Source organism: Passer domesticus, chromosome 4 (genome assembly GCF_036417665.1).
Source record: "Passer domesticus isolate bPasDom1 chromosome 4, bPasDom1.hap1, whole genome shotgun sequence".
In the NCBI taxonomy this organism is placed as follows: domain Eukaryota; kingdom Metazoa; phylum Chordata; class Aves; order Passeriformes; family Passeridae; genus Passer; species Passer domesticus.
This window is the reverse complement of record NC_087477.1, coordinates 60082664-60226842: the sequence shown is the minus strand read 5'-3', so window position 1 is coordinate 60226842 and position 144179 is coordinate 60082664. Positions and strand designations below refer to the sequence as shown.

The window sequence follows — 144179 nt, the reverse complement described above, 5'->3', positions numbered from 1 at the left end:
GATAGATAAGTTAAAAAATTCTGATTAAAGTGGTTTTGTAATGGCTTACATGTCAAGAGAGCAGAATAATGTTAGACTTACTCTTCTATTTTTGGCTGCCTAGTTTCTAAAAATACAGAAAACTCTCTTGACAATATGACAAAGAATTGCTGTTACATTTAAATACCACCCTTGAAAATATGTGGGTTGATTTTGTGGTGACTTTAAATTTTTTTTTTTAAGCTTTCTTGCATGAGGAAAGGTCTTGCTACGAAGTACCGCTTTCACAGGTACATGGTAAGCATGTGAGATACAGGAGGTGTTCTGGTGGGGTTGTGTTGCCCAGCAGAACAGGAAGAAAGCAGAAGCAGACATTGTACATTGCACAGGCTCCCCTGAGAATAGAAGAGAAACATTTCACTAAATTTCACAGCAGCACATTCCTGTGGCTTGACTATAGAAGGTTTGAGCCTTCTTCATTATTTTGGGCTTATTTTGTTTTCAGGGAGAGTGGTAGAATTTGGCTTTGGTGTCCAAACTTCCTCCAGGGTCTGTCTATCACATTCAATGCTGGACATCTCTGCTGTGGAGATAATTGTAATCACTCAGTTCTCTTAAAAGAACCAGCAGAGGTGAAACTATCCACAGAGAAATTTTATTTAAGCCTTTGTATCCATATTCCAGATGAAGGGACTACTACAGATGTACAATCTCTAGTGACCAGCCCATCACTCCTCTCACTGCAGTCTGTTTCTCTGATGGGTCTTGCACAGGGAGCAGGGGAAAAACTGGTACAAGCTGTTGTACTTCCACTTCCTTTCAGGCTTTTCTCTTCAGTATCACACCTGCAGCAACATGGTTACAGATTTTTTTTACCTTCAGAATAATTTAAATATATGCTGGTTCATTTAAGTAGTTCTTTACATCTGGAAGATGGCAATCTGCTTCAATTGATTCTTCAGGAGACAATAAATCTCTGTTGCAAAAATATCTAGAAAGACTGGAAAAATTTTTGGGTTTGCGCCCCTCTTTTTTCTTTTTTTTTAGAAGAACCTTTTCTCTGCTGTTTTCCTCCTGGTTTTGCTACAGGCTCTAATAAGAACAGAGGCATGATGTTCTAGGAGTGGGATCTCAGTAGCTAAGAAATTTAGGATTATACAGCTTGGGTGCAGAATGATACCCCTCTGTCTTCTGAGCCAGCAATAAGGTTTATGACATTCAATTCAACAATTGTATTTCAAAACACTATAATCATCTGTGTAATTTTTCCACTCAAGCCAATAAGAACATTTGCTATAAATTCTTTTATATTGCTTTGACTTTCTAGATTAGCTGTTTCATTCTAACCACCCAGTCACTGGCATCACAGTCACACTTCCTCTCTCTCCCTTTCCCTCAGGAGACTTATATCTAAATATTAAATTAGTGTTAAGTGAAGAATAATTTGAAATGTCTAGGAAATTAAATTTTAAACACTGATCTAAGCTATTCCCTCTATGTCAGACATTACCCACATTACTTGAAGCAATTCTGTGCCATCGCACATCATGCACCACCACAGATTACTGGTTTGAATGTGTGATCATTAAAGACAGGATGATGGGAGAGACAATAATGCCCCTTAGTGCTTTTCTCATCTGTCAGCTCCCCAGCCACTATGACACAGGGACTGCACTCCACACTTCAGGAAAGCAGACTAAAATGAGTCTGTGGTCAGTCTTCTGTTACTGTCTGTGGTACTCCAGCTGCCTCTTTTCTCCCCATTTACAGTCAGCATGCAATCTTAGGCCTAATATTGTTTGGTTTTATGCAGTTGTTTTACTCACAGACACTGTGAACTTCATACCTGTAGATCTCATTTGTGGGGAAAAGATTAAATATGAAACAAAGCTTCCCATAACAGGGGAAGGGAGGGATAGAATCTAGCAAGCCTTGTGTTAGTGCAAAGGCTGTGTTATATGTTATTGTATTATAGCAGTGTCATCACCATACTAACCTTAATTTCATTAATCAGATATAACTTTTCCTTCCTGGAGAATTACTCCACTGTTTCATGTAAATATGTGTGTACTTTTTCAGAGTGGCTGCTGTTAAAACCTCACTTTGTTTTACTTTTGTGTATCAAAAAAGTAACAGTAAAGTAAAGATTTAGGGTACTTTTAGTGTTTCTCCTCCTGTATTTGTCTGGAAGGAGAATTTATGATTTATGATTAATAAAGCACTGTTATGGCTTTGAGTGTAGGGAGAGGGTTTGATCCAGGCAAAGAGCAGGGTAAAGAACCACCCATGACCTGACCCACATTTAAAGTGTGGCCCTTCATGCAACTTGGCAGGAACACCTGAGCAGAGGAGGTGGCATGCTTTCCTTCAGTTAGACTGTTGTCTATTTTAGCTGTTTAGGATAGCAATTCTTCATTTGTGTTTGGCAGCACAGAGCTACAGCTTGTTTTTCCCAGAGGAAAACTGAGTACCCTGCATGCCAAGTGCAAAGAAATTGTACCAGTCAGTGAGTGTCACTGTGAAGGAATTTTGATAAGGTAATGTGCAATGATAAGAACTGCTCTAGATTGATAAGATTTTTATTTCCCGGTTAATTGTCTGGTTTTAGACTACAGGTTATTCCAGACCGTAAACAATTGATTTCAGACCTTTAAACATAGCTCCATGTTTAGAGTGTGCTGTTTAACTTATAACTTACATTTTCACTTTTGCCTCAGTTTATTTCCATACCTCTAACCATACAGAGGCAACCTGTGTTTTCAGGGGTCTACAAAAAACCCAGGTCTGGGAATTTTTGCATCTTCAGAATGTAAACTCCTTTAGGTGTCTAAATAGATTAATCAATAACAGAAAGCTGTCTACTTTAAATCATCACGCTTTTTCTTTTTCCTATGTTTACTAGATCAACAGAAGTAATCTGAAAAAACTATGAGATATAAACAATTCCAAAACTTTCTGATGAGCCAGGGCTACAGGTCTGCATTTGCTGTACTCTGGAAACCTGACCTCAGTCAAATATTCTGTTAGTCTGCAGCAGATCGAACAACTGCATTGCTGTAAACTGAGTATGCTTCTTGACAAATCAGCTTCTGCAATTTCTAGCCATGCTGGTTTAACGTGGAGGCTGTGCAAGGCAGGGTCCTTTTGCTCTGCTGGTGTTCATAAACATGCACGGGAGGTAGCTTAGAGAAAGATTTAACTCTTCAGTTTCAGTTATGAATGTCTTTTGAGAAGCTAGTAATAAATTTTGGTGGTCTTTTCCCCCAAAATCCTTTGAAGAGCAGAATTTCTCAGAATGTATCCTAAAGAATTGAGCTTCAGCTTTGAGTACAAACTTCCTGGCACAGCTCAGAGCAAATGGCACACTGGGAATTGTGCAAACCCAGCATCCTTGAGCACTGAGGATTGTGAACTCCTTGATGGACAAAATAAAAGAGTACTGTGAAGAGTTGTGAACTCCTTGATGGACAAAATAAAAGAGTACTTTTACTGTTGGTAAAAGCTGTATACCAAAAAATGGCAATGAGGAGGATATTACATTGTAATGCTACTTAAGTGTTTGCAAAAGTGTCAAACAGACCTCTTATGTAGTGTGCACTACTTTGGAGATAGGGAAAATGTTAAAGGAGATTTTATTTCCCCTCTAAAATTTTCTGTAATATATATGCTAAAAAAGGAGTGGGAAAAGAAAAAAAATGCTTTGTGGTATTTATATTCAGTAGCTGCACAGAAAAAATCTGGTCACTGACTTTCAAAGTGAATTTATGGTGTCTACCCATATTAATATGGATACAATTAATTCAGTACTGACAAAGATTATTCACATAGAAAGAAGTTTTGCAATTTCAAAGAGTGGACTACATTCAAAGAAACTTCAAATCTCTTCTATTTCCAGACTCAAATGAATGACTTCTATTTGCAATTGAGTGCATTCCCTTGATAACCACAAGATCGAATTAGGTGCAATAGCATTAGAAAAAAAAAAATCCATGTGTTTACTTAAAATTTATTTAGGGGGAGGGGGAGATTGAAATTGCTCAGTTTACTTACACTGATACACACATATTAACTTCCATCTTGCTTTTCCTCCGCTGTATCCCCTTATGCTTAGCTAAAAGAAAAAGGAATTAATATCTCACTAGCTAGTTCACTGCAGCTTGAAAATCTCTGTGGTAAGAACTTCAAGAAAAAAAATGTTGTTTTGACTTAGCCGGTTTATCCATGTACTGATTGAGCTTAGGAAAAAATTAATGACTGTTTTTGAAAGATTAACATAGGTAATTTCATTATTGATTTAAGTCATTAATTAAATTCTGCTCAAATTTCTCTGGGTTCATTTGGGCTGCTAACCCTATTTGTCACTTACATGGCTAATTCAAATGAGAGCTTTATGTGCTGCATTACATGATAAACCACTTCTCTGCTTCTGCTAAGCATGCAGTAACACTTCAGAGCAGCACCTTCTGCTGTGTGTTGCTTCAGTGAGGGCTGTCTTTTTCTGTGGGTTTTCAATGTCTGGAAGACACTCATACACATCATGGAAAGAAAGAAAGATTGATTAGACCATTTTCTACAAAAAAATACCTTTCCCAATTCACTTCCCCATTCTCTTCTGAGATGTTTTTAGGTCAGATATTGTTTTTAGGTCAGAAATGTCTCTCTCACCCATGGCTCAAGGAAATGAGCTGTTTGCAGGGAAACTGCTGGAAATTGCATTAGAGGAAGAAATGTTCCTATAAAACTAGAAAACAACTGCAGCCCCAGAATAGCAATAAGCTCCATGAAGCCCTTTCTTAGTTACCAGAATTGCTCACCTTCCTACACTAGTCTACTGCAAAACCTGTGTGTGCCATTTGCTGTCTTGCACCCAAGAGATGCTCCTTGTGTGTTAAAAAGAGCCCTTCCTGGACAGGGATGGCTAATCTTCACCACCACAAGTTTTTAATACAGCTATATTCTATTCCTTAACTATCCATCATAGGGAAAGAGCTGCAGAATTCTAACATCAGCTTATCATGGCTCTGTGGTTTCTGATGGGAAAACAAATATATCACGTAAAGGGAATAAAGTGCTTTTCTCTGGTTATCATTCCACTCCAGGCTTTTGTGTCACAGATTGTCTGGCAGACTCACAATTATTTCCTCCTGCAGCTTCTGGAAATGATCTCTGCTCTAAAGAGAAATATGCCCACAGCAGAGATGGGTTTTATTTGTGGTATTCTTTTATATTTTTCCATTTTACCATTAACTGATTTTTAGCTCTCAATCTTTTTAATGCGTGGGGACATACTTTCTGTCAAGACTTGTACTGTGCTCCAGGTAATTGTTGCTATGCCTGAAATCTGTGTCCTATTAATGTATTCATGTTGTTTTTGATGAGCACACTAGACCTGAGTCACCTCACAGGCTGCACTGAGCAAATGACACTGCACTTCAGTAGAGCAGGTCTGGCTGCCCGTGAGGAGCTGCAGGAATGGGTGGAGTGGGTCCCAAAGATGCAAAGATGCATACACAGCTGAAACTAATACTGCCTAAAAGGACATTCCTGTTTGATTTGTTAAATTTCATCTCTTCAGGCTATCATGAAATCTACAACTTGGGGCGGGTTATGAAATAAAAATATCCAACACAACTGCTTTTGACTTCGAATCTGATTATCTATGTAATGAAAGGGAACAGGAGCAGGCAGGCTGGTCCATGCTCTGAGAGTGCTCTTTTCCCTCCCCCAGTCCTCGTCCCTGGTACTGAAGCAGTGGCTGCTCCTCTCCTGAGGCAGCTCCCCCAGAGCTGGGCTCTGAGGCAGCCATCTGGCTCCTTCCTGCTGCCCAGCACTGTGTCACCTCAGAGTCCCCACCTGCTGTGCTCGGCCTGAGGGCTGGCTGCTGGCCTCTGAACTGCCAGCAGTCTGAGTGATTCAAATGTCTATCACTAAAAATAAGCCTTTTTAAAAATTCCCCCTAACCAGTGTGACTGCAGAGCCCATTTCCTTGAGAGCTGGGGAAGAGCACATTGAGCCTGACACCTGATGAAGTGGTTAGTCTCTGGCTAGCATCCTTCATTTGGTGAAAAACATCACGTGGAAGGTACAATTGCTAGGTGTTTTCCTTGCAATTCCTCAAAGAACTCAGAAAGAACAGGTTCAGAAATGAGCATTTCCTGCCTCTCCATCACTTCCAACACCACCACAGAACATGCTTATTTTTTCAGTTGCTTTTTTGAGTGATTTCAGTAGCTTCCTGTGTATGCATTATGTCTCTGCTTGTGATTCATTGCATTGCTTATGGTTGTTTAGAGTCTGGAAGTCTCCTGTAAAACACAATTTGTAAATACATCCTCCATGTGAAGGAGGGTGAAAGAAAGGAAGGTGGGAGAGAGGACTCCAGCATTCACTGCCTGCTGCACTGATAAGTAGGGAAGTAGAAATAAAAAAGTCTGTCCAAAGAATTTTGTTCTTTATTGAAAGAGCTTAGAATGGAGATTTGGAATTAAGACAAATGGTAAATTATTTATACACATACATTTAACAGTGATTTTACCAACTGTTTGGTTTTAAATCATAGATGCAAAAACAATTCTCCCCACACTTTTGAGAGGGAGCAAGGGCCAGGCAAACTGAGAAATTCCCAGGCTCTTTCCTTCAGCCCATTGTAGACCATAGGTCCTGTTTGTCTCAAATTCTGCTCCAAGCAGAATTTGACAGCTAACTGCTGTGAGAAATTAAATGAATCAGTCCCATGTAGCATGTGATGAGAAATACAGAATCAGTCTTTAATCTAATTTTATATATCTGACTTTGCAATTTATTATTATGTTTTTTTTTCCTGCATATTTTTTAGATCTAACCACTCCAAGAACTGAGGAAACCAATGCTGCTATAGAGGAATCATATTGACATGGCAGGGTCAATCAACAGTATCAATACTGTTTTGTATTTCAGTTCCAACACACAAATCTCCATCAATGGGTGAGATAACTTGAGGAGAATATAAACTTCTGCTAGCAGGGAAAGGATAGGGAACCTGGTGATCTCTGCCTCCATCAGGGTCTGAAATAGAGACTGCTGTCTCATGCAAGCCCAAGGCTGGGTTATTCACCTCCCCTTTGCCTTCTCCCTCTCTTTCTCCCTTTCTCCTTTCCTCCCTCAAGTGCATATTCTTTCTGTCTCATCCCAATACTGTGTCCTCCTTCTCCACTGTGAGATACTAATTTCTCTAAATGGTTAGAACTAGCCTCTTTTTCTGGCTGGGAATAGTCTCACTGAAACAAAAATGGAGATCTGAAACCTGTTTTACTCACACATCTGTTCCACAGCAATTTTTGTCATCCAGGTGTTTTTGTTCCATAGTGACACAGACCCAGCCACTTGATCAGCTGCAACACCTTGCAAGGGCTGAGAACAGTGGTAAAGCAGATTCCAGTTTAGTTAATTAGACTGTTTTGGTAATGTGGAAAAAGCAACTCATTCCCCTCCTCCGACTCTGCTTTCTGACACAGCAGAGTATTTTTTTCCCTGCAATGCTTCCAATAAAACTCAGCCTCAGGCAGAGAACCTGGCGTAGAACATTTTAGTCCAAATAGTTAGGCAGAGACAACCAAAACAGGGTCTTTCAATGAAAATGTCAGGAGACTGACAATAGATGATATTACCAGCTTTGTCTACTGCTGTGTATATCCAGCTCTCCAGTGCACCCTGTGCTCACAGGGCAAACTCCGACGACAGGAAGGCTTGAACAAGGGGGTTGAAGTTTTTCTCTGCAAGTTGCCTACAGCTATTCATCTGTGTTCCATTTTATCAGCATCTGTGGCAGGATGTAGAATTATGAATGCATGAGTATTATTAACCAATTTGCCAGGTGACATTTTTGGATTTTTTATTACCCTCTAGTAAACCTGTAACACTCATGCATTAGGAAGTGATTGAGTGTTCTGCTGGGTCTTAGACAGTAGTGTAATTATGTGCCATTTCAAACAGCCAAAGAACCAATGTAAAATGCTTAAATGAAAGTAGAGAAAGACAGACAATTCCCAAGAAGACAAGAAAAAACTCATACCAATGACTTGCAAAAGCTTAGTCTTTGAAAATACTGATGTAATGTAACCTAAAATTTATCAGTATCTGATATGAAAAAAATTACTATCCTTTTAGTTTAAACCAAAAAGAAAATTCTAACATTTGAGTGGTACACAAATTCTTCCAAATGTATTACACAAGTATTTCAGAGTTTAATCACATAAATTGTCATGGCCAAGTTTTAAGTAAAAGTGCCCGTCTTTACAGACCAAGTGGCAAATAATCTCTTGAACATTTTAATCAAACAAATACAAATTTTAATCTACTCCATTGTACCAGCTCAGCCTTTCTCCCTCTTTAGAGGGGAGTTTTATCCCGGAACAGCTTTCTCCCTCCTACAAAGTATGAGGAAAATTAAACTTACGGACTTGAGACTGAAGCAGAACTGCCATCTTGCCCTCTACCACCCATGTGAGTCTGTGTCATGTCAGACAAAGTAGATTCAATGTACTAAGTTTACATAAGAATGGAAAACTAAGTAGTGTATTGCTGTAAGAATGAGTGCTTTTTACCCTTCACTGTTTGACAGTGGTGAAGGGAGATGGAATCCAGTTCCATCACAAAATCTGCATGCAGTTAAAGGATGTAACGATAGTAGCAACAATGAGAACTACAGCTGGTCTTGTCTTATACTACCACTGTTCTTCACATAGGTTGCATGTTCATAAGAACATCCTGAAAGATGACTGGGACTATCTAGAAATGACCTGGGGCTCCATAAACTTTTCCCAGTGACCTAAGGCTGGCAGACCCCAAAACAGCTCTCAGAGAGGCCAGGTAGCAACAGAAGTCTCAAGAACTTACCAATTTCATACAACAGCTGGACTGATGCCAGAGTCCTAAAGGGAGAATAAGAGTGAGGCTTCCCTGCTTGGTGGAAACAGTGGGAGATACTCTTCTGCAGCTGTGTCCCTTCACCTTTCCTGGGCTGCCTGGCCCCTGATCAATCTTCCTTGCATATCAGTACACAGGGGGTGAAAGGTCCCATGCCAATTTCAGCAAACACAGAACAGGCTTAGCTGAAAGAGTCTCAGATAAATTTCAAGGTGGACTTTTTATCACATTGTCTGGAGGAGACTCTGTGCAATTGATCTGTACAATAAAATGAGTCCTGAGAACATTTCAATTTAAAGATGATATTTAGCTGGCAATCTAATATTATTGTTTCAGTGCTGCTGGTTGGATGAAGATTGGCCTTTGCTTTGCTCTTCTTGCTCTATATGTCCGTTCCCACCTGTGGACTGCTTAAAGTAATTTTTGAAGCAACCCTGTGCTGGACTCCTGGAAACCAATCTTTGATGGATGATGTAATTTGAATGATGGATTCTTGTATCTCCTAGAGTAGAGGCACTTTAGCTGATGTTCCTTCAGATATTTTACAACCAGCAATAACAATAAAAGAAAGAAAGCAAAGGCCTTGAAAACTAGTCACAATTTTCCTATTGCTATGGAAACTAAATGTTTTTGGTTTTTTTCCCACCCATCAGTATATGCTATTATGCTTTATTACAAAACTCTGGTAAGGCTTATCTTCTTATAGTGAAGAGCTTTATGTAGCTTATGTAACCTCAATTAAATTGTTGCAGAAGTGATAAGTCTAGACTATGAAGTAATGTTCTACAGCATAATTTTAACTTGAGATGTTTTGCATACCAGCCTCTGTGGTCACGATTACAAGGGTTTCTCTGGCTGCCTGAGAGAAACTTTGTGTGGGTTTTTTGAAGGCATGAGAAAAAAAGCTGTAAGTGATGTCTCTAGGCAGCCACTGGAGGTACAAGACAAAGATCTGCAAGACATCTCACTATATTCAGGGAAGACAGTGCTATAGGTATCTCCTTAGATGCAGGCATCCCTCTGGAGATCCTGTTACATCCTAATAATTTCACTTCTCTGATCTACTATGCAGACTTCTGTGCAGTGGTGAGAGTTCTCTTAGTTTGTTTCCTAAGACTGTCTGCATCTGCTCTTTTCAATATCCATGAGTAGACTGTCTGTGGAAGCAAAAATCTCTTGCCCTACAGTGTTAGGTAGCTGTTATATCCTGTCACGTACTGCATGAACAGATATTTTGGAAAAATCTTTAAATTAATTAATCCTTGTTTTTTCCATGCTTTAAGTGCTGGCTTGTCTGAAGTCCTACATAGAACATAATTTTGACAAATACTTGCCTTATGAGGCAGCTCTGACTGTCTGGTGCCATTCTTAGAGTTGGTAAAGCCCAAATGTATTGAGTGTTCATGGAAAGGTGCTCATAGTGGGTTGGGATGCAGAGTGGCCTCTGAGGAGGAGCTGAGCCTGCCATCCAAGCTGGTGAAGCCTTGTGAAGACATATCTAAGAAAAGCCTTATTTTCTGCAAGACATAAAAACACAAACTGAACAGAGGTGCCTCCTTTTCCCATGTACGATACTCACCAGAAGAATCACGCATCCACCATTAACCTCAGCACCTCCCAGGAATGTTTAGGACTATACCTTGAGAACCTTAGTGTGCCAAATCCCAGCAACTGCAGGATGCTCAGCTGAATCCTGCTCACTCACCTGCCCTAGAGGAGTTTCCAATGTAATTCAGGCTCTCTCTTGGAACCTGAGAGGTGACAGATTTGCCAGAGAGGTCACTCCAGCCCCATTTCCCCCGAGACACCTAGGTATACCCAGAATTTGTGTCATTTAGCTTTCACTGTAAATGGCACAAAGTAAGGGAAGGCTCAGAATCAGACTGAATACTCCTGACAAATAGCTCTCACAGCTGCTCTCCATCCAGCTCTCCCTGATGGCTCATAAACCAGAAATCACTGTTGCAGGGTGGCTGCTGAGAAAGAACTATTTCCCCCTTCTGGCTCTAGATTAATCTAATCTCTCTGTTACTGGTGCCAGGCCTGCTGAGTCAGCTCCCTTCTCTGCTGGACCAGCGTCTGTATCTCCTGACTTTGCAACTCCTGCATTGTAGGTTTAGCAATTTTCCAGCACCTTTAAGCACATAGAGAGTGGGGTCAAAACTGGAGACAATATCTTTGCCTTGCATATCTGGAAGTCTTTTGCAAAGCTGTATAGATGAGAAAATAAAACAATCAGCACTTCACAGCTTCCTGGACTCCATGCAGAAACTGCCATGCAACCCAGCCATCTCCTGTCACCAGATGCAGGTGTAAGCTGGTGGCTGGGGTTTTTCTTAGATGGTGAATACTTGCTGGACTGGTGTTTACTGATCACATCAGCTGTTGCTAAAGTCTTTTTTTCCACAAGCCTCTTGGAATCCACACAGGAACATGCAGCTGGGAGGTTGCACTCCTTTTTCTGACAGAGTTAGGGTCTCCAAAGCCTAGTCTTCCAGAAGGCTCAGCTTGCTCACAAATAGATAGTTTGTTGACCTGTCTCTATCACCCCCACTTCTTACTGTCATAGTAATAAACTGTTTTGGAAACCAGTAATCTGCAATCCTACTTGGGGGTGGACTGTCTGTGCTTTTTTAGATACTGGGAATAAGCCATAAGTCTGTGCCATAACTATGTGTGTCACCCCAGGAACAGTAATCTAGCATAATATGGGTACTAGGACCATGATTCTGGCTTGGAGACAGCATTACAGGACAGAAATTATAGGGTACCTCTGTTTATATCCATATGATCATAAGAGTAAACACCTCAGATAGTTCATATTTGGGGCGGAATTGCCAAATGTTGGCCAGTTCTGAGACAGTGAGAAAAAGAGGCACATACTGCTATGGGAATGTAGGTGTGGCTGGAAGATCTGCTGTGGAGAGTTCAATCCAGGTCATCAGGCTGAAATTTTCAAGAAGTTGATTGAGAATGAAACATACAGTAAGGGTTTTAGAGAGTTGCCTATTTGATGTAAATTTCTGTTCAAATTTCTCTCTTTTTGTTTAATGAGGAAAAGACTAGTTAATTAAAACCACTGACTAATTTCTAATAATACTTGGTGACTAATTTTGACATATTAAAAGTCTATGGTGCTATTGAAGTAGAAGACTTTGAACACTAACCATTTTGATTTGTCAAAATATTGTAACTTCACAGTCTTTAACTTAAATGTAGATCCTTAAATCTCAGCTACACATAAGAAATGAGTCACAAACTTAAATGGAACAGATTAAAGTCTAACCAAAAATATGCATAATTTACACAGGAGATATTGATCTTGTATGTCCTTTATACTGTAGCGTATGTAATACAACATCTGTAACTCTCAGCAGGATGTGTTCACATGAAAGAGAAGAGATTCCCATAAAAATAGTGTGTTTCATGGTGAAAGCCCATGCACCTCCAGAGCATGTATTCTTTTTGTAATATTTGTGGCTCCAGTTCCCATGTTTTTTGTGTCATTTCTAGTAGGGAGTCACTTTGTTTTCTTTGCCCAGCATACATAGGCCATTTCTGGCCATTTCTGAAAGATGCATTAAAGTAAGACACATTAGGTATGTGCTATGTAGGAACACAGAAGCAAACAAAAAGGTATTGTTTCAAGGGAGAAAACATCCCTAAACTTAGGTAATTGAAATTGCATGCTTACCTGGGCACATGAGCTCCTACAAATCTTTCTCTTCCACCTCTGTTACTTTAAGTACCTCTTTGTACAGACCTCCCACTGATTTCAAATTTGTCACGATCTCCACTGCCTGGGTAACTCTGTGCTCCATGGTTTTGTTTGGTAATGGCAATAGTTTGCAAGATAAGTAAATATATGTATGCTTCTGGTGTGTGTAAATATATATATGTAAGTTCCAAAATCCTGCCTTTTGAAGATTTCAGTAATGCACTAGCAGGATACTGGCTACGGGGAAGAAAAGTGGGGGCATTTCATGGATTCTTCCAATCAATCTCCTGCTCGCATTTACTCTTCCATGGTGCAGCATGTCTCTTCCTAAGAGCTGGTCTCCAGTCTCTGCACAAACCCTGGGGACATGGAGGAGTAATAGGCAGGGCTTCAGTTACACCAGGCTGCTTGCACATTCATTCCTATGCTTACTTTTTAAAAATGCTTATAATTTCACAGAAATGCTTATGTATAATTCATTATCTTCTTTCCTCTGGTCTGCTTTTCCATTTGGCATAGTACTTACAGATAGATGATTTAATGTTGAGCTCTGACCCACTGGTTTTATATTTCATACAGTGAATCATAAGCTTTGTTTCTCTGAATAAGAAGGGATTATCTCACTTGTTTTTCTAGGCTTGTCATCCTCTGAGCAAATTATCCTTGTGGTTTTGCCGCTGACCTGCTGTCATCTTGAGATCTTTGTACAGTAAAATATTTTTCTCACACAATTCCCAAGATGTTCCCAGAGGAATCATGTTAGCATATGTGTATGAGCTTTTGGGGATGTAAGTTGATTCTCATTGTCTGTTTTAACTTTGGTGCTGAGTTTTCTCTTTTTTAGTTATTTGGTCTTTTTACTCTCTTTACATTTTTTTTCCTTATTTCCCTTAATCTGAACAATTTTCTCCTTAATGTGCCTTATTTTGATTAATAATTTTTGTAGTCTTAGTTGATCTCTTTGCTGCACCCATTTCACCCTTGACTAGTCTTTTCTATTGGGCAGTTTCTCTCATGTTGGCCTGAGATGAGATCTGCTGATGTGAAAGTCTAAGAAAAGAAAGAATGTTTATCATAAAATGGCAGAGCTGATGCTGGTTTGAAAAAGCCACAGGGATGAGGAAAGACAAGATATGGATCTGTAAACATGGCAAGATTGAAAAGATCCACTGCTCATGAAACCACCAAAACAATGTTGTAACAGGGGATGAAATCATATGGAGAATGACTTTAATTCCCACTCTAAGGCAATCTCCTACTAGGTAAAGATATAAAGATGAGCAATTGAAAAACATGAGAGAAACCTGCTGTTTCTCTTTTTCACTTCAAGACAAAAAACATATTCTTGCAGAATATCCAACTGTTTTGTTTTGTTTTTAAAGTATTGTTTCTGTTTGTTGATGCTCTTTACAGCTTGTATCTTGTGTGCAATAGTTAGACTTTTACAGTTTTCTTCCAGCATGTTTGTAGACAGTGAAGAAGGGCAAGTGATGATATCAAAATCAGCCTTGAGGTCCAACAGAAGGTGACACTGGATTACCCCAGCTGAGCAAGGAGACAGTCAGGAAGGCACTGAAGTGAGGTAGTTAGTGAAGGGCTCTAAGAAGATGGTAGTAGTGAAAGTAAGGCTAGAGACAAGCATGGTGCTTATTTGGCCTGAAGCAAAACTGGTATTTTATGGTGGTGACCTTTTACTGTTTTTATAAAAAGAGGCGGAGTGTGAAACATCAGACAGCTACAGAAGCTGAGCTGGGTGGCACTGCTGACCTCTTAGCCCTGGTACAGTGGAAGCCGTGGGAGAGATAAACTCAAGGCAAGAACAAAAGTGAAGACATCATGTCTGGTCACTCTGACCACTCTGATGAGAGAAGATGTAACAAGGACATCTCTGGCACAAGAATGTAACAGGGACTTGATAACCTGAAAAGATTGTGTTGCTACGGAAACAGGGGCAAAGGGGTCCAAGTAGAAAGTTTTGTATGGAACTTAGAGACCTATACATACTGGTGACTGGTGTAATAAACTGGCCTTGCTTGCATAGCATGGTCTGTGTCTCTCAATCCCTGCAAATGATGCCCTGCGTGAAGAATGACAAGTGTGTCCTATGTCCAAGCAGGGAGCCCCATGGAACTGAAGGGCTGCTGAGAGGAAGCAAGAGCTGGATGGCAACAATCCCTTCAGGTTTTAAAGCAGCAGCTTTCAGTGAGACAGGTAATTCAGTGAAGGAAATGTCCCTGACTTGTAATGCTGAGACATGCCCTGTGAAATGAATGTCAAGTGAAAACTGGAACTGGAAAGGGATTTAGTGAAGTTGGTTAAAACATCAGATTAATACTTTTAAAATAGAGAACAGAACTGGTGAACTGGTGAATGGTTATTGATGGCAACAGCAGATCTAAGTTTAAGGGTCTAATAGGCATCTGTCCTCTGGTGTATTTCATAAATTATTCTCTTATTCTCCATGTAGCATTAAAATACAAATGACTGTCCATAAAAAATAACAAGCGGGATTTTCATACCACCTACCCTGGTACATGAATTTATTTACCATGGCTTTCAAATCCGAAGGAGGATAGAGATTACTTAATTAGAGCTGATTAGAATGGCAAGAAATCCTTGCCATTTTCAGCTTTCATAAGAGACATATTTATGAAATAAAGGTGCAAGTGCCAGATGATGTGGTCTTAAAAAGCCTGCCTTATCCTAAAGCATGTCTCCGCCCATTTCTATGTTGTTCCTGCTCCTTGCTGTACTTTCTTTTTCCCTTGTGTATGTGGATTTTTAGAACAAATAGGGGGCCTTCATGGACAATATTTCCTGGCACACCTATGAGAAGAACAACCATGTTTTAAAAGAAAAGTTATAAACAGTACTGCTGGCATTATTCACTGCTGTAGGACACTTACCTTAGTGAGTAAAAGTTAACTGAAATGCTTTCTAGAGTAGCCAATGTGTTCATGTAGTGCCATGTCTTGCATGAGACCTCTGCTTGTACAGGTCTTTTACTTTGGTAGCCTAAAAGGCAGGGTCTTGAAGCCATGAGGCAACTGAAAATCCAAGGATAGGCTTTCATTTTGTTCTGGTAGGACCTCAGCCCTAGCTTAGCAGGTGTCTGTCATGCCAAAAATGTGTGCAGGACAGTGTGAACAAGAGAAGGCAAACCTTGTGTGTCTCCTTGCAAAAGTATGGTATGGAAACACCTGAGGCATCTTCAATGAAGATGCAACCGGGGTGGGTGGAGGAGCATCACTGAGCCTGGGAACTGGCAGAAAGTTGTGCGATCCTACCAAAATTCAATATATACACAGCCCATGGCCAGTTCTGGTGTCTAGATAGATCATCGTGTCTGAACAAGTTGATCTTTAATATGGCATTTCCCTTCCCTTGAGCTTCTAACAGGAGGTTGAATACAGTGCTTAAGTGAAAAATGAGCAATAAAGCTGTTGGTAAAGAAAACAAAGCCAGTCTCAAAGCACTATTAATCTTTCATGGAGTACCTGATATAAAAAAGAGATTAAATATATATATAAGCTGCAAGAGGCTGTTGTTGCAGTGTTGCAATGTGCCCCACTCTAAACTTAAGGATTAGATTAACTTTTTGAAAACGAGTTTTTGTAGTTCAATGACCAGAGGAAGAGCAGCAGTAGGGACAATAAGTTGAATGACTAGAAAGTCCTGACTAGGATGACTTCCTCCTATACTTGGAGAAAACTCTGTAGATCCCTTTCTATAGTGCTCGCTGGGGGAAGCAGTGGTTAAGGACCTGGTGAGTTATTACCATGAGAAGTAATCTTTTGTCTAAATGTGGGTCTTTGAGTTGTCCTTGCTTACTTTGATTATTACCATAAAATATTGTCATTAATTTGGTGGCAAGCAGAAGCTTTACATCAAGGGCTTGAAAAAATTATAATTGTCCCAATTAATTTTGAACTCAATATTCATCTCCAGAACACCCTCCAAACAGTGACAAGAGAACAAGATCAAATAAGCATTCCAGATGGAGGATTAACCTTTCACTTTGAGCTTCCATGTGGGAGATCCTCTTTTTCTGCGAACAGTTTCTTGTAAATATCTTGTAGTTCAACAGGAAAGCATCACTTCACATTGCTTATTTTCACTTCAGTAGAGGGAATATAAGCAGTGATTTCAGGCAGTAAGGTCTCACTACAAGAATGAAAGCATATCAGACACTACAGATATCATACATTTAAAATCAAATCAAAATTGCATTCTGTTTGAGGTCACAGTGCAAGTATTTTTTAAAAAATACAATTTCTGTTTAACTAGTTTTCAAACTTAAATTATGTACCAAGAAATGGTATAGCAATCACTGCATCCATGTGGACATGACCAAGTGACCCTTGTACAAATCATTCTTTTCTTCAAATCATTGTTGTTATGCTTTCATTTTTATTGTGGTTAAATCAACAACTTTAAGAAAACCACTCAGGTGGGAGATGTACAGCATGTCTTAATGCTCTCATCTCCAAGCAGCTGCTGTTTCTTACATCCTCATCTTATTCTCAGTAGAAGCCAAATGAGTCCATTTTGAAGAATTCAAAGGACTTTACTTAGAACTCTACTTTGAATTAAAAAAAAACCCAAACAAAGAACAACCACCCCCCACCAACCCCCAAAACTAAAAAAAACCCCACCACCCTGAAAAATTTGCTTCTGTCACTTGTCTAGAAATAACCTAAGATTGTTTGCTGTCCTGTTGGGCAACCTTAGGGTATTACCTTATTTTCAAGTGTCAATTTTGTACTGAAGTTTTAGCTGGAGATATGGCAGAAGTAGATTTAAGTTGGACATACACAGAAATCTTATGATGTATATGAGAAACAGGCATCTGCATTGTGTTAAAAGTCCCATAAATAGAAATATGAAATTTCTGTGGGTTCTTTTAAGGATGAGTAAATGACACAGAGCACTTTGGATAGACAGGCAGAATTATTCCATATACACCCCATATAATCTGGTTTTTGATAAGTTTTTTCATAAATATGAAAAAGGTAATGTAGTAAGAGACTAACACAGCTAGCTTTACATTCATTATATTAAAACATTTTGTGGTTTTGGATAACATAATTAATGGGGGATATTTACTATAAATGGATGATTTGCAGAAAAAAATTCATAACTGTAGTTTAAAACTAGATGCATTTAGTCATAGCAGTTAGGAATGCAGTGAAATAAATTCTTAACCTCTAATTTTTTTTTCAGATTTTGTGGGAATTTGAAAAGTAAAGAGGGACATCCTAGGCTTCCATTATTGGTCACTGCTTGAGCCTGAATATCAGATGAGAAGGGCTTCTGGTCCCTTGACTTGATACATACCTTATAAGGTTTTAAAAAAAGCAGCTTCAAAAAATTGATTTTTTGTTCTCTTTTATGAAATACTAAATCAATTTCACTTTGCAAGGAAGTAGCCACTCTTTCAGTATAGAAACACTTGGGAGGTATAATAATGCTCTAGTATAAAGAAGAGTGAGTTATAAATTTATGTTGTAAATACCTGGACTCGTTTTATAGAATGGCTTTTGCTCTTATACAATAAAGATAATCTAGCTGCTATTATACAATAAAGATAATGCAGCCCCTATTCTCAGTGCATCTGAAATGCATTCATTTTTGAACTTGAACATTCAAAATCTACTCTATTATTATGCTGTAAATTTGACTGCAGAAGGAATGAAACATGTTCTCATGTGTGTTACCACTGTATTTCTTTTTCCTGACTGCAAGTATCCTAAAATATTCTTTTAATCTCTGGAGGACTTAAAAGATTAAGGTAAAAAAATCATGCATGATGTGCTTGAAAACTTGGTTAAGTAAAAGTAGCATTGAGTTATTTATTTTTTACAGTGGTGTTGATGTATTTGCCATACTGGGATTTACAACAAATAGCCTGCTTCTGCAGTTTTCATTACATTTGACTGGCTGAAAATGTGAAAGTGGTAAACAGGAATTACAAATCATTGTTTGCCTGAGGATGGGATTTAGAACTTGCCACTTAGAGACAGATTTTTAACTTTAGATTGGCTGTTTCAATACCTAGAATACGAATTAAACCCAGAAAAGATACTCAGTCACTTGTGGACTTATGGAGCTGAATAAATACTGAAGGACACATAGTAAAAAATTTTGAAAATAATTACAACCTTTGCAGCCTATAAAGGTCTTGCTTATAAAACCAGAGGCAGCCTCTGTACACCAGTTTCCATTATGCCAGCTCTGTCAATGGAACACTGACGATCACATTAACATTGCCAGAGAGGTTTGCATCAGAAATGACTCCCAGACCTTGTGGTAATGGGGTTTGCTTGCCAGAAGTGGGGGTCCTTCTTACTGTTAAAAAAGGAGGAGACTGTGCCATGGGTGACTGGTGCTCAGCATTGTGTCTCCATTAGTTCAACTGTTAAACACCTTATTTTTGTAACTGTGGATACAGAGAAGTTTTTATTCATTTGTCTGCTAGACCTTCCTCTGTGTCTCTTTCAGCAGTGAGAGCTGTAGTCTCATGTGGGTCTCAGCCTCATATCCTATGAGAACTATCTCAGTCTCATATCCTGTGTTCCACCTTGAGCTATGCCCAGGCATTGCAGATGACTGATAGCTTCAGAGATGTGTGAATGTATGAAACTAAAAACCTGTCTCCAAGTTGGTGTTTGTGTATGACTACAGATGGCAAAGATACTCAAGGAAAAGGAAGGAAAGAAATGTGCAATATTTCTCGCAATCATGCCTGAAAGCTGTGTGGTACAATTTATCATTTCTTCCACCTGCCATATAAGTGTTTTTTTCTTCTACATCAATGGCAACTTGCAGCCTTTATTCTACAAAGACAGATACAATTATGATTTGTTTTCTTAGAGTTGGAGGGACTCCCACAATGACCAACATTATGCTTGTGCTGCACGTTCTGAGCAAGCAGGCACTTGCATGCTGTTGAGGTATTTAGTTTCTGCTTCAGATAAACAGCTATGGTTCTGTCAGTTCATAGGAGGGAAAAAAATAATGTGGGGTGTTCAGGGTCTCCTATGGCAGTGGGTACTGGAATGCTGTCAAAGTACAAAATAGGCTGATATATTGTTGGAGGAATATTGTCATAAAGTCTGAGACTTCTGTTTACTCTATCTTTTTGTTTTTGTTTTTTTTTTTTTTTTTTTTTAATTTTAATTTTTGTTATTTGTTTTATGTCTCTTCCCTTTTTTAATTTCTGGTTTCTTGGTAGGCGTCTACTCAAAATCCTATATTTATAATTGTTGTTATCATAAAATTTCAAAACCTCATTAAAAATATGAACTTTTCCAGGAAATACTACTATGGTTGCATTTACCAGTTTTTTGTTTGCTTGTTTTTGTTTCTGGGCAAACAATTGATTTTTATATTTTTCTTCACAAAGGTGTGAACTTTGATCCTTTTGAATGATCCTTAATATTGTTGATGCATTTTAAAAACTACTTCTTACCTTTGCTGGTATTGCCTTTTCTAATTATGATTTTTCTCTAAGAAATATAGAAATATGTAGAGTATACTTACATTTTTTCCATTTTGCTCACTGTGGATGTAGCAGTGAAGACCTGCTTTTATTATCTCATATCCCAAGCATATTAAGGCCCAGATTCTTAATTGAATTCTAAATATCTAAGCTACCACAGAAGTTTCTGTCTCTTATGGCTTTATATGGCATCTCAACATATATTTGGAGAATCTCAATAAAGATTTCTTTCCTGGGGTTATTCCATATACGACTTTCTGCTATTATTAACAAGATAAAAATTCTCTTTCCGGGGAAAAAAAGAAAAGTAAAATTTGAAAACACAAAAATTCACAAGTCCACTGCAAAACCTTTAACAGCATTTTATCTCCTAAATTTTTAAGCCAGATTGTCAGCATTTGACAAATAAATAATGACCCAGTCACTGCTTGTCCATGCATTTTCTTGCCTGTAATGTTGCCAGAATCCTTTGTGTGCTCTGGTTCTCTTTCTTGTGCAGTGTGTGAGCACTTGGATCCAAGAAGAACTTCGTCTATTTATATATGAGTATTCAGTCTTTGAGTTACTATGAATTCTATGCTAATGTTTATAATTTCTTGTATTATTGTTCTACATGTAATCACAACCATATTTGTTACAATGATTTTGCCATCAGATACGCCCTAAACAGTTTAGGGGTATCTAGTCCCAGAATAAGGCATAAGATACCAACTTTATAAATCTGAAAGGTTCAATTATATGTGGTAGGTGTAACAATAGTCCACAGATTGTGAAACTGTCTAAAATAAGCTTTTTGTGTCTATTATCTTTGGCTCAGAACTTTCTGAAAAGATTTCCTGTTTTCTTAATAGAGAAAGTCAATGACTTTCTGTATGTAGCCCATCTTTCTTCTTCTTCTTATTCTTCCTATTGTACTTATTGCTTCACTCCTGTTTTTCAAATAGTGCTGCAGTCAGAATGAGTCATTGGCCAAGGACAACTACAATACTGCAAGAGCAAATAAGGAAAACAAAACCAAGAAAAAAAATTCAATTTGTTTCCTAGCAGAGACACAAATCTTTAATAATGTTTTCATTGATTACACTTTCTTGCTCAGCATTTACACTAACAGAAAAAATATTGCAGTCTGTAATGCAGGACTGAAACACTGATGAATGGTTTACAGCATCTGTGAGTTACTTAATTAGAAGTAATTATTCATAGACTTGCCCGATGAAAGACCTCATTATTGCAATAATCATATCATGTAGGTTGTCAGTGTTTTGTGAAATACCTTGCCTAATGAGGCTGTGGAAATTGCTTCTGATTTTAGTCTAGGAAAAACAAAGATTTGAAAGAAGCCCAGAAATGTGGTATGGAAGAATTTTCCTATTGCTCCAAGGAAAAAGCTGTGGAGGGGACAACATTTTGGCAGTTTTGTGTTCCCCTTGGCATGCCTTTTGCAGCTGCAGTGTGCCTGGATCTCTGGGCTTTGTGGTTTTCAAAACCCTAACCCTAGCCCTAACCCTAACCCTAACCCTAACCCTAGGCAGTAAAGTCAGCCTTGGGTTAAGGCTGTCTGAAAGCAAAAAGCTGTGGATTGGACAACATTTTGGCAGTTTTGTGTTCCCTTTGGCATGCCTTTTGCAGCTGCAGTGTGCTTGGATCTCTGGGCTTTGTGGTTTTCAAAACCCTATCCCTAGGCGTAACCCTAACACTAACCCTAATCTAATACTAACACTAATCAAGGCAGTGCAGCAGATTGCACAGCCCAGAGCAGCCCCTCAGGGGGAGCCTGGGGTGAGGACATGCTGCTGCCCAAGGAGGCTGTGACAGTTGCTCTGTTCCTAGGGAGGCTGTGGCAGGGCTCCAGGAAGCAGAATGCAGGACTGAGACCTGGGAGAATGGGAGCAGGTAAGTGACAGCTCTGTCCTCAGGCAGACCTCTGCAGACTGCCTGGGGTGTCAGGCTGAAACTTTCCAGGAAGATAGAGAATGTCAGGTATTGCTAAATGGCATTAACTCATGCTAGCAGATGTTATCTTGTGGGAGGCAGGAGGATGACAGCAAGGGTAGCAGGCTCTTTGAGGGAGCTGGAGAGCCAAGGCTATTTCATGGAGTGTGAGAATCCTCATAGTGAAAGCCATGAAAATTCCTGGTGTTGCACACTTTTCTTGCACATCCAGATGAGATGTTGAATTTGTTAGAGCATCACTACCTTAGTCAGCCCAGAACATTTTTCCTTTTTGATGTTACAACATCTGAGGCAGGAAAACCAGCATCTCTCCATCTATTCTTAGAAATGAAGCTAAGTTTACCTGAGTGATTCTGTGGATTAACTAGAATCATGGAGAAAGATCTTAACCTGTCTAAGCAGTAAATGATCTGAACTGCTTTCTGCATTGAGATTGATGATGGCTGTCAAGTCAAGCTGCTGAAGTATCTCACTTAGACTTATATTAGGGGTGAGATCCATTGACTGTTCAGGCTGGGTTTCATCTGGAACTAATGTTATGTCTCTGGCACATATCCATACATGTGTTGTAAGGACAAAGCTCCGGCTGGCTGTGGTGCTGATTGCTAGATCACTGCCTATAAGCTTAGTGCTACTGGGGATGTGAAGGTAAGAGTTACCGTCACATGAAAATGCATGTCACAGTAATGTGGGGATGGAGGAAGAAAAGGAGAGACTTGGGAAAGAAGAGGAAAGGAGGGGAAATGGATCAACCCCCTTCCCTTGTTCTGAAAAGAACATGATACTTTGTGCAGTTAGCTTTGTTCATCTAACGGAAAACATTTAAACAATTTCCAAGTTTTCGGTGAAGTTAGTATAAAATAGCAGTGCTTAGAATAGCACCCCATTATTAATTCTGAAATTGTTTCAAAGTCCCTCTTTTCCTCCCACTCCACACATTAGATAGACAACAGTTACTGTTATTTTTATGCTTAACTCCCCGTATATCTGAAAATGAACAATGAAGCTCATGTAAGAGACTTAGGGAAAAAAATGCATACAATATTGAATTCTGCTTCAGTTGCACAGGTCTACAGCATGTCCCTTTTAGCAGGTGGCTGGAGCGCCCCCGGGAATTGCGCTCGCTGGGATGCGAACCCTCGTGCGGGTGGCTGGAGCTGTCCCGGGAATTGCGCTCGCTGGGATGCGAACCCTCGTGCGGGCGGCTGGAGCTGTCCCGGGAATTGCGCTCCCTGGGATGCGAACCCTCGTGCGGCGGGCTGCGGACACTGCACCGCGCCGGGAGGGCAGCCCGGGAAGCCTCAGCACTGCTCCCCTCTACTGAGACCAGATTCAGCCTGAGAAGATGGTGTGATCTGTCTCTAAGGGAGGAGTTGGCTGCCAGAGAAAGGGAAGAAACTGCATAATCATTTCCGTGTTTCTTTCTGTGCGCTGGAATGGGGCTGAGTTCAGCAGAATTTGATCATGTGGGATTTTGTTCTCCCTAGGTATTTGGGAATGGTCGCCTGAGGCAGAGCTAATAACCAGTCAAAACAACTCTTCACACAGAAAAAGTGTTGTGTGCTTATGCTTGTGACTGAAATTGATTTCACTTACCATGAATCAAATATGAGTCATGATGAATATTAGAATCATAATTCACAATTGTCTTGTGATTATTTGCTCTTTTTGAAAGTCCTGTGTATATTCTTGACAACTTTTTTCCCTAGTGTATCAATATATTTTAACCTATAATTATCCACTTTTTTGTTTTGTTCTGGTTTTACTGTATGCAATATTATCTTCAGTACCTTTGTTCTACAACTACTCATAACTCACAATTTATACTGCCATAAAACAAGCTAGGTGTGTTGTGAGGGATCAAGGTACAGTTTTGGCCTAAGCTAGGATGGGGCTGAGTATTGCAATAATAAGATTATGAAATATTTCAGTTACCACTTTGAACACAAGTGTATTTACCTGCGCTGGATTTCACTGTGTACGTTCCTTCTTAAGGAGCTGGAAAATCAACACAGTCATATCTGTGTTAGGAAAGGAAGGTGGGTCAAAGCCAGCATGACCAACAGGCCTGGGGGATAAATACTCTTTTATACCAGTGTTTTACCTAATCATAGAATTCACAGAATGTTAAGGGGTTGGGCAGGACCTTAAAGAACATCCAGCCCCAGCCCCATCTGCCACCATGGACAGGGACACCTCCCACTAGACCAGGAAGCTCAAGGGCTTATCCAATATGTCCTTGAACATGGCCAGGGTTGGAATGTCAGCAGCCTCCCTGGACAACCTGTTCTAGTGCTTCATCTTCACAGTAAAGAATTTCCTCCTCATATCTAACCTAAATTTACCTTTCAAATTTCACCTATTACTCCTTGTCCAAACCCTGTGAAATTAAATGAATACCATTGTCACCAAGGAGACCTCAGTGTTGACATTCTGAATGCATGACAATGGCACTCAGTTAACTCTCAGTAAGTAACATTCAGTTGGATAAGTTCCACTTTTTTTCCTCTAGAAATTTCCTTTATTAAGGAATTTCATTTATACTGACAAATATCTGATTTTATCTGACTAGTTAAATTGAGTCTTAATGAAAACACAATATTTCCAAATTTTGTGCTGTTCCAGGACTGGAGGATCACCCTGCTGTTTTTTCACAATGTGACAGTGTAATGGTGGTAAACCCAGTCTGGGAATGAGGTGACTGTGTATTTTTTTTAAATCATAGGTCAGTGCTCATTGGTTGGGGCCATGTGTTCATTTCTTGTCACATCCTCTTTATATCATAGGCTATTATATTACTACTATTTTCTGGATTAAGCCCAGTAATTTGGGTGATCCTGAAAAGTATTCAACTTGGTTTTAGAACATTAATATGCGTTTGGCTTCAGTTTCCCATATTTCATGGTGCCTTAATGGAGCTGGACACAAAACTGTCATGTCTAAATAACATGACACTGGGCCTGGTTAGAGATCCCTGGGCTAGTTTTGAGCAAGCTAGCCCATGCTCAGTCTGTAGGGCAGCCTTATGCTGCAGGACGAGCACGGGTTTTGGAAGCAATCGAGGAGGAGTTGACATATGGAGCAAATAACCCTTGTCTTTCATCTGGGCACGTTTGCACTGTGCTGCTGCAGTTGTATGACTTCCCACTGCTAGCTTGAAAACAAACACTGGCTAGTGCCATGGCCAGAGCTGCAGCATGGCCACATTCTTCTGCTTGAGTATTTTCTCCAATCATGAATAATTTCTTTCACTCTTGCCTGCATTGGAAACAAGCATGCAATGCATACAAGCATGCACCTGAACTTTGTTAACCATATTCTAACACCAGGTTTATTGCTACTGGATCCACTAGCCTGAATTCATTTCCCAAAAATCTAGATGAATTTCTGAATCTAGTGTTACTCAGAGATATTTTTCAGATTCACTACTTTTCTGATTCATATGTTTTGGCTGAATAGGTTGTATTCATTGTTTCTACATGTAAAAGACTACATTTTGCAAAGCTGATCTGTAATTTTGAGGTTTGGCTTCCACACAAACCCAGTCATGCCCCCTTGCTCATTTGTTAGCCCTTTCTTGATCTTTTTAATATGCACCTTATTGATACTGTGTAATACTGATGTCTAGTCATATTTTGTCATGTTGCAGTACATCAAGTACCTTATAGAGCTGTGTGGATTACATCTGCTTAGTTATTTTTAATCATCAAAGCTTAGGCTCTTAAGAAATGCAATTAGATTTGTTTTACAAAGCTGATGTATTTCCCATATACCATGTTTACTGACTGACTGATTCCTGCAATACTTAATCAATTAAATCATGTACCATTTCCTCCTTGAATTTATCTTGGAGTGAGGTCATGCAAAATTATGCTCTTTTTGAATCCTTTTCTTTTTCTGTTTTGTGAACACTTTTACCATAGTAAAGAAACCCATAATGGTCAGGACATTTGTATACAGCAGCTGGGCAGTTGAAAATGCATTAATTAGTATATTATAACAGTGACACTTATTATTTATTTTGCCATCATCAGAGAACACAATTAAGTTATTGTAGAGTTGCTATGGTTTCCGAAGGAGATACAGTGGAGACTAATTACCTCAAGATGCCAGATGGTGCTGAATAATTCCTGAGCAAATGCCTCATCACCTCTGCCTCTCCATGTTTGTATAGTAAACAAAACATGAATAAAATGGAGGCTGAGAATGTAGTGATTTGCCTTTATAGGTCTCCACAGGTTTGTGTTTGCCCTGAGCATATTTACATTCTTCAGACTATATTGTTTAAATTTCTCCCATCTGTGCAAATATTCTAATGAATGAACTGGAAAAAATATCATGCAAGAAAATTCTGCTGCTGGACATCTTGACTTGAAATGTTCCATCTGCACTATACCTGCAGTTTCAGTATTGTCTGTCACATCTATGCCAAGAATAGGTCAGGTAGAAAGGTACTTTATCCTGTCTACAGGGCAAGTAAGCTCTAAGAGACACTTTAAGCACAGTCCATACCCAGGCTTTCCATTTAGCCTAAAAGCTTTTCAGACCGTGAGGACATGCTGCACTACAGCAATGCAGATGAGCATCACTTGGACTGCAAGCCTGTGGAGTGCTCCACACAGCACTGCACATGCAGTCATTGGGAATCAAAAGCATTACAAAGCTTAAGGGCATTGACATTTGAGGCTGCTCAGTCTTACAGACAAGAGTTTTTGTAGGTGTATGTCTGATCTCATGACAGCTTTAATCTTTCAGTGATCACAGTTTAATTTGGTGTCTGCAAAACCTTCCATTATACGACCTGAGAGGCAGATTGTTGAGCTCCAGGCCTGCACATGTAGTAAGTATCAAACTATAACTTTGCCATCAAGGGATGCAACAAAATATAAGGTCACAAGGAAGTCTTTGGGATAGTGTCAGAGTGACACATGCCATAGTCCAAAATTTCTGGCTGTCCATAACGTCAGTGTGTATAACCTGAAGCATCAGGTCAATGCAATAAATAGTCAGGCTCTGGGGAAAGCCTTTTGTGCCCTACTTCTGTTGCCACTATCATAGGATTGCAAACACATGGCCAAAAGAAACAGCTTTTTAATTTAGTATATTTAGTATATCTTCAGAGTTTAAATTCAGATTTGCAGTTTGGTTGGTCTAGGAAAACAGCCATAGAAAAACATAACAGCATTGAGAGCTATACAGAGATTGCTTAGGTTTTTCCAGATACTTCCAGTTATCTAACTGATATTTCACTTCTACAAAGCTTCATGGGGCTTGGTTTTCTCTGAGCTGGTCCAAGCTGTTGGGACTCTGTGTTCTTTTAGCTACTCTGCAGGGTTTCAATGATTCCTGCTATGGGGACTCTCACGAGCACAGCCAACAGAGGCAGCTGCAGATGTAGAAGTTCTGCTTAGGGAGCTTCTGGGCCTTCTTAGGAGAAGATCCAGGATCGATGATAATGGCTGTGAAACCTCTGAGAGACTTAAGGGTGCCTGCTGCTGTCAGGTGAGGATGAGGTAAGAGGAGATAAAAGGGTGCACAGTGTCCACACCTAGTCCTAAGGTAAGCGCAACCTCTGGAGAAGTGAAAGGATGGAAGCTGGTAACTTCTAGCACCAAGAGGAAGGATCCTACACTCTCTGGGGGATTACAAGATAGGTCAATCAAAGGTGAAGAGGAGGCAGATATGCCTTCAAGCAAAAATCTGGTCCACCTCTGGCTCACAAGGAAGAGTTTGGTCAAAGGAAAGGAGATGCAATAGTGACAAAAAGGTGGTTCTGGAAATAGAGTAAATTGGAATAGGGAGTGATATCAGGTAAGGAACACAGGAGGGGGTCAACCTTCTGATGCCAGGACAAAGCTGTCTACAAAGAGTGAAGCTGACTTGTAAACTGAGATCTTGGCCCATCTTCTGGGGTGCTGGAGAGAGCTCTCCTAGAAAACCCACAGAGATTTCCATAATGTTTTTGTCTGAAAGTCTTGTTGTGGAGTGTGGTAAAGTGCAGCCATACGTAAGTGATGATAGCTTTAAAATTGTATGCAATAATTATTCAAAATTATGCAGCTAAATCAGTAATAGTGATATGCCTATTATTTAATTATATTATTAGGCAGTTACTTAGCAGTGTATTGCTAAATAGTAAATGCTTAATCATTATTTCAATATTATATATTTCAATCCTGCATTTTAGAGAGTGTGAGTTAGATCCATAAAGCAGCCGTGTCCAAAGGAGAACATATGTAAACCAGCAAAGATGTAAATATCAACTCTTACTTTGCAGTGTTGGACTTCAAGTACAAAATTACTCTCTGCCTTGTCAGATTGTTTGAATATTTAAACAAGAAATTAGTTTAATCAATGGCCATTGCAATCATTGCCTCACTTCAAGCTACATTTGTAAATGTAATTTAATTTCTTATTCCTGCATAACTTTTGTTTTGTTCTTGATTTCAACAAAGGAAACAATAATTGAAATACCCAGATCAAATGAAATACTACACTTTTCCCCTTAAAATACTAGGTTCTTAGGAATGCTGAAGACAGATAACTTTCTTAGGTCAAACTGTAAAAAAAACCACTGTTAAAGTATTGGCCAATTCAATAGGAATATGTATGTTTCCCAGGACAGCACATGAAGCTCTACAGTTAGTTTGAGGATAATACATATAATTCTGGTGTAATAAAACTATTTTATTACAGGACCCAGAGAGGTATGAAATCACTTCTTGCATTACACCAACTATTGATTAGTTGCATAGTTTGAAAATTTGGTGGGAAATGACTTGGCTGTGATCTATCTTGTTCCAGTCAGAGGAACTATGCATTTCTTTTATATAGCTGATAAATCAGGACTTTCTGAAAATTAGTATGTATATTGCTGAAAGTTTACAAGCTAGACATTCTAAACAATGATTTTATTTTGTACTGTAAAAAGTAGTGTAGAGATTCTAAGGAAGGATCAACAAAAGAGATCAGAAAGAAAGAGGCAAAGTGGCAAGGCTTGAGTGGTAGGGAGGCAGATCACAGCAGTAGAGAAAAAAAGGACTGTGAAAACTTTGCTTAATATGCATTTTTTTCTGTTTTCTTGACTACTTCATTTGCCAGGACTTTTGAATTTGATTAAAAGGCTTTCAGAGAATTTGCCATAATAAAATGCTTCTAATGAAATCATTGTATATGAAACTAATGGAAATTATTATACCAATTACTGTCTTTCTCACTCTGCTTTATTTTCTTGTTAATAATGCCTGAAAGTTAGAGAAAAATGTTTCAAGCTGAGAGAAGTTTGGACAGAGGAAGGGAGGTAGAAGGACTTAAAATTTGACACTGAAACACACATGCAAATAGTTTGTTGTATTGAACAACACTTGGGAAAGAGGTTGTGATATACATGTGAAATGCATCAATATGTGTTTGTTAAAATGAAAGAACATCAGCATTATGAATTTACTGTAAAGTGAAGTGAGACTCTTGACTCCAGCTGATGGCACCAAATTCAATTACTGTGCACCAAGGAAACCTATTAGCTCTTGAAATCTGTCATCTCCTGCTGGCTAGTGTAATCTTATGAAGTAAGGGCTGCAACAATGCATCAGCAGAGAGGAAACAATCTTAGTTTCCTTGCAAAAAGGAAAATAACAAGACACATTCATGCATTTCATTCCAGTGGATGTGCATGTATGTACATCTACTCCAGCCATAGTCACATAAAACCAGAACTGGGATTTAAACTTCATGTTTATTCAAATAAATTATTTATCAGTGTAAAACCGCATTTTGCAGCACATATGTATTTTCAGTAATACAATCATAGTATTCATGTAAGTTATATCATCACAATATATGTTGACTTTTATCCCAGAATGAACATTTTTTAGGCCTGAATGATATCAAATGATAGGTAAAAAGTCTTAAGAAACAGAAATATATGTAGCCAAAAGTGTCAAAAAATTTATAAGGTGTTCAGATACAGTGTTTGATTAAAGCATTCCTTGTATAACTGGGGGCATAAAGTGTATAAAAATTGACATCCTTGTCTATCAGGAAAGAAATCAATATTACATGAACAAATAATGGTGATACAGAGCTCATAAAAAGCTTGGAAAGGCATTCTGTGAGATTTTTTTTTTCCTCCAGATTTGACAAATAGTATTTTTTAAAAAGCAATATTTAAAACAAAATCTTTAGGCAAATACATTGTTAAAATTGTAGCTGAGATTCCAAAACTGAAGAACCGTGCCCTTAGTTCCTGTCAGTGTTTCTGACAGGAACTTTATCCCATTTGCTCATGCAAATTATAACTTGATTCCCCGCTGTACTCTGTGTTGCCTTCCACTGTCAAGCTGCTGAAGGGAGAGGGCACAAAAAAGCCCCCACTTCAAGCACTTGACCCTCTCTTGACAAAATGAGGCTTTAACTCTGTGCCTTACTGGGTGCCTGTGACATTTCTGAAGTGAAGAGGGACTGAAACAACAAAAATAAAATTTGACAGATGGTCTAGAGTTCAACTTTTTCATCAAGAAAGACTGGTCCAGCCATCTGAGCACTAATAGGGGGCCAGTTCAGGTAAATGCCATACAGTACCACAGTTACTGTGTAATCTTTGAGCTGCTCAGAAACTCCATCTCCTGTTATGAGATTTAGGTCTGTCCAGGAAAACTGAAGTGCCTGAGTATCACTGAGGGCCTGGGAAATGGCACAGAATCTATGTCTACTTCAAAGATCAGAGTGCTTCTTCCATTAGCTGCTGGCATGACTACTGTGTTCACACAACCTTCACAAGTCTCCCTTACCCCTGTAGTAGGCAATCAAAGCATCCCTCTGAGAAAGGTCTATGTTGACCTGAGCTGTAATGAAATATTAAAATGCTATCACTAAAATGCCAGGTAGGACAATTAAGGACATGTGAACTATAGTTTTGTATCCATCTTCGGTAAAGAACTTCACCCCTGAGGTCCCTCCACGTCTGGAGTCCTCCCACAGCAAGGGGTGGCAACTTGCTATCCAGCTGTTCCCTGATTAGACAATGTGGATAGCTGATGAATGCTTTTGCACGTTGTGAAGATATTCTAAAATCTTAGTAAAAGGTTAGGTACTCATCCACTGTGATAATGTGGACCTGGCAAGAACTGACTGTAGAAATCCATGTAAGCAGGTGGATTAGATGCCAAGTGTTGAGATCTCACTGAAGGGAATAACTTTTGCTGTATGAGCTAATGGCTATATCTTTTGCTGGCCTATCCTTACAAAATAGACTGTATGAAAGAGGTCCAAGAGAGATGCAATGTGCTGTATGCACCCTTTTGCAACTCACCCTAAGATACTAGCTTTGGCAATTATTGCAATTTTGTTGTATCGCAATGACTGGTGGTCTTCAGCACAAGATTGAAAAATGCCATTACTCAAAACCTGACTGGACATGGTCATGGGCAACTGTATAACTGCTGAAATAAAATGATTGCATGGAGATCTTAGCTTCTCTGAAAAAATGTCATGGTTCTCCATGTGTTTGCAAGGAAATGTTTGAAAATAACAAATGAGTTCAAGATCAAAGAGAAAAGAAATATGCACATTTTAAAATTGCACAATATTTACCCAGTCTTCAGATTTTAGGGGACGTGACTCAGTAGTTTTGAACATTTAGGAAGTGCCACTGATAACTAAGATTAATTTGTGTCAGTCAGTGGGTCACCCTTAAATCTGATCTCTGCACTATAGATAAACCACCAAAATGTTTCACTTTTTGAAAAGGAGTCTTTGCCTGCCCAGTTGATTTTGCTTTCATCTGGCTTATTTTTGTTGAAAATAAACAAAGCCTGCTGCAGAAAAATGAGAAACTCTCCCTCAAAGTGTAAGATACAGAAAGATTTGTGAGGGTAAATCTTACAAATTACTTGTCCTGGAATTGAACTCCCAGTGAAAGGAGATTTTTGGATCCAATAAATGCCTTTGGAGACCACAGTAAAGGCATTCTAGTGACAGAGCATGTCCATGAAAATTCACTGCAGTATCAGACATCTCAGGTGCCTATTTCATCACGAGTCATTATGCTGCTCAGTGTTCCAGGGACAGTTCTGGACAATGAAATAGCTTTTGCATTTAAAGAGGTGACATTTAGTCACCAGGCATTTAACTGCCAGGCATAAAGGCCACTGCCTGTGAACAGGGTTTGTTTGAGGTGTGTGTGGTTAACTGGAGACTAAGGGTAAACTTTAAAATTAAATGTGCTGCAGCTCAGTCAATATCTTGAGCTCAACATTATTGATGGGGGTGGGGGGGGGGAGGGGTGGGTAAGGAGGCAGTTTGAGTTCCTGCTAAGCTTACTTAGAATTAGGACTGCCACAAAACCTCATAAAAATTTGGTTTGAAATTGTGTGCCTTTGAGAATACTTACTTAAAATATAAAAACCCAGTAAAATGAGAGTGTGCATTTGAATTTGTCTCTGATGAATACACATGAAAAAAGAAATAGTCATTTTTATATGTATGTTCTGCTGAAGGCTGAATGATTTGGGAACTGATATAATTCAGCTCCATGGAGCAAAGAAATAAGAAATAGCAAGTTAACAGAGTAAAACTAATAAACCAAAACAATTCAATACAAAACAAAAAGCCTCTCCAAAAGGTATTCTAACCAGAAAGCCATTTATAAATGAAGGAATATGACAGTCACAGAAAGAATCTCATAACTAAATGGTGGAATAGCAATGTGATCAGAATAATGCTGTGGGGCTGGCTGCATTGAAAAACTTGTACAGGCAGGCTCAGGATACAGTTCTCAGACAAACCTTCAGGAAACAGCATTGAATGCTGTCACTGGCTCTCAGCAGTGACAAATTAAGGTAGAGCTAGAAATACAATGATTCAGAGAGAGAAAAATGATTTGTTTTGCTTTGAAACAGCTTTAAGATATGTCTGAAAAAAAAGAGAGATTTAGCATACATACCTTTTTGGCAAGTCAGTAATTTTTTTATGAAGATTTGACCAGGATGCCTATAGAGAAAACAAGAACCTTGTATTTAGTGGAGGAAAAATAATTACATTTTTTTTTCAGTTTCTTTGCCACTTTTTTCACCTATTGGGTCCTCTTTCGGGTTGCAAGTGTAAGAAATCAGACTGATGCTGCACCAGAAACTTCTGAGATTTTAAGACCCAGAGACCATTCTGACACTGAGAATTCCTATGGAGATACACTGTCTTCCTCTTCAATTTGCAGTCTGGTTAATGAGCCTGTAAATTGAATTAACTCAGCCAGAGTGCTCAAAATCCAAGCTGCAATGAAAAGAAAACGAGAGTGGAGTATGGTGGCTATACTTGGTGAGACTGAAATAATAATAGTAGTAGTAACAATAATAATAATAACAACTACAAAAGACTATATGACTGAAGAGATATGATTCATTATATTGTACAAATCAATCCATTAAACAGTGTTTAAATATCAGAGTGCTGGGTACTCAGTCAGTGCATCAGTGTTTCCTGCTTCTAAAGAGCAGTCTCTAAAGAGATTAAGAGTAGCTAAGGGGGAAAGCTTCATATTTTAAGTTTTTCCCCAGTGCTATGGTATGTGCATATCATTTTGGACAATGTTTGTCATCTCTTTTTTTAAATAGCAAATGAATGGCCCAGGGAAGTGTCTGAAAATTGGAATCATAAATAACTAGATTTATGACAGCAACAGTGCACTCAAGTGTAGGGGAAAAGCTGCCTCTCATTGCATCATTTGTTCCCAACGGTTTTGAAACAATCAGTGCCAGAAGAAAAAAAACTTAATCTGTCCTTCCAAGCTTTTCCTTCCTCTAGATCAAAAAATACCTGTTTCTCTGCTGGCAGACAGAAAAGGGCCTCTCTCCCCCACTGCAGTGCCTCTGCAGCCCCCTGCCCCTGCCTGGGGCTGCTGTGTGCCAGCGTCACCCAGAGCCTGGCTCTGACAGAACCTGACATCCCTGTGCCAGTGGGTGAATCACTGCCCAGGCTGCTCATTTGCACTGACTAGGCTCTGAATTTCTGTTGGTGTAAGGCAGTGATTTCACCCAGCTTCAGAGTGGTTTCATCAGTCAGTTCAAACAAGCATTTGCTGACATTGTTTCCCTGCTCACAGTAAGGGTTTCTCTGATTCAGACTGAGTGAGGTGATTCCCCATTTTTTTGCTGAGAAAACAGAGCCTAAGTGACTTAATGATTCATCCCTCTTGCAATTACCTCAGCCACTGAACAGACCAATATCCTCTATCTGGTCTTCCTCTGTTTGCCTCTAGACTCAGTTACACTTCACTTTCAGGTGGAAAAGTCAAACCAGTCTCACCTTTTCTGTGTCCATAGATGGTTCTCCTGCCTCCAGATGTCATAATGATTTACCTTTGGGACTTCATGGCTATTAAAATCTCCCCAGAGGCACATAAGAGAAGGCTGCTATGTTTCTGATATCCTGAAGGCTGTATAAAATACCAACTAGGATTGAATATATTTGTATATACAGAAATATTTCTGTCACAAAAATTGATATCCACCTTAAATTAAGAACAGCATAGCAATTCAGGGATTGGATGACATTTCTTATCAGCTGATGGTTCTATGGGGAATCATGCTGTATGCAAATCATCTTTATATAGGAGTCAGTGTGATGTCATGTTCAACAACAGCATTTGGAAAAACCCAACTTCACAAAATTTTTTCTTGTCTTAGCTGAAAAAACTGAAGACATGTAGAACAAATATATAGAGATTTACCAAGTTTTGAATGAAAAAAACCTGCAGCAAGAACACTAGAGGTGACATCAGCTAGTAACAATAGAAATAAATGAAAGTCCTTTTATCTTATTTTCATCACTTTTATTTTTGGGTATGAAATAAGACTTAAACTACATTATTATATATTATTATGGCTAGAATATCTGCTGTCTACTATCACAATAATGATGTGGTCTTCTGGGGAGAAGAAAATGATAAGAAGAAAGCACTGAATATATTTTTTTCTCCCATGAAACCCATAAATGACTAGTAGTCTGGTTTTTGGCTCAAAAACAAATGTCAGAAGTAGTACATAGTGGAATGCTTGAGGGAGGCTTGCAAGATACGTGCTTCAAGTCAGATTGAGGGCCATGGTAGATATTTGCATGCTCAGCAGCAGAATTTTCCATCTTGTTAAGAACCAGTTATTTAAATTATTAGAGGGATGTCTCTGCCCAAATTAAGGTGCAAATGAGACCATATACCAAAGTCAATATTATGGATTTTAATTTAACAGTAAATGTGAGGTAGAGAGGGAGAAGGAGAAAGAAACAGGATCCTGTCCTGTTTGTCCCCTTCTTCTGGTCTTAGTGGCGAGTTATCTCAGTATTGTCAAAATGCTGGTCTCTGTCTTGATGGGGTGGGGGAAGCTGAAGAAACACAGAGTCCTCTGTGTTTATATTCACTCGGGTTCAGGTGGGAATGACCAGGTACATCCCCTGAGGTGGGGAGTTTCACACTGGATGTTACTTTGGATCACGGGAGGCTTCAGGAGCCTTTGGTGATTTAGGACACCTTCTAAAACATTACAGCCACCTCTCCCATCAGTGAAACTAAGTCAGTTGTTGCCCATTTTGGCACATCAGCAGGGATGAATACTTTGGGCTATGCATGAATGTCCTTGCACTTTCCTGAAGGGGAGTTTTCACACAGTATGGGTGTATGTATGCATATATGTTTGTATGTATGTATGTATATATGTATGTATGTATGTATGTATGTATGTATCTATCTATCTATCTATCTATCTATCTATCTATCTATCTATCTATCTATGATCTATCTATCTATGTGAGTTTTCAGCCATTATGTAAAGGAGGACATTGGCATGATGAAAAGCACTATCCCACCTCATAGGCTTTGCCTCTTGCCAGATTTTCCCTTACCCTGTTCAAAATCAGCTGCAGCCTCCAGCCAAGGTGTGCACTCCCTCTGCATCTGAGTTGTTAAATGGTTGATTGTTTGAGTCATTAAACATTAACAGTCCAGCCTCCAAGTCTGAAAGCAGTAACTACCACAAAAGAATAAATCTGACCCAAAAAAGGGCTGTTTACATGTTGTTTGCATTGATTCCCTCAACATGAGAGCCCCAAAATAACTTTGCCCATCCAAAAAATCTGGATATAAACCAATCCAAAACATTTCTATAACCTAAGAATAAAATTTAATAAAACATAAGCCTAATCACAGTATTTATAAGTCCTTTTAATTTCTCTATAAGTAATATAACTCGGTTTCTCTAATTAAATTAAAACTGTATAATTAAACTTTTCCTGCATCCAAGGAATATTTGAGACATATAGTTAAATAAGCCTACTGAATAATGAAGTTTAGAGCTCAGCAATACGACTCAGAAGCTGTTTAACAGAACAAAACAATGTGTGTGGGGAAGATTACCACCTTCAAAATTTAACAGTGCAGCATTCAATGATCTACTTGGACTTTGTCCAAAATGCTGAAAGAAACATGTAGGCCTAACATACCTATCTTATAAAAAGAGCTATAAGGATTTTGTGCCTGATATGTGCTATATTTATGAGATGTATTGATATGTGATATATTTATGAGTCACAAGATGACAGAAGTTTGACAGAATTTGAAATTTTATTTAGATGACACTACTCAGACAAGCTATCCGTAAACATGGCAAACCTGGAAAGTGTACTTGTGGTACTTAATAAATGGTTATGAATCACATGAGAAAGAGCAGCACTAAACTGAATTTCACTAGACTGTTAGTTCTTTTCAATGTAACAGAATGCCAGGTCCTTTTATTCCTTATACTTGTCTTACTTATATTTTTCAACCAGCCAAACGCAGAAAGATGGCCTCTATCTCTGGCGGGAGCTAGCAGAAGTAGATGTATGAGGAAATTCAGGACAGGGTTAAGGAATCTCTGCTACTGCTGCTGCAACTGATTCATGTGGAGCTCTGAGAATGGAAATGTCTCTCTGAAACTTTTATGCTGACTTTTTCCATGTTTGTTTGCTTTATTTGAAGAAGGATTAATTGCAATACTTGAAAACAAACCTTGAAAACTGTCATTAGTCATTTTTCTTTACAAGCAAAGAGAGTATCTCTGTTTAAAGTTCCTGACTGTTCCTTAGTCATTGAAACAATGATAAATGCATTATGGATACAGGAGGGGATATTCTTTCCAGTGAATCAGGGCTTCCTGTAGTATGTTCTTCTTCCAAAGCTTTGGTATTTGGATTGGGACATGTGATGGAGAAGTGGTATCAGATTTTAGGTCAGATTTCAAGCAAAAAATATGGGAAGATATTTTCACATTTAGGAAATTTAAGCAGAACTTACAAGGACTGTGTACAAATATTTTGCTCTGCTATTGTCTTCTAACCTCATTTTTTTTATTTCTCAACACAGCCTTACCTATAGTTTCCAGTGTAGATGACAGTGAATCCAAGCTCAGCAGGGATCAAGCAGAGCCATTGGAACCATCAGACAGAAAACAACATTTTTTTTTCAGTGGTTGCTCCACAGTCCAGCAAACCTTTAGCTGACCCTCAGATATGTTCTGTGCTGGATTCTGGCATCCAGATCTCCTTCCCTGGGACTTGCTTGTCACTAAGGAGGTGGATTGGTGGAGAGATTCACTCTCTGTACTTAATCCTACCCCCAAGTAGGATGTCTTGTTTGCATATGTGGCCCCAGAAACTGGTGGTGTTACTTGGGTGGGTGGAACTAAATGTCTGTTTTAATATCTTGCCCATGCATCACGTGAAGGAGCAGTCTAGCTGAGTCTAGCTTATGACATGCATTTTTTGTTCTCTGCTGAATTGAAGTTTTTTCTCCCAGATGCTTCTTATCTACACAACAATTTTTTTCACAGCAAAGTTTTTCTTTCCTCTACAAATTGCTGCTCTAATGGAAATATTTTTCTGTTATTATTTTTTTCCTGTTCAAATAGAACACAGGAGAAATGTCACCATGATATTTTATGAAAAATCCTTTGCTAGGATTTTTCCCTCCTGAGGACCAGAGGAGCCTCAGGAAAGAGATATAAACAGTAACTATCTGCTGCTGTGGAGTGCAACAGGTGCATCTGTGATTGGTGCATGTTGGTTGCTTCTGATTAAGAGCCAATCACAGATGCAGCTGCATCGGACTCTGAGAGTCACAACCTCTTTGTTATCACATTCCATTCTTGTTCTTTCTAGCCTTCTGATGGATCCTTTTCTCTCTATTCTTTTAGTATAGTTTTAATGTATCATTTTAATATAATATATATCATAATATAGTAAACCAGCCTTTTGAAACATGGAGTCCAGATTCTCGTCTCTCCACATGTCTTGGGAGCCCCCCACAAAGCTTCCACCACAGAGAAATAACAGAGCTCTTAATGGAGATCAGCATAGGAATTCAGTTCTAATCTAGACTGTAAAATTTGTGTCCACCAAAAACTTTGGCATCTAGCTGTAGGCTAGAGCTTCTGGAGAAACAGCTAACATTTACACATCTCTTATGGTGACCACTTACATGACTAGAAAAAGAAAGAGCTACAAACAATGAATTTTTATACCAGTTAGGTAAGGGAAGTAATAAAAAATGGTGCTTGTTATCAGCTATCTGACATCGATCAAAATTTCCAGCCACTATTCTTACTACTATTGTCAGTAGGCTATAAGTGTTTTCCAGACCCTCCAGACCCACCTCTTCTTTACCTTGCATGACTTAGATAAAATATAACATATTTAAGAGTTGACCTTTTACTTTGTCCAGAGTAAATAAGCAAATTAAATCTGGAAGTATCACGTAATGACAGAATCTTTTAACGCACTGCTGCTTCTGTGTTTAGCTCAGCAGCTTGACTTCTATGAAAACTTACTGTGGGAAAAATAGAAATGAATGTACTGTTCAAATGGCTGTGAATTTCAACTTCAGGATACCAATTGATTGCATTTCCAAATGCAATGTAGAGCATTCATCTCTAAAGATTTTGGAAATTGGCGCTTTCTGCTCACCCTAGCTAAAAGGATAGCAGAAAGTTTCCCTGTGTCTCTTAAGTCCTTGTGCACTTGTGTGCATGGCCTAGACACAGGTCTTGATTTCCTCATTCATTTAATTCCTTCATTATACAAATTGAACAAAAATTGCACCCTATTCACTAACGCAAGCAGAAATAAAGGCACAAAACCCTTGACATTCTGTCTAACAATTGTTAAACAGAATTTAAATGAAATCTACAAATAAAATTAAATGAGAGTGTAAAGCACTTACCACATGAATAATTAGGCATTACAATATCAACAATATGTTTGGTTTGTTCTTGTCTGTATTATTTCCGTTTAGCAGCTGCTCCACCTGACAAACAATTGCCAGATGCAAGAGTTCCCTGATGGGGACCTGAATGTGCTCTGACTGTCCTCATGAACTTTACTACAATCAAAAAGTGATTCTGGACCTGCAGAAAAGTAGATAGATGTTTTGCTGGCTTAGCAAATAGGAATATTCCTTCTCTGAACAAGTGGGAAATGCACTAAATCTGTCTCAGATAGAAACAGTTTAGTTAGCATTTACAGTTCAAATTATCTGCTTTTGTAATCTCTAAGGCATAAGGCATGTTGTTCACAAACTTTAATTACTTGTAGCAAAATTAACAAACTCAGCTTACCATACATGCTTTTACAAACTAAAACACCTGCTCCCCACCAACAGGAGGGAAATCCAGGTCTTTTGAATATCTGTGTCCTGATGTTTACTATGCTAATTTTCTATTAAGAATTAGAGACTACAGAATATGATTCTGATTACTGCCAGTGAAATAAAATTGGAGACAGTTGCAAACAGTCCTTTGTAGAGTGAAAAAAAATTAGCGCCACAAGACATGTCACTGTGAATTCATACCATCTGTCTAATGATGAATGACACCAGTGTGGTTGGTATCAAGTCAGCCTACAGATTGGTTACATATACTTAGTAACCTGCAAATACATCACACAGAATGGCCCTGCACACACTGTGCATCAAAACACAGTATATAATGCTTTGTCACAGGGTAAACTGGTCTATTAGAATGGTCACATGGTCAGAAATGAAGCAGGCAGTTGCTGATTTCAGCCCATTTTATTCTTTTTTTTTTTGACATATTCTCTCCTGAAGTCTCATTTCCTGATTCAGGTTCCATTTTGCTGCTATTTGAATGCCAGAAATTCTATTATTTTTTTATACCTTTTAGTCTCTGATCTATGGGAATGTCACAAGGTAGATTTTTTATAGTCATTTCAAACAGCACACTCTACGCTTCTTCAGCAAAGTGCAAACAATCTTTGCTTCTTAATACATGTCTAGATACTCGTTGGAACATTTTGCTACAGTTTAATGTTATTGATTTGTGGTTGTTCCAGAGTTGAAGCTGGTAGTGCTCCAAACTTAGTGAAATGGAACACCTAGGGGAGATTCTTTACTTGTGCAAGCTGTAGAAATTGAACTATGTATATGTATGATGAACTCTGACAGCAAGATTTACTGATATATTAAATAAAATAAGAAAATACATCAGAATTATAAATGAGATTGCAGTTTCATTCTATACTTTTCTGTTTTTTTTTTTTTTTTTTTTTTTCTTTTTCCTTCCTGGTACATCTATAACGATCTCACTTGGCATAATGTGATTGCTACTTTAGCTTAATTTTTCATTATAGAAGTATTAAAGGCTTTGCCTCCCTTGACCTAATATGAGTGATTTAAAAGGTAAATATTGAGACTAAGTTTATTATCTAGACTTCCCTACTTTGTCATGGATGAAAGATGCAATGAGTTGCTTCTGCAGGTACTTTCTTTCATGGAGCATGAATTCTCAGATGTCAGTCTCAGACTAGATGTTGTCTTTCAGTTTGCCAAGTACAGCATCTGTCCCCTGGCCTTCATCTAGTACTGGTATCTTAGTTCCATGTCAAGCAGAAGCAGTAGAAGTCAACAACTAGCAGAAGCATCATCTTCTTTGTTTCTTTCAACTTAGTGGTATATTAAACATGATAAATCTGTGGATTTTATTGACAGTCATCACAGTATCAGGGTAATGTGTTGGTCCAGTTTCTTCTGAAACGAAACAGTCACATAAAAAGGAATGGATGAAATAACTTATTTACAAGTGTTTGCTCTTTTTTTTACAGAGTGTTTCTCTATTCAGGCGAGATCTCTCTGGACACTTTATTTCCTGTGTGCTTTGACTTTATGGTTGTTGGAACCCCTGTCCTCAAATTAATCAGTGGCAGAACATTAGAACCAAACTAAGCAGAAACAAAATCTAGCAATAGCCAAATGATTCAGGAAGAGTAATAATTATGGACAAGAAATATCTCCCTACTGCAAAACCCCAGAGTTTTAAACAGATACTGCTCATTAAATGAGATAAGCCTTTGAATGAACAGAAATATGTGTAGGAAAGCTAAAAATGATAAACAGACATAAAAGAGTTGGCAGAGTGCAGCATCAAATTGTGCAAATGGAGTGAGTTTAGGCATTTAATACAGTTTTAGTCTACAGGAGGAACAGGGATGCTTAGTCAAGTTTTATCTTTTCTGTTGTTGCTGAGAACATACACCCAGGCAGATGGTACAAATATGTGCATCTCAGGGTTTTGAACTCTCAAATATCTTATGTCACATACACAACCTGTTTAGAGCCTTAATCTGTTTACTGCTAGATATGTGCACTTAGCCCCAAAGTCACAAATTTGCTCACAGAAGGTCCACAGCTGGAACACCAGGATGAAATCTTACACATGTAAATGCTTCTGTCAAGAGGTACACTCCATTTTGCTTAATTTTCTTTTTTTTCAGAGAAAATTGTGCATACAGTTTCTTATCTGTCATAGCCAGACATAAAAATATTTCCCAGTGGATAATGGAATTGCCATGAAACTAAACAATGAGCTAATTTCCTACCAACAGAGTACAAGATGCAAACAGTATTTGCAGTGTTTTTAAAATGTGGTACTGATTAATTCTGCATTTATTCAATGCTACATTAACTTTCTAAGTCACTCAGGTAGCATCAAGTTATTTGTGTTCCAGACAATACAAGTTTACTCATTGCCTGCAACAGCAGTAAAATGGTTTCTGTTAAAGGATATATAGTGCCAACTGGAGAAGATAAAAATATTACAAAATTTTTGTGCGAAATATGTGTGTTATAGAGGCTCAGATTTTTAAAATGTGTGGCAATTAATTGAAAGACAGTTGGTTTGTATTGTTTAAATAAAAATGAATATGAACAAAGTTAATTACTGCAAGAGTAGTTTCCAAGCCACTCAGATAATCATGGAAATACTATGATACAGTTAACTTCAGCATAGGTACCAGGCTAAGTAATTTCTCCAAGCATCTTGCAGCCCTATTTGGATAATTCCACAAAAGATACTTTGAACTATTTATTCTTCTACAGAATGTTCCTTGTTCTGAGTCATATTTTAGTAATAATGAAATGTATTTCTTGTCAAAACTCCTGTGGGCAAGTGGCTATGACACAATCAGTGTGATTCAGCATCCTCCTCCTCAAATGAATTTCACAAATATTCTTATAACTGTATTCAATATTAGTACAGACTTTGATACTAGGTGTTTCTCTTTGAAAGATAAGTAACAATGTATTTTAACTCTTGTAACATATTATTTTTACCTATTTTTTCTGCATTAGTTATAGTAGTTAATAATACAGTGAATCATCTTATGTAGAAAGAAGTGTTGCAAACACGAGTGCTATGAAATGCCACTAATCATTGTGTTTCCATTTTGTGGATGGGAAATAAGTAATTTTAGATTTCAGACTTGAAAAATCGTGATTTTATTTGGGCTGAAGAGCAGTATTTTCATGCCTCTTATTCTAAATAAAGTCAAAATAACCTCCACATAATTGTTGAAAGATCTGAACCTGCATTTTTAAAATCTTGACCAGATGCTTGGAGCTCTGCAGCTGCTTGTGAGTGCAGGCATTACCATTCTGGGTTGGCTGAGCATCCAGGGACTCATTTCATGCCTACACCTCTTGCGGGGTCACAGCCTTCAGGAAGCAATTCAGTATTCATGAGTCTAGAGAGAAAATGAAGCTGTAGAGAGTGTCCAGGGAACGTTTGTCAGGAAAGTGAGAAGGGGACTGAGGTCTCAGTGCTGCATTTTTCTTTAAATGAAGAAAACACAGAAATAGCACTATAAGTAGGAATCATCATGCAAATTCAGAAGCAGCTTGGGGGTTTAAGGTGCTACTACATGATATTGAGTAGAAATAGCTAGAAATCTCAAGTGTGGGTTGGTTATTTTTACATCTAGAGCTGGGTGCTGAACACTGTGGCAACCACTACTTGTGATTTGCTAGGATAGGGCAATGTGATTCCCTGTGGATGAATCCATGTTACCCTACTTCTTATCGTTGATCCCTGTTGCCTCAATTAATTAGCTTTCTCCTACTCCTTGTTCAGATTCCCTTGCCCAGTCCCTGACAAAGCAGAACATACGCTGTGGTTGCTGTGTGGTGCTAGCTACGACTCAGTTTTATTTAATAACATTGTGCTATTAAATAAATGTGCAACAAATTCTGACTAATTGCTTCTCCACTGCTCTGCCAGTCTGTGAAAAGGTCAGCACTGAAAACCATCAAGTGGCAGCTCCCTGCCAAATCTCTGTAAGGTTGTGTAAAAAAGCAGACTTTGACAAATGAAGTTTGACTGGTAGGGAAGTCAAGTGTTTTGATGAAAGAAATGTTGATTTAGGTGCTGAATTTTTTTCATTTTTCTTCCAGGTGCAATGAACATAAACAGTTTTGACTTCGTATATCCTGTGAAAAAGTCTTCCTCTTTGTGCTTTTTAGCAAATAAACCTGCTTTCATATAAACTTGTGTAATTGCTGTTATTTGGTGTATTACAGAATCACAGAATCAGAGAATGTTATGAATTGAAAGGGACTTATAAGGATCATCAGAGTCCAACTCCTGCCCCTGTGCAGGACAGCCCAAAGGTCACATCTTGGGCCTGAGAGCATTGTCCAAATGCTTTCTGTACCCTTCCCTTCCCTTCCCTTCCCTTCCCTTCCCTTCCCTTCCCTTCCCTTCCCTTCCCTTCCCTTCCCTTCCCTTCCCTTCCCTTCCCTTCCCTTCCCTTCCCTTCCCTTCCCTTCCCTTCCCTTCCCTTCCCTTCCCTTCCCTTCCCTTCCCTTCCCTTCCCTTCCCTTCCCTTCCCTTCCCTTCCCTTCCCTTCCCTTCCCTTCCCTTCCCTTCCCTTCCCTTCCCTTCCCTTCCCTTTTAATCAATGCATATAATTCCTCTCTTTCTTGCTTTCTTCCTTAGTGCTAAAAAGTACACAATGTCTTTTTAATATTTAATTAATGAGATCACTTTACAGGTTTTAGTTTAAAGGTAACCATAGCACAAATGCATCCATTATTAACTGCAGAACGGCAGTGGCTTCTTGGGAACCCTCTTTAGTTTAATATGAGAACCCCTGTCAGCAGAAAACAGCGCCGATATTGTTGTTAAGTGTGACAAACTGGCAAATGCGATGGGGACCACGCTGGAACAATGCAAACTGCTGCTGTCAATGGAAGAGGCGATGTTTAAGGGCGAGGTGAAGGCGGACAGCGAGAGGCTGCTGAGGAAGGTTCGGTTCCGCGTCGCGTCCTCGCACAGCGGGCGGGTGCTGAAGGAGGTGTACGCCGATGGCGAGGCCGCCGACTCGCTGGACTCCGAGTATGCCAGCAGCTCCGAGACTGACCAGACCAGCCGGCTGAGCGAGCTGGACGGGCAGCAGAATGGACACGGAGGGTCCGAGTGCGATGAGAATGATAACGAGCAGGACGACTTGCTCATCTTAGTCAGAGCCACCAAAGAGAAGGGGTTTGGTACAAAGCGAGTCAACATCCTCAGCAAAAATGGCACAGTCAGGGGAGTCAAGCACAAAGTCAGCGCTGGTCAAGCTCTGTTTGACAATTTGGCAAAAGTGTTTCAGGTAGGTGGTGCAGATCTGCTGGCTGTAAGCTCTCTCTCTGTCCCTTTTAACTACACACATTATTCTTCCCTTTGTTCAAACTCTCTCATCTAGGATTTCTCAATATTCTGTCTCATTCCCATTGCTATCCACTTGCACAAGAGGGGCTCATTAGTCCTTCTAGTATCAAACAGCTCCACACTCCATATTGGCTGTGAACTTTGCTTTTCAAAATTGACCTAATATTTGCAGAGTAGAAATATGTATGTTGTGCTTCCCATGTCTGGATGAGGAAAGAAATGTATCAGAGGATTTAACTGGGGCTTTGCTGGAGATCTATGCAGGTCTCCTGTACAGGGACGTGTCATGTTTCCACTCCTCTCATATTAATTCTAATGAGTTTACGATGTTATCTTCTGTCCCCTACATGTAAATATGTATACTTGCAAATTCCATTCTGTTTAATCTGCAAAGTAGGTCAAACTAGGTACAAGGTGGCAGCAATGATGATTTTCCCACATGAAAATTTCAGGGGAATGAAATCTTAGTCAGAGTTCTCTTTTATTAATGTCTGTTTTCTATCTATTTTGTAGAAGGAGCAGAATATCTGTATTTGAAACAGTCCATGCCACACTAATGCCTTAGTCAGAGAAACAGAGGCCTTCAGAAAAATCAAGATAAAACTTTTAAAATATTTATCTCATATATATAATTTATCTCTATATGCTATTCAAGCCTTTCAATCATTAATATTCACAACAGACAGAAACAAGTGTGCAACCAGACTGTTTCTGAAGTTCTTAAAATCCAGAATTATACTTTTCAATTAAATTATCTTGTTATGGTTTCAGGGCATTATTTTAAAACTTTTTGTGCAGTTTTAAATAATGGGGAATTTGATATTAGTAATGACTCTTTTTGCATTTTGAAATTACTTTGAAATGAGGTAATTTCATATTACATTAATAAATGTCAATAGATTAGCATTCTCTTGCTTCTGGATACTAATTTATTCTCTGTGTTGTACCTCAATTAACAGTCTTTTTGTCAATATGAATGTTCCTGTAGAAGTTGAAGTTTCAGAGAAGAATTTCATGTTCATTTCTGTTCTTTACATCACATCACATAGCACTCAGGTGATTTGCCTTCTTTCAAGCTGCTCATGGAAGAGTTTGTCTTTAATTCCTTATTATGATAAAATTTGCAACAAACTCGCTTTTTAAAGGTAGATTTGAATTAGTAAGTATTAACTGAGCCATGTTTGGGTTCTTCTCCAACTTCAATTCCATTGTTCCATGTTATTTCACTACACAGTACCCAATTTCACCCCACTAGCCTCATTCCTTCTAAAAGCTGTCTTGTACTAAATCAGTAACATAACACTAAGCTAAGAAATTGAATCAGCTAAATAAACAGACCCATTTGAAGACATATGCACCCTAATTAGTGTCCCTGCCTTATTGCTTTTTCTATACCCAGTTTTAGATTGGAAGTTCTTCAGGAAAGGCCCATGGACTGAGATCAATGTACTTTGATTGCAAAACTCGTATTCCTAGCAGAGTTAATGGTAGGACCAGTGCTATTTTCAAGAGGTGTTTTGCCAGAAGAAAGTATTATCTTGAAAGGAGGAATATCCCTCTTATAGCTTCAGAAAAGTACGTGTATCCAAGTCTGCCACAGAATTCCTTAATTAAAACCTTTAGTTTAAAAGGTGGTAAGGATTTTTTTATTGACAATATTTTACTGTGGAAGAAAGGGGAAAAATTAAATTATCAGATGAAAATAGTTTTTCATACAGCAGGTAATTGCAATGAAGAACTCTGCTACAGGCATTGTGAAGTCCAAAAGAAAAGGCAGGTTTTCAAACTGAATGAGGAAAATACATGTGGAACAGAGAAGCTTCTTCCTAGGCAGGTCTAGATGAGTGATGCCCAGAAAAAACAGTATATACTTACATTAAGACATATATACAACAATATAGAGAGGACAATTATTTGAGGTTTCTACACAAATTCAGATTTGCCCAGAGATAAAGCCCTAAGTCTAGTGAAAAAGAATGATGGTTTGTCATTTATGGTCTCATTTATGGTCATTTATTTATCTTTTATGTCATACTCTGAGCCCATTTTGTATGCCACATGCTGAGCACAGGGAGAACAAAGCACAAAGTTTAGCTTTGAGATGGATTTGAAACTGCTTGATCCTAATGAGAAGTATGATTGAAATCCATCCAATTACAAATGAAATAATGGCCTTTAGAATGAGATTAGAGGATGATTTCTAGTTTTCTGTAAGCATGTTCCAGACAATTAATTGAGGTGTAATAGCAGTTAGAGAACAAGAGTTCTTGTTTCAAAGACTTAGTAAGAGAGAAAGATGTCTTTGTTAGCAGGTACAACACAAAATCTCTCTATCTGGGCATTTTCTAAGTTACCCCCTTGATTATGTGAGGTCATCTCCAGCTACATGTTTCTCTTAGCTATGCTGCAGCAAATGTATAACAGCAGTTAATAGGAGAGTGCCCCTCCCTGAGGAGAGTCCATCTCTGCCCCTTGGATGATTCAACAGCAGGAACTCTATGAGGTGAATACATTGTACACTCTCAGCGTTAGTGTCAAGTCAGTATTTTTAATCTCAGAGTATGCACATGAACTCTTGGCAATCTTGTATTCTAAGCACTGATAAATTCTTGTATGCAAATGCTTCTTATTTAGTATTTACTACACCACTGCCTAACTAAAATGTGCATGTGAGAAGCCAAATACTGAGTGTGTGTGGGTGTCCTGTGACCCTGAAACTAGGGTGTGGATTTTTTTCTGCAATATCAGCATTCTGATTCTTCAGATTATCTGAAAACTCCTTTAATATACAATTTCCCCAAATCCCTAGAGGCTCCCTGTGATAGAGGAGAGATCCTTTAAAGCAAATAACTTTGTTCAGTTATTCTAGGGATAAGCAGGGACTCATTAACATGCCTTCATTATGTTGTGCAGTCAAGATCTTTGATTTTGATTTCTGTTCAATACCTGTGCTGAAAGCACTTGTGTATTTTAATGTTCTATGGAAATGTTTGGATTTGTGAATATTTTTTTCACACTTTCTTACTACAGCTTTCTGCAGAATTGGTTCAGACACTTTCTTCCCACAACAAACTTATCTGAAAAAAAATCACACCTTCTGGAGCTTTTTTCAATTTTGAGACAGTGATGTAAGGCAGGAAGTATTTTCAGATGAAAAGGTCTTTTTGGTTGTTGTTGCTATATGATACAAGCCTGGTCTGAGAATGTATATCTAGATGTGTGTCCCCTGCTACATCTTCCCACAGTCACGCACTCAGCACTTCCCCCACCCGTTCAATCCATGACCTCTCATTTCCACTGTTCTCAGGAAAGCTGAGTGCTTCACATTACTCTGTGTCCCCAGAATGTCTGTGTCCCCAGATGGGAGCTGCTCCAGTGCTGTGACAGTGAAAGGTCTCCCTCTAGGTCACCCTTGCACACCAGGTCATCCCCATGTGAAGCTGCTGCCAGGTGAGTGGGAGCAGCTGTGGGAGCTGGGGGCAACACATCCATGGGGAAGGGATGTGGGACAGAGCAGGACGCGTCCAGGGCTTGCCTCAGCTTCAAGGCAGGATATTCTAGGGGAAGAAAGGTGGGGAAGAGACCAGCTCTATTGATGCTTCAGGACAGCATGGTTTCCATGGCAACACCTCCAGCCTTTTCCTCCTTGGGGTGGATGCCACAAACAGACTGTTGACATGGCAACCACATCCTGGCAGGGTGAGGCAGTGGTGGGTGGGGTGGTGATGGGTGCTGACATAACAACCACTCTGGGTCGGGAAGGTGGGAGGGAGGTCACTGCTGGTCATCTGTGGCAGGCAGGGACAGTCACATGTGTCACCCAGCCTCCACTAGCACCGAATCCGGGCCTGGGGAGAGCTTCCCACAATGCTGGAAATACAGGCAGCAGACAGCTGGGAACGGTTTATTTGTGAGAAATACACACTACTGAAAATCCTGAAAAGCAGGAGGGAGCTGGAGCTCCCACTCTCCCTGTTCATGCACCTCAGTATAAATTTTCCCCTGCTGAGACTCTAAAGCTGACAGCATTGGCAGCTCTGAAGCTGGGGACATGACTTGCCAATTGTGTCAGAAGCATAAGCCCCTTCTGTGCATATCTGAAGTAATTGTGGTTTTATTTCAGTATACTACCAAAAAATTCTGTATTCAAATATTACAATATTGTTTAAATACAAATGGATATGAATATTTCCTGTAACCCTCTGTAAAAAGCAGTAGAGAAATAGTTCTTTTTTCCTTGAAATAAATATAATTCTCTTCACAACCAATTTTTATGACTAAGCCATTCCAATGGCTATGGCTGAGCCACGTAGAGTAAAAATCCTTAGGTTGTCTAATATATTACTAGGTAGTGCAGCGATCATTTTATGCCAAACTGGGTTTCCATCCCAATGTGCAATTTAATGTAGCTCAGCCAAAGGTTTTACACAGGTCTCTCCTCATTTTCCATGTTTCAGCATGGGTATTTTTCCTCCATTCCCATAATTGCACACTCCACTGGCCTTCCAGCCTCTTCTGAAAGGTCAGGTTCTGCTAAATTAGCCACAGAACTCATTCTCAGGCAGGGCTTCCTGACATCTATTGCAAAAGGGCAGGTCTGGTTAACAAACCCATTGAATGTCTTTGTGAGCGTTGCGTCAGAGAGGATACGGGTGAGGAGTCAGACATAATGCACACAGTCCTCACAAAATTTCCCAGCATGGTTCCTCAGGTAGAGCTCACATGTAAAGTTGTGAAGTGCAAGTGACTATTCAGCCTGATGAATAATGAGCTTATTAATGTTTAGAGAGAAAGGTGGGAAAGAATAAAGAATCACATGGACGTTTGTTAAGAGGAGAACTTTTGGGGTGGTTAAGAGCACTTTCATCTTTCTTTACTTGTAGGTGACCTGGAAAAGTGAATATCCAGCAGGACATGCAGAGTTTACAAACTAATAGGGCTAGCTAGTACCACAGACTAAATAAAGTGAAATACAGCAGAAAAACCAAGCATCTTCCAAAGAAGTCAGAGGCTGCAAAGTGATATTAAGGAAAGGTTCTAGTGTAGTAGTAAAAGCAGAGGTTTTTAGGGTGGTGGCATGTTGTATACCGCTGCAGCCTCTGGAGCATATATCACACAATCCCCAAAAGTCTGGGGACATGAGAAATAGAGATCTGCACTTTCATTGGAGAAGTCTTGATAAGACTTGAAGAGACTTCTCTTGATAAAGAGAAGTCTCTTGCTTGTTGATCAGCTGATGGTCAGTGCTGACACTCCAGAAACCACTGGACTATTTGAATTCAAAATCCTCTTCCAGGACTGGACAAAGATTGTAAAAACTCTCCTGACCTTTGCCTTCATATTCTCCTCCATATACACTGCTCTGACTCCCAAATGGACATAGCTTACAAAAGAAAATGCATTGCTTGTAAAGAGCGTTTGATGTAGTAACGTCTCTTATATGGATAGAGATAAATACCAGTGAGCTGCAGGTATCTGAACTACAAACTTCCTGTGTATTTTCCTAGTAAGTCTGAAAAACTAATTATTGAACAGTGTTGCACTGAAATCCACTGGAGAACAGGAAAAATTGTAATAATGTGGAGGACCAAGTGATTATGAAAAGCAGGTTTTTGCTTTTTACAGAAAATTCAGAGTTAGAAGGACAACTAGATCACTACTTGAATGGGCACAGAGTTGGTTCATCACTTGCTTTGTACTTTCAGAAGGGCTTTGATCTGTGACCAAACTGCATTGGATACTGATTCTGCTGATGCTGTTGATCATGTCACAGTTATTAGAAGTGGTTCCTAGAGTGGATGTCTGAACAGACACACTGAATTAAAAAGGAAGATAGTCAGGTCTGAGATCTTTTAACTGGAACCTGCATTTGGTCAGTACTTAAGATATTGGATTTTATTGTTCACATGTTGGAAAAATCGGTTGCAAAGCACTGAGGTCAGACAAGTCTATTACTAGACTATTCAGTACATTTTAGGATTTGCTTCTGTTAGACTTGAAAGATATATTTGACCTGTACTTGATAGAATCAGTAAATAGATTTTTAACTATATAAACCTCTGAAAGTGATACACAAGTTTTGAGTTAAAAAAGACTCAAAGACTCGTCTGTCTCATTTTCAGAAAGTGTAGATAGGAGAGGTCTTAACTTCTGAACACACTCAACATTGGATGGCTTACCAACAAAACTATGGTGAAGTATATCACTTTTTAAAGACTGAATCAATAATTGAGTAAAAAAAAGTATAGGTTTTACTGCTGACAGTCTGTCCAACACGTACTGGACATCTGTCTAACGCTCCAGTGCACTGCATGGCCTCAAAATTATTCTTGCCCTGATGAGTCTTGATCCTTGTAAAAGACCCATAAATGAGGTCAGTGCTCTTGAGATGCTGGCCTTGTCCATTGCATGGGAAAGAGCATAGCAAGGAAGGGGTGGTGTTACTGCAGTAAATATGCATACACAGAATATGTAGCACTAGAGTGAATCAAGACTTTATTATAGATTCAAAAAACCCACATGCCTCTGAGGAAGGACTTAGACATCAAGCGCCAAAACTAATTCTCCAAATCTTCCTTGGTCCCATCTAGCTTCAAAGGCACTAAAAGCTGTTCGTTATTGAAAATTTCACTAATGCTTGTGCCTCAGTATGTCAGGATTGACAGCACCTGACAGTTACTTCCTACTTGTGTCCTATGGGATCCATAAAATGCGGGTTCCATTGCCTGTCCCAGCTACATGGCTTCATGCAGTAGGTGCTCCATGAGCATTCCTGGTGGATCAGCTCCTATACAAACTGCACATAAGAAGATGCTGCTTTGTTACAAATTGCATCTGCAGAAGGCAGTAGTGAGACATGTACTTTGAAACAGACAGTCATGAGATAGTGAGAATAAGTTGTTGGAGTTGTGGGTAGAACACAGGAGTGCTGGTTCTCAACCTGCCATACCAAATAGTACTGCGTTCTTCAGCATCTTGCTTGACCTTCCTTCCTTCCTTCCTTCCTTCCTTCCTTCCTTCCTTCCTTCCTTCCTTCCTTCCTTCCTTCCTTCCTTCCTTCCTTCCTTCCTTCCTTCCTTCCTTCCTTCCTTCCTTCCTTCCTTCCTTCCTTCCTTCCTTCCTTCCTTCCTTCCTTCCTTCCTTCCTTCCTTCCTTCCTTCCTTCCTTCCTTCCTTCCTTCCTTCCTTCCTTCCTTCCTTCCTTCCTTCCTTCCTTCCTTCCTTCCTTCCTTCCTTCCTTCCTTCCTTCCTTCCTTCCTTCCTTCCTTCCTTCCTTCCTTCCTTCCTTCCTTCCTTCCTTCCTTCCTTCCTTCCTTCCTTCCTTCCTTCCTTCCTTCCTTCCTTCCTTCCTTCCTTCCTTCCTTCCTTCCTTCCTCCCTCCCTCCCTCCCTCCCTCCCTCCCTCCCTCCCTCCCTCCCTCTCTTAAGCACAATAGTGATCACAGTATTGCAGAATGGAGGTATCCTAGAAAAAACTTGTAGCCAGTTACTTGCTTGTTACAGAAAAGAGATAGAGAGGAGACTGAATCAGGTATTCAAGACATGAGAGACTGCAAATAATTAGGTTCTGCTACCTTGTTTCATCCTCTCTCTTTAAATCTAAAATTAGATTTGCTTTCTTTTTGAAAGAAAGAATGCAACTGCCGAATGGAAGAAAAGGCTTCCTGGTTGTACTAAGTGGGATTCCTAAGTCATATTTGCCTCAGGAAATTTTCTGAGCTGAAAATAGTTATAAAATGAAACAGTATTAGTAGGAATTGCCATATATGCTTTCCAGACTCTTACTTTTAATTATCTGTCTGGTAGATGACCTGGAATACCAGACGAGCACTGGGTCTGATCCTATGTACTGCTCTGGGACTCTTGCATAATGGCCCTTTGTGGGACTGCTCAATAAGGTGCTCAGCTTTTGAATTAACATGGAAAATGCTTCATCTTACTTCAAACTAACTTGAAAAAGGGTCGTGTTACACAAGCAGCCTATCAAAAATATCTTAGGATGCTAGTGCAGAATTACTTTCTACATATTCTAAGAGTAGATTTTTTCCCCCTGAATTGGCCTATTAAAACAGAGATAAAAAAGATTAACTGATTAGCCGTAATCATTAATTAGTAGCAATAACTCTTGTCTTTTGCTATCTGTGAAGCTCAACTTTGTAACTCAGCAGGAAAATAAGGAGAAAATGTGTTTTGAAGTATTCTTATAACTAAGACTGTTAAGAAAATTTGGGGCTATTCACTTTTCTTTGACATGGTACTAGCTGCCTGCTAGTTCATTGACCCTGAACCTTTGCATGCCTTCAACACAGCAAATACATTTTGTAGAACACATAAAGATGAAATAAATTGCCTATATGCTTAATTCTTAGCCTCATACTTGGTAATTGACCCTTAATTTTGTGTACAAATAAATTAATCTGCAACCAAATATTTTGGAGTTCTCACTACACTTGAATGTCTTAGGTTAATATCTTATAACTTTACAAACATGAAAGCAAATATTTGGCTACATTGGGCCAATTTGTCACCAAAGTGCACAGCTGTGCAATTGTAAAAATATGGTAATAATAAAAATAAGAACCAATAATGAAGATAAAATCCCTTTACTAAAATTAAAAAAAATCTAACAAGTTAAGTGCATTAAAATCCCATTATTTAGTGTACAGATCTCAAAATTGTTTCAGTTCTGAACTAGGATTTGCAAATACACTAATCTAGAAAATATAAATGTAAATGTGCCACAGGTGTTGCTAGACTGCTCCAGTCTGTCTACAGCTTGCTGTGATATTTATCTACTCAGTTTGGATATTTATCTACAGTTTATTACATACTGCACCAAAACAAGGTACATGATTAACAGCTTGACAGAAATAAATGGTCAAAAATACAATTTTTTTTCTTGGCTGGGACTTTAGCCTGTAACTGTAATGTTTGGTGGCATCATAATTTTGTAGCTGAAATATAATAAAACATTCTTTAGAATGGAATTTGCAACCAGAGGGAAAAAGGTATGGCTTTCATGCAAGAAAACCTTTCTAATTGCTGCAACATCCATTGCAAGGTAGTACAAAACATGAAAACTAAACCTCAATGAATTTTTCCAAAGCTTGTAAGAGGAATAATAGGACAGCATCCCCAGCCTGTTGATTTTGAAAAGAAGCTGTAAAGTTGCAGCTCCCAATCCAAACAGGCAATCTTGTGGTTTTGCTTGATGCAGTAGTTATATTGTGGAGAGGCTGCCACAGCACGACTCTTTATAGCCTCCATCAGAGAAAGCAACAGAAATGGTCACAGATGAGCAGATGAAGTCACTGAGGTAGAGACTCATTTCACGCATGGCAAGAAAGAAGACAGAAAAAACATCATTCATTGCTAGTAGGAATTGTGGAAAGCATTTTAACAACCTTAGTACCATTTTGCTTTGGAACTTTATCTAGGGACATCATCCATCAATGTCAGACGAGCATGTCTTCTGTATTGCAGTAAAACCACACAGACTCATTCTTCCTCCATTTCTCAAAAAGAAATATAGAAAGTCTTTCTGGCCAATATTTGCACACATTTATAACACCACGCAGTGTTATGAACTGCTCTGACAAATCAGCCAATGCTGGTACAAAGGCAAAGAACAGTTTCTTTGGCATTCACCCTTGTTTTGAATACTACTGATTGCTAATCATCTAACAATCTTTAAAACTGTTAGGAATTTTAAGGAGACATACATTGTTATTTAAGAAAATTTCTCTTTGAAAATTCTGTAACAAAGAAGGAACTTATTTTCTAAAGAACTTACAGCTTTTTAAAGAAAATGCAATATTTTCCTGCCCAGCCGCTCATGTCTTGCTATTTGTTTACTACATCCAAATGCAAAGCACTCTCCCTCCTAGCCCTGCAGGCAACCATGAAACATTTCCTTGTTGTTCAAGTGGAGAATGGCCTAAGAGGCAGACTGATAGACACAGTGAAAAATGAGAGCTTTAAGCATTATTGCTTCTTTCCACCTGCCACACTATACTTTGAGAGCTTTTCTTTCCAGGTGTTGGCTGATGAGGTCTCTGGTGAGACCCCACCTGCAATGCTGCATCCAGCTTGGGGATTCTCAACTCAGGAGGGAAATTGTCCTGTTGGAGCAAGTCCAGAGGAGGGCAACCAAGTTGATCAGATTCTCTTATGAGGAAAGGTTGAGAGAATTGGGTTTGTTCAGCCCAGAAAAGAGACAGCTTTGGAGTAATCTAATTGTGGACTTCCTGTACCTGAAAGGAGCTTAGAGAAAAGATGAGGAAGACTCTTTACAAGAGCAAGTAATGACAGAGAAGGGGGAATGGAGGTCTTCCAATTCAAAGACAGTAGATTTAGATTAGATATTAGGAAAAGATTCTTTACTGCATGGGTACTGAGGCATTAGAACATCTTGTCCAGGAAAGTTGTGGATGCTTGTCCCCTGGAAGTGTTCAAGGCCAGGCTGGATGAGACTCTGAGTAACCTGGTCTAGTTGAAATTATCCTGCCCATGGACTCTATGATTCTATGATGCTTTCAATCAGATTCACTCACATGCAGTGGGTAAATCTGGTTGTTCTTTCAAATGCCACAATGATTCAAAAATATAAGCACCTACTCAGAGCCTTCAAGTTCAAAATGTCATAAGGATTTAAAAAGCTCCGTTTGTAAAGGACTTGTTCAGGAAACAGATTACTTTAATCTAAATCTAGAAGATATTGCCATGGCAGCTGTTGTTGTATCTGCTGGGTGGTCAAGCCTTTTGCAAACCTGTCTGCTTGGTGGATGATATTATTTTGCATCCTCATGTGGAAGATTGTGGGGTGGAAGGACAATTTCCCTGGCCAATATTTACAACTGAATGCTGATAATTAATACATTAATACTATAGGTTGTTTGGTGGCTTTTTTTTTTTTTTTGGCTGCTGCTGACTGGGAGCAGACTTGAATCATGTAGTTCCTTCAGTTAGGTGGTTTCATCATCAGCTACTCCAGCAGCTTGTGGAAAGACACAATAAATAAAGTCAAAAGGTTTCAAAACAGAACAGCCTAGTGAATTTTCTGACCTGTTTTTTGTGCTGTCTCAATTGTAATTTTCAAAGAAGGTTATTCAGCTGGCAGAAATGCAATCAAGTATGAAGTTTCATGTTTGAAGACATGATATGAAATTAGAATAAATGTTATTGATTTTTCTTGCTGCACAGTATTTAATTATTATCTATGCAAAGAAGCCATTGAAATGTTATTAGAAAAGAAAAGCAGACAGATGATTTAATAATCTCAGCTTCTTCATTTGTAGTCTTGTTCCTGGAACAGAACACATTTTACTCTATAACATGATATAGATTCTAGCCCCATTGTAAGAACATTATTATATGAAAAGTATGATTATATGAATATTTCATTTAAAAAAATACACATCTCTGAGCAAAATCCTGAATCAGACTAGAACGTAAAGCTGCTTGCACTGGCCTTGGTAAAACATTAGTCCAGTTGCAGATGTAGTACATACAGAATAACTAACTTGGTAGTTCTTTTGACCAACAGGTTTAGGAGCTGGTCTAAAGCATACAACCTGCTACATTCTGATTTTCAGACATTATACCTATATGGTTAAAAAACAAAACAAAACAAAAGCTTACACCTTAGAGTCTTTCCAGCAATGAAGTCTGTAATTCTCCTTCATGAAGTTGTCTTGTATTTTACTTATAAAGAACTGGTGGATGAGTCATCTGTCCCCTTTCATACATCAAGACCAGCCACAGTACAGGCTATTCTAGGGCAGAGCTGGTTTATGTATGCTGTCGAGGAGTTGTATCTGCATAACAATCTTGAGCACTCTGCCTTTTTTGAAAATCTATTGCTTAAAAAAGGAACTGAAGCACTTAAAGTGTGCAATGTAGACAGATCTTTAATTTTAAAAATGGATATTGAGTATATAAGTAATAATTAACTACTCAGGGTTTGAAGATGAAGGTACCAAATTTCTAGGTATTATTAAGTAATGAGATAGCTGAGAGCGTAGTTCCAATTAAGTTAAGTAATATAGTGGGGAAACAAGGTCGTTCATCACTCAGTGCTAGTGCAGGACAAAGGAGTGCTATAACTACAAGATATCCCTTTGCATCACTTCCATGTATTGAGTGATAGGGCTCTCTGAGAGCTAAGGATTGAATCAGCACTTTGGTGCACTAATCACACCATAACTTTGATCTCTGCCTGGTTCACAGACCTGTGCAGAATTCATTACCAGTTCCAGAGGGCTTTGTGACCCCAGGTGAGACAATGCTCTGTGTCCACCTGAGAAATGGTTGTCCTTTTCCTTAACTTTAGTGTAGTGCAAATGACAACTCCAACCTTTACACAATAGCCTTTTTTTATCTCCACCCACATGGGTAACATTTTCAGCTAGACTTCAAGCTGTATAAAGTGTCAAGAAAGTAAAAGTACATAATATGTCAGGTGTTTGGAACTGAAAACTGAGGGAGAGTGGTGGTTTCCCTGGTTTGCTCACCATTCCCTGGGAGTTTCAGGATTTCAGTGCGTGTCATTTCAGCTTCTGTTTGTAGGAATACAGTAAGAGGTATAATAACATTTGACAGAAATCTTGTAGTTTGCTGAAAGCTTGTTGTCTGTCTGATTTGGGATACACCCTGATGAAAATTCCAGGGTGTATCCCAAATCAAAATCAGAATTTGTTTAACCCTTTTCTCTTGTTTTATTCCTTATGAAGGTAAACTGTGAAGAATGATAGCAATTTTTGAGTTTTCTCTGCTGATGATTGCAGTTGAGAATAACACTTTATTTCATTTATGCTATTACCTTCTTCAGTTGTTTTTGAGTGAACAGTTCTATCTGACAGACTGACTCTAGGCTATAATTAATCCATGAAAATCTGAAATATTTTTCAATTAAAATGCAATTTTAATTTTCAATTAAAATTATTTTATTTTTCAATTAAAATGCAATTTTTCAATTAAAATGAGCTAAGTGTGACTGATTAGGGCTTTCCTGAATACCAGTTTTTACTTGCTGATTCTCTCTAGCACTATGAAAATCAGTTGCAACACTGCTGCAAATAAAGAAGTAATAGACTATTGTGTTGTTTCCTAAGATAGTCTGGTATACTGAAAGTAAGTATGGGGAAAACAGGCCCACTTACCACACAAAGCATAGCTGACAAAAGAAGGCAGAGCCATGTCATATCATGAGCAGGATTTCACCAGCTAACTGTTTTATTCTCCACTCAGAAATATGATGAATGGCATTGGTAAGAAGCTCAGCAGACTAGACTACAGTTTTCATAGACCTCTAATGCCTGTTAATTAACTGAAATTTGGGAATTATAAAGGAGATCACTTCATGCATGAACTGCACCTAGAAATGTTTAAATGTAATATGAGTCAGAGATCCCTGTATGTGCTACTATTATGTTATTATTAGCATTTATCAGTCTCTACAGCAGTCTAAGTCTATTTTAGAAATAATGAATTAGGAATTAGTGAAAGAGAGGAGCAAAGAGAAAGAGGGAAGGGATAGAAATCTTCTTGTTCTTGAACTTCATCGGCCTGCCAGAAAACACTTTACAGGGTATTCCAAAGATACTGCCAAGTTAAAAATAAATGGTCCAGAGCAGACATTGCCTTTTTCACGACAGCCATTTGCTGCATCACACAAGTCTGTTTCTCTGCAGTATGAAATGTTCTACGGAGTGGAGCAGCAGTGCTTACAGACAGATGGGGTCAGGGTTCACAAACCAGGACTCACTCCGAACCATGCTGTTTGCTAACTTTTCCACATGATCTGAGATATCAAACACTTTCATCTTCATCTGTCTATCCTCAGCAAGTTCTAGTTCACTTCTGAATAAAGCCATCCTTACTCACAGGATATTCTCAGAGAGAGTATGAGGTGGCCAGTGATTGTCCCCAAACACACAATATAGGTTCAAACACCTAGAAAAGTGTGATAAATAACAAGCAAAATGAAAAGCTGCTCATGACAGGGGAAAATAGGATTTGAGCTCCAAAACTGCTCTTTCAGGCAAATGTATTGTGTTCCTTTTTTTAACAATTCAGAGTGTCATTGTGGGAAATGGTACATGAGTAAACAGCAGAATTACCACCAAAGTCTAAGTAGGTAGTAGGATTAAACATTCCCTCCCAAGAGAAGTAAACATATTTGAAAAATCTTACTCATATTGTTAGAGACAAATCCCCAAAGTAATATAAAATATCAACTTACAGTATGGAAAATAACTATGCCACAAAAATAACTAGTCATTTATTCAAATATTTCATACATACATCCAAACATAAGCAAGTCTAGAGGTGTTTAAAAGTCCTTTTCAGTCAGGTGACCAAACATGAAGTACTAAACAGAGCATTTGTGGACCTACATGCTCCCTCCTTTTATTTCCAACCCCTCTTGTTTTGAGTAGAACCACAAAACAGACAGGCCCAGAAGAAAAAAAAAACAACAACCCAACCAAAACTGAACAATGTTTTTTAAACTAGAGTAAAAATTCCATTTTATCCAAGTTCAATTTTCATTTCACTCTGTATTTATTCCTGTTACTAGTGATAAAATATAGAAGTGAAATAAACACTGATTAGTCATTGAATAATAATTATTTTTATATTCCTACATATAACTGTTATCACCAAGTGGTAACACATAACTGTTAGATAGTAGGAAATTAAATTATGTAATCTAGGACAAATATTCTAAGAACGGAGACATTCTCAGATTTCTGGGGACTGTATTTTTTTTTTTAGAATTGTGTAATTAATACTAACATTCTTCTCATGACCCATCTGGGATCCCTTGTTTCAGTTCTCTGGTCTTCCACATTATTTACAGGCACAGCTTCAGGTAGGCAGATGCTATGCAGCTCAAGCCATACATTTTTAATTTACTGATAGAAGCATTTCCTTAGGTGACATGCTGTAGACTTTTTTCCCCTCTTTTACATTAATTAGTTTCTGCTTGTACTGAAATAACAGTGACCTTCCAGTCTGCCTGTTCTCTAACTATGTGCTGTCTGTTAGTAGCCACAAAAACCATATAGGAATGATAAACTGTGAATGATTTTTACTTTCACATTTAGTTTGACTTCCCAATTTCCAACCATTTTAGAATGCCTGTATCTTATTTATGTTTGAGGCACATTGCATAAACTGTTATGCTGCTGTTCAGTGAGCTAAGTCTTCAGTAAACTGTCTGCAGATAAAAAGCTGAAAATAATCAAAGCAGAAATTCAGCTCTTTCCTTGTCCTTTCTCACTGATGTAACAAAGTCATAAACCCTCCCTGGGATAATTTAAAAGCTGTGTCTCCTTAGTTTCACACAGATCATACATGTTACTTTAGCCAAAATGTGTCTAATGTGCAATGAAAGTTCAAGCCAAAATTTAGTTCTAAATTAACATATCTCCAAATGCTCACAGGATTCATGCAACAGCATAATATTTGTGTAGACATCACAACTGTGTGCAATCTTGTCACAACATCAGCCATATCTGGCAGAAATAATATTCTTCTTGCAGAAGAGGAAACTTCCAGTTTGACCACTGATATGCAATGCTTCATAGCAGGTTTCTTTGGACTGGGTGTGAATCTTATTGAAAATTATTTACCTGTAATCAAGTACTTCACAACTTTTTTAATTTTTGTGTCTGATGATTTTTAAAGGAATTCACTTACATCAAGCAGTACAGGAGATGAGATAGAAAACGATGAGTAGATATTGGATTTAATGGGTAAAAGACAATAGGTGTGTTTTAATAAGCAAAGATCCTCCCCTCCCCTTGTTATTCTGTAGACATAATTGAAAAGAGAAAGTTAACCAAGAGCCAGAACTAGTGGAAACCAAGGTCATGGCAAATGATGCTGGCTGGGTTGTAGATACTGAGTTAAAGTAATTAGTTTTCAGAAAATCTTGAGTGGTAATTACACAAGGTCTGTGACTGTGAATAGAGGGAATTGGCTGGAGGGAAATAAAATAGGAACATGGATATTGTATAGGGAATTTAGGAGATAAATGCTTGTGGAGAAAACTGAGATTGCCTGTGAGATGCTGGAGAAAGCTCTCTGGTATCTGCATTCATAGCAATATCTTGGAGGGAAATGGAATAGCTGCGATTCTGGTTTTAGTAATATTGTTTATGAGCCTGAGAAGCTGACGTGTTGGCTGTGGAGAGATTGAAATAATTTTAAGTTCTCTGCATTTTCATTGTTAATATGATTAGGTAAATGTGCTAGCTTGGATTCAGAGAATTCCTCACCAAACTATCAGCGAGGGAAGAAATACTTTGAATTCAACACATTTCATACATAAACTGTGACCAACAGAACATGCCAGAAGGGCAGAGTTCATCTGAAATGATGGCATGGTACATGCTCCATGGCAATGCATGGTGATGATCTTCATACAAAAGGGCAAGGTATTTGTGATGCTTGCAGTGAGTATAGCTGTGCAGAAACCAGGAAGCTGTGCTCACCACAAATGCCCAGGTTCCATCTGGACACATCTTTCTGCTTAGTGGTGTGAGGCCCCTGGTGGGCTTCTGTCCCATTTTAGTTAATCCCTTACTTGCTCAGTCCTACTGAAACATAACAAGGAGGTGCCATCCACTTCTGAGCTGGCGCCATGGAAATCAGCTCCCAGTCACCCCCACAGCCCACCCGAGCACAGGCTTGTAATTTTGACCTTATGTAAATCTCGTGAAAATGTAAGGCCCTCACCTAAATCAGTTCCTTAATAGCTGTCAGAAACCTCAACTGTGGCACTGAAGTACTTTGTCTTAAGAGAATGGAGCCAAAAGTGAGAGGCAGCAGAAAAAAGGGTTCCACATGCTGGCAGTGTAAGAGGAAATAAAATCACTCCTGGAGGCCTGGCAAAATTGAGTGTTCATTTTAAAAGTTATTTAAAAATTAATGACTTTGACATAGAAGAGAGATGAAGAGCAATCAGGCTTTCTGGGGGGGAAAGGGAAGCTTTCTCAGCAATCTGGTCAGATCTTTGAAGTAAAGAAAGAAAAAGGGATGAGGGAAACATGAGTTTTCAATTACAACTTGAATTCAGTTTTGGCAATGACAGATGAATGGTGGTATGTAGGAGGTTTTTTTAGCACAGTACTTCAACCACGCTTGCTGGTGACCAACACTGAGTTTAATCCTTTTGTTCATTCTTTTGATTACAGCTTAAAAATAAGTTTATTTTAACTGCATCTTATGGTGAATTTTCTTTGTAACTTTTTTAGCTAAAAGAACAAACTGTAGTGTAATTTTCACCAGAAATTCCATTCTGACCACAAGGTAATTTGAACTTTTGCAAAATTTCTGCTGTTTTTACAATTTAATTTTCCTGAATTTCACTCTTCATCTGTACCTGATCGGCACAGTCTAGTTCTTAAGATGTGGTAATAAAATTTAATAAGCACTTCCAATCAGTATTTATTTTATGCAAAGACCCAAGAAGAAAATCATAGGGCTAATATATCCTATAACACTGTTACACAATTGTGCAGAAGTATGGGTTTCAATTTCCTGATCCAATGATTACATCAAACAAAGAAAAAATGTTTATATTGCCACTCAGATTGTTCAGCTGAAAGCCATTTATCAAACACAGCAGATAATCAAACATCAGGAACACTAGCTTATAAATCTTCTACTAGCCCTGCACCTGTGGAAAACAAATGTTTCCCTGGTTGGATGCCAGGTTACAGCACACTACAATCAGCCTTGCAATACAGAGTAGGCACAGAGGGGAAATATGGCATAAGCCAGTGCCAAAGAGAGTTCATTTTTAGGACAGGTGCTGACTGGAGTTTGCACAATGTGGAATCACAGAATCATAGAATGGTTGGCATTGGAAGTTACCTTATTATCTCGTTCCAACCCCCTTGCTATGGGCAGGGATGCCGCTTGCTGAACAAGGTTGCCCAGAGTCCCATATTCACAACTTCTCTGGGCAGTGTCATGTTTTGTATAGGTTAAGGTAAATATTAAGCACGTTCATATTAAATATACTGTAAAACAACCATGAAAAGCAAAAAGCACTTATCAGAAACAGCAGCATTTTCCCACTGAAAAACTGAGCTTGTTTTGATGGAAATACAAAGTTTTATGGTCTGGTGTTGTTTCCTATCTCAAATGGGCCATTTTGAAAGTACTATATTTATAAGTAATCCCAGCACCTTATCTCTTATATAGAAAATCTTGTTACTCCTAAATGAACTGATGAAAGAAGAAGAGGATAATATAAGAACAGGCTCTTTGATCAACAGCATCAAGCAGCAACTAACTTCACTCTCTCCTTTCCTAGTAAGTTTGTTTCAGAGATGACAAAATACAGTTACTAAACTAACAGATGAAAAAACAAGGAAAGAATGTGCTATGGACCTGTCACTGAAGGCTGAGAAATACTCAAGCTCTCAGTGAAAATGAAGATTAATGTCAGACAAAGCAAGTGTACTTCTCATGTGGTCTGAGCCCATTTTGCTCACCTGACAAGAAACCACTGTATTTGGTAAAATGCATCCACCACTAACTCCCATGGAACTTTATCCAGGTGAATAGTCACTAATGTGTACTCAGAGCTGTGCTTCAAGAGGTAGAAACTAATTTTATGAAATATGCCTCCAGTCAACCTCCTTAATGACAAATACATTCCCTTTACCTCGTGTATTCTAGGAAATATTGCTATTTCACTCTATTTAGAGAATGCCTTGTGAAAGACAGAGCATTCTCTCTGTCACATTTACTTTTACAAGGCTGAACCTTGTTTACCAATTAGAACTGGTTAGAGGCCTTGAAATGTATGTGTGTTGTTAGCCAAACAAATAGATATAAAATAATCATCCTAGGGTAATTCTTTCCATAGTTTACAATGATTGATAAACTCAAAGGAACCAAAGCAATGGGACAACACCCAATTCCTGATTTGAAGTGCTACTTAATCCAGGAAATATTTGGCTACAGGAACATATTTTGTGGGAGAGATCATAATGAGGCTGAAAGGATGTAAACAAGGTTTCAGTTGTCTATTTTGGCATGAGATCCCACAGCACACGTTGAAAATGAAAGAGAACGTTATCATATTTTAGCCTTGCTGAAACTTGGCTTAGATATTTTCTGACTGCTGCCTTAATGTTGCATGGTTCATGCTGTAAATAGCAAGGAACTGAACCTGTCTGTCCTCAGAAAATTATTGCATGCTATTTTTGCCTGGTGTTTGTGATGGTTGATGAAAATTTTCTGAAATAATTTTCTCATGTTAATGCTGTTAAGAAAATTGTGCTATGCTGAATTTTGTGTTGAATTTTTTCTGATGCAACAGTCATAAAGATGTAATAATAGGATTATGGGGAATAACTTCCAATAGAAGGAGAGTAGGTCTAGGTTAGATATTAGGAAGAAATTCCTACTTTTGGCGGTGGTGAACAGGTTGCCTAGAAAAGTTGTAGATGCCCCATCCCTGGAAATGTTCAAGGCCAGGCTGGGTGGGGCTTTGACCTGGTTTAGTGGAAGGTGTCCCTGCCCATAATATGAGGGTATACCTCAAGGTCTACTTCCGACTCAAACCGTTTTACGATTCTATGATTTTCTTTAGTAGTGGAAATTTCAAGGTTATTGGCAGTCCATCTTTTTACAGGCAAAAAGATTAGCCATTGGACCATGTGGCTGGCTCTAATATTGTACTGATATTTGTTTTGTGCTCCATAGTATTGTGTTTTGCTTGGTGCCTTTATAAGGCTAATGTGAGGGGAAGAGGACACTAGTAAATTGAATTACACTAGTAATGACTAGTACACTAGTAAACTGAATTACAGATTTACACCAGTAAACCGAATTACACAGATCTCTGCAACAGTTAAAGGGTAGGCTTACACAGAAGGCTCTACCTATAGGGGCTTCATACAAATGTCACAGGACAGTCTAGGTTCATCTTGTCTGGCTTCTGCTGAATACAGGAATGGTTCAAAGAACTGCACAGTGTGAAAGGTGGCTGTTGGCCCCTCCTTGTTTTGGCTTCTAGTGTCTCACGTAAACTGCTGAGAACAAAATTATTTTCAGTAGCTCTTGCCTCTTCCCCTTCAGTCTGTGTAAGGAGTGTCCTTGCAGAGCAAAGAAATGCTTCTTCTCTCTAACCAACCACAGGAACATTTCCAAGGGTCTTCCCAGAGGCTTTCTCTTTATTTTATTTGTGAAGAATTTCTGGGAGATGTCAAATTGGAAAATATGAGGTGAGAGAGAAATAAAGACTGAGCAAGCAAAAGAGAAATAAGCATTATATTACAGTATTTCTTCCCAGGAGAAGTGTAGACTAGGTTAGAGTTAATCACATTTGCTTCTGATTTTCAAATGTTTAATTTTGTCCTATCATACGCTGAATTGCATTAATACATTAATAAGAAATTACTGATAGAACTTTCAGCTCTTGATAAATAAAATCCAATTAGATGTGGACAGATAGTGATCATCTTTCAACTAATTTGAAGATATTTTTCATTTATTTGAAATAAATTTTGCCCTGGCTGACTGCTCAGCATTGCTGTGCCCTGCTGAACGGGAGCTGCTTTTAGCCCAGTCAGAGCTCGACGCGTATCGCACGGCGTGACTCTAGAGGCTCTGAGGCAGAGCCAACAGGGTCTAGCAGAGACCATGAGCCCTGGGGAGATAACATGCTCTTATCAGAGCTCAGGTCACCTGGGAGCAGGCTGTAACCTGGTGGTGTGAGTGTGTGCTGGATGAGCAGCAGCAAGGACACTGAGGGTGAGCTCAGCTGTAGTCTTTGTACCTTCTGAGCCTGCTGATAGCTGGAGCACTACAAAGAGCAGGGAGAGGCCAGGTCATGCCCTGTACACCTTTGCTCTGGTATTATAAGTATTTTTTCTGCTTTGAAATGAAAACACTTTGATATCCCCTGAAAAGCAGTCTGTGATGAAGATATGTGGAAAAGCCTGCAGTGGCAGGAAAAGAGATATGATGTTATATTGTACTATTTGAGGAACAGAAAGGGTAACAACACAAATACACATGATGTCAGAAGATGGAAACACTTCCTTTTGGTTTTTCATATTTTAGTATACTGCCAAGTGATTTTAGGATAAAAGGAACAGTATAAATATCTTCCTCTGACATCCCCAACATTGAGGTACAGTCTGAAAAGTACAAATTAGTTACAAACATATATAAATATGTTATACCAATATCTGAGGTATAATTGCAGTCTGTATCTATTTTACATTACAGCTGAACAATTTTGAGGATGTCAGCCTTCAGGAGGTAAAACTGTGCTATTTTACGATCAGAAGAATATGTTGTGTTTGTAGATAAGAGAGACAAGAATAGCCCAGGAGTTAGAAAACCAAAGAATTCAAGCTGTTGCTGGATCACAGCCCTTCCCTGTAACTATGCCCAGCCCTCAGAATTATCTAGCCCTATGAAATGCAAACAGGAACAAAAGAGAAGTTTCATGTCCTCTATTACAACAGGAGGAGGAGCATGGGCTCCTACACAGCTTTTGGAAACTGATGTGTTCCTGAGGCTGCTCTTTGTGGGTGAGGTGAGTTACAGCACACAGCCCGACAAAACCCACACAAGTATTTGTGCTATTTTAAAAGCTGAGAAAAGTGATGTGACCCCTTTTTTTTTGAGAAAGCAAACCTAGTATCTTCTTGGGAATGTCCCAGACTCTCTAGCTACCTTGTTTAGGAGTGCAGCTCTTGATGGCCTCACTTGTAGATTGGTATCTGTGGACCTTCCCAGCTTGCTGGTAGTCATGAGGATGGCTACTGGTGATATCATTCCACTGCCCTAAGGGGTCAAAGCTGGCAAGTCCTACGTTTATAGTCCCTATAACTGCCAAAACTGCATAAGGAAAAGTATAGCATTATTTTAAGAGAAGGCCGGTACATGCTTTCACTTGAGTGTTCAAGTGCTGTGTTGCAGAAATCAGACTTAATTCTCTTGAGCTTTTGTAATATGCATGGTTTCCTGAATTTAATAAAGTTCTGAATTTTACTAAATATTGATATAGAGCTGGGTCCTTGAAGGCAATGCAAACTGGACTGCAGCCTTAATGCATTAAAGTACTTAAGAGACAGTGTAGATTCAAATTTACATGTGCACTCTGCTTTGCTGTGTGAGACCCCATAAAGGGCTGGACTGCAAACAGTGAAGTGGAAGGGAATGTGGTTTCATATGAAGAATTCACACCTTGGTCGGGGACTGCTTGCAACAGCTTCAGTATGTGTAAACAAATCTTACTTGCCAAAGCAAAACACTTTACTTTGGTAGATGAAGTCTGTGTGTTGGAAGAGGTCTTCTGACCAGCAAATCAATTTTTCCTGAAAAATGGCATTAAAACTTTAATTTGAACTAGGCAACCAACAAACAGAATGGACTGGTTCAAAGCACCATTAGCATTGTTCTGTGTGGTTATGATGGCAAATATTGTGATTTTTGCTTTAACATAGCCCTTCAATCTTCAGCCATCTCATTCAAATATTGCATGTTTTCATATAAACAGCGATTGATGAAAAGTATGTTTTTCATAAAATGCTATACATGTTTGAAAAGATGTATGTTCTCATGGAGTATCACATAGAAAAAAATTGAATCATTTTGGTCATAGCTTTTGACTTTCAAATTATCTTTCAGAAAGTATTCACTACTTTTAGTATGTATTTTAGAAGTCTTTTAAACTGCAAAAGTTATCTTTTCAATATTGCAGAAATTAAATGCTTAAATTTTGTTGCTTCTTTTCCTGCAGAACTTCTTCAACAAGAAACTCATAGCTATTTGCTTCCCTTCATTTTCTGAGTGTAAAATAAAACTAGAAAGTTCAAACCAGATTGTGATCAGTTTATTGTTAAATCACAATTCTTCTTGCCACTCTGTTACTGATACAAATTCAAGCTATAAGTGATGTAATGCCAATTATGAAGTAAGCAGCTTAATTCAAAGATTTTAAATATGCAAGCATGCATACAAAATATGCATGTATGTATATATATGTATAACTTGTTTTCTTCTGCTCAACATTTTTGTTGGATCATGAGTGTTGCATTTACTCACTGAAGCATCTCTGGCACAAGCTTTGTAATGTGCTCTAGATTCCTTCCTCAGCCTACTTAGTGAAGCAGATACTTCTGCCAGTCTGATAGTATCTAATTACAGAGCCAAGGGGTGCATAATTCAGCAGAACGCTCTGAGATGTTGAAAGATGATATTGTGAGACAGAGAAGGGTATATCAGCCCTTGATTTAGGTCACACAAGCAACTCAGTACGGCATAAATAACATGTTGAGTGTTATACCTGAACATAGTAAAAACCTTTAAAAATGTCATAAGTGATAAAGTATTTCAGCTTTTATCAAAGTACCAGCTATTTTTTTTCATTTGTTATTTTGTTCTTTAAAAGAATGAAATGTAAATTTGTGGGTGATGCTTCTATTGAAATTAATGATCTATGTATGTAGCTGTCCTTTTCAACCAATGAGGTTAAACCACATGTTTATATTTTCTTTCTAGAGAGAGGATTAAAAAAATTGAACAAATACTTTGGTAGTGTTGCTCTCATGTTTTTCATCTGCAACCAAATAAAAATGAGGCTAACATCATGAGTACAGTGCTCCTTTCACTGATGGACTTGTCTGTTTAAATGTTGGCAGACATGGTCATATACAAAGGTTTTCAAAAAGCAAATTTCACCGCTGTTTTAGGAGCAATCACTTTATGCCCCAAGGGATAGCAGTAGTACTTACACTACAAGGAGAAAAGCATTGGCTTGGACCACTAATAGCTATTAGTCATGCTGCAAAAATATCCATGTTAAGGGTTTTGGTCCAAAGATAAAAAACCACTCAAACAGACAAAAGTGCTGTAAAATATATTAAATAAAATCTATAGTGTTTAGAGAGTTATTCATGGCAAATATGCTGAAGAATTAATTTGGTATTGCTATTCAATTATTAATTTTATAAATTCCCCTCCCAAAGAGAAGAGAAATATCTGCTCAGACTGGCAGGACTGGTCAGGGCCAAGGTAACTATGAGACCAATAGAAAAACATGGACACTGCTGCTGCTTCAGTTGCAGCCAGACCCAAAAATCAGGGCTAAGATATAGTGGGGAAAGTCTGAACCCAAAAATATTCATGAGAAATGAATGGCATTTATTTGCCTTCCAGAAGCACCATGGAAACATCCGACTATTGTACTGTTTTTTCAGAGCTACTGAGAAGTCTTATTATTATTGAGGCAACTGTTATAGGGAAAAGGTAAATTCTCAAACACAAGTTTTAGGAGTATGATTCTCAAATATTTCATATTTTTGAAGCTCTAGAAATATAAACCAGTTTTTTTAAAAAGACACTCCAAAATTTTTAAACAACTTGGGAGATTCACATATTCTGTCATGTATTTGTTGTACAGTTACATTGACTACTGGGATTTATTTTAAAAAAGGTTGAGGATTTCAGTGACCTTCTCTTTGTTTTATCACTTACTTTGTGCTGTTTTATCATTTACTTTGTGTTGTTTTATTGTCTGTTTATTTTTTTTGGTCAAATTTTTAATATTTTTATTTCTACATTTAGCGTCTACTGCTCTTGCCATCTCAGTGTCCTGACATTTTAGATTTTGGGTTGTCATCTGGTTTTAGTTCTGTGTTTTCAGCCTTTTTTAGTCCCCAGAATACCTTCATTTTTTTCCTCACCTGCTTGCTCTATGAAGCCTTCTCTTTTTCATCAGCAATTTCTTCCTTACTTTTGTGGTGCCACTTGATAATGAGCTCACAAATTTAGCCTCATGGATGATGTCTCTCAAGATTTGCCCAGTTAAGGATTATATTTAGTCAACCATGTCAGATGGATGCCAGTGGGATGGCAGAGGGATGGATTTCCCCCAGCTGTACATCAGGACAGGGCTTTGCACAAACTGGTCTGGTGGGAGGTGTCCCTGCTCCTGGCAGAGGTGTTGGAAGTAGGTGATCCTTAAGGTTCCTTATAACCCAAGCCATTCAATGATGCTATGATTCAATGATTTGCAAAAGCCCTGACTGCCCTGGTAAAGAAGTCTGGGAAAAGACTGAGTCAGGCACAAAGTAATTACTATTGCGGTTTTTTCATGTTCAATCGTGAACAGGATTGAACTGTTGAAGCAATTACTTTTTCTCTCTAGACAGAAGAAAAGGGCAGCTGTTTCTTAGGCTAGAAGTGGCAGCTCTGCTGTGAAGTGATGCAGGTCATGCTGCTGCTGTTGCTGGCTACTTGGTGCTCCCAAGGAAAATGAAAGCTCTTCAAGCTGAGGCAGTAAAGCAGAATGTGCTTTTAGACTCTTGGGGAGATGGTAACATTGGCCTGCTAAACTAAAAGCTGTAAATGATGTAGAGGACTACTACTAAAGCAACTTTATTTCCTCCTGAAAGCTTAAATCTCTTCCTTGGCAATCTTTCCGTACAGGCATACACTTTCCCTGAAGCACAACCCTGGCCCATGTGCACAGGATTTTCCAGGATATGACACAGTAGTTGCCACCTCAGGCCAAATGGTATCCATAAGTGTTGCTTGTAATCAAAAGAGAAAAAAAGCCTTGCAACACTATTAGAATAGTAAAATAAAAAGCAAATATTTATTCAGAAACTTCCTGGTGTCCCAATGGTGATGGGCACACCTGGCTGGATTTCTACATTTTTTGCAAGGTGGATTAATTGGGATATCTAATGGATATGCCCAATAGGAGATTCAGTTGCCCCAGTAACCCAGCCCTGGGCCAACCCCTTGGAGCTGGTCCAAGGGCTTTTTTGCCCCACTTCTTGTTATGATGTCTCAGATTCTGGTTGGAAAACAAAATGTTCTTCTTTTAGGCCATCTTCCTGACAATAAGAGTAAACAGCATTTCAGGAATGTATTACAAGGTTAGCTTATTGTTCTAATATCTAGGGGAAAAGGGTAGGAAAAGTACTGGAGCTACAGCCATGCATTAGCTATTTAAAAATCTACAAATATATGAAAAATAGAGAGAAGGCTTAGGGATCATAAGCTTCTTGCTTCAATGAGAATTCCACCTACAAGAAGTGCAAATAAGTGGCTAGTAGTGCAAATAAGTTCCTCCAAATCATTTGGTATATTCATCTGTCCAACTTCCACAGCTTTATTAAAGTTTTGTCATGCCCATTAACCATAGAATAGCTTTCTGTTTAATTTCCCTAGAATTTTATGGGCACTTGTGAGTTACATGAGGTGATTTGAATTTCAAATTTGCAAAGTAATATTGTAAAAGTTCATTTTTGAAAGTGTCTTTCTTTTAATTTGTTTACATTTCTTGTTATTTATTATGGTTTTGACACAGTTCCAGCCTAGGAAGGAAAAGCACAGTGTTTACTGGTTTACTTCAAGTGTGTATTCTGGTAATTAAATATGACAGTTTTCAGCTTCTATATTGCTTAGAAAAATAAGAATTAGTATAGATTATAACCCTTCTGTTTTTCATTACCATTGTGGTTTTCAGAAAGGTGGCAAGAAGGATATTTTCCATTTTTGCCATTTTCCAAGGCAAAAGTCCCTGCAAGGACAAGTTGTATACATTTGTAGCACAGAAAAGAAGGGTTTCCCTGGAGAATTGTTTAATCAATGTTCTTGATACTTCTTTGCAGGGCAAACAATGGTATTTCTTCACTGCCACATTAGGAAAAAAGAAAGGAATAAACATAAAAGTGACTCTTTGTACCCCCCTTCCACTTGATATCTTTCCAGATCACTTTACCACTTTCCATTTTTCCATCTCTTCAGCTGCTTATTTGTATGCTGTAGGGACACCACAGTCCTGATGCTTCACTAGATAATGACTGTCTGTACCTACGCTGCCAGCCTCTGATGTCTGGGAACAGGCAGCATTAGAGATTAGAGCTATGGAGGCTCAAGAGCTTCCCTCCTGTTGAATAGTTTCACACTTCAAAATATATTGTCACTCCAAAGAGGAAGAAATGAGGAATACGTGAAATTTTCTATTTAAGTAAGATTTTAAGAACTTTTGGTTACTTATGAAAACAACAAACTCCTCTTCCTTCAAGCAACCCATATGTGGTTACTAAAATATTTTTCAGTATTTATGTAGAGTACTTGTCTTTTATGGAGAGAATGAGTTAATTCTCTCACTTGGAATGTGTGAACAATATGCTGGAAGAGAGTCATACTGCAGTAGCAGTGTAACAGATTTTCAACCTAGAAAATGGGCTGCAGAAAGTAGCCCATTTTTATAAAACTTGTTATTAAAACTGAATTTCTGACATCCATTCTAAGAGAAAAAATATTGACCTATCACAACATGGTTCATTTCCTGAATGGGAGATGAAAGCTGTGCCTACATTTGTTGGCAATTACACATCCAGTGTTGTGTAAGTGGTCTGTGAAATGCAAATATTTTTCCTGAGAACACTTTACTATATGAAAAAGCTTGTAAACACCTCTCTAAGCAGAATGTAGTTTTTCAAGGATTTGTTTTGGTATTCAAGTAGTAAGTTAAATCATCATTGGTTATATCACAAAATCTGCAATGGCATCTGACCAATTTAACAACTATGTTTTTATAGTTAATTCCTGAGATAGGTAAAAAATTATCTATTCTCCCATCAAGATTCATTTTCCATACAGTGCTACAGTATAGTAGAGGTATCCTTCTTTTTATTGTCTAACTTGTGTTTTGACTCATGGAATACTAATGAAATAATTAAATATAATTTGCTGAATACAATGGATAATTTGGAAAGATTGGAAATGCATTACCACCCTTTTAGAAAGCTGGGATTTTAGTTATATATTTGAACATAACATCTTTATTTAGAAGAATGATTCTCAGGCTTCTTGAAAATCTGTCATACTCTCTTGGGGAAATTAATCCCTGTAGTATTTACACTATCTAGTTGATGTCATCCTAGAAAGGAAAGAAACAGCATAAACTTTTACATATTGAAAAGTGGGGTAAAAAGTAAAAGCTGAATTGTAGTGTGAAACTTTTTTCCAGCTAGATGCAGTAGGTTTTTGACTGGACATTGAATACACACAAAATATATTTTTTGCTCTTGTTTGGATGTCAAAGTAATTTGTTAGGAGCTAAATCAAAAATTAGGGATATATCTGTACCTTCTGCAGTCACAATCTAGCTCAGCATGGAGACCTAAAGTATTCTAAGTTAATCTTTGGTCATGGACATGCTAAGGCTTAGCTTAGGCTCCTGTCTTGAAGCAGATTATCAATAACATCTAAGCTAGCAAGTTTAGTCTTAGTCTGGGTACTGCCAAACTCTGTTTGGGAAAACACAAGTGACTGTTTTAACAGAATCAGACATCAGCAGAACAGGGTCAATTTATTTGGAAGTCCATCAGGATCCAAAATATATCTGTTTCTTGAAAATATATTTTGACTTACCATCTCTAAGACATTCCAAAAAAGTCAAGTTGCACCTTAGTTAAAAAACTTAAATTGCCTTAAATTGCCGTTTTCAAGAACTTCCTTCTTCCTACACCATCTTGACATTTGAATAAAAGTTGAATGTTGGATTGTGTTTGTATGATGTTGATTTTATTTTTTAAAATAATATTTTAAATAAATTTACTCAATACTTGGAAGATATTCACCCTTTGGTTAATGTAATAGGAACTATTTTTTTTTCCAGGTCTCAACAGTCCCAGAGTTTGGCCGCATAGTAATTTATACCACCAGTCTTCGTGTGGTGAGAAACACTTTTGAAAGATGCGAACTGGTTAGAAAGATATTTCAAAATCACAGAGTTAAGTTTGAAGAAAAAAACATTGCTCTGAACAGTGATTATGGAAAAGAACTAGATGAAAGATGCAGAAGTGTCTGCGAAGTTCCCTCACTCCCTGTTGTGTTTATTGATGGCCATTATCTTGGGGTAAGTAAAGCATGAACCTTTATTTTATTTTACAGATGGGAGGAGCAGATGAAAATCTAGATGAGTGAGAAGCAGGCTTTTTAGAAAATTGCCTACAGTGCTGCAGTGATGGTAACAAGCTAACACAGAAATCCTTTTGTAGAATGCACTGCACAGATCCTCACTGATATGTTTGATGTGAAGATGCAAAAGATAACCAGGCAGTAAGAGGCAATAATACATCTAAATATCATCTGCTTCTTAAAAAAATATCTTATTTTGTAGTTGAAACCATGAAAATCTAGAGAAATTGATTTTTTTTTCCTTATGAGAACCTGTATGTATGATTGACCCAGGAAGATGGATACATGTAGCATAAACCTGTCATCTATTAATATCTGTGTTGAATAAGAGACTAACAATGTGGCATGTCAGACGTTAAATATACATTGAATTTTAGATGATGTGGTCTGTATCAGGATCTGTAATCAACTGAACATATTTTAGATACAAAATTGATTAATACTTACTTTTAAAAAAGCCTAATTATAGAAGAGAGAAGAAGGGCCCAACACTCTCCTACTGTAAGACATAAACTCCAAATGGAAAATCCCCATTTGTACACTAGTATTCTAGGTCTAGAAGCCTACTGACGTTCGAAATTACCTTTTCATTGAACCTGTATATTTGAAATGTATTTCTCATAAACAGAAAAAAAAATAATAAAAAAAAAGATTCTGGAAAGTGGCACAAAGAAAATGGTTTGAAAACTCAGAGAAGGTATTTGTCTTGAGTGGTGAAAAGCTAGCAATTAGCACCAACTGTGAGACTGTGATTTGTGAAGGCAAACTATATTTAAACACAGTGAGGTTACTGTGCATCACTTAAAGCTTTCATTTTCACAAAACATTTAAGTAACAAAATGCAGTGTAACCAACAATCAGGGATAATAAATACTGGGGCTGTATGAGCACTTTCTCCTCTTTTTCCCCATCCCTTCCAAGACTTCCATGTGTTCTGCATGAGTTAGGCTTCCCTGAGCATTATAACAAATGCATTTGCAGTCAAAGGCCTTGGCAGACCACTAGAGCAGCTGTAAAACCACCTGTGTGCAGGATATTAGCAGACAGTGATTTTTACTTCACTGTAGAATATACTTTTATCAAAACTCTGGTTTGGAGAGTTCTCCTGGCAGCCATGAGAAAAAGTGTTACATTCAAGAGCAGTTTAAAATTCAACAGGATTCAGATGAAGAATTGTTAATCTACTTATGTTAAAAGTGTAAGCAGTGAGTTATGGTTGACTCCAAGAAAATCTCAGTCCACATATGACCAATTTGTCAAAAGAATTCAGATAAGATACTGAAACTGATTAAATAAATTATTTGCTTAACTGGAGGAAATGCCTGGATATGGTCATTTTGGTATGATGGATGGCCCGTTATGTCACTGCCAGTTGGGGGATTTTTTGTTTGTTTGTTTGTTTTCAACGATTATGAGAAACTTGTTTTCTAGAAGAGGAGTGACAGTGTGAAACCCAATAAAATCTCATTAAAACTCTCTAAGTACTCTATGAGATTCTTCAGAGAGGTGCAGAAAAGAAGGCAAGTGAATTAGGAAGATAGGTTACTATGGAAAAGACAGATCTACCTCCTATAGCTAAAGAAAAATGAAATAGTTTAGTGCTCTGATCTAGACACATTTATTGCAGCAGGGAAACTACACTTACATTGTTTAACACAAGAAAACTTAAAAAGCATTGGGCTGCTAAAAACAAGGAAAACCCCCAGATATGGGGTTTATTTCCTGCTTCTTTTCATTTCTCTTTTTTACTTTTTTTCCTTAACTAGATGAGGTACACTGTAGTTAGCTGGAAAAATACTTTCGTTTAATGAATTGATTAAAGTTATGCCATTTAAGAGTGACATTATTTGTGGAAAAGCAGCTTTGCAGGCAGGGGACAATGCATGAGACAGCTCCTCTGTGCACAGAGAGCTCATGGGAGCGTGTGCTTCACCGCTCCTCCTGCATGAGGTTTGTGCCCTCCACGCTCTCTGCTAATTATCATCATGGGAGGTACTGCTGCTTGCTGCAGCACCACTCTGGTGTACTTTAACTGAGAGGAGATGTGCTTCAGCATGATGAGAAAAACAAGTTCAGCGTGAGCAGGGCTCACATGGCAGTGCTCTGTGGGAAGGAGAGCCCCAGGACGAACCTGACACTTGGACAGGCTCAAGGGACCTGTGTTCCCTCATTCTGTTTGGTAAATGTGGCAAGCCCCACTATTTTAAGGCAGCTATTTCTCTGTCTTAATATGTCTTTACAAGAGAATCTGAAATTCATTCATTTAGAGAAATAAGGAGGGGTGTGTGTTGAAAAGGTTTGGCAATGAAGCATTTCCCCCCCGGTCTGTCAATTCACCTTGAGAAGACAGTGCATCGTGAGCCCAAAGGCTGGATGTTGGCTGGAACCTGTGCCAGGTTTGTCTTTCATTAAAATGCAATCGAGAACTAATTACAGAATTTGGTCTCATTGGAAACATAGATATTTCTATAATGCTTTTTATAATAATTAACTTCTGATGTGCAAATGAAACACAGAAATCCCAAAGCCTCGTGTGTCAGTAAATAAATCATGCAATATTTTCCTCTTTTTTTCTTTTGTTTTCATTTTGAGTATTTGTTTCCTGAGAAATCCCTCCCTGAAGGAGATTGCATGGAGCAGTACAAAGGAGAATCTATATTGAGCTATGCAGCTTTCAATGAGTCATAACGAGAAAAAACCCCAAGCCTGAAATAAAATGTGAACAGTTTTGAAAGGGGAAAGACCAATCTTAATGAGATAAAGGTAGCAAAAGCACCAAAACCCAACATATGTACATCTGATAGAGTATATTGTACCCAAGCTATTCAGAAGCACAGACAAAGTTGTTTGAGCATTGCAGGCTGTGGGGATAAATATTCACAGTGCTGTGGAATTTATCATTGCCTGCACAGGGACAATGAAACAAATCCATGACTTGGGCAGAAGCAATAAAAAAAATCATATTTAGCCCCTGTCAAAGAAAGTACTGGGTGCTGCAGTACAGCAGGCTTTTAATCTCCTCTTTTTTTTTCAGGATTGAACCATTGTATTTCTTGACACACACTGTCTAAATATCAGTCTGTCAGGAAATTGCTGTTTCTTTCTGCTGCATGCTCTTTACTGGCTGATCTAATCCCTTTTCACCTGAGGTTGCCTCCATCTGAAATGGAATTATGCCATCTGCTGGGATATCAATGCAGAATAAAAAACTACCAGAAAACAGAAAGCCACACAGAAAAGAATAATTTATTCTTAGAGCATTCATTTACTCTTATAAACACATTCCGAATAGTTCAATGTTTATGTTATGCAAAGAGCCATATACCTGGAAAAGGGATGCAAATAAAACAGGCAAATAAGTAGTTCTTTGTAAATATCTTAACTCACAGCATAATATTTTAAAAATACATGCATTTTTTTTCCACTGGAAATATGTGATTGAATTCCAGCGTTCACTTGCCATACATACTTCCTTGGTTTTATCAGATATGTGAATTTAAGACTGTTTTTGCTGAAGAAAATACCTCCTGTTTAGCTTTCCCAGCTAGAATGAATCCAAAGCAGCATGAGATTTATAGTAATACTATTTTATTTGAAACTTTGGTTATGATCCTTTCCAAAGAATAATGAGGATTTTTGTAACTGACTTTAAGAAAATACATGTGTATAATTTTTTTTTTTTGTGAAACAGGAATTAACAGTTTCCTTTAGCTGATTTCCAGTCCGTACGTATTTAATTGTTCTCTGTGTTTTGTTAAATATATTCTTCTGGTGTTCACCTGATGGGAAGATATGAATGGCTATGTGTCAGTAACCTTTTATTTAATTATTGCATTCAGTCACCTAGCCTTTTCCCCCTTGTTTCCTCCATTTTGCAGTTTAACATGTCGGGAAACATAGGGTTCAATTGCTTTTTACACATCAATGTTTCCCACTCTTTGCATACCAAATCCAGACTTTCTGGTGCTGGTACTATATTGCAGTGCCAGTTTTCTCAGTTTATGGGCAGATTTCCAGGCAGTTATTTGTACCCTCTGTGTCCCTGCTGCCAAGGGCCCCTGACAGTGAGAGGTGTGGTGTTGTGGGCAGAAGGGAGCGTGAGCTGTGGGTAAAGACAGGACATAGCCCAGCTCCTTGGAACATCCCAGTGAAGAACGTGGTCAGTGATGGTGAAGGGTGTGAGTGCATTCCTGCTGCCTTAACAGGAGACCTTGCTCATGTGCTTAGCAAAATAGGAAATAGGCAATTTATCTGCACTGCAAATGTGTCCACAAGAGGGATGGTGAGGGGCCTTGCTAATTGTTCTCAGTATATAAGGAATGATGTGGAAGAGAGGCTACTTCCCAAAACCTGCAGGTGTTGTAGTAAAGCCAAATGCAGAGCCATATATCTGTGTTTATTCCTTGATGAAGAATTACATCGTGGAGATGGTAATGGTTTATATCCAAGATAGGTGGCAACATGCAGGTTTGTTGACCAGACAGAGATGGGGAGTAGAAAACTTAGTGGACTTTGTCCTAGTTCTAAAGTTAATGGGAATTTAATATTTAATTTCTGGATGTCCTCAAGGGAAAATTAAGAAAATAATTTTATTAATTAAATATGCTGAACGATTTAGCCAAGTCTGTGCCATTTCCTTGCCAATGGAATATCTGACTACGACCCCTGGACACCTCCAGCAATATTCAGCAAAGAGAGATTCAGCAAAATTAGTAGATAAACGATTCACAGGCTTCTGCTTTGAAATTAAAAAAAAAATGGGTAAAAAACCTGAAAACTTGCTTCTCACTGAAGATTATGCCTATTGTCCCTCATACTTCTTATGTTACTCTCTGGAGGGACAGACTATTTAAGGATTCACATACCTTTCTGACTAATTGTGGACTGAGCACAGCCTAGGAAGAAAAAGAAAGGCATCACTTTCTGGTCAGAAAGCACCTATTAGACTAAACAGCTGTGTTAATTACTTTATTAATTGTGGATTCCGTGTGTAAAGACTCAAAGATCCAGAGGGAAGGTTAACCTCTACAGACTTTTACTTATATTTCACTTGGGGCAGCCATTAATCAGAGAAGACAGAGTGGCACTTAAAAACATTGATAGCCATTCTGATGTTTGGGTTTAATTTAAAAACCAGAAATAATAATTTAAAAACCAGAAATATAAATCCTTTAAAATACAAATCTATAATGGGAAACCTGTCAAACTTTTAATTACTGTGTTGTAAAAGCCAATTAGCATTATACAATATCACAGAAACATAGGGCAGAAGTCACAGTAATGCTTTTCCCTGTGGCAACAGAGAAGAGAGCTTTTCCTGAAGGGGGCAAATTGATGCTTGTCCAGCTTAAGGAATTTGGGGTGCTGAAATACCATCATCAATAAAATTGCAAATCCTTAATGTCTCTACTTCAGACGAGCAGCACAAGCTTTGTCTTAAGCTGCTGCAGTGCATTCAAACCCCAAGCTAAAAATCCATGGGCTGCCTTGGCCACGTTGTGCCAATTGCTCCCATTGCCTGCTCCTCTGTGTGAAAGCAAAGATGAGAGGACAGGCATGAAAGGGGCCAAGAGACTGCTAAAACCTGCTCTAGTGGGGACACAAACAGCCTCATGCACGTGTTGGGGCTGGTGCACTCAATGCCCATGATCTGTAATGGATTTCGGTAGAAGAGTCAGCACAATAAGGCTAGCTCATCAATCCCCTGTCATCTTCTGTGACTAATTAACTGCAACTAATTACCTTGTGTGAAACATATTTTTTTTAAATATCTCTCTTTGAAAGTATTACACTGTAAAAGTAGTGTCCACTGAAAACGTGGCTTTCTACATCCACTAAAATATAAACATTTTCCTTTTTAACTAAAATCATCAAACAGAGTCAAAAGTGCTGCTGTTTTATACAAACTTAAACAAAAAGACTTTCTATAGGGAAAATAACCTTTAGGAGGGTGTCATAAAAAGGGCTTTGAAAGATTTGGTTGCCTTTAGTTACCTTTTGGGCTGCACACTTGTAGCCTCAGCAGTCCCCAGCAAGGTTCTGTGAATGGCTGGACACCTGGAGGTGCATTAGAGTCACACATGTATTCCCTGTGCTCACCAGCAGCTTTTCCTGTACCTCCCAGAAACCAGGAGAGGTGCTGGTGAGGAGCTGGGGCTGACCATGGCATCTCAAACTAATGGCATTTCTGAGCCATGTGTGCCAGCATCCCACTGCACCTCAGCCCTGTGCCAGTGTCCCCCATACCTTCTAGTTAAGGCTGGAAGAAAACTCAAAGACAAAATTTAACAATTTGGAAATGCAAGGAGCAACAAGCTGGGGCAGCACAACAAAATGAACTCACCATGGGGTGAAGATGTGGCCAATTGCCCCGGCAGCAAGTAAGACCTGTGTATCTGTGCCTCAGTTTCCCCACCTTTTGTTGGTTTCTGGTTAAAAGTGTCTGCAAGTATTTAACAATATTTAATATTCAATGAAATTCATTCCCTAAGTGAAGCATAGGTGTTCAAATGTAGTTCTCTAATTAAAAGAGAAGGGAAGAAAGAGTTCCATATCCTCCCTAACACTTCAATTTTGTCTGCAGGTCTCTTAGCATTTTCAGGAGGAAAAAAATCCCCAACGCTTCAGTAGAGCTTTGGCTCAGGACACAGAAACCCTAAGAGGCTTAATGCAGTCAGACTAAATTATTATTACTATTACTAAATTATTAGTACTGTTGTGCCTAACTTTAATGTTGTTAGAGTATTTTCATTAGGCTTTTTCTCCTTTTGTCATACATTAGGCACATTATGTCTTAATTCAATGCTCAGCTGCCAGAATATTTGAAATACAATCTCCTCTTCTCATTTTGCTGCATTCTCTGATGTGTTGTATATTTATAAAATTGTAATTTTTTGACATAATAGCTAGGAATATTTTTTATTCTGTCAGGAAATATACCCTGTAAAATAAGGGGAAAACAATCAGAATTTCCAAGCTGTGTCACTTTTTACAGAAAAGGCAATGTGATACGTCACATTGCTAACGAACTTTAGGCATTACTATCAGACCTGTGATTAGATTCTCCTCTCCTTCTAGCTTTACTAAGGTTGACCTAATTGCAATATAATTAATGTGAGACAAATTTGTCCTCAGCCTGTTTAAAATTTCAAGTCCAAATCTTCTAATCATCTCTGGTTGTTGCATGGTAAAATGCCTGACATTTTTCATCTTCTTTTCCTAATAGGGTGCTGAGAAAATTTTACTAATGAATGAATCTGGGGAACTGCAGGATCTCTTAACTAAAATTGAGGTAATTGTATTTCTGCAAATAAATATAGGGAATATACATTTACTAATTGTAATTGAGTAGATTTTCTTTTTTACCACTTCCTTTTCTTCTACTATAAACTGATGAACCCAAATGCTTTTTTGTTGTTGTTGTTGTTTTTTTTTTTGTTTGTTTGTTTGTTTTTTGTTTTACTCTTTTTCTACACCCTGTTTTGGGGTGGAGGCCATAAAATATTATTACCATGCCAAATGTGTGTCCTAATCTTGGGTCAAAAAAGTACATATATAGGACCAACAATATCAGACTATAGGAAACTGATAACTTCTCACTGAATACAACCACTACTTCACTGCCTTTTGGTGGGTTTTTTGGGTGTGTTTTGTTGGTTTGGGTGTTTTTTCCACTCATTTATTTTCCACTCATTTATTTTGTTCCTCAAAAATGGGTTTACTACAGTTTCAAGGGGCAGTCTGTTTTCTTCATTGCTGGAGATGCTAAAAGTGGTTCCACAAACTGCCATCTGTTCAAGGAGGAAATGGCCATTGCTCAAAAAGCTGAGATGGCCATTGCTCAAAAAGCTGAGCTAAAGCAATTTTGCTTTGTTTTTGTAGCTTTTTTTAGTTCTCTTAACTACATCTAAAGGTATCTGTATATTTAAAAGACCAACAAGCACTAATGAATGTAAAGATTAAAAATATTATTCTCCTAAAATTTTGAGATTATTTGCAATAATGTTCTATAAAGTAAACAATCACCAAAAAAATAAAAAAGAGGGAGCACAACTAAGATAAAAAGAAAGTTAATTTTAGATTAAATATTTCCTGGAAGAGCTAATAGTAATAGGACCTGTTTGCCTTGTGAAGAAGAAGAGCAAGTTTATGAGCTACAGAACAAAAAGAAAAAAATGCTTCTTCCATGTTCATCTGAGTTTTCAATAGGTGAATGCTATTATTAATGGATTTGCAAAGATATTATCATTTTTCTTGATGGTGCTCCAGGTACTACATTTTCTGTGGGTATTTTACTGTGCTCTGGTAATAATTTGTCACTAATTTTTAGTGGTACATAATTCCTCAGACTAATAGTAGCAGGAATTGTATGGATTTTTGCTCTTTGTGAATAAATCTGCAAAGTCCTCACTCAGCAGTGCAGTGCTAAAAGATGTGGTGGTAAGTACCCAAAGTGGCATACCTTTCCTTTCTCTGATTTGAACTTTAAGGAAATTGTTAAATAAATTAGCCAAATTTTCAGCAAGTGAAACTTTAAAGTGTCTTTTAAATCTCTTTTTCTATGCACCGCTGTCTTTAATCTAATAAAAAAAATAGAGTAAATTTATTGTTTTACTTGGGAATCGGGACAATTGAGACGCCTCAAGCCTTCTTTGAAGAAATTTTCTCTGGGTATAACTCTTGGACATTGATGATCTTTCTTCTTTACTCTTAAAGCTTCAGCATTCTACATCCATAAATTTGAATACACCACTTATTTCCTTGAGTACCGCTTGTCAGAAGCTATGAATGGCTTTTTGATATCATCAGCTTTAACTGTAATAGGTATCATGTGTTCAGCATGAGCATGCAAATGCTGAAAGTCATAATGTCTTAATGTACAGCACAGAGAACATAACATCAGCATAAACTGCCTGGAGTTTGGATTCAAGCATTGCAATACGTCCTAGATTTAATCTAGACCTAAACAACATCCCAGTAATGCATTCAAGCTATCCTTCAGCCTGCTATTTTGGCAAGTATAAATGCAGGTATTAGATGGAGGTATTAAGTGACCAATGAACCAGCAGTGAGCCTCTCTCACATTGCATGTGGATCTGGCTAAAGGAAAAGGAAGACTTACTGCTCTTCCATGGTGGTTTGCCATGGGATGGGGTGGTGGGTCTTGCCCAAAATGGGATCCAGGACATGTATTTTTACTTGTCCTGGAGTCCTCATTGTCCTAGACCTTATGGTGGTTGATGAGATAACATTTTTGTCTTTCTTTCGTTCTTTGAGCAGAGAGTCCAGCATCCTGAAGAGTGCCGCTCTTGCGGGGGCTTTGGTTTCCTGCCGTGCTCAGCGTGCCATGGGAGCAAGATGTCCGTGTTCCGGAACTGCTTTACGGACTCCTTCAAAGCCCTCAAGTGCACTGCTTGCAATGAGAATGGGCTCCAGCGCTGCAGGAGCTGTGCAGGCTAAAAATGGCATCTCCACATGTTCAAACAAATTTTATGGTACTGCACCAGTTTGTAATATGCTTTTTTTTTTTTTTTTAATTAATCAATTTATCCAAAACAGTCAATAAAAATCCATTTGTTGTATACTTCTGGTTTGAGCATTTGAGCTTTTTAATCTTTAACTGTTGACCATATAATGAACTCTAAAATACATCTTTCTAGTTTCCTTGTAGAGAGATTTGTAGTCTGGAAAACTTATCACATATATTAATTCTTTCTTTTTCTATATGGAATCATCAGCAGTCATATGTGGTTTTGAGTAATGCACTCAAAATTACAGCAAAATGAAGCTTAAACTTCAAATTATTGAGCAGTGCTGTTTTCAAATTCAGTGAGAATAAAGATTTTGTAATGTGGACTTGTCCAAGACTGTTCCACACAGCACTTCCCTGAAAAGCCACTAGGGCTGAATTCTGTCTAGAATTCTATGAGGCAACAGAAGAATAGAAACATGAATCAACTTTCTCTTTTAGTATTGCTTTCTCTTTGTTACAAAATTATTGTTGTTAGACAAAGTTAAGTAAACATTTAATGTAGTAGATGTTCATAACTGTGGTAGTATCACAGAGCTTTATGATTCTATATGTCACAGTAGATCTTATAATGATTCAGTGAGAACACCTGACAACTTTATAAATTGCATATAAAGTAATTGAGGATGAGATTTCAGTTTTTTTTCAGCTTAGTAGTTGTTGAGGTTTGATGACTAGCCTGGCATGATTGTTTCAGGGCATCTGTTCCCCGGGAGGGCCCAGGTCTATGGCCAGACAACTCCAGTACTGTAAATACCTTTGCCAATTTTAGTGGGTTTCCCCAACACAAGCCCAAGAGAATTAGTTATCAATTAGTCTCAATGGACTGTGGGCTCTCCACACTGAATACATTCCAGTTTGGAAGTGCATAACCATTCATGCATTTCCACAGAATACTTTTTAACAGGATAACTTTAGCATCAACCAATTGCTCATTCTGACACTGCACATCTGTCTCATGTTCCTGCTGCCAGTCTGTACTGGCACAAGTAGTAGAAAGCACCTTGCTGAGATTGGTGTTGGCTAGAAAAGGCTTCTCTGGTAGTCATTCACCCTGCCCAAGCTGCATTACCAAGTATTGAGCCATGCAATTTATGCTTCTTCACTCATTATTTGTAAAGTTGTGCTGACTGGGGTTAAGGTAGGTGCAATTTGCTTTATTAGATGTTGTTTACTCTTGTTGGGTACCCCATTTCCCTTCCCTCTTTCCCATATAATCTTCCTTAATTTCTCTGTGATGAAAAACTCAGGTATTCTTTTTTGAGCACAGCACAGCTGCGGTATAAACCAGGATAGCCACAGCAGCACAAAACATGGCTTGCAAAAAAACCCAAGCCCTCTGAAGACCTTTGTTTTTCTGAAGCCTTACTTTCCTCACTGAATCATCAGACAGCCATCTTTCCTCCACCTCCCTTCCACTTGCTGTTTCTAGAGGTGGTAGCTGGTGCTGAAGAGTTGGAAAAGTTGAACTTACTTATCTCTTTGAACATTTGAATCTAAGGGATTTATACATATTCTATTGCATGTTGAATGTGCAGGCTTGAAAGTGCTTGTACAATCCTACTGCTCCTACAGATTCTACCTTAATGCTCAGAGGGAGCATCTGGATCTTCAGCATGACATGAGAGAGACTAAATTTTATACAAAGGCCATCCATGATTCTTAGCAGCAGCCCAGCTATAAAATTCTGAATTGCAGATGTGCTTACTTTTTTACAGCATGGGTAGGAAGAGAAGAAAGAAAATACATTATTCTTTTTTTTTATGTAATAGTCATGAGCCATCTATTTCTGGCTAATATTGCAGTCCAGACAGGTATGATACAGAATGAAAGGCAGCATAAAGCAGAGTACTGATGATTAGAAAGTCATCATTTCTGATGCATGAAAACAAACTTTCTTAGTTTTTAACTTGTTATGGATCTGGAGAGTGAGAACATTCACAGTAGTGAATACTGAACTCCAGATGGCATACTCAAATACATTCTTGAGGGAAATTACTAGTGAAGAAAATGTCAGTGCATTTGTGATACTGTAACTCCACAGCCCTCACCCCTGAGAGGACATATTGCTTGATGGGATGGTTCATATCACCATTCATCCACCATATGATCAAATTACTATGACTTGAGAAAATATGCTAAACATTTTCAGTTTTACTGAAAACAAAATTTCTTCATTGACCTGGAAAAAGGGTTTGAAGCTGATTTTCTTGCCATTCGGGCAATCAGAAATTACTTCCCTTTCAGAGAGAAACAAATGCACTAAAGCCCATTTCTTTCCTGATTTATCTCCAGGGTCTGTCAAAGAAATCTAGAGAGTGTCCTAGCCAAGGCTCTCACCCTTCAGAGGCACCTAATGCCAGTGAGCAAAGATAAGGCAAAACCTCCTTAGTGTTCTCTTTAAAAGGAAAAAATTATGAGAGCAAAATTTCAAGTATTGCAGAATCTTTTTTTCCCCCCAAGGACCTTTATGAGAGACAAAGGACACCTAATGTTGACAAACATAGAATTCTGCAGGCACTGAGTATTTGTCAATGGACTAGAAAAGGATTTTTTCTCTCCTCTCTCATCAACTGAATTGCTAGCTTATTCTCTCCAGCTATATTTTTCTTGTAACAGCCTGTGTGAAAAACAAAAGGTTTTTTTTATTTTTTATTTTTTTTTTTTTACTGTATTGTTTACAATCTCTGCTAGGGTTTGGGTCTGGCTTCTCAGCTCTCCCCAGCCATCCTAGAAACACTAAGTGGGGCAGAATGACAGCATTACAAAGGCACGCCCAGGAGCCAGTTGAGAGATATGATGGTTTCTAGTATAAGAGATTCATCAGGCAGCTAGCAATATAGCTTTTAATAAAATGAGGTATGCAAGTCTGTTCTGATTTACACCAGTAGTGCATCTTTACTTCCAAGGAGCTAGCAGCCATCTCCTCTGCTCTAACAAATAAGACTCATCCAACTGCATCTTTGTACAGGAAATTTTATATTTCTAAATGCATCAAGCTCTGCCTCTCTTGTTTCTGGCCCTCATGGCAAGGCTGAAGTAAGGATCCAAGTAAATGTTCCCTGCCTGACAGCTCAACATATTGGCCTATATGAGAGCTAGTATGAGAGAGCAAGGTAATCCTTGGGCTGTTTCTTTGCAAAAGTCGTTATGAACTTAAGAGAATAGTTTGGAGTCTTCAGTCCAGTAACTTGAAGCACTCTTTCCAGTGGACTACATATCTGAGCATAAGACTGTTTTTTATTCCCTAGAGAGATTTGCTGTCATAGGAGCAGTGTAGGAACACAGTTTGTGGTAATTGGCAGTGGGGCTGTGGCTGAGCCTCACCCCCGATGGCACAGCTGTGAGCAGCAGGTGAGCAGCACTGACAGCAATGAGCCAGGGAGTGCCCAGGGGCACTGGCCAACCACCAAAGGGAGCAGAGGGCACACAGGTGCAATGTGTGAACAATGAGAGGGATACAAGGTTGGGCTAAGGAAAGGCAGCTGCTTGAACTCTGTACAGTTAAAGCTTTCTGTCATTGTATGATGAGGCTCTATGTGTTGTGGCTGTCTTAACTGTGACATATGCTGTGACAGAGCAGAGAGTAAGAGATTTTTCTTTTACTCTAAATAGTGAGTACCACATAAAGTGTGGTGTTCATCCTCCTCCTGTTTTCTTTCTCTTTCTTTATAATGGGTTATTTCAGAGTAATTATCTTCTCACTTGCACTAAAAGAGTAGGGATTGTAAATTTTATTTAATTTTGCACTTGATTTTTTTTCTGTTGGGGAGTAATCTGCTCTTTTAGCATACCAATAGATGTTACTTTTGTGGGGAAAAAATGTGGGCATTTTCAATAAGAGATAATGCATCTGGGAGTGGATTTCCATTCAAGCTCTGTTTCCATGGTATATTCTTTCTAAAGATACCTTAAACAGACAGACTGTCTTATGTGTGCAAAAATAAGCTTAGCCTTTTATTTGGAGCTAAAAACTACATCAGGCATAGCTATTACTGACCTCCACACTTAATTCTGAAATTTTCTGACATCAGTCATGGTCCTGTCAAATCAATGGGAACCATCCTACTGATTTAAATTCATGGTCAGCTGGTTGTAGCCTTTACAAGTGAAGCGCAGTGAAATATAGAATTATGTAATTAATGCTTCACTGTATAAATGTATACTGTATAGTACAAATTCCCCTTTAAAAGTAAGAATGTGGTGTCTTGAAGCTCTCCAAGATGTTCCCTCACTCTGTGGTCTATTTCACCTATGCTTGTGAACTCATAATAATGAATGAAAAGGATCTGATACGTCTTGAAATAAGACAAGTAAATTCACCTGTAAGAAAGCATGCATTGTAAGAAAGCTTTCTGCTTTTGACTTTAGAGTCCTGTGAAAAAAAGTAAAAAGAATTCCTTAAGAATTTTTGAGTTTTATTAATGAAAATAAGGAATGACTCTTACTGACATGAGTTCCACAATTTTCAAGAGTGACTATCTAATGGAAGACACTTCAGGTATTGTTCCTAGCTATTGCCATTGTATAAATGCATTAAAATGAATTTTATTCTCTTAGCTTGAGATATATTATTTGACCACAAAAGCATTCAACAGGAAATATTTATGCCTTAAATAATTTAGTAAGGAGAATTAAGACTGCTTAGCTTACTTTAAATAATTTAAAGATGATAGTAAAGGACATTGTAATCCAACAATAACTTGAAAAGTAAAAATTATTTGAACTAAATCTTTGTTTAATCCAATTTCTTCTAGCATTAATTTGCTTAGGGACAGTGAATCAGGAAATAATTGCTTTAGAAGGAAATGACTGTGAAAAAGCACTTGCAGTTTAAGCTTCTTCTAGCTTATCAGCTCTACTTTGAAAAATTGGTTTCAAATGAGTTAAAAGGTTTCTGAAAACCAATAAGTTTTCCATTCAAGAAAAACCACACTGCAATAAGACATATACTGCTCTTTTCTCTTTGAGGTCTCATATTTTTGCTACTGATGGAAAAAAATCTTATTGCAAACAAAGCTTTATTTAAAAGACTCTTCTCTGTCCCAATAATCAGAAGTTTATTTCAACAAAAATAATTTTCTTTTAGTGGCCTGAAATTTTGAAGTTTATATGAAAGAAGTATGCTGCAGGGTAATGCCTTTTGGCTGCTGGCAGTTATATTTTGATCTGGAGAAAAGCCTGTTGTGGCAACACAAAACAAGCAACAGTTATATGACCAGTCAGAAGAGTTGACTACAAGTCGTTATTTTCATTATTGATTGTGATCTGTTCAAAGTAGGCAAATAATGATCAATAAAAATTCATCAAGGATAACCATACAAATGTGAGCACTCATCAACTTACCACTTAAAAGTGGCTATTTTACTTTGTAAATATTTAATCTAGTGGATGCATTCTTGTCTGTCACATATGGGCAAATTTCTCTCTGATTTCAAGTCAGGTAAATTATAAATGAGTGAGGATGACAAGTACACAAAACATCATCTAAATGTGAATATTCTCTGACCTAACTCCCAGTACCAATATTATACTATTATTTTAGAACTCTGCCCCTATTTGAGCCAATATCTGAGGCTTTGAAGAATATCCATACACTGTTTTTCCCTCCAACTTCATTTGCACAATAACTTTCCTCATCATATTGCATATGGGACTAGGATACAGTAGGACAGGATTGTTGTACTCCAGCAGAAATCCTCCAAACCTGTGGGATGATATATTTAATTCTTGTGCATCAGTAGAGCTGCACAGGCAATGAATGCTTTATACCGCCTCAGGGATCCAACCAGACAGAGTGAACATCAGATCAATATTTCAGCCAACAAAATAAAGGACTCAGTAAAAATTTATTTTTTAAAGTATAAGCACAAAGATAATTAACAGTCATCATCATTACTCTTATATTTGTGATATTGCAATCGTTGCTTTTAACGTTATAAGAAAATCATGCTGCCTCTCGTTAGAGCTTGATGGTAATAGCTGATGCTAGTAAGTTTTCCTTTCCAACATAACCACTGAGTAAAATTTCCTAGAACATCATTAAGCATCAGGACTAAATTTTAAACATAAGTAGAATAGTATTATTATTATTGTCTCCATTACTTAGACTCTTACTCAGAAAATGCCAGAATAACCAAAGCAAGATTAGCAGACAAACCTATCAGAAACTTTAGTCTGTAATCCTCTTCCTCAGTGTTTTAGAGAGATGCATTAATGTGTTTTCTGTGGGATGCAGAGTTTCCCAGTGGGGGCTCCTTGCTATTTGATGCTGTACTCTTGTGATATCCCCAACAGTGCACACAGTGCTCTGAGACAGGTGGTGCTGTGCTGCCTTTTTCCTCATCCCATGTTCTTTTGCTAGTTTGGAACATAATGATCCTAAATTTCCCTGTCTTGTGTTCTTAACTAAATGTGCACATCCTCTATCAAAGAAAAGTTAACAATTAAAACATCTCCTTTCTTTACAGCCACCAAATCTCATCTTGTAAGACATACTTCATGAGCAATATGGTTTGAAAACCCTGGAATGTTTTTCCACATTTATTCCCCACTCCTTTATCAGGTCTATGATGGCAATAAGTCTTTCCTATTGCAGCTTATACTTTTTGCAGTGCATCTAATGTTCAATAATGCCAAATTTGTCATGCCACACTTTATGCTTGCCTTCAGACAACTTGGTATATCTGCTTACAGTATGATTTATAGCCTCAGGGCCTATTCACAAATCCTATTGTCCTCTCTTGAACATTTTCTGTCTTCTGTCTTTGCGGTAATATGAATTATGGTCCACAACACCTTGCTATGCCATAACTTGGTTTTAGAATTTGATCCCAGGTCATTCGCTGCATCCCCTCTCCTTCAAACTGTTTATCTGTCCTGCTTAATAGAGGTTGTTTTTCCTACCCTTCTCTCCTAAATCCTCAGCTGGTGTCACCTGTGTCCTTCAGATCTCCTGAGGGCCACCTCGGGGGGCTGTTAACTTACTGTAACCAACTGTCTTCATCCAATACACCTAAAAGGAAACAGCATAAAGCCAAAGCAGACAGTATCGTTTCAGCTTAACTTGAGATTTGCTTTTTTCAAGTTATACTAAATCCCTGAAGCACTTTTTTCCTAAGGTGGCATTTCATATTGACAATGAAAGTAATAATTACAAACTGATAGAGGGCTACTTGGCTGTGAATCTATTTCATAAACAGAGAAGACCAGCACAACAATTCTGAATAGTAAATCAGATTTAACTTACCTTTTTTAACATCCCAGCTTGCCTCTGAGGCACAGTCTCTAAATCTCCAGATAAAAACAATTTTTATTGATGCCCGAATTCATGTAGATTCTATCAGGCAGAAACTGGAATACACTAAGTCTTCTACACCTAAAAAAAAATTCTTTGAAGTATTTATCTTCCTTAAATATAAAGTTTTTCCCAAAAACTTTATACCTGAGAACCTAAGCCTCTAACTTTCCTTCTTTCCTTCCTCTATTGATGTTATTAGATACCTAGAAATAATTAAAACTTAAACATAGATATAAAATGTGCTTTAACTTTAAAAATCTAATTGTGTATAAAAATCAAATGTGTTGCAAAGTACATGAAAAATTATCATTTTGTCACAAATTTGTTCCTAACAGCAGCAGGTTTTCCATGTCATCATTGCTTATTAGGGATAAATGTCCACAGTGACATGCTAGTAGGAAATTTGGTAATATTTGTCTTTATCAGCATTTGATTCTGTGACATGAAATAACTATTAATATCTTCAGCCATTACTTTCTGAGTGGGTTTTTTTGTGATAGTGCAAAAGGATTGGACTATGTCTACAGAAGCAGAGATTTACATTTCATAATAATAAAGGCTGCCACAGTTTTTTGGAAAATTTAAAAATTTTGAGCATTGCCCTTGTTATAGACTTTTTTCTCCTGTAAGTTGCAATTGAGACTGACTGCCAATGTTTTGTCATTTCACACAGAAACCTGAGATTTTTTTCAGTACTTTTTCTATTGACCAAATACTAGGAAATGCATCTTATCTGTGAAGGACAACTATTACATGAATTAATTTTTTACAGAAAAAATTGCAGGAGAAGGAACTTAATGATGACACATACATTAGCTGGATACTTTATCTAGTTGAAAGAAAAATATCTACCACCTTTCAGGGTTGAAATAGTTTATGCATTTTGCTATTAAATGAAAACAACCAAATACAGATTTATTAACTAACTACATTTTAGCTTCCTACTCTCCTGCACTTTTGTCCTAGAACTTGTTATATGTGCAATCTGCTCATATGTTTGCTTGCATTTGAAGGAAGATTATGAATAAGTGAAACTATTATATTTACCACAAGTGACATCAGCTATGGCCTAAGTATTAAACTTAAAACCAAAACTTAGAAAAGTAAAGCCTCATTTTTATTCCTTTTTTTATGCAGAAAAGGAGTTGAATGTTTCTGTCATTTGACTCAGCAATTTGTTTTGCTGCTCTCCCAATGCCACATGTCCTTCTCATTTTTATTGCAAAATAAAAGTGGTCCCAGAGTGGAAGAACCTGTTCCTGGCACAACACTTACGAGTTGCTCTAGACTCTACTGGAGCAGACTACTTCACATTCCCCATTAGCACTTTTAGTCCTGTGTGGGACCTGGGGAAAGACTGCAGTATTTCATCAGAGGTGAGGTGTTTTTTTTGGGTATTGTGTCATGCCCTAAATGCAACCATGCCTTGTGCAGCCCACTGTGAGTGAGTTTTGGATGCTGTAGCAGATATTGGCACCTCTCCTAATGTGTCTCTGTGAATTGGCCAAAATCTGTGCCATAACTAGGAACACATGGTAGGTCTTGGGTAAGGTTTCTGTGTTTCACAAAATAAACACAACTACCTATCACGTTACCCAATCCAAACATGATTACCCTGATTTTGTTACAATTTTGAAGTATCTTCTTTTAGCATTTTACTTTATACCATCTATTTTAAGCTTAGCCATTCCTACTAGTAGGTGTGTATAGACCTACGGCTCATGAAAGAGCTTCAAATAAGAAACAACTTCACACCTGAAAATAAAGAGAAAATTAAATGCAATCTGCAGTATTCTGTTTAGAATGAGAGCTTGTATGTTTCCTGTTCCCTTTTCTCAGTAACCACTTCAATTCAGAAAGAAATGTGCGGAGGAGCATTTTACCTATACAAAATCTATATTTAATCAGTAGCAGTGTTTATATATACTAAGTAAAAGATGTCTTGTAGTTACTTGATAAGCTGTAAGAACAGTCAGAATGATTTATCCTGGAGTACATGCATCTGTAGGACGATCCTTCTCACAAGGTCCCATGTTCTGCCAGGTACCTCTAGTGCTCTCCAATAGCAGCCAATCTAGAAATGTTTAAATGCCAATTCTTTCAGATGAAAGAGACTATACCAATTGAGCTCCTAAATTAGTGAAATTTAACCTGTTAAGTAAAATTTAAAAAAAAAAAAAAGCTTGCCCAGAAGAAACATGAGCTGTATATTCAGTTTTTTAAACATAGCTCTAAAATAACCACAAATAAAAGTCTCCCCACAAATGCATAAGTTTACATCAGTCATTTCATAGTAATAAAAATCATGCAATTTCAAATATTTTCCATACATTTATCTGGTAGTTTTCCAGGCTTTTAGTCACTGCACAAGGTTCTTCACAGTTTTCTTTTCTCTTGCTTATATGTATCTCATTTCAATAACAAACTGAATGCTTTCTCTCCCGCTATGTTCTCAGTGGCACAACCTAACAGTGTTTTACACTGACCTCACACCTTCCTCTCTAAAGTTCTGGAAGGATCCTTGCTACATTTTACTGTGTCTGCCAGGTTCTTAGGTTTTCTTTATGTTATGGATATTCTTCACTAATTTTCTTTCTTTTATGACAAAGAACCTTGAGTTTTTCACGGAGACCTGGGTTTGCCTTTTTTGAGAGAACACACAAAGAAGTGCTGTTCTGGTCTATGCTGGGGCAGAATGGCTCAGATTCATTACTCCTTGGATTGGGAATTATACGAAATTATGAAATTTTCTCTAATTTGTTGGTTTTTGTTCTGGAAGGCAACTATGAGACAATCTAAATCAATCTTGCTGCTCTGAATAGTGTCCCTCTGAAGTACACAGTGAAAGTTGGCTTTGGCTTTTTGACCAGTTTTCTTTAGGTAACCTTGATTTGTTTCTAATTTCTATGGTGTCAGTAATCCACCTAAGATAATTATATAAGCAAAATTTTTGTGTCCTGTATTAAAGTTACATAAATAACAGTTAAATTCCTAATGGTTTGAACAGTGAAAGGTTCTTTTGGTGCAAAGCATTACTGGCATCACAGTCTCCTTGTGTAAATGAGAATGAATTTTTTTTTCTTTCCATTATTTTTTCATTTTTTCAATAACAGGGAAAATTAACCTGATTAAATTTATCACAACCTTATAACAAATGGAAATTGCTGCCTCAGTTGAGAGTCAGTGATCATGTGAAATGCTCATTGAAACTAAGAGCATTCTCCAAAAAGGCATTTAAGTAGCTTTGATGTGCAACTGCACTAAAAAGTCACATCTTTGGTGACACAGTGGTCTTGTTGCCTGTAATAAAAAACAACGGAGTTGCATTCTAATATTAACTGTGAATATTCTTGCTGAGAAATATGGTGTTGCTGTTTGGTTAGTTTTGTCTTTCTGTCCTAAAATATTGGAACAAATCACCATCCAGTGCAAAGAAATTCATAATAGCTACACCAGAAGCCATCTCCTTTCTCCTTAATATAACTTAATTTATGCGCAGTTTCTTTTTCTGGGGAGGAAAGGACTGAGTAGAGTAGCCCTAAACTAGAAGTAGTCTGTTAGGCAAACCAGAATAGACAGAGACTGCCAGACTTGTAATGGGAAAAAAATATGATACATGATACTGTAGTTTCTTTAAGTTATGCCATGCAGCCTTTTATTGAGTTTCTAGCAAGTTTCTATTTTTTAGCACTGTACCTTCTGCTGCAAACTTTGTATTACTATAGGAGATCTACAGCAACTGGACTTGGAAATAGTTTTAGAATAGATTTTCAGCAGCACTGAGCTCTTTAACGAGAGAAAGGATTTGAGACCTTAGTAATAGCTGTAGATAAAACAGACTGGGCAGAAATGTTGCCTAGATGCCTTCAAAGTTATTTGATCTGGAGATAGTAATTTGTTGGTCTATTTTTACTTCATGAGGAAAGGTCATGGAATCCTGAAAAATATTGCTGGAAAAAACCTGCACACAGTAATCATGCAAAGATCACTTCTTCTGGATTAAATGCAACAGATATTCTGGCACAGCACAAGTGATGTTGAAAGACTTTTAAAACAATCCTAAAGTAATTGGCATTACAACCAAAGGGCCAGAAGTGTTATTTGATTCTAGGGAAGGTAGAGATATCTTTGAGGAAGAATGATTAGCCAAAGGTTGTCACTGCATGTCTCTAATCACACTAAATGATGTAACTATACACATAAGTAAGATGGAGATTGCTGCAAATGAGAAGTATGATGAGCAGGACTGAACAGGCAGTGAAACCATCCCTGGTTTGTAGTGATGATGATTTCCTTTGGATTTTAAGTTCCTGATGAAAAGTAGATGCTGGTTCCACCTCTCTTTATCTAAGGGGTTGCTCTCTCTAATTTCAGCTGCTCTAAGCTCATGATTTAAGTGCATATCATATATCACAAGAGATCACAAGTTGGATGAGCTGTCTGAATTTTAATGATGCAGCAGAAGAAGTCCCCTTTGAGAGGGCTCCTGGTGACCCAGCACCATAGCTCATATGTCAAAGCTATGCAAATAATCCTTGCATCCTTGTCCCGAAATATTTATATGTATTTTCTTGGAAGAAAATACTTTCTGCTTAAATCTTTCACACCTCTTGTCTCACATGGCCATAGCACCTGAATTTACAGCAGGCTCTGGCCTGTTACTTTACCCAGTATATCAATCTGAAATATGACACAGGGGAACTATGTAGCCTCGGCAATACGACACACATTGGAGCCATTATGTCAGCAAGTCATGATGTCTGTGTAGGGCAAATAAAATATTGACTGTCAAAAAAACCCAACAAACTAACACTGGTCTCAATTTTTAAGGCACCTTGTCAGCTTTGGCACACATTTATTACAGACCTAGAAATCAAAAATAATGTTTCACAATATACTGGGGATTTGGCTAGTTTGCCATCCTCAGGGATAACATAGTAAGAATCATGGAATGAAAATGAATAATTTGTCATTTGCTAAATCCTTGAAACATAGTGAAATAAGTAGGTATTACAAGCAAAGTCTACTTTTTATCCTCTTGAACTAAAAAAAATTACAAAAAAATAGGATTTACTAGTAGGACAATACACTTGATTGGTTGCTCACAGTAAAAAGGAGATCGTATCCTAATTGCAAAAGATGAGATTTCATTTCAGAACTAAAATGATTATTTGGGATATATCATGTAAGTTTAGAGGCTTGAAGAAAGTGAAAAATAATAAACCCCTCTCTAATAAATTCTAAAAGTTCAAAGTTGCCCTTCCCTTCTCACTTTAGTCTTTTGGCAAATCCAGGCTTATTGGCAGAGCTGTTGAGTATCTTTAGCTTGAGCACATCTTGAAGGATTTCTCCAAACCCCTTTCAGAAAAGTCCAAAGTGAGGACGTAAGAGAACTGAAGTGCTCCCCTTTGCTTTCTTATTACTGTCCTCAATTATTAAGGTGGAGAAAAGGTAGGAAAGAACCTGTCTTTGGCAGGATGGAGATTAATGCCTCTTTTAAATCTGCACCATTTCTTATGAGTGCCTCATGTTTGATTTTCCTCACTTGAAAAGCACAAAGTTGCGTGTAGGTGGAGACGGAGTCAAAAACTCCTTTGTATGGTTTGTGCTAGGAACTTTCACTTCAGGACTGCCATTTCTGGAAGTAAGAAATACATGGCTTGTAGTGCTGGCAGTGAACCACAGGGATTAGAAGAAATATTGCCAACAATATACAAGAAAGCAGTGATACCACAAGTTTGATGAAAACAGCACCTGGAGGACAGCAGAGGAAAATGTTCTTCCTAATATTGCTGTAAATGAGAACCCAGCAGAGTAGGTAGATGTCCATGTGGGAAATGTTGTATATTATCACTGAACTTCTTTCCTGAAAGCATTTTATTGTCAGGAGTTTTACAGATACCAGAAGCAATTTAAAATGGTTAGAAAGCTTCTTAATGACTATATTGCTCACACGTTGGGCAAAATTGTGGTCACACTGAGACACCTCGTGATACCATGGATGTGTTCTTACACAGTGTTACAGTACACTTTTGTCATATTTTTGTATTTTCTGACAATAAAAAAAATGCACAAGAGCAAAACATCTGCAGGAAACTGGCTGAACTTGCTGGTTGTTTAAGAGTGTTTTCTGCACTCCCAGTAGTTTCTGTCCCAGGCAATTCAGCTCTGTAAGCTTACCTTCAAACTCTCTTTTATTGTGATGGAAAAATTGTCATTTCTTTTCCCAAAGCCGCCCTTGCTTCTTGAGGGCTAAATCTGTGTACCATGATGTAAGAGGGAAAGATCTGTTTACTTGCCTGCTGCTTTCTCTGCTGGCAGCACAATTCCCTGCTTCCCTATTCTGTTACTTAGAAAGCTTGTGTCACTTTGATCAAAAATGAATCATAAGAAAAAAAGGCACAGTAACAGTAAAAAAAAAACAATTTCTGTTTGAATAAGAAAGAGAATATGTTGTCCCCAAAAATCTTCAGGACACCATAAGGTTAAAAGTGGAGGACAAAGCCTCCAGCTCTGGAGCAGTGGTTTTATGTTGTCCCAAGAATAATTAGCTGCCTGTGGAAAAGGACTGATCTTTTTCACAAGAAATATATTACACTGAGACAATCCAGACAACATTACCACTGGTCAAGGAGAAATCTGGTGAGCATCAGCAGTAGCTGAGGACCTTCATTCACAAGCAGTTACACAGAAAGAGAGGCACCTTTGACTGAGATTAAAGGGATAAATAATGAACAAACTCAAAAGGGAACTACTTCTTTTTCTCTGGTGTTTTTAAACCATAGCTTAAAAGAGACTGCTTCAAAGAAATAGTCTTCTTCAGTGAGCCAAGCCTTTCCAAACCAGAGAAACAAACAACTAAATTGTTGTTGTGGTGTTTTCTCTTCCGAACCATGAAAATATTACTGCATTTAGGCTAGCAAAAATGAACTAAAATAAATTTTTAATGCTCATGATTATTTGGATGATGTAAACAGGTTTGAAAATGTAAGACTGAATCTATGGTATTTGGACAACTGCAAATATACGCATATAATTTTTTCCAAAATGAAATCATGTCTCATGGTATCTTAAGTAGGACATGGGTATATTAATTATAGATAAGTACATAAATATATATATGAACAGATATACTATTGGTATAGCATTTATAAGTATGAATACAGATATAAACAATAAAAATTACAGCATGAGCAACCATATGGACCTCTTGAAGCCTTCCCTTTAATGCTTTGATATACATCATCATTCTCATATTTAGAGTGCATGCTCTTTAGGGCACTGAATCATCCCTTAAAATTGATGTTAAATATATTTACTGGAGATAATGCAATAAATAACCAGAATATCTACAAATAATGTTATATTTATATGAGCTTATAATTTTTCTGTGGTCTCTAAGAGTCCAGTAAAAATGACTGATCATGACATGGTAAGACAGAGATTATTTTGCCTCCAGACTTGACTCTGAAAACAGAACCGAACTAAAATTTTATCCTCATGGGGCATCTCTGTATTCTGGGAAGATGTGGTAGATTATAAAGAAGTTGATGAGTTTATGTAGGAAGTTATCAAGGTAGAACTGTCTCTCTTTAAAAAATAATTATTGTAAACAGAGAAAGCGTGAAAATATATTCATCACCGGTGATATTATGGACCACAGATGAAAAGGTAAAATAAAATGTGCTTGTATGGAATAACATATTTATGATAATTTTTATTTTCCCCCTGTAAAAACAAACCCTGCTACTGCAGTTTTCATTTGGCAACAAAGAAAAATTCATATCAGATAAATGTTTTAATAGTAATTGATCAGATTGGTGCATTCAATGACTTTAGTCTCTCCTATATGGAGGAAAAAGTTGTTTCTGTCCCTAATTTCAAATCAGCGCTGTTACTTATGTTCCTTTTTTTTCCTCCCTTCACCACCAAACTCTGCTCTGACCAGGCACAGCCCTTCAAAGACAAAAAGTACTGGGCATACTGGGCTCCTGTAATTGCCACTGAAACACCAATGAGTAAAGCAAACCTGTTGGGTTTCAAACCTGCTGATCCTAAGGGATGAATTGAGGACATTTTGCCTTAAACAGCTTCATTTCTTGCCAGACTAAATTCACTTGCATTTTTGTTAACAACTTCATCAACTATGACCTTATTGAATATTGCCATGCTATGAGACTTTCTGTACTGTGTGATCTTAATTGATTGATGCATGGGAGCAGAAAGACAACAGAGCCATTATACTGACTATTTTGCTATCTTCTAGGAAATAAAATGACCAGCAGCACCTTTGCAAATGATTTTTACCTGCCTTTGAAAAGACAACAAGTCAAAGGGCAAGTGACCTTAACCAGCAGAAATCCACCAAAAAGTCACAGAAAGTTAGCTGAAGTGAAAAATGGTGTTAATTGGGGTTTGGTCAGTCAGTCCAGCCCTTGTTTTTGTGAGTAGGAGGGTGCATGTGCCCAGAACTGATTTTAAAACCAAGGCCTAGCTGGCGCTGAGCACCAGGAAAGTGCTTCCTATCAAACATTTTCCTGGGGATGCTGACAGCAATATAACAACTGTAACTCAACACAGGAAGAACCAGGTGGTTTTGGCTGTGCACAGTAATTTATCTGGATCACACAGTAAAGCACAAAGGAAGACTGAAGACAATCTGAGCACGGCTTTGGTGTTACACTGGAGGCAATGGCGTTTCAGTGAAGGAAGTCCACATGAGCAGGACTGATATTGCTGTGCAAGTTGTGTGAGAGGGGTGGAAATGAAAACTGCCTTGCCCCAGCACAAAAAGGTCAGCATACATTGACGGAGTCAGTGTGTGGTCACATTGGGACCAGCTGGTTATGAGGGAATTTAATTGGCTTTGGCGAAATTTGGGAAAAGACAGATGTTTCAGAGCTGGCTGTGTTCCTGCAGCATGATTGTCATAGTGTAATTTCCCACTGGTGTGTTTCACATCCTCGGAAGCCCAATTAGCCATTGAATCTTTGCTTGCAGCAGGCAGAACTAGGAATGTGCTGGTTTTCCCCCAAGCAGCTACTTTCTTGTTTTATGCATGCAAGGAAAAATAAAAAGTCGTCTTTTTCAGTTAACTGAGCCACAGCACCAGCATTTCATACTAGCAAACCTTTAAACAGAGGCTGTTCTGTATATTCACAATATCTCACATCTCCTGAGCACTCTAATGTTTTCCTTTCACAATTACACACTCTGGACTTTTTGTCCCTTTTTCTGGGAAGCACATATCTTTATACCTGACTCAATCTCCCATTCTCAAAGCCATTTCCAAAACACACTTTTTCTTTAGCTGTACAGCTTTATGACCAGTATTTTCAGAGCCTTAATCCTCTCATCCAGATGAATCTGTTTACTTTTCTTCCCCAGACTCTCCTGTTCCACTTACCTCAACCAAAATCAGATATACTGCAGGACAGTCCATATGTAGAAGATTTTTTAATTCTTCACAGAGTCCAGGGAAGATATCAGAGGCACTCTGCCATTTGCAAGCTGGCCTGGATATTCTGCCTCTTTCACGTGAATGGAAATGGGTTGAACATTGCATCAATTAAAGAACAAATGTGACAGTAGAAGGTTTATACTCTTCCTCATGTTGTCAGAGAAACAGTCTTCTAGTTTTCTCCTTCCTTTCTCCAAGTCATGTACTTGAATTTTTGCTAGTGGTGCTCTGAAGTAAGTTGACTGCTTTAATTGGTATCAATTACCTTATATTGAGCTCAACCACCAGCATTTCTTGTCTGTGTAAGCTTGTGCATTGCCAAAGATACTGTGAAGATACTTCTCATGAAACTCACTGTAGGGTTTTAAAGAACATTGTGCACTAACACAGGATCCATGCAGGAAATGAATTTTATTACCCTTAGTCCATGGTAACAAGATGTGAAGGTCAGCATTTGAAGATTGATTATAAACTCACAATCAGTCAAGATACTGCCAGTTTGGATGACTTGAGTACACAAATGAATAGTGATAACTTCTTCATCCTCAGTATACAGAGGTCTTGAGGGAGAATAGTTCTTGGTATTTGCAGCAAACCTAGAGCAGGCCTCCACCGTGAAATAAAGAAACACACACACACACACAAAAAGCACAAATGTATAAATGCCTGTTACAAGGGAGCATTCCTAACTCTTCATAAAATTTATGTAACTAGCTATGAAGATATTTAATTTTTTATGATCTATCTCCATCTGTTGAGGTTCAAGGCTTACTAAAACTCTAAACTGAAAGTTTGTACATAATAACTAATAAAACTTGTTCTGTTATGATAAGCAAGGAGAGTTAGAGAATCATAAATGAAAAAGGTGGCACAAAGTCTTACGTTGATACCGTTATGAGCTGTTATCATCACTGGGTGTTCTTGGACTTCCCCAAAGAAGGATAAGTATAGCCAAACACTTCCATGTAGGTTTCAGGGTAGAAAACAGTTACATTTGCAATACAGAAAGAACTCTGTGCCTTAGAGACATTGCACAGGTCTTGTCCTAGTGTATAGATCTCAAGGATTTATAGATACTACAGAACCTTGAATAATTTTCTTTCACCTACCTGACACCAAACAGGTTGCATTTAACAAATTTATATCTCTAGGAGAGACATTTAATCTTCATACAAAGACATGAAACAATTAAAAATTCACCATTTCCCTTAAGATCCCCTATAATGATTAATCATCTTCATTGCTGGAAAAGTATCTTGCCAGAAGTGTCTGGCACTACTTTCTGTCCATATGTTCTTATTATGACCCCCCATATTAAATATCTTCTTAATACATAATTTATTACTGTGAAGGCACTTGCAAGCTGTAATCAAACCACTTCTCAAGCCCCTCTTCTTGGGCTGAACAGATTGGCCTCTCCAACCCTCACTGCAAGGCAATTTCTCCAGCCTTTAAATCATTTATGTTTCTTTCATCTAGAGATTTCCTAGCTACCTTTTTACTATGCAGACATTTAAACTATACACAGTTTCGTAATATTAATGTCAGTCTTGGCATAGATAAAAATAAATTCATTTCTCATACACCTATTGCTAATTTAAGTACCAAGTGACTGCCAGCTCTTCTTAGTGCTGCATCACATGAGTTCTTATGTGGAGTTGTTTTTTTATTAGGGGAATGTACCAGGTCCTTAATTTCTTTGAAGCCTGCTCTTGGTTTCTAATTATAAAACCTTGCTCAGATATTTATTTTCATATTTATTAAAATACTATTTAGTTCACTCATCCTGCTAAGCTATTCAGCTATTTTTCTTTTTTAAATTATTTTTTCCATGGTTTTACTTATCTGTTCATTATGATAAACATTTTAGTTGTTAATGGACAAAAACATTCTATGATGCTTCAAGTAGAAGCAGAAAATACTACCACAAGGAAAAATAGAAACATTAAAGAAAAAAAATAGATTCCTTGCAAATATATTTGCCCTTCAATGTCCTGACTGACTACGCTGTCATGCTGTCTTTTTTTAGTTTCTAGCTTTTTTTCCTTATCATTATTTTAAACTCCTTTTCAGAAACCTTAGTTCTCCTTAGTATAGATGTGAAATTTCTTTTTTTTCATCAAGATCTTAGCTTTGATTATTCATTTGCAGCAAATTGATTGCTTGTAAGCTTTATTGATTCCATGTCTTTTTTCCCCTTCTACATGTATTTGTCAGGTACTGATTTCCCTCACTATCCAAACTGCTCCTTGACTTCAATGTTGATCCAAGCAGTCTTCTGAATAAGATTTTCCTCCATTTTGAAAATATGAGTCTTAAAACAGATCCGTTTTTATGTGTTTTTTTTTTTTAAACAATATTATAAGAAAAGCAAAATAATTTTATTTCCAGCAGAATTTTTACATATTAGTCATAATGAGGATGGAGAGACAGAGGCAGACTGGTTAGAGCTTGCCTGCCCTTCCCTAAAAAGCTATGTCTGTAAATATCATTACTGAAAAAATTCTACCAATAATACAGAAAACTTTAAGTACATAAAGGCCACACAAATGCATGGTAGGGCCTAAGATATAAATGTGCACAATAGAGAAACATAAAAGAATGCTCAAGGTAAAACACAAAATGAACAACTGGACCACAATGCTTGTATAGGTTTATTTTTATCTGACAAAAAGCTTGTTCTTAAAAAAAGCTTGTTCTTGTTCTTAAATAAGCAGACCAAACAAACCCATTACACCTGGTAACCTACATATAGCTTGAACACTGTCAAAAACAAGCAGAGGCAGAAACAAAATAAATCGCTTCTCTTAACAGAGATTACATAATGTTCTAATTTCTTTCCTTTCCCTTTCTCTCTTTCTTTTTTTAATTTTTTTTAAAATTTTCTCTTTTCTTTGTGTATCACAAACTTTTATTTAACAAAGGTTTTGTTCTTAAATATATTTAACTTCAGCCACTTATTTCCCAGCAAAGGTGCTGCCAAGCCCAAAATGCTGATTTAACTCATTAGGTACCTATTCACAATCTGACACAGAAAGGCCATTTCCCCCAAAAGGGGGGGGAGCCCCAAAAAAGGGCTGTGCTGCTGAGAACTGCTAAACCCATGTGCATCTTCCCATAAGTGACAAAGGAACAAAACTACTTTGTCACCCTCACTTGTTGTCCTGCTGGTGTGTGGGACAGATGTAACCTCTGCAGGCTGTGGAATATGGCAGAGTAATTACATTTAGGATATTTCTTACAGCTCAGAAACCATTTCTGGGTGAAATCAGTCCCTTTAGTAATGATGTGAGACTGTTGTCGCCTTTGAAATCATGAAAAATGGGAGATACTTTGGTTGTCACATGTGAACCTTAGAAAGGTCCAGTTGTAGAAGGAATAGTTAAAGCACTTACTGTGTTTTTACATGTCTGATAGATAGTATTTTTAATTTCCTTTTGTGTTCTGTCCCTTTTCCTCAACTGCAGCTTAAGGGACCCACATTGGATTTTCAGGAGTGGCTGCCTCTCCCACTGTGTGAAATCTTGCTCTATCTTAAATAGATATTCATGAAAGGAAACACCCAGAGGTTACTGAGAAGCTTCACCACCACCCTACATACAGCTTGCTTGGTATTAGAATTAGCACAATGGCTAAGTAAAATATGCTAAGTAACTGTGTAACTGAATGCCCTAGATTTTCCACCAGATTAACACCTGCGCTGTGACAAGTATGCATGTAGTCCCAGAGATAGTAAACTCAATATCTGTAAAAAGTTTCTTCTGGACTTTTCTTCACAGAATAGCAAACACTCCACTAGAACACACTTTAAAAAAATTAAAAAATTACAAACAGCTACTTAAAACTTGGTGGAGAAGATCAAGCACAGAAAGAAGTTTCTCATCTCCTCTTGTGGGACACAATCCTCCCAGCTAACAGAAAAAACACTAAGCACAGATCCTGATAATTAGAAGCCTGTGTAAGTACAGTAGGAGCCAATAAGCCAATCCTACGTGTGGGGTGTGTTTAATATTAATAACCTCTGTGAGTGCACAGACACACTAGTGAAATGATGCCCGAACAAAGCCCTTCATGTACCTTAGCAAGGCTAAAGCTTTGGAAATCTGCATCAAAAGTGTGGTTAAGGGTGTGTTGCTCAGAAATAATACAAAACTTTGCTATTCAGTTTTTGTGTATGTGCTGTTTCCTTTGCCTTTGTGGTTGTCACTTTTTTTCCTCCCCACTGTAGGTCTATAGTCCTTTTCATCCTCCTTGCTGCCCTTGTGGGCAGAAGCCAGCCAGGACTGAGTACAGAACACCCACACCACAGGACTGATTTGCACTGCCCAGTAATCTCCTGTTCTTGACAGCTCTAAGTTTTCCCACACTTCAGCTGGATCTTGGGGTCTTCTTCACAGAAAGGCTACCACAGATCTTGTTTCATTAACAATGGCATGTGAAAACAATATGTCAGTAGGGTTGTTTTACCTCACTGAGGTATCTTCCAGTTGACTCATGAAAGCCTTTCTTTAGGATTTAAATGATCCAGGGTTTTTGTCTGGTCTTTCAAAGTTTACTTTAAAAGAGGGAATGCTTATTGTTTAGGATTTCTGCAAACTGTAAGGACTTATCAGTAAGAAAAATGTTTGCCTCCTCTCTGGTGCTCTAATTCTTGAACTGGATGCAGTGTCACATGAATTAGTGGCTACACACCAACCTGAGATCTCCTAAGAAGAAATTCTTTATTTTGTTGTGTTTACTTTTTTATATTTTTATGTGTTTTCTTGTGGTTCCTCCCCCTCATTTTTTCTTGATATAACTGCAAAAATAGAGGTTTTAGTGATTTTTATGCAGAATCCTCATCCTAAGGGTACTTCAGATAATTTTCTCTGGTGGGCATAAGAGGTGAAAAATTATCACTTTTTTCTTTACAGTTGGTTTACAAATTTTTCATAAATAACAAGAAAAGTAATAATTTTAACATGAAACCTATTTTACATAGAAAAGAAACAATCTTCTGAATCAAAGTTTAATTCAGCCTGTCCCTACATGATCACAATATAAAGGTTACTTTCATTATTAAAATCTTTTAAATCTGGTTAAAAAAAATGCATAGTAATGATAGGAGTGTTGACATAAAGGGAGGAGAGCAAAATCAAGAAATTAAAAGACTAGTGATTACTATTTGTAATGAAGCTGTTTATTCTCACTTGAAAGACTGCATTCCTACAAAGTAGATCTTGAGACAATTAATATATTATGTTTTGAGTCAACTTTGACAAAGGAACCATCATTGCAATCTTATCTCCTTTAGTACTCATCTCTCTATATCAGCTGGATGATGAGAATAAATCTCTTATTTAACCTGGCTATCTGTGCAAAGCTCTGCAGAAGAAGTTTCAGCAGATGGAGCTAGTGTGCTTCCAATCTTTGACACCTGTGCTCAATGTGGAAAAGGATGAGCAGAATCATTTATAGAACTGTGGCTGGGGATATGTCAGGGTCAGGGGTGAAGATTTTCTTTTGGCTTAGCAGAAAAGTAGCAAGCATAAGAGGGAATTACCTATCATTTATCAAGTGCTGGGAGATAAGAGGAGGGCAGCTTAGTGATTCAGAAACTAGTAATGTGCCATAATGTGGAAAATAAATTGAGAAGAATAATAATTATTGCATTTGTGTCCAAATTCTTTTATGATATCTTGCTGTTTTTTTCAGTTACTCTCACACAGTAATACACTGCGTTCATAAAGTGCTATAAGATAAAAGATTCAGAAAACCTGGCAAATTGTTTATGTCTTATGGGATGTAAACATAACTATATGTTAGTCATACTGAACCACAGTAAGAAAGAAGATGTGTCTGTGGAACTGCTATCACTTAATTCAAGCTTGTACTGACCTGAAGAATGTACTTCAGCTCTTTTCTCTAACAAGAGCCTTGTGCAGTCACTGACACTGAGATTTTAAAGCAGGGAGATGCTGGAAACACCCATCTTCCCAGCAAAGTGGTCATGAGATGCCTGACATTTAGTAAAAATGAAGCCTATTCTTCTCCATTTTTTAAACCATTAATTTCCAGTCTATGCCTCTTAGCTCCAGAGATACTTCCAGCCTTCCCAGCAGTCAGGGTACTGATTGCAGTGGGACCACATCAACAGTTCCCTTTCAGACCAAGGTTTTCTCTTTTTGGCCTCCAAGCTTATTTAACAGGGCCTCTCCTGCAGAGCTCTTCTTGCAACAGGAGTTTTTACTGCATAAAGGCCCATAGCTGAAGGTCACAAGGAAGGAAAGGACAGGCTCTTGGATATAGTGTGCACGTCTGGAGTGCCTGTAGTCCTTGCAGAGCTGTGGAGCTGTGTCTGGCACATGCAGAAGGCATAACCTACACTGAGGGGTGCATGTGTGGGACATAAAGAGATCAGCAGAACTTCCTGTACTTTGACAATTGTGCTGGGCTCAGTTTTCAAGGTCAGTGGTTTTCATTTGATGTACTAGCAAGCACAGAGGGTGGGAGCTTCTCACAAACCCTGCTTCAATGCAGTGCTAGAGGCTAACAGCAGGGAAAAGAAAATGCTCGGAGTTCTTAGCCAATTTTTGGAGTGGCCCTGCCATGAGAAGAGCACCTGAGAGACTTGGGATTCAACATGCATATCCATACTTTCAGTCTGGGAAAGGGAAGGAAGGCAAGAAAGCAAAACAGTTCAGGAAACCCCAGGATTTTCTCTTTGTGACATTAACTTTCCAACAGGAGAATATGCAAATGCTGGTGGCATCCTGATAAGGGGAGAGTCATATGCTATTTCAGAAGTTAATATATGGTGTCAGTGCTATCACATTGTACCTTCTCTGCAGTTCTACAGTTCCTACATTGTGATTTATTGTAGCACATTGTAAGAGCAGTGTGTGAAAGTTTCAAAGCCATCATTGGTCATTGTTACAGCAGCATAGCACTGACAAGCAACTGATGGAAAGAAAGGTTTTATTGCTCCACTCTTCGCTCCTTCCTGCCTATTTAGGTCTTCAGCTTCAGCACTTTAGTGACTCCATAGGCTACTGAAATCTTGAACAAAGTTTCAGTGGGTATAAAGTAAGGCATTATTTTGTTATATGCATGTCTGATATGGAAAGGACACTTTTATTTTACTCTAAGTTGCCTACTGTAGCAACAAAATGAGCTATGGTGTTTGCATGCAAATTTTTAAATTTTTGGTTTGGGTTTTGAAATCTCATTGGTTAGATTCTGAAATTTTAATTGGAATTAAGTTATCTTTAAGAGATTGTCCTGTGGAAGTTCAAATTTTTAGTATTTCAAAACTTTTTTCCATAAATTGGCCAGTCCTGACCCCTTACTAGTGATTACTCCTCTGAGATACCAGCAATGTAGTATAAAAACATAGGCAGAGAAATTAATCATATATCATATATTAAACTCCTCTGGGTTTTCATGTGTACTTGTTATGTAGAGCATACATGCATCCCTAATTACATTTGTAATATAATTTCCTCTAAAGGAGTCAATGCTGTAAAGTGTTGCTAAGTTTTACTTGTTACAATAAGTCAGCTGAATAATGACAATAAATCTTGGCTGGAAACCCAGAGATTTGAGGGTTGTAACAGGTTTCCAACAGAATTTCTGAGTAACTAGTGTTTGTATCACGTGTTGTCTTGGTTTCTAAAACAGTACTTGTGTTCATCTGTTTTTGTGAATTCCTTAAAATTAGTGGATGAAAAGTGTAGCATAAAAGTTTGGTTTAACATCGCAGCATTGTCATGTTTACAGGTGCACAGTTTCCTTTTCGGCTGTGGATGACTTGTGCTTTGGAAAGCTGCTTCCCAATAAATTAGAGACTGAATTTACAGCATGTGATTTACTCTGCACTGGCTCCAGGTGAGGGCATTCTCCCTATAACCATCCATCTCACACTGCAGCTGCTCCCAGGCCTGTGCACTGCCAATGGAGAGCCTCCTGAACAGACAGTCTCAGAGCATGTAAGTTAGACATGTTGTGATTTCCACTCTACAGAAACTTCTCTCTCCCCTCCTAACTACAGAATCTGGGGAGATCAGCTTACCCTTCAAGTGATGTGATACCTTTCCCACTCACCTGCTCTGCCTCTTATCATTATCTGCGAGACAAATTCTTCCATAATTTATTTTGGAATTAATTGTACATGTTCTAGGGAGAATACTCATGGGGCCCAGACTCCTTCTACCACTTACAGGATAAAAAAAGATAAGTTTATTTAGGAGAAAAAAAAGTAGGAGACTGCCATATGTATGACAGAGATGTCTCTGCTTCTCTCTCTCTTACTGTCCTTCTGAGCATAAAGTTAACCTTTGTGATGAGCAGATAAGGAGGTGGAATTAAGAAACTCAGAATTCACACCCCCCCTAATTCACAGCACTCTAACTTCTCTGTGTTGTTAAGCCAAAGTGATGTACAGCTTAACAACAAAAACACTGTCTTTATAGAAACTCCCAGAAAGTGAATCAGGGTCCTGGAGACAAAAAGACTCCACATTTACTCTTGGGAGTTGCTAGTATCCCAGGTAATACCAGTGGAACACTTAAATAAGCAGCTTACAATATTATTTTTGCAGTGGTAATAGTTACTAAAATGAAAAGTACTTTTGGTTCTTTATTAGTGTGAAACTAAGTACTGATAGGACTACTGCAATTAAGTATAATTTTCTTACTGATGCCTCAGTTTTAAACCCATGTGACCCACTAAAACTGATGTATGCAGAAAAACAACTTTAAAAGAAAAGTGGTCATATATATATATTGCTAACAACAGCACTTGGAAGGCAGAGCTGTACTAATGTAGGAATTGCAGAATTTGTTAATAAATGATTTCTGTCAGGATCTTGGCAGCAATCCGATTAAAGAAAAAAGCTGTAAATCTACTGCAAAGGGAAGTAGAAATGTTTTTTGGAACAACTGGTAAAGACTGACTACCTGGAGAAGAGATCTGAATTCTGTGCTGGCAAAGAAATCTTATCTTCTTGACAGTATTGGTAATGCACTCATCAAGGATTGGAGGCTGAAGTGGATACATGAAAGGAAAGAGCTTTGATATTGCATTGGCCATGCCTAGAGAACATCAATTGATTATTGAGCAAAACTTAGAACATCATGCCTTTGAATTATTCCTGCACACAAGTTCATGAACAGTCACAGTGATGAATGAGCTCTTAAATAGCTCTGTAAAATACCAGGAACAGATTCACAGTAACTGGAGAGGCCTTTCTAAAAGCTGTATGCTGGAGGTGTGGAATGGGACAGAGGAAGCAAGAGATTTAGCTGCTGAAATAGTTTAGGTTCTTTAATGAGGAATCTACTCTTATTTAGGTCTTCTAATAATAGACACTCCAACAATTTTAAATGAAAGAAATTGATTGTTACAATGGAAATGTTTCTCTGTCCTGGGTATTCTGGGATCTAGCTGTTACTACCCACCCTAATCCCACAGGAGCAAAGTGGGGTCTCACAGGATTACAAATGCTGAGGTTCAAAATACTCCCCAAAACATGGTAAAAACCAAATGAGGTTAAGTGTTGGTATCAAAAAACTGATACATTTTATTTAACTGTAAAAGAGATGAAGAGAAAGAAAGAGAAAGAAAGAAGGAAATAGAAAAAGACGTGGGTGGGGGGGGGGGAGGAGTGTGACAGAGATAGATTAAGTAGAAACATATCACCTCTGCATGGGTCCAGATGATGTCTTGTTGCTTCTGTCCATCTGGTCTTCTTGGCAGTGGGGTTTCCTGCTGAAAAGTATAGAATCCCATGGATTAATATACATTTGGGCCAGGTGGGAAAGCCCAGGTGCCTCCCCTGCAGGGGGGCAGTTTGACACTGTCTCTTGCAAGACTATGGATCTGTTGCATCACATCTTGCATCATATGCAGTGTTCTGGTGCAGGATCTGGGGAACCATCTGGGGAGCCTTTGATGGACTCTGACCCCCCTCACCTGTCCCTTGGTGGGGTTCTGTGTGAGCCTGGCAGCAGAAAAATCTGGGGTTGTGGCCTCCACTCCAAAGCTGCTGGGTTTGGCTCTCCCGTGAATGCTTATCCATTACTTCCCAGGCCTTAGGTGCTTAAAACAATCACGTCACTTTCTCTTATCTCCATCCCTTGGATGGTTTAACTCACAGTTCAGGGTTTCAGTCAGGAGGCCCATTCAGGGTGAGCTTTGGTGGTGCAGGTTCATGATACAGTTTTGCTGCAATAGGCAAAAGTCCTTCATAAAAATGCTGAAGGCATAAACCATAACATTTCAGCCTCTGACACTGGCATAGTAGGATTTGGTGTTATTAGTTATGTTAATATAAACAATTATTAATAAGGGAACTAATAAATTTCCTCAGTCAAATGTACTCTGATTTTATGGGTTGTTTCTTTTTAAGTTAGCTGAAAACTAGTCTGCAATAATTTTTAAGCATTTTTCTCCCCCAGTATGGATATTTTTCTCTTTTTTTTGCCCTATACATACTTGATTTCTTATCACTATCTTTATTTTCACTGATGTGAAAACACGCAGGATAAATACTTTTCAACTTTTTAGTTTTGTACATAACTCATCAACTACACGTGGAACAGATGGAAAGTGTCCTTTGCAGCATATTTCATCTGAATGACTATTCATGGGGTGTGTATCTTGTTTAGAAATTTTAAAAATAAATTAATATTCAGTTACATAGGATTTTCTCTGGAGATTAACACACATGCACAGACACATTTTTTTCTTAGGTCAAGGTTCACCAAAATGCAGCTACAAGACATTTATGACACATTCAGCTCTTGTACATGGTTCACAAGTTAGATATGTCCTTTTGTCCACCCTCAACAGAACAAAGGCATATAATCACAGAAAACTTGGGGTTGGAAGCTTGGGCACATGTGGGTGTTGTCTTATCCAACCTCCTTACTCAAGCAGGGTCACCAGTAGCAGGATGTCCAGGACTGTATCTTGATGATTTCTGATTATCTCAAAGAATGGAAATGCTGCAGCCACCCTGGGCAACCTCTGCCAGTGCTCAGTTACCCCCTGTCAGTGAACAAATATTTCCCAGTGTTCAGAGGACACCTCCTGTACTTTGATTTGTGCCTCTTGCCTTGTGTCCTGCGAGTGGACACTGCTGAAATGATGCTGGCTGCATTTGAACGTGCTGCTTTGTACCCTACCTTGAGTTATTTATATACATTGGTAACATCACTTTTACACCTCCTCTTTGCTAAGCTGAAGAGACAATTCTCTTGGTCTGTGTTGGAAAGTGAGGCAGTGTGCATGTCATTAAATAAGCCAAAGTCAAGAAAATGGTTTTGACCATTACACAATAAGCATACCCACTGTTTAGCTGGTAACATGGTTCATGACTTTCTTATGGCTTACTAGATCGTCTAGACAATGTCTGATCAAGGTTTCAGACACCTTGTACCAAGGACAGTTCCCACAATGTGAGATAGATGGGACTACACCAGGTTAGTCTCCCTCCCCTCTCTGTAGTCCCCCAGGTCAGTGTCAGAAGATTTTGTACCCTCAGATATCCTTCCTGCTCTGCTTTAGGGCTATTGCACATTCCTTCCGACTCATATTGTGAAAATGCTTCTTCAGCTGTAAAGGTCTACATAACGCACAGGAACTCAACATCCTTTCTCCTCTGGGCAATTTCACAGGACAGAAATGAAGATGTATAGGACTGCACAGGTAGAAAATAAAACACTTTTTATATAGAAATTTAAGCCCATCCTTGCTGCCTTACATTTTGGGCAGTCAAACTTACAAAAACGTCATGCTGATTAGAAGGCATCAGCAATAATGTTGAAAGCATATTCAGCAGCAGAAAAGAAAGCACGTTAAATTTGACATAACACAGAAGAGGGAGTACCATAACAGGAATGCTGTTTTCAGCTGTGGAGTGACAGAAAAAGTCTCAGAGGGCCTTGCTGCTCTTAAGGGCCTCAAAGATCACATTGATTCAAAAAATAGCTATTCTGAATGCCACACTATTGATGAAAACAACACATGGGAGGTTCATCTCTCACTGGTTTCATAACAGATGGTGCCTCCTTTATGATGGTGAGATATAAGGGTGTTGCAGCACTTATGAACAGAAATTGTTGTAGAGTATGGAGATGAAGACACTGTTTTATTCATTAGCAAACTCTTATTGCAAACCTCCTTAAAATAGAGCATGTCATACACATTGATGTTGAATGTATGAAGTTCTCCTTACCCAAAAGTCTAATCCTCTGAGGAAGACCATGAGGCTGAACCTAGAGGTGATGTATATTCACAGCCATTCAGCACATTTGTGTGGCTTTGTTCTGTTGGAGGACATAGATGTATCCCTGCAGAAGAGAAGTAAGGATAACAACCCCTGCAAGGCTGGGACTGCACAAGCCATTTCAGCTTTTTTCATGTCTCTGTGAAGTGAATCAGAATATTTGCAGTGGCAGAAGTTCCCATCTGCCCTAATTGACTGTAAGAGAACTTTGAAGGGAAACCTCAAAGCACTGCAGAAACATCAGAAACACAGTGACACTTCCAGGTTGCAGCAAAGAAATATTAGTGGAGAAAAAGCTTTTTCCCTCAGAATGAGAGTATCAGTAGTGACCCAAGAAATGTTCCAGGTGTGCAGGTACATCTTTTTGACTTGAAGTGGACTGTGAAGATAAAGATAATATAACATGAATTATGTCTGTTTTCTACAAAAATTTAAATTATGAGCCTCCTTAGTGATTGCTGGCACTCCTATGAGATTATCCTTACTTTTCAAAGTATATCCAGATGTGAGCAAATATCCTTAATGCAAGTACTAAAAAACATGCTTTGGAGTCACGACATTAATGGTCACTTTGTATCAGTGTTCTTCATTACATCAAGTTTTAAACTCATGCTATTGCTAATAATCAACAATAAAAATCTAATGTGGAAGTCCAAGTCAACGATAAATGGAACAACAACACTGAATTCTCTTTACACAATCTTTGAGTATCTACCACCCTTCATCTATGAATTCCTCTAAAGGCTTGTATTGCAGATAAGACATTTTTCTATGACTCAGATCCTGATACCCTATCAGCATGTCTGTCCTGAATAAATTTTTGGGGGTAACACCTGAAATAGATGCTTTCAGGATCAGACTTTATGATTCTGGATTCTTCCTCTTTTTTTGAGTACTTCAGATAAGAAAAAAAATAAATTGATCTGATTAACAGAGCGTGAGTGATCATCAGGAATTCACCTCATCTTCCCCAGGAACCTATTTCTGACAGCAGTGATTCTACAACCAATTAGCTGGTATAAGGACAAAGTAATGTGTATTAAAATAGGAAAAAGCTTTCAGAATGTCCCTAACAACATGCTGGATGCCAGCACCATGATTTCTAGCACACAGAGTTACTGCCTAACTGGAAAGAATCTAGCTTTTATTAAGGGCAAAAAATTAATATCTGCTACAAAAAATGCCACTTTTAGACACAAATGAATGCAGCTGGTCCTACAAAAGCTGTAGTACATGTTATTCAGTACTGCCAACACTGTGCAGGACTTGCTGAAAACTCTTATTTCAAATCCAAAGAATTGTCTGCAGATCAATTTTGCCCCAGATCCTGCTGGTGTGTGCTCTCTATTTGAGCATGGAGTTAGGTCTTGAAAATAATTATCTCCTTATTTTCCTGAGAGAACACATTAAGGAAGGTACTTATAATTTCTCTTCCATTATTCAATGCTGCTTCTTTGTTTACATGTCTTTTCCCTCTTCCTCTCTCAATGGGGACTTGACAGTTTTCTGGCTAACTTCTTATTGGGAGTTCAAAGAGTTTTTAATTTGCCTGACAGTTTCAGTTGGCTAAGTTAGGATATATCCATCTTTCTTTCACCTTTTTGGAATTGCTGGCTTCATGGGTTATTTCCCTTAGCCAGCAGAGCTGTTATGGTGACCCTGGTGTCCAGGTCTTCTGCTGTTTACTTTGTCCTTGTTTTCAGTTGCACGGAGCAGTCTAGGCATGGGTGTTTCAAGGTGTCTGTGTTTCTGAAAATGTCTTTCCATTTTATTTTGCTTTACAGTTAAGTAAGACATAAGATAAACAGATAATTCTGAATTTTGCAGATTCTACAAACTTTGGGTTTCTTAATTGTGAAGAAAGTCTACAGTCTGCGAACTCAGTCTGTGGAAAGAATTGTACAGCAAGCTAAACTGTGAAGGTCAGAAAAAGAAGGTACTATTTTATGTCTAAGATATTGTTTTGACAGTCATCTCAATAGTTATGACCAAACATAGGTTTTTCTTGATTACATAGAGAAAAATATGTGTAGATTTTGTATTTTTGTATTATGTATATACATATATCTGTAATTCTAGTTTACTCAGGTATTTTACCCATTGAATAAAGACTAGATCCCTTCTCCAGTTTGAAAGATAGACAAGTAGAAGTTTTTGCATTAGGGATTTAAGAACCTCACCACTCATATTTGTTCTGTAAAGTGCATAGTGTGCCTTGGTTTTGGTTCCATTCTGGAAAATATAAAATCAGCAAAAACCTCTAAATCATATGTATTCAGTATTTCTTCATTGACTATAAAGCAACAATGGAGCAAGTAAAAGTTGTGATGTTATTTCTGGCTCTGGGAAATAGCCTTACACTTGTTTATGACAAATATATAAATATATGAAGAGTGAGTTGCTATAATGTTTTTATTTAAGAGACAGTTTAACTTTTTATTTTAATTTTGTGATTTTGCTAGGTTGGTTTTTCTTCTTCCTTATTTTTTGGGGTTTTTTTTCAGCTACGACACCTCTTCTTTCTTGTCTTGTCTTCCTGAAACATTGATGGTTTTCTAGCTGGATTTTTCTTAAAATTGGGAAGAGCAAGCAGATAGTACTTAAAACAGCAGTATGCAATACCTGTTGTTATGTGCACATGTGGATGCAGAGCCAAAAGCATCTTTGGACAGAAGAGACAACTAATTAAAGTACACAGCAAGTTTCAGCTCCCCTGCCCTAGAGTTATGTACCTTTTAGAGTAAACAGTGTACTTGCTAAATACAACCTGTTATGCTTTAATGGAGTTTGTGACATACTGAAGAACAAGCTAGAGGGTAAATGGAATAAATTAGCACCTGTTTGGTCCTTGGATATCATGAGTTTATCTACTGGTGGAGAATTACGGGGAATAATGTCCCTGCAGGATTTTGTCTGAGCACCTGTTGTGTTAGCAGATTAAGGGAGCTGAGCTCCAGATTTCTCGGGGCTCTCTTGCTTCACACAGTCCTTGTTGGGAAATTTGCAGCTACCTTATCTGTCTCAGCTTTGCTCCAAAGAAACCACTTTCAATTGGAGGCTCTAGAATACTCCAAAACTACTCTTTTTTTGTCTTTTTTCTTATTGAGCCAGATGAAAAGTCCTGTCTTGATAACTGCTACTTTTTAGCTCTCAGATTTCTCTTTAAACCTCAATAAGCATTGTCAGATCCTTGAAAGATTCAGTATCTCACTCTTTTCTGTGTTTAAGGAGATTACCATCTCTATCAACCAACTCACAAATACTTATTTTCTCAGTAATTAATAATAGCCTAAATATTTTCTGTCACCTGCTTTCTTTGCTAATCTCAAATTAGGTGTTTTGGCATATACATAAACTCTATATAGAGACTCAGACAGAGACTTTCAAGAGGTAGTGTAAACAGACAGCTTTCTCTCTTGCTGAGACCAGGGCAGGGCTACAGCCATACACACTATGGGGGTTGAGGTGCCCTCCCCTGTAACACCCCATCATCTATGAAGTGCTGAGGTTAAAGGTTCCTTAAATCCTATCATTTTGTTGTACAAAATCTAGACTTTCACTGCCTGTTATCTTAGTTCAGAACTCTATATTGGCTTCATTAATCTCTCTCCAAGGATTGGTGTCACTTAGTAGCTCCCACCCCATTTTCTTCCACAATTTTGAATTCCAAGCATTCAGAAGTCATAAATCAGACAAATAACATTGCAGAGTAATTAAAAATGGTCTAAAAAACTAATTTTGGGACTACTCTTTATTTTCTTTTAGTGCTGAAATATTAGGGACAGCTTGTTCTGATCCTCGGAACAAAGATGTTGGGTTTTTTTAACATATTTAAGGTACCATGATACTGATGTCTGTGAGGAGTAGCTATAGTAAGAATCACTGAAGAAATGTATATAATTGAGTTAATGAGATAGGAGAAAAGAAGAAGAAATGGTTATGCATCTTCCTGGATAACATTTTTCTTGAAAGAGTTTGCTGCTTTTGTTGTTTGCCCTAAATAAGATGTAAAGGTTGGAACAAGGTAACAGGGTAAAAGCATGTATTAGAAAAAAAATAAGCTATTTAATGTTTTATACATCTGCATTAGAGTTTCCTGTAGTGGTTATTACTATAATGCCTAAGTGTTCTCTAAGTAATTTAGATGTGCTCTGTGGAGGTCTTAATGCAGTTAGGTAGAATCATCTCTTCTTTTCTCAGTAGAGAAAGTGCTCAGGTGTACCACTCTCCACTTTTCTTCCTTGCTGTTTCTTACTCATGCTGTTAATAGTGGAAAAGCTTTCTCAGAGAATATAATTTTGCATGCATCTTGATGGTGGTCAGATGTGTCTGAAAGCTGATTGCACTGCTAACCCTTTATAACTCTGAATATTCCCTGGTCCTTGTGTCTTTCACCTTTTATGCACCTGCCTGGTGCAGCATGGTCAGAGATGCATTCAGTTCCAGATGACTTTTTAGAGTAGAAACTACCTTAGAAATACCTGTGTACTGAGGGAAATGAGACAAGGATCGTGTGTTTTCAGTCATAACACTGATCAGGAGGTAGCACTCACTGGTCAGCAGAAACCTCTCATATCTCTGTAGACACCTAGCTCCTGTAAAACTGTGTGGAATAACGCAATACAAGGTTAATGCTTTCAGATCTATCTCAATATTAATTCATTTGCTTTAATGTAAACTCTGGGTGTGGAGTGCAAGGACTTTGTATCAGAACGGCACTATTTTAGTACCTAGAAAGGTTACAATAGAAGGCTCAGTGCCTAATTGCCATTGAAGTGCAATACTGAAAATCTCTTTAGGCATTCACCCACCTCTCCTAAACCCTAATTATTTCTGTGTATTCCCTTATTAAAAAGCTATGCTTTCTCAGTAGTGCATTTTTGTGCTTGTTCCAATATGGCACTCTGGCAACATAACTATCCAGAAATGGCATCTCCTGTGGTTAGTACTCCTCCTAAATAGCAATTGTATTTGTAGGGAAGTGATGTATATGTTCACTTCTTTCTTCAGGAGTTTTACATACTTGTTACCATGATAAATGTTACTTGCTTCTACCTGTCTCTCTCTAGTACACTCATTGATACTCACTTTTCCAGTAGTGTATGAAAACCCACCAATTTCTATGTATATTAATAAATTTTTCCATTTACAAGATAATGAGCAGATGTATAAAATGTAGATGTCTTTGATTTCGCTCCTTCCTTTCTGCGTTTGATGTCAATGTTCTTAGGTGAACAGTTCTCAACCTCTGACAAACTGAGACCATTAGTTTAAAGCATTCAAACTGTAATTTATATTCCTCTCAGCCATAATGAAATTGAAGTGGGTTTTAGCTTTTTGAAGATTGCTCTTGGTTTGCTGAGATATGACCCTATGTCTGAGGCCACTTGTTTCAAATTAGGAGGAACTCTGAGAAAGTGATGCATGTGTATATATATATATGTATATTTTCATAAGGCCTCTAATGCCATCAATGCTCATCTCGTGACAGCAGAGATGCTTAATTTTGGAGAAAGCATTTATGCAAAGAATACCCAATAAGAGTTCTTATCTGCCAAAGTTTCTCTTACACAGACTTCCTTTCAATTTTCTATGTTTTACAACAATGTTTGGGAGGTTTGGGGGTTTTTGTATTTTTATTGACTCTTAAAAAAATGCTGAAGTCAAAGGCTGAGAGGCTATTGTGAACTGTTCAACAATTATTTTAACTATTTCCCTTTGCATTTATTGATAATTCTGCCTCCTCTTCAAGGTATCTGATGTGAGACTCATTTAATTAATAGCATTAATTGGAAGATTTTTAAAAGCAATTGTTGAGGGCAAGGTATAAGTATTTGTCTTGCCTGGAAAGACTTTAATACAGTTCAGGACCATTTCAGAGAAAAGACAGGTGTAATTTCTAGACCAGTGACATCATAAGCTTCATCTCTCTAGGTTTTGTTTTAAGGAGCCAAAATACTTATATGCCCGCAATACCCTGAGCATATTCTGCTGCTGGTCTGGGATTAACAATTCCAGATGTCATTTGGTGCTCAGAACGGTGCATGTTCCAGTCTAATTCCATTAGACCTGAAATGTGAGATCTTCAGCTTGGTCCAGAACTGAGAACTTTAGAGATTTTTTTTAACTCAGAAGTTGGAACTGGAAGTTGAAACAGTGGAAAGGGCCCTGTTTCAATAGAATCTATGCAGGTCCAGTAGTTACCTTTGTGAACTCTTCTGAAATCTGATTTTCTGCTCTGCAAATACATGAAAATGCTATCTTTCAAAAGTTGCCTTACACTAACATTCTGTAATTCTGGGATATGCACTGGCTGGTATTTATACCAGATATCTTTATGCATGAAAAGTAGAAAACACCACTGGAGCTGGTAAAAAATAAAACTTGTCAGAAATATTCAGTTTTTGTGAGAAGGCACTAGAGATAAACAACGGGAATTTGTTGCTGTGTTAAGCAACACATGTCTGAGTAGCTCAATTTCAGTCCACTAGGGGTCTGTGAAATAATTTCCCAAATATGTTTTTAATCTTGTTTTGCAGCAACCTTGTTGAGTCTGATAGAGTTAAAATAAAAAAAACTTTTGATCCAGTTTCTGTTGTTCTTAAACAAAGGACTACATCCACATAGAGTTCTATTTAGGAGACATATCTGACTTAGAAAACAATCCTAGCTGATTCCTTATTCTTGGATCAGCACAGGGAATTGCTCTAACTACTGATTGACTAATATTTTATGTAAAATATTGGCTTTCCTTGCCAAGGGTCATTTTTTCAAATAGGAAGAGAGTACCATGTGGTGCAGAGAGTTCATTAGCATGAAATACCCACTCCATCGTGGTTCTTCACAGTGCTAAATTTACTTAAGTGGAAAAGGAGCCAAGATCCATGGCCTTGCATTGCTAATGAGGTCTTCCAGAGCACTGAGAGGACACAGGTGGTTATCTATTAGCATCTAGCTCAGACTGTTTGACTTGCTTTCAAATCGCTTGTTAAACCTCAAAACTTAGGTTCAAAATATATCTGGGGTATTATTTTTTCTAGTTTTTTTAGTGCTATACTAGCTAATTTGCTTTAATTTCTATTCCAATTATAGTTATATTAGAGCATATTTTATACCTAATTTTATGCTGCATGTATAGTCAGTTTAAGTCAGCACATAAAAACAGCTGAAATAATGCTCTAAAAGGCATTAGTAAATTTCTGATTTTGTAATGAAACCAGTGCCTGGTGTTAGCATTCAAGAGCCTAAGCAGAGCATTACAAATCATAAGATAATTGTGGCTATTCAGAAAGATACAGGTAGGCTCCATATATTCTAATCTTTAATCCCAGTTGCTGCAGTTCAAAGAGAGTGATTGTTCAGAGCATAAGATGCAGCAAAAAATGATGGTATTCAAAATTGCCTGAATTAATTTGAATGCATTATTTTCATCAGCATTCAATATTTCACTTGGTTTTGGTTAAATTCTTTGTATTTGGTTGATATTCAGTATGTAGTTCATGTGTGCATTGCTAAACAGTGCTCCTGCACAATGAATTTTGTGCCTTGAAATATAATTAATGTAAAACTGGATATCATTGATAAATGTTAGCTACTTATCAGTATTTAGCATATAGGGAAATATGAAAGGCAATAAAGTAATTTGTCTAAAGCAATTAGTTGTCTAAATTAAAGATAAAGGATTAAGGATGAGACATTTAAAGAATCAAACAGAATAAATATATAAAATGTTCAGAAGTACAAGCACGACACTTTTAAATTGGTAGCTCATTGTAAGATAACAGGTGCCTCTGTGTTTGCTGTGGAAAAGCACAGACTACACAGTATTAAATGATGCCTAGGTGTGATATACACAATCACCTTAAAATTAATAGATAGGAAAGGCTGCAATGCATTGAAGTCTTGAAACATACTCATTGTAGCATGTTTCCACTAAAGTGAGTGGTGACTACTGGCAAAATATATGGAGAGCCAAACCCTCCATTTTGAGAAGCAGAAAACAGTATATGAACCTGCATACAGCAGCGTTACTTTTGGTGTCTGAAACATATTGTGCTGGCTCTTAGACTGGAATGTACTTCAGCTGCCAGGAATCAGATCTACTGATTTTTTTGACCATAGGATAAAGTCTGACCAAGGACTAATGCTGAGCACTGTTCTGTCACCTGGATGTGAGTAACAGCAAATGCCAAATGGGTCAGGAAATTATGCCAAGTATCTCTGGGCACTCGTGGCATTTAATCTATATACATATATATCAAAAATGCAAATTTCCCTTTCCTTCACTCCTGTATCTCCAAAGTTGATTCAGCACATATGTAGCATCATCTGCATGTTGATCCACCAGTCCCTTGGAAGCCTAGTTATCATCACTTGTATCACAAAATAGAAAGGTACATTTTTCTCAAGGAGAAAGAGAGGAGAAACTCACACAAGAGCCTGAGATGTTTAGAGGGCTGTAAGAAAACCATCATTCTACTTTGTGGGTCTTCCACAAGAGACAAAGACAAGATCTGCATGAATGCTAAAAAAACCCCTATGGGCTACCTTCTTAAAAGAAAATGTAAAGCTACCAAAAAAGAGTTCCTCCAGGGTTGAAACTCTTTTCCTAGTTTTTTAAAGTAGATCAAGAGTTTCAGTATTTGGGTGACACAGCAAACATGACCTTTATTTGAATAAAAGGTGCTGTTATGGTCTATGTCAGAGCTTGAGAAGCAAGTAAAAAAGAATGACCCTGATCCAAAGGACAGAACCAATTACAAAACAAGGCCCTTTACTGAAACAAGAATCCAACTTATTTTCCTCATTTCTGTGAAACAGAGGATGGTGTAGTCATTATCACTACTGCCATGAGCAGGCTCTGCTATGATTATGAAGTGAAAGTACCTTTGAAACAATTATTTATGTATCATTTTTCAAACAGAACATAGAAGATATTGGGATGACTTTGTAAATTTATTTTATGGGCAATTTCACAGCTTTTCTCTCCTGCTGAGAATTTGATAATGGATATTGATTGTCTCTAAAGTGAGTGCAGGAGTGTGTGTAATGGTATTGCTATGGTCTATTTGCTTTACATGCATTGTAGCTGAGAAAATAAATAAGAGTCCCCATGTTAACAATTATGTCACAGAGAAGATCACTTTTGCATTTATGGATCATGGGAATATATTACTAAGCAAAGGTGAATCCTAAATGCCCCATATAAAGTGTCTGCTCCCACTTGAATGTCTGCTTTTAGACTCAGAGTGCAAGACCTCAGAGCTCTTCTAATCTGTGATTCTAAAAGGCAAAAAACCCAAACTCTAATGCTCCTGGAACTCTCTCTAGAGGAAATGCTGACCCTCTTTTTTAGCAGGAAACCACATTTAGTGTAGCCCTACCATTCTACATACTATCAGTATGATTTGGCTGACTGCTGTGGCTGTCAACTCACTGAAATGGAAGGGAATCTGAGTGAAGAGTTGTTTTCTTCTGTCCTGCAAAATACAGACATGCAGGTCAGTGAAAGATCAAGGATGACTTCTTGACACTTCTTTTCTTGTGTTGTGTGAAGTTTTAATGCCAATGAGTAGAACGACAGAAAAGATACACCTGCATTCAGCAGTGCACTATTACTTTTATGTGGAAGTCTTTAGCTGGGCATTGGTTTTTTGGGAATGTGGGCAGATCAGAGTCCTGAATTCACACGGCTTGTGTGCCAAAAGTACATGAGGCTTGCAAACAGACCAGGAGTATGTTCCTACCAAATTAAATATGAACATTCAACATGCTAGCTACTGCTAATTTGTTTTCTCTAAGTTACTCTGCTTGCTCTTGATTGTATAAGAAAACTGAGAAAAAATTATTTTCATTACTTTTTCACCAGTGTTTCCTTAGATAATGTTATTGCCTCTGCATTTCTGATTCATTTAACTATTTCTGTTTGAAGCTTTAGAGGACTGAAAGCATTTCCTTTAGAAAGTATGCACTTTTATCTATTGGTGTTTGCTAATATTACAGACGGGACTGCCTTGGTCTGTCTGGGCTCGGCTGCTGACCAAATAGCGGCACCTGTGCTCCTTCCTCCCCAGAGACGCTGTTCAGTACCTGTGGTCAAGCTGGGCACGTGGGGACAAGTCCGGGCACGCCCCGAGCTCCAGTGCTCACGGCTGGAGCTTGCTGCTGAGGGGGTCACTCCCCAGGCCTTCCTGAGCTGGAGAAACCTTTGAGGCGAGGTGAAGAAAAGAGCGGGTCCTGATGGAGGGTTTTTAATCCAGAGTTTTTATTTTGCTGGCATGGCCTCTGAATCTTGCAACAATCCCCTGAACTCTCCCACCAGAACTCTCCAACAGAACCCCAACCTCGTGCCCTGCTTGCCCTTTTACCTGGGCAGAGGGGTAGGGGAGGGAACACAGGGAGCACCAACCAGGCACAGGGGAGGGGGTCTCAGGTGAGAGGGACACCTGGGTGGGCCAATGGCCCCCCAGGGGGTGGAGAGCATCCTTTGAACCTGCCAATTGCTCGACGCTCTCCTTGGAATTTCTGGGTTGATAGACAGTGCCCAGCAGGGGTAAAGAGTGGGGAAAAGGAGATATGATTGACAGCCACCTGGGAAAGGCAATTTCAGGGAGAAACCCAGGGAACTGAGGCAAGCCATGACATCACACCACAACAGTTGTCACAGTCCAATACTCTCCAACCAGGTTTTTTTAGATATTCCATATGTAGAAAGTATAATGTATTTCAAATTTACTTATGTGAAAATAGGTGAGATTACATGCGATACAAAACAGACTGAAATCACAATACAAATCTAAGCCACAGCTAGAAAAATATAACAACTGCACTGGGTATCCTCGGTTACTGGGAAGGAATACATGGCTGGAAGCCAGCTCAAGCCCATTGCTCTCTTCTGAATACTTTTGCTGTTTGTCTGGATTTATTGTCTGTGTTGAATAAGTGTTGTTCACCTATTCACTCCCAAGCCTGCATGCTGGTCTGGCTGAGAAAGGGAGATATTTGCATTCTTTTAATAACTCAGGGAGAAGCCCTTACACCGGTTGACCAACTCAGCTCTTGGTAGCTGTTTCTCTAAAACAAAGGCTGCCTTTCAGTCCATTTTGTGTTGTGATAAAGTCAGCCTCTTTGCAAAAACTGTGGGCAGTCACAGCATTACTCCCTGACCTTCACAGGCACAGCCCTGCTGCCCATCTCCTCTGAGTTATCTTTTATTACAAGGTTTTATTGGCCAGTGTGCAAAGCAATATTTTTAGATTTTTCTTCCAAATTCTAAAATTACATTTTAGTAATTCATTAATGTAATAGGTGTAAAGATGAATGAAACTTAGTTGTGCAATTCTCCTGATTCTTCAAAGAACACTTAGCTTTTCTATACCCACCTCTTTAAAAGATAAACACGTGTAGTGCTCTAACTGAATGTCTGAACAAATTCCTGCTTATAGTGATAGAGTTCCCAATAGTATTACTCTGGTTGTGCCCTCAAAGAAACACCTATGTAACAAAGGCATGTAGCAGCTCACTACTGTAATGATCCCTGAAGAGGAATTTAATTTTTAATTAAGTGAAGCAGTGTGTTTATTTTTCCTATAGAACTGATTTATCAGGGCTTTTTTAGCTGTGTAGGAGAAAGAGGCTAAATTAAACACACCTTTAATGAGATGATAGGGAGTTGACCTTTGCTGTCATCTGGAGGACAATATACAAACACAAATATGGAGCGAATTGTTCCAGAGAGGTTATATAATAGCCATTAAGAGGCATCTTAAGTAGTGGCAGATTGGTGGAAAGAAACCTAACTCATGTGACTAAATTAGTTTTGTGGAAATTGTTGAAGTTACTAGAGTAGCACAGCCTACCTCTTCAGAAAAATTAAACGATCTTCAGATCCCCTGATGTCAAAGTCCTCAGCAAAACACCAGGTTTGTCACAAGATCACTATTATTTTTCTGACTATTTTGATTAGGCAAAGAGTAGAAATAGCATGAAGATGCTTCTAGTAAAATTGTGTTGCACTGAAGTCAGTAGCAAAAGTATCAATTATTTCTGCAGGATGGAAATTTCATACAAGATCTTCCTACTCCATCCCCAGTGCAGTACAGTATAATACTTGTACTAGGGCTTCATTCAGACAGGAAGCAGCCATAATTTTGTCAGTAAAGTCCTTTTACCGGGATTAAATAGATCTGAGCATGCATTTCTTGGCAAGTGGAAAGCTAGGGAATGAATTGACTCCACCAGTGTGCTGGTGACTCAAGGCAGAATGTATCATAGCAAATCATTCATATAAAAGCAACAAAATAATAACCTGCCATGAATTTCTTATCCCCTTCATCTCTGAAAAAATGTACTTTGTGGAAAAATTGTTACATATTATACTTTAGTGAGGGCATCATATTTTATGATGAGGTTATATTGCTAAAAATTGTTAAAAATATTCAGGTGCTAAGAAATAAAAAAATAAGAAGTTTACTTATGGAGTTATTGTGTGGTTTTGTTTCTTGAAAAATTTTTGCATAAAACCTATATTGATAAATTACTTCTCTACCATTCAATCACTATAAAGAATAACAATTCAATCTTTATATTCTATTTTTTCTCCTCTAGCAATTTGAATTAAGCTGGTATGTGGTCTCTGTTCTCAGGACACCAAGGGGAATTAACCTCAGTGATTTTTTTAGTTGTCTCTGTCCTCATTTATGCCTTAGGCACCACTCCAGGGATACAGCTAGAAGGTAATTATCTAGACACTAGGGAAGGGGAGTTAGTGAATTGGAAAGCAATATTGAAAGGTAGCCTTTGCTAACTAACATGCACATTTTCTGGCTCTGTAAAATAATGTCCTTGGAAAGGCAGCTGTAAAAAGGGAAGCCCTTTAGATATTTCCTTAGGGCTTTTGTATATGCAGCTGCATATTGACTTACAGATGTGGACTCATGAAACCATACAAAGTGATATTTCAAAGCAACCTTCCAGTACTGCTTGTAGGGCTGAAAGTCAAATTTGTTTTAGTTTATGAAAGAGTTATGTATTTTTTAACTAGTGATTAGACTGGATCTGTTTTGTTTTGCTTGGACTCTCTACACTTTCTTGGGTGTGATCACCAAGCCTTTTAGTTTCTTTTGAGCAAATTGCTCATGACTATTTCATGATCATTATTTTCTGCTTGGGGAAACTGAATCAAGGACCTTTTAAAACTGCAACAGATACTTCAAGGGAAGATATGATATAGCTTTCTGCTTTGATGCCCACAGTGAAGTTGCTCTGCTCTTTTAGCTGCTAAGAAATGCATCTGGCATGTTAGAGAGATGTGGAGATGAGCGAGTCACACTTTGCATACGTTGTGTATGAAGTAGTTGTGATTCTCCTTAGAGTATCAAAAGATGCAAATCATACAGGCATGCAGCTTCAGGAGCTGAACCTGCATAAAAGTACCTCTGTAGCAATGTACCACCATTGCCTATATAAAAAGAAGAGGAGGATGCTTCTCTGTTTCTTCCTCTTCCTGACAATACATGCCCAGAAGCTGAGAATCCGCTCAGCTAATGAAGCCTCTCTGATCTACGCCTACTATCAGAAATGAGCAGTTTATCCTTTCCTGATAGAAGGAAAGGAGGAAACTATTCCTAAGTAAGATGTCTCCCTTTCCCCTTGTTGGAGGAAGCTTCTCTGCACTTTGCTCTCCCTTGGTATCAACACATATGTCTGCCATGTGTGTGCTGTTACCAGTGTGCTCTTGTGACTCTCTGATTTGTGAGCTGGGTAGCTTGAGATGCCAGGGTCAGGCTGTTTGCGAAGTTCCATTTGAGCTCTCTTTCTCACATGGCTTCTTACAGCAGGTGTTTCCATCATCCTTTGGGCATGACTTGGGTTTGACTCACACTGTTGCGGCTTCAGGAAGTTCCAGCATAGATGGTGAGATAAAAGATTTTGCTATGAGGGCTCAGACTTGCTTTTCTGTTCTGGACCCACTCATGTGAAGATGTTAACACACCTGGAGTACCTTAGCTTAACTCTTTTTATGTTATGTTTCTATGTGTCTTTTTATGTCCATGACCTCTTTGATGCATGAGTTTTACTCCAGTAGCAAAAGCACTCCATCAGTGCTTGTTACTTGTTCTGCATTGGTCTGGGATCATAAGGTCAGTATACTACGGAAGCAGACATCTTTCTTTCTACTCAAAAAAAAAGTTGGCTAATGTTGTTGATTTTTCTTTTATGGTAACTCTGGGAATATAAGCCTCTGGGCAAAGAGGGGATTTTCTTTGTGCTTTATTTCTACATCTTTCATCCTCAACAAGCACAGACATAATTTGATCTAAAGAAAAGTCCCATAGTGAACTAATGCATATTTTTGAGCCATTGTTGCTCTATTGTAATAGGTGCACTTCATAGACAAGCAGAATTTCTGAGTATTGCTTTAGTGACTACATTCTGCCAGCAGATTTGTTCATATTCTAGGAGGTGTTTTTCCACTTCAGTTCTTTCTGTTCATAAATTTTAAAAAATAACGACTTAGTGTGATTTATTACTCCTAAGTATTGTGACTACCACATCAATTAAACCTCAGAATGGAAGGGACCACAGTAGGTCATCTGCTCCATCTTCCCAGCTGAAGCAGGGTCGTCCCAGACCACGGGTTGGTGTCCAGATGGTGCTTGAATGCCTCCAGTGAGGGAGACTCTGCAGCCTCTCTGGGCAATCTGTTCCAGGGTGTGGTCACCCACACAGTAAATTCCACTCAGGTGGAATTTCTTGTGCATCAGTTTCTGCTCATTGCCTCTTGTCCTATTGCTTGGCACCACTGAAAAGAGCTTAGCTACATCTTCTTGACACTGAAACCTCAAATACTTACAGATATTATTGAGATGCTCTCTCACTTTTTTTTTTTTTTTTTTTTTTTTCAGTCTGAACAGGTATTCTCCAGTACCTTAATCACTGTTGCCCTTCTTCTGGACCTGCTCCAGACGTGGCCTCACCATGGCTGAGTAGGAGGTCAGGATCACCTCCCTTGACCTGCTGGCAGAGCTCATTCTGATGAGCTCCAGAACACCATTGGCTTTCTCGGCCACAAGGTTAATGGACAGCCTGTTGTCCCTCTCCACAGAGGTCCCCCAGGTCCCTCTCCGCAGAGCTGCCCCCCAGCAGGTTGTCCCCCAGCCTGTGCTGGAGCCTGGGGTTATTCCTTCCCAGATGCAGGACCCTGCACTTGCCCTTGTTAAATTTCAGAAGGTTTTTCTGTGCCCATCTGTCTCTCTGCCAAGGCCCTTCTGAAGGGCTGCACAGCACTCTGGGGTATTGGCTGCTCCTCCCAGCTTTGTGCCATCAGTGAACTCACTGAGGAGGCACCTGCACCTTCAGCCAAGTCATTGATGGAGAAGTTAAACAATACTGTGCCCAGTATTGAACCTTGGGGGACTCCACTAGTGACAGGCTTCCAACAAGACCCTGTGGCACTGATCAGAATCCTGTGGGATCTGCCATCCAGCCAGTTCTCAACTCACCTCATTCTCCACTCAGTGGAAAATATGAATAAATACACATTAAGCATAATGATAATGGTCTGATGTTTCTCAAGCTTCAACTCTGGCCTCCTGTTCTATGCAGTTCACAGGATTCATATGTGTAGATTATGATGATGAATGATCAGGGTTGTGGAAGAAATATATTTTACTTACTATCAAAAATTTTCAGTCTCTATTGCTGACAGTGTTTTGCTGTACTGACAATCAGGATGTCCATAAACCATGTGTACTGTAGTGGGGATTGGATTTAACATTTGAAATAGTGAGCCGAGTAACTACTGTCAAGAACTTAAAGTAGTCTGCCTTGTACAGGCATATTTTTTCAGTAAAGACACTGTGTTATTCCCAAGCAGGATGTATTTATTTCTCCTTTTTTTCCCCTAAGACAAAGAATACAAAAAATAAAATAAGAATTTCATATGCTTGTCAAGGAATCTCCATACAGAATGATGCACAAAATGCATGACATGAATTTTTTCATGTTTCTTATTATCAGGAAAAAATAACAGGAATTCTAATTACTCTTATGAACTAATATATATTTTATACATTTCTAATTAAAGTGCAATAATACTTTGAGAAATTACTCCTAACAAGGCTGGGAAGGGTCAATTAAAATTATTGTTTTAGTTTTATTTCCTGGTCTCTCAATGAATTCTGTATAAACCACAACAAGAAAATGAATTCTTAAAATATCCACCTATGTAAATCTAATAATGAATGAAAGTTAACAGGGGAATATTTTACAATTTTCAACACATTATCTTTAGTATTTTTAAATGATATTTTGTGAATAAATATATTAATGCTGCATGAGCTAGAAAACAATCCATATTTTGCATGTATGTACTACTTTTTTTATGTGCTGTGATTCAAACGGCAAAAAAAATCATTTTTATAGGAATGCATAGAGGTTAAAAGTACAGTTCACAAATGTAATAACATGTGCTTTACAACAAATTCAGAGTTTGCTGGGCTGTACCTTTGTGGGCTTGTTCTGATATAGTTGCTTGTCTTTTTGCAATGAGTGACAATGTTGACTCAGGCTTCCCTTGCAATCCATTATAAACTGCATATCTTTTCTGTAGAACTGCTGTCTAGGCAATCATTCCTGATCCTGGGTCATGCAATTTATTATTCTTGTCTCTATGTGTGTACCCTTCCAGCTCAACTGTATTATTTTTTCAACCTGTTTCCCTATATATCAGGATGCTATTGAATTTTAATGCTACTCTCTGTCATAGTAGTGGTGTCTTCTAGAGTGATATAATGTACTGAATTAGTGAGAATAATCTCTCTTCTACCCTTCAGGTCTTTAATATATGTAAGAATTAACACAAATATATTAATTAGGGATAAAGAAAGAACCCTGCAAAACTACAAAATGTTTTTCCATTTTGATAATGAACTGATGACATTCAACCTCTGGCTAACTATTTTCCAGAGTTTTGCAATCTATAACAGTTTTTCTGTAATATTTTTGTCCAGCCCAACTTCCCTGGCCTGTTCGTAGGAATGTCAAGTGAGAAATGCCAAAATATTACTAATCTTGGGAAAGAGAGGAGACTAGCTACTTAAATATGTTCCTGGGAAATCTTTCCAGGTTACTGGGAAAACTGATTTGACATGTTTTATCTCTGACAAACCCATCTGCATTGCTCTTTGTCATTGTCCACTTTGTGAATCTTTCAGCTGATTTGGCTGTCCATTCCTGGACTGGGGTTACGCTGGTTGATGGTTCCTCAGCTCCCACCCCACAGCTCTGTAGAGATAAGTCTGTGCCATCTGGCACCTCACTTATCCTTTCCTGGAAAATAACTGTTAATGTATCTGACATTGCCTGACTTCATTTCTTACATTTATGTGGTCAAATTCTTTAGGTTTAGTAATTCAAAACCAGCTAAGCTCTATAAATATCCTGTAGCCTGGAGTGGCCTACTTTTCTCTTTCTCCCTTCTCCTTGCTTCCCTAGGGAAAAGAAAGTACCTCACAACAACAACAACAAAACCCAAAACCACGGAAATGTATATGCATTTCTAAGAAAGAAAAGACTAGACACTCTATATGTTGAATTTCTACTACTCTTTGAAAGCCAGAGCCTTTATTATTGCTAGGCTATATTAGTAATTTAAGGTACTTTTCAGATATAAAACATGAGGCAAAATAGCTGTGAAACAATGAGTTCTCCTGTGAAATTGTTCCATTTCACACTCCAGAATGAATTCATCTTTTCATGACAAGAGGGCAGCACTGCTGAACTGAAATATTGTTTTATTGTTGATAAGGTTCAGCCTTATCCTATTAATCCATTTCTAGTTATCTTGTGGATAGATGGTATTACACAGAAGCCTCAAAGGTGGACAGAAAGCAAAATTATTGCCCCACACTTGCCAAGGAAAAAGCTGCAAAATGGTTTGAATATGCAAGTGACAGTAGAAATGTTAAAGGTTATCTCTGTAACATAAGTATAGGATTTATGTAAACTGACAGAGATCGAGGGGCTAACAGGATACAGTCTTTCATGATTCCTCAGAGTTTAGCACATAACTTTTATCTTATTTGAAAGACAGTTTCAGGTTCAGGACTTGTATTGGGACCTTCAAGATCAGCATAATTTCTGGAAAATCCTGGGTATTCTTACAGCATCACATTCTCATCTCAGAAACTTTTTAGACACCATCAAAGATGACATTATCAATGCTGATATAGAGTAACTACTTCAAGAATTATGTGAAGATATCATCAAGATTTTTTTAATAACCAGGATCACCCATTTAGCATTGCCATTGGCAGTGGTCAGTGTATCTGTGTGTGTCCCAATCAGTACCTGTGGTTTCTGCTGGGTGATGTTGCAGGAGGGAGGAGGTGGCTGGCAGGGCCCTACACTCCTGGGCTATGTGGGATCTTTGCTCAGCCAGGGAGTGAGACAGACATGGGATGTGGGGGAGATCTGAGAATGGCAGTGGTGTAAAGCTGGTGACAATGAGGCTCATCCACCAGTGGCTCATGGAGGTGTAGGTTTTGCTAACTTTCCAATTCACAGGACTATTATTCCTTATTATGGATACAGAATTATATTAGAGGATTAAACTGTTGGGCTTCGTTTTATCAGTAGTTTAATCTGCTAGTTATTGTATATATTCATTAAAACAGAGATATTTGGGATGTTGCAAGTTTCTCTTAAGAGATGAAGAACCTTCTTTTTTTATTTCAAGGAAAGAGTTTTAATGTTACTTTTTTACCCTTTAACCCTCTTTTGGTCTCAGCTGTTTATTAATCAAAAGGAGTATAGGATTATCTTCTCCATAATACTGCTGTGCCAGTTCTGATGTGTCTAGAGGCAACATTTGAGTGACATAATTGAACTTGGTGATGAGACTGTTTTAATTACATTAATTTTAATTATATACAGTACATTATAATTACAGAGACTGAGACAGAGGGGTTCCCATCTATTAAGATCCTCTGCAATACATTTGCATAATGAGACCTATTTCTGTGTGCACTGTTACACTTTTTGATGGCTTCATTATTGGTGGAAGGTGGATTTTCTTAAAATTTTCATTTACATTTGTGTTTCTAGTAACCACATTTAAAAGCCATCTGACAGCCTTCATTCCCCTGCACAAAAAAGATGTATTCTAAACAAAATATTTGAATTAGATGAAAAATTAAAGAAGCTTCTTTGCTTGTTCCTCAGTTCCTGTGCAAGACAGGGCTTCCAAGGATTCAACTATGAAACCAATGTAACTGTTTTTATAATAGTTGGAGGGCACTCATTTGTAATAAATGAATATTGCCCTACATTTCTGTTTACCACAAAATATGGATGGCTATGGTGAAATACATGTTGAGAAGGGGCATATATTTGCCAGTAAATGTGGATTTCCCAAAGGGAGCTTCCATCTCTGCTACCTTTCTTAGATCCCTCTTTTGTCCCTGCTGTGGGACATGTGCTTTCTTGTGTTCAGTGTGGTAGCTTCCCTGGAGTCCAAGGCAAGGTCTCAGTCCATGGCCATGTGCTGTCCCATCCTTTGCCCTGGCACTCAAACTGTGCAGGGTAATGAATTTCCTTTTGTAGGAGCATGCCGATAAAAGGCTGGCACAGGGCTGGCTCAGTTCTCCTTTCAGCACTGAAGTTGCTGGTCTTACCAAATCCTGGGTGGGCTCAAAGGCACGGGTCTGATCCCCAAGAGAGGAGCTGTGTAATCAGATATATTGTGACAATACTAGGCTATGGTGACCCTCTCCCTTGGCACTTTGTGGTGTGTTTTGGAGATAGATTGCACCTCTAATTCTGAAAAATGCTAACAGGCTCAGAGTCTGCCCTCTGCTACATTCACAGCTGTCATTTACTTCTGCTGTCTTTAAGTATTTCCTAAACACCTGTCACTCTGATACTACATTAATTCACTGAGCCTAACCTCAATACATTTTCTCTCACAGAGCAATATTTCATTGCTTGAAATTCCTTTCTTGTGGGATTTGGAGGATTTTTTTTTTCCCACTGAAAACTTTCTCACTAAAGTGAGACATTTACAATAGCAAAGAACAAATTATAATTTGTTTTGGAATAGCAATCTTGAAGTGAAAATCTTGAAGTGAAAATACAGCTCTGGGGGTTTATTTTTGGATGCCTCTAATTAGCAGTCTGCAGTCTGGACCATAACATCTAAATATACCTGCCTGATTCAATACTTTATGTCTGGTCTTTGAAAAAACGCACAGCATTCTTGAGGTTTGGGGCACAGTGAGATGGATTAGCACATCTAATCCGAGTAACTACTCCACACATGCTGGTCTTTTCTATTTTTTCCTTCCAAGTGGATATTTCCCTCTCCCAGTTCAGATGACTGCTTTCTCCATCTATTTTTTACCTAAATAACTTTGTGTAGAACTGGTAAGGTAGTAGTAACACAAGTAGACTGGGATGTAGGATGGGAAAGGAGGCATAATTCTCAGTATAGAGGTAGATGTACCCAGCTGGAGATAGCAATGGTTTACCTTGAATCAGAAACAGACAGAGTAGTTTAGTCTGTAAATTCTCAGAATACTAAACTGCCTTCATTAGCTCACCAAATTATGAGACACAGTCAGAAGTTTTCTAGTGATACTTTATTGACAGTAAACAATTAATAGAAAAATAAATTCTCTGTATATCTGGAAGACCTTTATTTTGGCCCTTTCTAATATTTAATAATGACTTGAACATTTAATAAATTCAATACTTATTTAAATTAATTCAGTATTTAATAAGAAATTGTATGCTGGGTGTAGTCAAATCTGAAGCAAAATAAGGTTTTCCACTGAAACGAAATAAAAAATTTAAATTCAAATTAGGTTAAGAAAATATTCATAGGCAATTTTCTTTAGTTCATTGCTGATTTAGTTATAGTTTGTGTCCTTTTCTCCCTTATCAGCCACACTCCCTGAAGCGCTATATTCTGCATTATGTGGTGTTTTTACTCTGTCTGAGCTTTGCATTGTGAATCATAAGAATCACATCATGGTTGATGCATTTCAAGAGAGACAATTTCACCATATAGTCTGGCTCAGATAGAAAACAGGCCTTGTAGGACACTCATAAAAGGCCATAGTCATATCAGAAATACAGCTAATGCTGTCCTTGTTTAGGACTAATTTGCCTGTAGAAATCCTGAATTGAATTTAATTTTGGAACTTCCACCTTTTAAATGTATCTGTATTCTAAAACATGGTCACAATTTGGGACAGTCAAGTTTTGGATAAGGCTCAACTTTCTTTGCAATAGAATCAGTTGTAACTAATCAGAATATACCATGAAAATTTTGTGTTTTTAAGTTATTCCTTCAGATTTAATAGAGCAGCAGGAGTGAAAAAGTCCAACATTAGGGCCTTTTTTTTGGTCTCTTTTCTCTGATCATTAATTAATACTGCTAACACTAAATTTCATCTTTCATTTTTATCACTCAGCCATTCAACAGAATGCTTTAATTTTGCATGACCTGAATACACTTCTGTGCTGGGTTGGCCCTGGGTAGAAACCAAACCCCTGCACAGTCACTCATTTACTCTGCCCCACTTACTGGGGAGGGGATGGTAGGGAGGGGATAAAACAGTTAAAAAAACCCAGAAGCAAGAAAAATACCAATTAACATAACGGGTTAAAGACCTGATTTGGAGAAAGTTAATTGCCAATTAATATAATTTGAGCAGTGTGAGAGAAAAAAAGACAGATATGAAGCCAATATTGCTTCACCTTTCCCAAGCTCAATTCCACTCCTTCAGTCCAGACCCCTCTCCTTTCTCCTCTCTGTCCCTGCAGGCCGCATTCAGCCCTTTCAGAGAGGTGAGGAGCAGCACTGGTTGGTGGTCTGTCATGACATGGCTGTTCCTCTCTGATGCTCCTCCCTCCTTACACTTTCCTTCTGCTCCAGAATGGGCTCTCCAAGGCTGCAGAGAGTGCCTGCTCTACCATGCAAGGTCTCATGACCTTACGCTCCTACTTCATGTACTTTAAGCCCTCACCTGGAGCACAGCATCCAGCTCTAGGGCCTACAATATAGGGAAGATGTGGACGTGTTGGAATGAGTCCAGAGAGGGGCCACAAAGATGTTCAGAGGGTTGAAACATCTCTCCAATATGGACAGGCAGAGGGGGTTGGGGATGTTCAGCCTGGAGAAGAGAAGGCTTCAGGGAGACCTTAGAGCAGCCTTCCAGCATCTGAAAGGGGCCTTTAGGAAGTCTGGAAAGGGACTTTTTGCAAGGACATGTAGCACAATGAGAAATGGCCTTAAGCTTAGGGCAGTAGGATTAGATTAGATATTAAGAAGAAATTCTTACCTGTAGGGTGGTGAGACACTGGTTGCCCAGAGAAGCTGTGGATGCCCCATCTGTGGGAGTGTTCAAGGCCAGGCTGGATGGGGCTTTGAACAGTGTGGTCTAGTGGAAGATGTCCCTGCCCACAGAGAGCCCTTAAAGACCTGATCTTTAAGGCCTCTTTCAACCCAAACCTTTCTATGATTCTACAATTCTGTGACCCTTCATGCATGCTACCTTTGAATACAGCTCTGCAGTTCTGTCTAAAATTCTACAGGGTGTTTCTTGCCTCTGTACTTTTGAATGTGCTTCACAAATTATATGAAGCCAGAAGGAAAATCTTTTTTACTATCAACAGGTCCTCGTTAGCGGCCCACGGCTGAGTCTTCTTCATGCTGTGGAAAGTAGTTAATACAACAGCAAAAATATGTGCAAAAAATCTCACAGAGAAGAAAGGATACATAGGGACAGAGGAAAAAAATAACATTGAAGACTGGGAGACCTGGATGGTGTGAGTCACAGAGCACAGAAAAAAATTAGAACTAGAATGAATCATGGAAAAGGAAAAATGAAATAATTTCATTAAAAAGAAGAAATTCTTTGTCCTTATCTGAGGAGATTCAAACCTGGAACAGAGCATGAAAAGAAATTTTTGTTTTTCAGATGATGTTATTTAGAAAACTAAGCTTTCTCTCCTTTAAGTCTTGATACAGGCCCTGACTACACATGACAAAAATGTTGTGCCAGAGCAGGTGATGTTACATACTCCCTTAAAAAATGAATGTTAAGCTTTATTGTTACCTTATTTTCTTAATATTTGAATTGCTTCTACAATTATACAATTGACTTGAATGGAGACAAAACTGTGCATTTAGTTACTTTTGTCCTCAAATGGAAGAGAAACTTTGAAACAACTCTTGATACCAGAAAAAGGGCCAATGAACACTAATGCTCCATGCTCTTTGCTTCTTGCAGAATACGTATTTCCATAACATTTCCACCAAATTATATCCACATATTTCTGTAAATGGAGTCTGGAAATCAATTATAATTTGATTTAAGCAAATTAGTCATGAATTGTCCTGTGGCTGTATTAATCTGCTGCTCTCTTTGGGCTGATTTGCCACCTCAAAAATAAAATTGGAAAAGTATTATTTTCACCTTGACTTTGTTTTATTCTTCCAGATACATTTTGCTCTTGCCTGTGTTACAGCCCAAATAAGAAGTAAGCACATGAGTTAGCTAATTTTGCAGAACTGTGAATTTCATTTTTTTGGGTTGTTTTACATTTGTTTATACAATTTGTAAGACTCAGCTCTGATTAAGGAAGTGTTCTGAACTCTGAGCAGACAATCAAATCTGTAACTTTAATTTTACAGTCTCAATGAGAACTCAGTATTACCAATCAATTAAAGAATAAATAGAGATGTGCTGACTCATTTGGAAAATTAATGGTGTTGGCAGTGAAGGAGAGTGGACAGAGCAGGTGTTTGATGTCTGCCCTTGAGTAACTAAAATAAAAAAGCTGGGACTGGATTCAAGACCAGGTATAATGTTCGAAACGAAAACATTTTCTGGTACATTGGCTCACATCAGTCATATTCCATCACTCACTTGATTTTAAGCCACAGTACCATAACAATATTTTTCTGGATGGGGAATGCCTGAGCTGATTATTTTGGAAAACAACTTGCCTGGGGATATTTTCTCATTGCTTGCATGCAAGGAAGAACATTACATATGATTTATGTAAGAAAAAATATATTTGCCCAGACATAAATAGATATGAAAAAAGGGAACAGCTCTCCTCAACAATATCTTTCTCTTTTTCAGATATCAAAATAGTGATTTATTTCTGACAAAAGGCTAAATTCTCAGGCCAGGCTTTGATTAATCCTTCTGGAAGTCGTCTCAGTAAGATTTGACAAGACCCAAGCAGGAAATGACTGTTCCATAAAACATAAGAAACCAAAATAACAAAATTCCCAAACAAAACAAACAACAAACATGCACCACCAACCCCCCCAACAGTCCTGAATTGGGATGAGGTTATTTCTCCAAAAGAAGTAGGAACCAGAAATATTTCACAATGCTCCCAAAGAGCCTGAAGATGAAGACAGTCTAGGAGAGCTGAAATAAAAGTCCAGATCCAGCAGTTATTTTAGATGTTTATACAAAGTAAAATGCCTGTAGGATGATATAATTGTTGCAGACCAGAGATAAGGATATTTGCCTCTCATGCCCTCGGAAATGTCCACAGCAACACCCTCTCTCTGGCCCCGCAGCTCAGATGAGGGGGATTTGAAAGATCCCCTCTGTGCCGCCAAAGTGCTGCTGAATGCTGGGCTATGAGAGAGGGAGGCTCTAGTCCAGTCACTAATTCAGGCAAGCTACATTTATTCAGGCAGCGACCACGTGCTCCCCACATTTTGGAGGTGCCTGGCCTCTAGGTTTCATGGTGGTGCTTAGGTGCATGGTTTAGTAGTGGTCCTGGTAGCATCAGGTTAATGGCTGGACTCTGATTTTAAGGGGCTTTTTGGCTGGACTCTGATTTTAAGGGGTTTTTCCAATCAAGATGATTCTATTATTTTATTTTGGGGTGCTCCCCTGTCAGTGTATTGTGGAGGAGAACAAGCTGTCCTAAAAGAAGGGTTGTGAAAACTGATGCCATAAAAATATAATTTTTTTAGAGATTACATTCCCTGATGAAATTTCATATGGTCAGAAAATTCACAAATGGACAGAGTTGCTGTTCTTGGAGTACAGAACTCAAAACCCAGTAGAATTAATGTAATTTAAATGTTTTCATAGCTTAAATCCATTCCTAGTGCAGTACGAAATTTTGGAATTGGAAACATTTGTCAAGGTTTTTGGTGGGAATATTTGCTGAGAGACATCTTCAGGTACCTACTGTGTTGGAAAGTAGCAAGGATTCATTACGCAGATACATTTGGTAGCAGCATCCTATAGAAGCACTGAGTGGGTGATGTCCTCCCTCCAAAAAACTACTGGTGCTCCTGGGCAGTGACATTAAATTCCTGCATGTTGAATGATTCCCTGTTCCCTTTAGGGAATAAGGAGAAAGAATTCCTCAGCTATGCTGTGCTGAAACACCACTGCTGTTCTGCTGTACTTGGAGTCTTTTGCACATGCTGAAATGAGGACAAGGTTTGCCTTTTAACAGCACATCCTGGTGGTTTGCACACAGGGCAATTAGAGACAGAAGTGGCAAGAGGAGCAATAAGGTTCAAGGATGCACATTAAAGAACTTAGCATTTATTCACCACACTGTGAAACAATGGTGGTTACCATGGAAGGAAAACACATCTGCAAGGTGATAACAAAGAACATAAGAAACTGAAAGATACAGTACAGGTGTACATGCTCAGTGCAGCACAGATATTCCAAGTGCTCTTCAAATAACTCCTATAACACCACCCAGTCATGCTTTTTAATAAAAGGATGTCTATATCTTTTAGCAGCTAATAATAGAGATATTGAGGAACACTAGTAATTTGATTTTATTTTAATTTGTTAATTAGGTACTAGCACCTATCAGCAAATCTCTCGAGAGGGACTGCACACCTAAACCTATGCATCTTCTCTACAAGATGGTTTTTAATGCCCCTAGATCTGATTTGTCTGATTTGACACAGATATCCAGACAGAGAAGATCCATTTTCCAGAGGAAATATACATATTTTTGCAAAAAAATTTGCTGTTTAAAACTAGAACTATACTTAAGGATATAGCACTTCATGGCTCTTTCTCACAGTTTTCCCTCAGTTATACAGTAGGCTCCATCCTTGGTGAGCCATCAAAATACTTCATGAGATCTCCAGTTACAATGTCTCATGAGAAAAATACTCTGATTGACAGGTCTGATGAACACAAAGGAGGAGGAAATGTGAGTGTCTAAGCAGCATTTGTGATGAAATACTACATCAACGTTTTCCAAATTTTGATGGTATAGATAATTTTTCTAGCCACTGACAAACATATTTGCTTCAGCAAATACCCATTTTCCTGTCAAATTCTAGTTACAAACAAATAAATTTTGTCAGTTGTGACTGCAGAACAGTTTGGCAGAACACCTTGCTTGTTGCCTGACACTTTGCATATCTGTTTTACTTTCATTCCATATAACTAAATGTTTCACTTGGGCAGAGACTTCCAACTAAAAAGGTTAATCAAATATGGGGAACAGATTGCAGGAAAACAGAATGGATGCATCAGCCATAGACGATTAAATTCTGTTTTAAAATCTGCTAGGCCTACTGACAGCAGTGTCCACATCCTTATTCAGTGTAATTTAGCACACATTGGCTATGGTTACTTCAGTGATACAGATGCTTGTATAATGACCTCATTAAATTTAGGATGTTTAAGGTAACTTTTTGCTGTATGGAAACACCTCCCATAATGGGTTCCAAAGGGATGCTGAGTTTATTGCATTTTGAAAAAAGACACCTCAGAAGTGGAGGTTATGAACACATCATCTGAAAATTATGGGACTTTCTTGCTCTTAAAATAAAAAAACCTCATTTTTACATACTGAGTTTAAAACAAGACATCATTCCACAGTGCCTTGAGTCTAGTTTGCAAATAAAAGGAAACGATTTCCCTTGGTGTATATGTTTAATAAACCAAACTGTATAAACAGAATTGCTAATGGAGATCCCCAGGCCTGAAGAATTCACAAACAATGAGCTGAACAGAGAATAGTGTTTGAAAGTGACTTTATTTTCCCTTGAAAAAGGTTAGCTGAAGAACACTAACATCACTCTCCATTAATCAGTAGTTCTAAACACCATGGGGAAATGACAGTTGCCTTCCAAGCTCCTGTCTTTACAGCTTTGCTGGCATTCTGTGGACTCCTGCTGCAACCACCACCTACACAGCTTTGCTCAGCTCATACAACTTCAGTGTTTTATTCTAGTTTATCATATTCACTTTTGTCCACTGTTAACATTGTAGAAATGACCTAGGTGGTCCCTCAGGAGACTGTGTGTTCTGGGTTACAAAAAACCTGTAATATATTTATACATTAATGCTCCAAATAGTGTTTTCTTTTTGTTTTTGTTTTGTTTTTGAATTATATTTTGTTTTATTTTCAAATGCAATTTTACTGTGTAATCCAATGTGTGATATCCTGGGGTAAGATCACATATTTTAACTCTCCAGCATCTCTTTTTTTCTTAAAAAAGACAGCCTTTCTGAATCAGGTAGGTTAGTTTATTTTCCTAGCCAAAGAAAAACATAATCTAACTCTTCAGGCAAAAACTAGTGCAAATTTGGACTGCAAAAGGTCATTTAATCAGACTTACCTCACAAAGAGCACAGATGCCAACTGATAGGGAAACATGCCATGGAGCTTCTGACAGCCTCTCCTTCACATAAGAACCTAAAGACTCCTTTTTTACTACTGTGTCTGCATTTATCCTGTGACATAAAACCAGAGGCAAGAGACACTCATTTTTGGGGTTTTTCGTGGTGGGTTTGTTTTTATTTGTTTGTTGGGCTGTTAATGGTTTATAATTACTGACAATTTTGTAATGTAAATCTGGTTTTAGTTGCCTTTACCTACGGAGGGATACGAGAAGCAATTGCCTTTCATAGTGAGGTCATTCCCTGTCCTCAGTAAGGTCAGGAAATTACTGGGTTTCCACATGTCCAGGGCCATTTGGTAACAGAGAGAGTCCTCTGCCTGTTTATGGAACTCTGTTGCTTGATATTTTGGTCTTAACAATAACACATCACATAATGCTGATCCTTCTTTTCCAGTCTGAAGGATACTAGGCACCTATTCCCAAGGCCATACAGCCAGTGAGACAGTTATTTTAAGGATGTAATGTGTTGATAGAATTGTAGCTGGCTCTAAAGGATAGCAGACAGCCTTTGCTAGCTCAGCACTGGGAGCCATATGCCAAAACTGTAGAAATAGACTTTTTTACAGATGTCCAACTCTTGCTCTGTGGGCAAAAAGAAGTTCAGTGTTTATGATACAAGGACATCGAGGTTAAAACACAATTGTAATCCTAAAGGGATTTGAAAAGAATAAATCTTAAAGACTGAATACACACTTATAATTACTTCTGCCTTTGCTTGCATTACAAAGTATTTTAGAGAGAGGCTGGGGCATTATTCTCTTAATATGTGACTGACAATAGTGGCCCATTCTTTGTCCTTTTTCTTACATCTTGGCTCAAATTTCTTAGGACCAAGGGCTGAAGATATTGCATGTGTTAACTTAAACTAAAGCAAGAGTATTAAACTGGGAAGTCTACAATTCCTTTGAAGAAGTTTTCGTCAGCATCTTCTATTTTAATCTGAAAGCAGTTGAGGCTGCAGCTCAGGAAGGGATACAAACTTTTTAGGATGCAAGAGGAAATTCTTAATACTCCTATATGGGTTTCTGCAATTTTAGTGAGATTCTGTCATATCTGCGTCTTTCAATATCAAATTCAACCAGAACCAGATGGAGTGCAGCAATGAATGGAATAAAATCCATCACTTTTTAAAGGAGCTAAAGAAGTTAAGAGATTCCTGAAGATCTTTAAGCAGATTCCTCACTGTCCTTTTGCATTTTATGGGACTTTGAATTCTATGGATAAGTTATCTTAGAGGTGTCTTTTACTTTACTTATGGAAGCAGGTAACAGTCTGTCACTTTGTAGAGTATTTAAAAGGTATATAATTGACCCCGATGGAAGTATAACTTTTTAAGTCTTACTGTTTTCATCATATCTTGGTCACTTTACTTAAACTGATCATAAACCTAAATCCTGGACATAAGCAATGAAATCAGAAGGGGAAACAGTCCATTATAAATAGCTTAGAATTAAGAAATTCTAAACTTGTACACAAATTAGAAAAATAATAATGTTACAGAGAGGGGACGAGACTCACTAAGTTTTTCAAAACAAGCATATGGGAGAAATTACTATGACATAGTATGGCTGCAGGCAGTTCAGAAAGTGCTGAGTGTGGTTGAATGAGATAAATTTTTCATAAATATAATTTTGAGGAGAATTATGTTTAATTTTCTTGGAAGAAAAGAGAAGCATCCATTTACTACTGTAATTTTCCAATTAATTTCTGCCAAAAATATGCCCTGGCTACTTACATGTCTCATTTGATGATCTTGATATTAATATGTTGTTGAACTCTTGTGTCTCTTTTTCCTGATTATGAGGTAGAAGACATCTTTTACAAAAGAAGCATTTCTTTCTGTTCAGCTGTAGAGAGATTTTAAAAATATAACTTTCTTCTAAGTTCGAGCTGTTGTTAAAGAGGTCTATCAATAAAGCAATTTTCTGGTGATTCCTACTGGCTTACTGTTGCAGATGGTTTGTGCTCTCGCAATATTTTCAGTCTGGTTTCATCTACTCAAACCCTGTGAAATACCAAAATGAAACCTTAGAGCCCAGCTTTTCTATTCCTTAAACTTGAATGTGCTATTGATTCTTTTATAGTTGGGTATCTATTACAATTATCTTAATATTGTTACATACTCAAAAAAAATATTGGTCAATAATTTTTTCACCAATCATCTCCATCTACAAAAATTCTGAGGAGAAAGAGAAAAAAAAATAAATCTCACAGAATCTGCATATAAAGACAAGGAGGAAAAAAACCAACCAAACAAACCCTGTTATAGTTTAAACAACTAACTCCAACCCAAATGTCATCCATGTTCCATGTTGTTTGATGAAAATAATATTTTCTACTACACTGAACTATTTTGAGAGTTAATGAGATGATAGGTTTTTATCTAATAATCCTGAATATTTTCCATTAAGATGTGGCAGTCACTTAGTTCTGAATAGATTATTAACCTATTAGAGAGAATGAATGCTAGGGAAGGGAAAGAGTGAAGTCTCTGCATACTGTCACCTGCCTGGAAAAATATGAATCCATATATTACAGATTATCTTCAAAAATCTTTTTCCACTTCTGCATTATGTGCAGTTCATACACAACCTCTCTGGGAATGCACACAGAACAAAGCAGGAGGGACTTTGGCATCTTTTGTAAAGTTGTTGAAGTTTGAATTCTTTGGACTGAGAATTTTGGCCTCTTGGACAGAGCCTCCATTTCTAAGCCTGCTGTGGATGAAGAAAAGCTTCCAAATATCCAAAGCAGGATGTTCTTCATGGACTGCAGGCAGACAGTCCTGCTCCTGTACCTTTCATCCTCTATTTCAGCCTTTCTGTTTTCCTGCAGTTTTACTTACTCACAGAAAAAACCAAAAACCAAAAAACAAAAACAAAAAACCCCAAACAAACAAAAAAAAAACCTACACACATTTTTGAGGATTCCCTTTGAAATAAAAAGATTTTAAAACTACAGGTCCAACCTGGAAAAGATGTATTTTCTTATAGACACTTTAAATGTATGTAATAAAGAAATGCTAGTACTAATTTCCTGACTTCTGTTAACTGGCAGAGATGAACATAATGTGGTGTCAGTTATCTGTACTTTTAAAACCAGTGTCATAGAATGTCATGGAATGCTTTGGTTGGAAAGGATCTTAGAGATCATCTAGTTCCAGCCCTCTGTGCAGGATAGGGACATTTTCCACTAGACCAGGGTGCTCAGAGCTCCATCCAACCTGGCCTTAAACATATCCAGGGATAGGGCATCCACAACAACATCTAAGCAGCCTGTTCCCTTTACCTCCAGCTGTATGGAGTCCAGCCAGTTTCACTTGCACCTTATCTGCATATTATTCTGGCCATCCAAAAAAGGTATTTTGGCATGCTTTGAAGTATTGGTGAAGGACAGTTAGTGTTGCTCAGCTGTTCTTAGTTTTTGTTTTTGTTTTCTTTTTTTTTTTTTTTACAAAGGAACAAACAAACAACCAGGAATATTTTACAACATCTACATCTAGAAATAGTTATCAGAGAAAAATCACTTAAAAACCTAGGGCATATGGTTTGAAATTCTGCATTCCACAGTGTTTTCATTAGTGTTTATTTTTTCCAAAAAATAGACTTAATAAAGTTTTCTCCAGTCCCTTGTTACACATAAATATCATAAAACCATAGGAATGCCACAGTGCTCTACTTAGACTATTTCTCGGCATTTTAGTGATCTCTGAAGAAAGAGGATCCACATGTGCTAGCTGATCAGAAATTGCTGTGAGCCCTCAATGCACTACAGCTGTGAGAAAGGCAAATGTTGTCCAAGACTACAACAGCTGAGGTATCTCAGCAGAAATAAGAGACATTAAAGTACTCTG

The 144179-nt window shown here is 38.1% G+C and overlaps 1 protein-coding gene and 1 long non-coding RNA gene across 2 annotated transcripts; both read left to right on the top strand.

Annotated features, from left to right (window-relative positions):
- Nucleotides 1–44621: 44621 nt before the first annotated feature.
- GRXCR1 (glutaredoxin and cysteine rich domain containing 1) lies at nt 44622–83516 on the top strand. The gene is made up of 6 exons (XM_064419333.1): nt 44622–45017; nt 47751–47764; nt 65015–65019; nt 73772–73995; nt 81283–81348; nt 83337–83516. The coding sequence occupies exons 1-6, from the start codon at nt 44622–44624 to the stop codon at nt 83514–83516; spliced, it is 885 nt and encodes a 294-aa protein (XP_064275403.1).
- Nucleotides 83517–87088: 3572 nt separating this feature from the next.
- On the top strand, nt 87089–100077 carry LOC135300034 (uncharacterized). Its single transcript, XR_010361902.1, has 2 exons — nt 87089–87172; nt 98835–100077. It is a non-coding gene; the product is annotated as an uncharacterized LOC135300034 (long non-coding RNA).
- Nucleotides 100078–144179: the final 44102 nt, after the last annotated feature.

Coding starts and splice junctions, on each gene's coding strand:
- GRXCR1 (XM_064419333.1), top strand. CDS start 44,622: ATGTTTAAGGGCGAGGTGAAGGCGGACAGCGAGAGGCTGCTGAGGAAG. Junction 73,996..81,282: donor TTGATGGCCATTATCTTGGG/GTAAGTAAAGCA, acceptor TTTTCCTAATAG/GGTGCTGAGAAAATTTTACT. Junction 81,349..83,336: donor ATCTCTTAACTAAAATTGAG/GTAATTGTATTT, acceptor TTCTTTGAGCAG/AGAGTCCAGCATCCTGAAGA.